General features: G+C 35.2%; 1 protein-coding gene across 4 annotated transcripts; it reads right to left on the bottom strand.

The window, feature by feature from the left end:
- Nucleotides 1–24,265: 24,265 nt before the first annotated feature.
- On the bottom strand, nucleotides 24,266–119,127 carry melt (ventricular zone expressed PH domain-containing protein melted). Of its 4 annotated transcripts, none has more exons than XM_081739796.1 (17): nucleotides 118,914–119,127; nucleotides 109,011–109,147; nucleotides 97,941–98,101; nucleotides 94,734–94,878; nucleotides 84,515–84,689; nucleotides 81,204–81,367; nucleotides 71,770–71,979; nucleotides 69,300–69,496; nucleotides 66,528–66,802; nucleotides 62,525–62,756; nucleotides 57,908–58,026; nucleotides 54,227–54,591; nucleotides 52,280–52,415; nucleotides 45,518–45,657; nucleotides 41,278–41,406; nucleotides 39,200–39,448; nucleotides 24,266–34,577 (listed from the first exon to the last, which is right to left on the bottom strand). In XM_081739796.1, the coding sequence occupies exons 2-17, from the start codon at nucleotides 109,056–109,058 to the stop codon at nucleotides 34,317–34,319; spliced, it is 3,006 nt and encodes a 1,001-aa protein (XP_081595922.1). In that variant the 5' UTR covers nucleotides 109,059–109,147; nucleotides 118,914–119,127; the 3' UTR covers nucleotides 24,266–34,316. The 4 variants fall into 4 exon arrangements, with proteins under 4 accessions (XP_081595922.1, XP_081595920.1, XP_081595923.1 ...); XM_081739794.1 differs by lacking the exon at nucleotides 118,914–119,127 and adding an exon at nucleotides 118,738–118,906; XM_081739797.1 differs by lacking the exon at nucleotides 118,914–119,127 and adding an exon at nucleotides 118,235–118,470.
- Between the last annotated feature and the right edge of the window lie 7,908 nt (nucleotides 119,128–127,035).

Below are 127,035 nucleotides of genomic sequence, written 5' to 3'. Positions count from 1 at the left end.
TTTCTATAAATTTTCCGATCTTGGGGTTGAAGTGTTATGTTTATTTGAACTGCATTATGGTCGGAGAGTGATGTGTTAAGATTATTTGCTTTAAAGGAAGTAGTTTCATTATCTATTATAATTTGATCTATACAAGATTCTGAGTTTTCTGTAATGCGGGTTGGAGTGTTTATAGTGTGTTGTAGGCCGAAGGATTGCAAAGTGTTTGATAATAATGTTAGGTGATTTGATGGTGTCAGGAAATCAATGTTTAGGTCGCCACATAATACGATTGGTTTACTTTCTTTCTTAACTAGAGTTAACAGTTGTTCTAATTTTTCAATAAAACTTGGAAAGGAGCTGTCAGGTGTTCTATACATGACTATTATAATGAACCTATGTCCTGATTTTTCGATTTCTATTACTGCATGCTCAAATGTCTGTTCCTCATTCAGATACATGCTGTTGTTTTTTACCTTATACTTTAATATTTTTCTCACAAACATTAAAGCACCACCGCACCTACTGAATGTCCGGCAAAATCCACCAACACATATATAATTTGGTAGGACTGTATACTCTATTTCATCTTCCCTCAACCAGTGTTCGGTAATACAAATTACATCTGGGTTCATCAGCTCAGTGTCGTTTCTGATTAGTATGTCTAGTTCATCTATTTTATTTCTAATGGATTGTATATTCTGATGTAGTACCTTTAGTTCAACTCTATTATATTGGTTTGATTGATAGCATACTGACCTAGAAGAGGTATCTGTGTCGATGAGTGGAGCATTTGTTATCTCTTTGATGCTTAGATTTTCATCAAACTTAGATACATGTTCCCCATTAACTACTTTAGAAGTGATATTATTGTCTCGTCGCATAAAAAATCATTATTCCTGAGTTTTTCGGGTAATCGCCTTTGTCGATTGGTCACACGAGTACTACTACTTGGGGCGCCTATTGTTGAATGTGTATGTTTCTTTTGTGGTGTCATGCATTGAGAAATTGGGAGGATAACTTTTGCGTTTCTTTTGTTGTGTTCCGAAACGTTTTCATTGCCTTCTGCGTTACCATTAAAGAAAGCCATGGATTGCGAACTCTCAGTAGATGTATCTGTACTCCTTTTTTTAAAGTTACATGTTTGGTTATGTACTGGCTTTTCACTATTAAGATTTACTAGTGTCACTGATGTACGCCCCAAATTGTGAAGCACCTCTTTTGCTACAAACAACATTTGGTTATCCTCACTGTGCATTTCAAGCAATCCATTCCCCATAGCTAAACTAAAACTTACGTTGGAGAACTGAAATGTGTTCAAAGCTCTAGAGGCATCTTTTACAACTGTACATTTAGACGTTACCTTTGTATTATTAGTAACCTGTTTGCAGGCTAAAGATTTTGTTTGCCCATTTCTGCACTGTACTATACTATATGATTTTGCACTGGACTTATTACTTATTAATTGATTTACCTTGTCTACAATGAAAAGCTTACCTCTGCGGTTTAAATGTAGACCATGCTGAGTATGGTGCGTTCGGTCGAGAGACGCAAGATCGACAATATGTACATTAGTATACTTGTTACATAATTTCATGATTTCCTGATTGGTTTTCCTCACTTCTAAATTGACACAAGATTTATCAATTAAGTCGTACCGGTGAGGGACTGTACAAGCCAGAACATTGGTATTACCTAATTTACCTAATACACTTTCATAAGCAGCTATTACACTATTTGCTTCGTTTTTAGATACATCATTAGTTCCAGTGATTATTAACACATAATCCTCTTTTGTGAGTTTTTCTGTTTCTTGTACGCAGTCCTTCAACACTTGCTCAGATCGAGCTCCTGGCTTAACAAAGTCAACTGTTCTTACCTTGTTTAGTTTGTTGCTCATAAGTGTACCTAACCCACGACCTTGGCTATCTGATAATATAACTAGTTTCTTCAGGTCACTTTCCTGTCTATTACTCCCTTCAGCATTCCTATTTCTTCTGTTGTTTTGTCGAGTCACATTTACGTCTAATTTTGTTCTCAGCTTGTTATGGGTTTCACCATCTTCAAAGAATTTCGGAATACTTTTCCTGTCCTGCGACATACTACTTTTAAAATGTTCTTTGACCATTTCACCTTCAAGTACTACAAATCTATTCTGAGTTCTAATGCCTTCTGGTGAACCTACCTGTTGATATTGTGTGGTTTTTACATTACGCATAGTTTGCGACTTCAGATTATATCGCGGTTTACTTTTATTTGTTTCGACCTTTTCTTTGTCCTCCAATAACTGCGTTTCGTATTTACTGTTGTATATTACATTTACATTGTTTTTCTTCTGCCGAACATTTCCAACAAATTTCGATGAGTTTTTAGCTATTGGTTGGTTGACACTATTATGCACTGAATGAGGGACATTGTTTCTTTTCACCTGTTCAAGGGTGTTGCTTTCTTGCGAGTTGGGGTGTACATTAATATTGCGTTTTACAATTTCACTCCAGGATGCACTTGTATTTTCGTTTTGAGAGATCTGTCCATTATTTTGCAGAATGTCTTTAGATAATATGTCTATTATTAATTGTTTCGATAGAATTTCTTCTAGTTTTGCATTCAGTTCTCTTTGCAGTTTTTCACAATTAATACAAAATGAACCCTCCATTGTATAACATAAACAAAATTCTAACACAAAGAAGCTATAATTTTCAATATCAATGCGATTTTTCTGAAACCATAATTTCAGCGTAAACCGTAAAGTTAAAACAGGGTAAGCTGGCAACGCTGACTTTCATAGAGATTGCAGCTATGAGATTGCAAATGGCCGCCAATTTATTGTAATATATTTTTCAAAATTCTGAGAATCCACTACGAACTAATAAAATGAAATCTACACAGCTATTATTGTTTTGGCACAGCTTTACACTTTTATCCATTGGAGACTGGATTCAACATTTCTTTTTCCTCCAGAGGGCTAACTCGCATTTAAAATACTAAAATAATACTTGTAGTGGAAACACAAATACAAGTTTTGTTTACGTTTCACAAATTATTCATATCTCAGTTTCTATCACTACGAAAGTACATTTTCGATGTTCTTCTTACCACTGCATAATTCACAGATAAAATAGTGTAGAGTAAGTTCTTCTTAGAATAATATTACCACTAAAATTCTCGCAATAAAGCGGGAGCATGTCTCGACGCGTTTACCTCCCAGCGTTCCGGGAGGGGCACCGCGAATTATGTGTGGCTTGAAGTTTTTTCGAGGGAAGATCATTGCTGGTGGCAATGTATTTCCCGATGCAGTTATAATACAGCATGTTGTAACCAAGACACTTCGTTTTCCGCTCGTACACTTGCTCACTTGTTTCACGCCTTTCGGTGCTAAAATCTTTCTAGGTTTCCGCGCTGTTGTAGTTGAGGTTTCATCTAAATTATAGATGCGAGTTCCATCAGAAAACTTCTCAGACCGAGCATACGCATTCTCTAAATTTTCAAAGAACTTAATAACATTATGCTTATTGAATGAAGTTGCACGCGAGATACTGCAGCCCTCAGGCTGACGAATACTTAAGTGGGGATGACGTTTTAAAAACCCTTGCACCCAATCAATTCCCGCTTCTTTCTTGGTCTCCCATGAATCTGGAACCGTCTTATTATTTATTTTAGCCATTTCGTAAGCTAGTTCCCTGAAATCCTTGTTGAATTTGCCATAACACATTTTTGAGCACTGTATCATGTAGTCCGCTAAAGAGATTTCTTCTGCTTCACTGAACACTTGACTGCTATTATATTTTGGTACCATCCGAATCTCATCTTTAGGGTTTAACTGCTGCTTTTTAACATATCTTTGCAGAGTTTGAAATTTCACGTCGTATTGTTTTGCTGCTTCCCGCAGAGAAAATTTCTGACCATCGACTCCAGCCAACACTGCTTCTACTGCCTTTCTCATTGATTCTTCCATAAATAATCCCTTTTTGATTTTCCTCTTCCTTCCTCTCGACATCCTGGATCTACAAAAAAACAAACAAACAAACATTTAAATCTATATAATAATATTACAAATTTATTATAAGTAAAAATGTTGAAAACTTCCAACAGTTTGGCGTCATTTTATAGTTTTGTATTTTGGGATGTCTCATTGTGGCCATCCGTGCTTGTCTCATTCTGGCCCGATCTGTTTCTTAACTCATATTCAGTCCGATCACCTAGAAGAACATGCACTATATTAATAAAATTATACTGAGTTATAAAGAAAGATGTATGCATTTAACATTCGAATTTAACTTACCCGTATTCTTAGAGGATCACCACAAAACGACGTACTGAATAATTTGCCGAAAAATTACTTTCGATGTGAATTTCTAACACATGTGTCGTTCTGCTTACACCATAACGTACAGCCATTTGCAATATGGACTTGTGGGTAGGTTTTGTATTTATCAATTTACACTGTAGATGGCGACATAATTCATCCATGCAAACTAGAGATAACTCAAACGTCTCATTGTGACCCGTGTCTCATTGTAGCCCACCCTCCCCTATGGTTTTCGTCCGTTGATATTGATTGTAGGTATTTGAAAGTCTTCACTTTATCAAAAGTATTATTTGATATTTTAACGCATCCTTAATTTGCCATATTACCATCCCGACGAATTTCCATGTATTTAGTTCTCTCTGCATTTGCTTTTAAACCCATGTCCCTCCAAGCGTTTAATAAGACCTCTGCATTTCTCTCTATTGTTTCCCTATTATATTTACATCAGCATATGCCATAACTTGGTGAATAACATTGAACATAGGCCCTGGTTCCTCTTTTTCATTTCCCTTATAGCGTGCTCCAGGACAAATTGAACAATAATGGCAACAACGCATCACCTAGTTTCAGGCCATTCTCGACGTGATGGCACGTGGGCAAAAAGCTTCCTAACCGGACTTTACTTTGAGACTCATTTAAATATATCTTAATTAATCTAATTAGCTTTTTCGGTACTTCAAATTCTGTAAAAATGTTGTATAATGTTTCTCTCCTAACCGAGTCGTGAGCCTTTCTAAAATCAATAAATATATAGGTAACCAAGAAATTTCTGTCGCTTTTTCACCCACCACCTCCGAACACCTATATGTCATCTAGACGTGCCTGAAAGATCAAAATAGTCCCCATCAGCATCGACGACTTCCTGCCAACGTCCTGGAATGCCATTGATTCCATTGCGGTAGAACTTGGTGGACTGTGAAGCGAAGAAGGTATCAAGTGCATTTTGCACCTCTACTAGGGATTTGAACTGGCGTCCTCTAAAGTAATTGTCTAAGGAATAGAACATGTGATAATCGGACGTTGCAATATCCGACGAGTACGGCCGGTACAATACTGTTTCCAATCCAAGGTATAGAATATTGTCCCTGGTCATCCTAGCCACGTGGGGATTAGCGTTGTCCTGTAACAGGGGGACCACTTTGAGATTCAGAAGTGCTGGCTCCAAAGTTTTGAGTTTTCGGCTTGAACACGGCTCAACTGCTGACAGTACACAGGTACATTGATGCTCTGACCAACTGGTAGCAGTTCCCAGTGCACGATGTCGCGAGCAGTTCACCAAACACACAGGAGGATCTTGTGGTGTAGTGCTGGTTTCGGCTGTTTTGGATCCTGTTCATGGGATGCTAACCAATGATGAAGGCGCTATGGAGCTTCGTACAGGATCCACTTCTCATCACATGTCAACACTCTGTCCAGAAATGGCTCGTAGGGATCACGAGCAACCAAGGTTTAAATTTAGACCTTCTGAAGAGTAAATATTCTACCAATTTTATATTTTCATAGCTTGGATTCGCATTCAGGTTTTGTTCCAACTGTTAGCAATAAGAGTCTGAAGCTTGTAAATCAACCAATTCTTGATATTCAAACCAATCTTTAGCATCATACGATATAAAATTTATCTGATAGTTACTTGGATCATTAGAGACTTCCGGCTTATTCCGGCTCAATTTGTCAGCTATTTCATTATGTTTGATGTGTTCAAATTTTAAATCGAAACGTTGCAACTTTAACAAAATTTTCGTTGTTCTATGATCCAAATTTTGTAAAGTGAAGGCGAACATAACAGCACGGTTATCGCTATGCACTATAACTTCCCGACCTAAAATATAATATGCGAACTTTTCACACAGAAATAGTACTGCCAGTAACTCCAATTGCAAAAACCGAATATGAAATTTCATTTGCTGTTAGTTTCCTGCTAGCGTATTTAATGACCAGAATATCTCCATTATCATCATATTGTGCAAGGTACCCAGCTAAATTCTCCAGTGAAGCATCTGTAAACAAATGGGACGACCTATTAAAGTCTGGTTGACAACGCAGGCGGCTCGCTTATTAATATTCTCAATTCTAGAAATAAGTCCAAAATTTCCGGTGTTAATATAAATTTATTCGTCTTCTTCAAAAGGTCAAATAAAGGTGATGTCAAAACAACAAAATCTTGAATGAACTTCCTTCTCCACGATAACATATAACAAAATACTCTGGATAGAGTAATAATTACCTGTACCGTGGGCAGAAAGTGCTCATACATGTGCACTATACTTAATAGAATGTTAATTTCATATTAACAAAAGAAGAATGTTTTTCAAGATATGTAAATTATTATGGGATAGTTGTTGCTATGTAAATGTTTATGGATACCTAGTCAGCAAGTTTGTGTGCTTGACAGTTTGAAGGAAAATATATTATAAAGTATATCAGCTAATAAACCATTTTAGCAACGTTCATCGACGTTATCATTCTAATAGAAAAGGTGAGAATAATGTTATATAATTATTAAAGATAATTTTTACATGCAAACAAATACTACCACTCAATATTTGTATATCACATTTCGACGAACCAGGTTGACGACTACTCTTAGTGGGTCGTTATAAAAATTTTGGTTTACCTCACCCGGGACATACCGCAAATTCACATCCCGAAGCAGAGTAAGGTTGAATTTTCTTTGTGTCATATAGTTAATGAATACAAATTTGACCATATTACGAAGTGGTAGAACAATTATAAGAAAAATGGACAATGAAACAATGGAAAAGGAATCCCATAATAGTGACAATGGTGAACATAATGTAGCACCAGAAATGACATCATCAGAAGATCGAATCTTGCTAGTATTACAGCAGCAATTGATGCAGATGTCTACTGAGTTAAAGCAGACGATGAAGCATAACTCTGAAGAATTAAGTAGACGAATAGAACAGAAGTCTGATGAATCTAACAAACAATACGAGGAATTAAGCAAACGAATGGAACAGAAGTCGGATGAAACAAAACAATTAATTATCCAGACGATGAGCGATATCACCTCGCAGTTCGAGGAAAAATTAAAAGGAATATCGGAGCAATGCCAGAGTAATCACAACCACCTGAGCCAAGAAATCAGTAATATAAAAAAGGATTTAGAAGTAACCGAATCTTCTGTTCAACAACAAAAGATCCAAGTCATCAGTAATGCTAACAACATACGTACAAACACGCAATTGTTAGCTACGTTACAGGAAGAAATTAGAATGCTACAGGTTAAGGATCACACATACTACAATAACCCGTGTGATGGTCGCTTGGAGTTTCCACATTCACCAGAGATGAACCCACCTTCGCCAGTATCTGATGAGGATATCATTTTAGAAGAAAGTCATCCGAAGAGTACAGATGGACGAAACATAGATGGTGTAACGACACATCACGTCATGAATAGGAACTGTCACCCAATGGGTACATGGAATGATAAAAGGAAGGTAAAATTAAGTGTTAAGATGAGTGAAATACGAGCCATGAGTAAATTCAGTGGTAAGTGTAACGAGAATGCTACTTCTTTCTTAGAGAAATTCCAGGATGAGTGTAATATAATGTGTATAGATAGATCACAATATATGAAATTAATCCCTCATGTATTACTCCCACCTTGTTCACTATGGTTTAAAGCAGTACGTGATCACATCAGCACATATGATGAATTCAAAGCGGCATTGATCGCGAATTATGAAAATGACTTTTTGCTGGCAAATAGAGATGCCACCATTAGAAATCAACACTTCAATCCTCGATTGCATAAATCTATTGTAGAGTTTGTTGTAAATACATACAACGAATTAAAGGTCGTTAATCCATTGCAATCGGAATCGAGAATAATAGCATCGATTCGAAATTTGCTTCCATTTAAGTTACAACAGATCTTATTTTCCACACAGTGTATGAGTTCAACCATTTATTAATGCTTGTCCAATGCTATGAAACTCAATACCATGCTATGAATCAACAAGCAGGAATGGGTAAAAATAAGAATAATTCAGATCATTTTGTGCCTGTTCGGAATTTGAATATCCGAAGTGTGAACAATACGGAACATAACCTAAGCCGAGTAAATTCTAGCAGTCAAAACGAGCAAAATAGACAAAGTTATGTAGGGAATCCGCCTAACCTAATTAATCGCAGCAATTCATATGTTAGACCATATAATCAAAATAGGTTTAAAAATAGACGGAATGTATGGCGAAATTCCAGGAATACAGCGAACTACGTGGATAGACGTAATGGAAGGACAAGAGATGGCACTTCGCATCAAGATACAGGTATTGAAGTAATTTCTGCACAGAACAATAATACGGGACATAATAATGATTGTGCAGTACAATGTACTTTATTAAATTCATATGCAAGTATGAATGTAACCTGATTACCGTTAATGAAATTAAGTTAAATTCATATCCGTTATAGATTTTCATGAACATTTATTTTATTTTTATCCAATTTAATTCTTTTTAATTCTCATTAATCAATGATAATTCTCAAATGTTTTTAATATATGTAAGAATTATAATTCGATTCATAAATGATTAAAAGCAAAGGTTATTTATATTAGATTGATTTGTGTAAAAAAACTTAAATGTGAAAGATTATATTAAGAAGAAGATCTATTCTATAAAACTAAATATTCGACAACTATCTTGAGTGAGATTCTTCTATGTTGTGATGCCTTATTAATCTAATGTTTATTTTAAAATATCACCTAAAATGATTATCATATAATGCGCCCTGACTATTTGTAACTCATGTTTGTCCCTTACGATTTTTGAATTCGCACCCTTCAACGATTAAATAAATGAGCGACGATATTTTTAATAAGAAAATATAATAATAATATAATGAATGTAATTAAAAATAAGTATTGATGAAGTGTAATATTTGTTATAATATATATATATATATATATATATATATATATATATATATATATATGAAATGTAATGAAGATATATATGAGGTGCGATCAAAATGTGATGGACATATGCAATGTAAGAACAGTATTGTAAACGGACCAGTGGTTCTTGAACATAAAAGCCAAACTCGCTTATGACTTTTATATTCAGTCCATTTGTCGGGCGACATTTTATATAACAAAATACTCTGGATAGAGTAATAATTACCTGTACCGTGGGCAGAAAGTGCTCATACATGTGCACTATACTTAATAGAATGTTAATTTCATATTAACAAAAGAAGAATGTTTTTCAAGATATGTAAAATTATTATTATGGGATAGTTGTTGCTATGTAAATGTTTATGGATACCTAGTCAGCAAGTTTGTGTGCTTGACAGTTTGAAGGAAAATATATTATAAAGTATATCAGCTAATAAACCATTTTAGCAACGTTCATCGACGTTATCATTCTAATAGAAAAGGTGAGAATAATGTTATATAATTATTAAAGATAATTTTTACATGCAAACAAATACTACCACTCAATATTTGTATATCACATTTCGACGAACCAGGTTGACGACTACTCTTAGTGAGTCGTTATAAACAGCCCAAGAAATGATCTTAATTTCTTAGTGGTAGGAATCGGGAAGTTTTTAATAGCTTCATTTTGTTTAGGATTTGATTTAACCTCTAAAATTTAATGCGAAATTACCTATCTTTAAAATTTTGAAAATCTGTTCCAGATGGTCAAATTGATCCATTACATTATGACTAAAACAAAATGTCATCTAAATATATTACTACAAAATTTCTAGTATCTAGTCCGAAATGTGAATTCATTACGTTTTGGAAAACACTGGGGCTTGACTTCAATCCCATTGTCAAAACACAAAGAACGTATTGCCGACCTAAATAAAGGAATCTTGTGCACTTATATGAGTCAGGATGTAGCTGAATCCCATAATACCCCATGGTGGCATCCATAGAGCTAAAAAACAGTTTGAATCCGCATTTCGCGTAAGAATTTAATTGATAGGTTCCACTTGGATTTTTGTGTAATGACTTTAGTGTTCAGTAAACGAAGATCAATTACAGGTCTAATGGCTCCCGATGACTTCCTTACGCAATGAATTGGGTTATGGTAGCTACTTGGACTTTTCTTTGCAATCCCTTACTCAATCCATTTCTGTATTTCACGCTCGAATTCTGCTTGCATTGCTTGCGGTATTGGATATAATTTTCCACCAACCGGATCTTGATCTGTTAGTTCAATTTTATAGGATTCGTAACGAATAGGTTTTGGATATTCACAGAAAAGGAATTTATATTTAAGCAATAACTGCAATAGCTTAACTCGCGTGTTATCATCTAAATCATGACGATCTTTAACATAATTCTGCAACTCTGCTTCAGAAATGTCCCCATAATCATTAAATTTCGATGATAGATCATTTTCCTTAGTTAAAAGAGTATTTTCTTTCCCAACAGCTAATAAATTTTCTTCTCTTAAGAATTTTGAGACTCGTCTTCCAAATGCACTAATAATATTTTCGGATATGCAATATCCAAGACTATGGGTTGTAGTTTATCAGATTCTAACGTTAACTTTCTTTTATCTAGTATTGCATTGAATTTGACAAAGATAGGAGATCCCTGTAGTAGATCAGCTTTCATGTCCTTTACCATAAAAAAAGGGAACTTTAAATAAATTTTCCTCAATATTAAGTCAACACTGTCGACCCTTTAACTGTAAAGTTCTCTTTACCTGCGAATGCACTCATTTGTTTCCTTGATACCGGCTTTAGCTTTTTCGAAGGATACAAATTCTGTAAAGTTAACCATATCTTATAGTTTAAAAGGTTTAATTCAGCGCCCGTATCCAAGATACAATTTAAATGCATTCCTTCTATATCACAACCGACTATTGGTGATGTTGAAAATTCCATATTTAATTTATCATCATCGCTATTTTCTTTTAATACAAAACACGTAATAAATCTTAAAAGCTCTAAGTTAGATTGTAGATCTTTTAATTCTGAATTATATTCTTGTTGTGGTACTCTCTTACGGATTTCTCTTCCCACATCTATTCCAGCCAATGAATAATTTGAACTACTCAATACAATATTATATTGTCAATATGGAAGATTCGACACGGACAAGGACTCAGTGTCATTCGTCGAAGATTTAACTTCATAGCTGATATACGGTAAGTATGGAAAAGAAAAGAACTTAACCAATCTAAAAATAATTGTAAAATTTCTACAAACATAAACTATCAACACGAACGGATCGAACAAGAACTGTCACTTTGCCTCTGGAATCCTGGGAGGAGCTACTACCAGAGGCGAAACTCTCGCTTGTCTGATTCGGCTGAGTGCCTCTACCCATTTCCGACATCATTTGTCGATTATAGATCGATTGCCCTGACTCAAACACCGACCTACCAACCAATCAAAAATCTTCGACTTGGCTACTCTATAGCGAGTTCGATTTTTCTGTCTGTTTAGGTAAAAAGATTTCTTATATCTTTAACTTAATTTGTCAATATCCTTATTAATAAGTTCTCTTTTGCTCCTTCAAGATGTCTACACTGTTTGTTATCATGACCTATATCTAAATTACAAATTTCTCTACTACAAAGTACTTCTACTCTTAATCTAGGAACATCACATATCACAGGGCATATCTTATTTTCTACATTTTCTATCACTAACAGATTTCTCATTAGATTGCTTTTCTACATTCAAAGCCTGGGCTACATTTTCATTCCAATATAGAACAGAGTCACTATTCAAGTTTACTTCCATTTTCCCAGACTCAATATTAGAACTTACTTCATTCAAACTTTCAATCAATTGAGTTTTAAATGTTTGAATTTCCGATTTTATTGCCAATAATTTGGTTGATACCTACTTGTCTAAATTAACAATAGATACTTTCATTGAATCAATATTTGAATTTACTTCCGCTTTTACTGATTTCACCTCAGCTGTCACATCATCAATCCGTGAATTAACTGATTTCACTTCTGTCACACCATCAATTCGTGAATTAAACGATTTCACTTCTACTGCCACCCCATCAATCCGTGAAATAACTGATTTTGCTTCATTAATCTCAGTTTGGAAGGATTTTATTAGATTCCCAATCTCGATCTCCGGGATCTGTTTCCGATAGACATTTCCAACCTCACGTATAGAGGTTCGAGGATTGCTAGACCCGACAAGTTTCAGATCTTTCATCGCTAATTATATTAATATTAGCACCATCACGGGAATTACCATTAGGACCAGTTATCTGAGCCATCTCATGTGAAATATCGCTTAGTCTTAATTTTTTATCATATGCTTCACACAACTAGTGACCACCATTTTGTTTTATCAATTCAATATTTTCCTTTGACATTCCAAGACAAGTTACATGGAAAAATGTATCACATTTATCACAACCCACCGATTCTTCCTCGTCTGCACTTTCTTTGCGTTTACAACAATTATGAACTGTTGTCTCCATATTACTAGCGCTGAAACTAGTAATCATTACTTCATAAAATATTCGTCTGTACACATCCCAGGCAAGCATATGGAAGGGATAAAATAACAAATTGAACTCCTTTAACTTTATCGCTTCTCATCAGAAATACTCATTCCACCATATTATTAATCCTGGCTAAAGGGATCGCCACTTTATAGCAGGCTCTTTACGCCATAAAGAACTAAGTAAATCCTGACTGTTGTAGCCACTTTATAGCACTCCTTTATTTTATTTCGAAATTAAATTATTAGGGTCATCTCCATAGTTACGAATCCTGGATAGAGATGCCACTTATAGCACTACTGCTTCTCGAAGAAAAAAATTATGAATCCTAAATGATTTAGTTGTCTCTATAGCTACAGATTTTTACATCCCAAACGAATATGCTATAATTTATTACTACTATTATTGTTATGCGCAATAGTTATCCGTTTTATCCGTTAAAATTATTTAAATAGATCTTTTTCATAAAGTTATGTTTTTAAATTATTCTTCAAACCCTTTGTATTTTAATAAACCTTCTCCAAAATCAATGCGAATGAATTGTGCTGCCATCTTTGGAGTTCTTTTAAACTATACGTTTGTGGCCAATCCTTTCAACAATGAGATCTCGGAAACTAGAGGCTCTAGAAAGATGAGTCCAGTTCTAATTGAAAATTTAAAAAAAAGAAAAAACATGGCCATTATTTCTTTATTACATTTTTACGGGTACACTGGAAGTGTTGAAATTAAAAAAAACTAAAGCATCATATCCTACGCATTATAGATTCCAACACAACATAATTGTATATATGGCTTGCATACCTCTCGCATTTGTTTCATGGCCAAATTATAATGAAAAAAGGATAACCATTTCTCCAGTCTAAATTGAATCTTTATTGTTTGGAGTGTTTTGCCCAATGAACACCATATCATTGGCATAATTAATTGTGTGTGTAATGTATTTGCTTGCCACATACTGCATGCAAGAAGAAAGAAAACACTGATCATACATGAATTAAAAATTCCAACCGGAAGTAGGCTCAAATCTTGCAAACAATGCCGTTGAAGAAGTAATCGAAAAATCTCCCCTTTACGGTATCTCTTGCCAATTTTTATTAAAACGTCATTCACTTGTGTCTCTAAAGGGACATACAGATGTGAGGAATAGCAAGAAGATTCACGCTCATATGTGAATGATGCGCTGTGTAGAGAGCGCAACTTCAGGTAGTCTTCTATATATTAAAATGCTAGGTTTATATGTTTGTCCCCAATCCTTTCGACAATGAGATATCAGAAACCACACGTGCTAGAAACGTGCCGTTTTCGCTGGTCGGTTCCAAATTTTGTGTAGATGTGCCAGTTCATTCAAATTTTCAAAAACTGTGTCGTTATTGTTCTATTCAACATTTTAGGAGCCGTTTTGAGCCCATAAGATTAATTGTTGCAAGCCGAAACTACGGTGTTAGGCAACCAGTAGAGAAGTTTCGTATGGCAGTTGACGGACATTGCAGGTGCCTTGCTTTAATCTGAATGGTAAAACCTATTGAATGCTGGCAACTTCAAAGGCCTCCAGAGACACAATGAGGCGTACTCGAACGGATATGGATTTATTAGAAAAAAATACTTCCACTCGATATCGTGTTACGTCTACAAATTTGCTACAAACTCACTCCAACATTTATACATAGCAGTTCACTTTCTTTGTGAGTCGCCCATCCTTTACCTGTGATAGGAGACATGCACAGTGGGAAGTAGATTCATAGTCATAATAGAACGATGCGCTGAGTAGACAGCGCAGGTTCACCTAGTTATTGGATAATAATTCTTTAATACTCCCCAAAATTTCCTACTGTCAGACAAAGATTTCTATATCTATCTATCTTTGTATCTATATTATAAAATTGAAAGTGACTATGCTTGTAACTCTTAATCTCTTGATCGATCTCGATCAAATTTTCAACGTAGATGTGGTTCTGGCCTGGGAATGTTTTTAGCTATTTGCTTTGACGGTACAGATTAGGGGCGAGAAAGGTGGGGGAAAGAAAAAATAAATAAAACTCAATCTCTTGAACCACCCGACCAATCTTGATCAAATTTTCAATGTAGATGAGGTCCGGGACTGGGATGATTTTTATCATTTCACTTTGACGGAGCAACGTAGGCAGGGCCGCCCACAGGGGGAATGTATGGCGCAAGCTGCGCCATTGAGAAAAATTTTGGGGGGGATTTTACTGTCGGAATAGCATTAAAACACGATTTTGAGAAGCTAATTTTCAAAAAATTTCCGGGGTGAACCCCCCGTACCCCCTGTTTCGAGACTCGATGAATGAAGTACCGCGCAAGTAGCCGTATGAAAGGAAAGGTTGGTTCGTTTTAAGAGAGAAGGGCCGCCCACAGGAGGGATGAATGGCGCAAGTTGTGCCATCGAGAAAAAAATTGGGGGGAATAAAAAAATTGGGAAAGAATTTTATTCTAATGTCGAATAAGTAATTTTGCTGTCGTCAGAATAACATTGGAACACGATGCGATTTTTTTTTTAATCTCGAGAATGAATTCCCCTACCCCCTGTTTAGAAACTCTATGAATGAAGTACCGCGCAAGTTGCTATATGAAAGGATGGCGCCAAGTTCTGGTGAACAACAGTTACAAACACTCAAGAAATCACTTTCAAATTTAGATTTGAAACTTGCCTATGTTGTCTGTTGAAAATTATAAAGTAGTTTGACATAATTGTGAGCTAGTGGTAACCATACAGACAACAGCCAAGTTTCAAATCTAAATTTGAAGTGAGCCAGTGAGTGTTTGTAACTGTTGTCCACCAGAACTTGGCGCCTATTTTTGTGATTTCAATTCTTTTTAAGGCCACTCGTACTTGGCTCTTTTACAGGAATGTTTTTTGTTGGATATCACTTCTTTTTGTAGGCTAATTTCGAGGATAACATTTTCTTTTGGTATCAAACTCAATAACTTGTAGCTTGCGTCTTACTTTTCATGTACAAGGGAATTATATCAATATTTTGTAAAGAAAAAAATAATACTACTAATTGTAAAAAAAGAATACCTGTGCCATACACAGTGTGTAGAAGTTTTTATACCCTTCAATATCCTTATAGAACATATTTAGTATTGTACACTACCAAGACTACTAATAAAAGTAATGTAATTTTTATAATTACTACTGCCCCTACTACTACTACAAGCATTCTATAATAGTACTACAGGAAATAAAAACAACAACAAAAATAACAATTACTAGTAGTATAAAAACTACTGCTACACTGGGCAATTGTTTTTAGAGGACTTGAGTTTTGAGGAGGGAAGATATTATTAGTTTTGGGGGGGAGTGCGCCATCAGCTTTGGGGGGGATGGGCACCCCTGAACGTAGGGAAGGGGATGGAGGGGGAGATATACAAAAATCAATAAATATAAAAAATAAAAGTGGCTATGTTTGTGAATTAATTACCTTTGAAGCACCCAATCGATCTCAATCAAATTTTCAACATATATGAAGTTCAAACCTATTTTTTTATCATTTCATTTTGACAGTAGATTTTAGGGAATGGGGAGGGGAAATAAATTAAATTAAATTTAATAACTCTTGAACCACCCAACCGATCTCGATCAAACTTTCAACATACACTATGTGATCAAAAGTATCCAGACATCCCCAAAAACATACGTTTCTCATATTAGGTGCATTGTGCTGCCACCTACTGCCAGGTACTCATTATCAGCGACCTCAGTAGTCATTAGACATCGTGGGAAAGCAGAATGGGGCGCTCCGCGGAACTAACGGACTTCGAACGTGGTCAGGTGATTGGGTGTGACTTGAGTCAGAAGTCTGTACGCGAGATTTCCACACTCCTAAACATCCCTAGGTCCACTGTGTCTGATGTGATAGTGAAGTGGAAACGTGAAGGGACACGTACAGCACAAAAGCCTTCAAGCCGATCTCGTCTGTTGACTGACAGAGACCGCCGATAGTTGAAGAGGGTCATAAAGTGCAAAACGCAGACATCTATTCAGACAATCACACAGGAATTCCAAACTGCATCAGGATCCACTCTAAGTACTATGACAGTTAGGTGTGAGGTAAGAAAACTTGGGTTTCATGGTCGTGCGGCTGCTCATAAGCCATATATCACGCAGGTAAATGCCAAACGACGCCTCGCTTGGTGTAAGAAGCGTAAACATTGGACGATTGAACAGTGGAAAAACGTCGTGTGGAGTGACGAATCACGGTACACAATGTGGCGATCCGATGGCAGGGTGTGGGTATATCACATTTCGACGAACCAGGTTGACGACTACTCTTAGTGAGTCGTTATAAACAGCCCAAGAAATGATCTTGATTTCTTAGTGGTAGGAATCGGGAAGTTTTTAATAGCTTCATTTTGTTTAGGATTTGATTTAACCTCTAAAATTTAATGCGAAATTACCTATCTTTAAAATTTTGAAAATCTGTTCCAGATGGTCAAATTGATCCATTACATTATGACTAAAACAAAATGTCATCTAAATATATTACTACAAAATTTCTAGTATCTAGTCCGAAATGTGAATTCATTACGTTTTGGAAAACACTGGGGCTTGACTTCAATCCCATTGTCAAAACACAAAGAACGTATTGCCGACCTAAATAAAGGAATCTTGTGCACTTATATGAGTCAGGATGTAGCTGAATCCCATAATACCCCATGGTGGCATCCATAGAGCTAAAAAACAGTTTGAATCCGCATTTCGCGTAAGAATTTAATTGATAGGTTCCACTTGGATTTTTGTGTAATGACTTTAGTGTTCAGTAAACGAAGATCAATTACAGGTCTAATGGCTCCCGATGACTTCCTTACGCAAACATCCCTAGGTCCACTGTGTCTGATGTGATAGTGAAGTGGAAACGTGAAGGGACACGTACAGCACAAAAGCCTTCAAGCCGATCTCGTCTGTTGACTGACAGAGACCGCCGATAGTTGAAGAGGGTCATAAAGTGCAAAACGCAGACATCTATTCAGACAATCACACAGGAATTCCAAACTGCATCAGGATCCACTCTAAGTACTATGACAGTTAGGTGTGAGGTAAGAAAACTTGGGTTTCATGGTCGTGCGGCTGCTCATAAGCCATATATCACGCAGGTAAATGCCAAACGACGCCTCGCTTGGTGTAAGAAGCGTAAACATTGGACGATTGAACAGTGGAAAAACGTCGTGTGGAGTGACGAATCACGGTACACAATGTGGCGATCCGATGGCAGGGTGTGGGTATGGCGAATTCCCGGTGAACGGAATCTGTCAGCGTGTGTATTGCCAACAGTAAAATTCGGAGGTGGTGGTGTTATGGTGTGGTCGTGTTTTTCTTGGAGGGGGCTTGCACCTCTTGTTTGTTTTGCGTATCACTCTCACAGCGCAGGCCTACATTGTTGTTTTAAGCACCTTCTTGCTTCCCACTGTTGAAGAGCAATTTGGGGATGGCAATTGCATCTTTTAACACTATCAAGCACCTGTTCATACTGCACGGCCTATAGCGGAGTGGTTACACGACCATAACATCCCTGTGATGGACTGGCCTGCACAAAGTCCTGACTTGAATCCTATAGAACACCTTGTGATGTTTTGGAACACTGACTTCGTGCCAGGCCTCACCAACCTATATCGATACCTCTCCTCAGTTCAGCACTCCGTGAAGAACGGGCTGCCATTCCCCAAGAAACCTTCCAGCATCTGATTGAAAGTATGCCTGCGAAAGTGGAAGCTGTCATCAAGGCTAAGGGTAGGCCAACAACATATTGAATTCCAGCAGTACCGATGGAGGGCGCCACGAACTTGTAAGTCATTTTCAGCCAGGTGTCCGGATACTTTTGATCACATAGTGTAGATAAGGTTCGGGCCTGGAATGTTTTCTTCAATTCACTTTTACAATGCAACGAAGGGGTGGGAAAGGGGAAGATATATATGTCAAAAAAAAGAAGTAAAAATAAAAGTGACTGTCTTTGTGACTTCATCACGCTTAAACCACCCGACCGGTCTTTAAACAATTTTCAACATACATGAGGTTCGGACCTGAGATGGTTTTTTATCATATCACTTTAACGGTAGAACTTAGAGGAGGGTAAGGGGAGGGGAGAAATCTATAAAAATAAATGAAACTTAATAACTCTTGGGCTACCAGATCTATCTTGATCAAACTTTCAACATAGATAAGCTTCGGGCCCGGGATGTTTTCGTTGTTTCATTTTTATGCTGGAACCTAGGGGAGGAAGAGAGATAGGTAAAAAGAATAAAAATAAAAGTGACGGTGTTTGTCACTTCATCACGCTTGAACCACCCGACCGATCTCAATCAAATTTTCAATATGGATGAAGTTCGAATTTGGGGTGGGTTTTATCATATCACTTTAACGGTAGACCTTAGGGGAGGGGGAGGGGACAAATATATAAAAATAAATAAAATTTAATAACTCTTGAACCACCCAACCGATTTCGATCAAATTTTCAGCATAGATGACGTTCAGGCTTGGGTTAATTTTTATCATTTAACGTTGACGGTGCAACGTAGGGGAGGGGGAGGGGGAGGCGGAAGTATATGTAAAAAAATAAAAATGAAAGTGACTGTCTATGTGACTTCACTCTTGAACCACCTGACCGATCTCGATCAAATTTTCAACATAGATGAGTTTCGGGCCTGGGATGGTATTTATTTATTCATTTTGACGATAGAACTTAGGGGCGGAGGTAGGAGGGGGAGATATATAAAAATAAATAAACCTGAATAACTCTTGAACCGATCGATAAAATTTTCAACCTAGATTAAGTTCGACCATGAGATGATTTTTGTCATATCACTTTGACGATGTAACTTAAAGGAGGGGAAAGACATTTACAAATGATGGAAAATGACCGACATTAGTGTCGAATCTATAGTTTTTGAGGTCACTGAGATGAACAGTGACACTTCTGATGCCATTTAAATCCAAATTGAGCCCCGCAAAAATTGTGGGAGAGGAGGGATATGTATCAAAATCAATCAATATATAATCAAAATTACCAATATCAGTGTCAAATTCATACTTTCGCGGTCGCTGAGATGAACAATGACACTTCCGATGCCGTGGCCCGCAACATGGGGACCAATATAATACTAAAAAGTGACTGACTAACGAAACATATTACTATTTTTTCTTAATTTAACCCAGCGAAGCGGATAGTTGATGCTAATATTATATATATTGTGATAATAGTCTCTTTAGTTGCCGCCGTCTTGACTTATCGCATTTCTAAATTTTCAGTGCCCATTACGTATATTTACAATTGATTCTTTTAAAATCAGAGGATAATATTTATATCTTATGTTTACTAAGTTTGACAAATACTCATTTATCCAAAGTGACTTGCTTTTGTGTTCTTTTCTACAGAATTAGCTAATACAAAGGATTTTATTTCCGAGATTAATGATTTACGAAGAGAAAAATAAGCGAAGGCAAAAGGTGGATCACAGTGACTGATTTGAAAATTAAAATAAGTCTAAAACGCATATTCGATTCGATTTTTTTTTCTGCTTAGAATTTACACAAATGTCACATCATTTTGAGGGAAGTAAAGTCCATTTGGGGTTTTCATTTAACGATATTCTAAAAATAAGAGAAATAATCATACAGTGGAAAACAAGGATCAGAGAAGGAACAGGAATGCATTATTGGAACCTGAGAGATATTAATATAGGAAGTTAATGGGATTATGTTAAAACATCGCCAAGATCCAAAAATGTTATACTATCGTATGATTTCCAACATAGCTTTAATGCCGCCTAACAAATTGAATATAATGCAATAGAAAATTCTAGTAGAGAGAAGAATTAGGCACATTGAATCATTTAATTTTTCAATTCAATTTTCTTGTTCAACAATAATAATAATAATAATAATAATAATAATAATAATAATAATAATAATAATAAAACTAAATAAATAAATAAAATAAAAATGGCTTCATAAATCAACTCACTAACGTCAATACTTTTTCAGTTACAATCAACATAATTTTACAAACGAAAAATTTGGACTTAATAAAAACCCTGTTGTAATGTATTTAGGAAGCAACCTGAACTTATAAAAACAGTTCATAAATAAAACAATAATTTTCATTAATTAATGTTCATATATTAGATCACCATAAAACATGATAATGGAATGACTGGAACACGAGCTTGTTTTTGAGCTTCGGAGAAGTTGTGTGAAATCCAATAATGATCAGGTGACCACACAAAATCGTATGTATTGCTTTTATTTCAATGCGCAATAAATAAATTTCATGGTATGTCATATCTTTCGCCATCATATCACGCACAGCATCAACATTACTGACAACAGACGTGGACGAATGACTTTTACGAAATTCATTTTTGAGAAATGTGTGACCACGCTGGACTTCAGAAAACCAATTGCACATAGTGCTATTGGATGGTGCTTCAAGTCAAATGAAGTCGGTCGATGCATTTTTTCAGTGTTAACCTACATTTGAAATTATAAATAATCACTGTCTGAAAGTTTTCACGAGAAATTTGCATTATCACACAAACTACTTGTGAAAAATGTACCAATAGGCTTAAACAAACAATCAAAGATAGTTTAAACATAGAAAAGTCTATTCATCCATATTTTGTAATAGCGAAACACTAGCACCATTGCACGTAGTAGTTTGCAAAAATTACTTCAGCAGCCTTCGTACTGAATTATTATTATTATTGAAGCAACTGTTGCGAACTTATACCATTCGATTCAAAGTCAACAATAGAAGGGGAGAAAGGGATAAAATCCATTCCATGTTACAAGTTTGCATATACACAAAATAATTATCCCGTATGCAACATAAACTACTTAAAAATTATACCATTTTGCTGAGAGACTATATTTTCTTTCCGACATCCTGATCATGCTCGTTGGTTTTGGTTGAAATCAGTTAAGTATAAGTGGATAAAGGGGGGAAAGTACCTTCAAACTTCGAATATTTTCTATTTAAATAATATTATAAGAAAATAATTTTCCTTGTTAACTTTCGACAAAATTATTCGATTATAATACAATATGGTATATAATTTTCTTTGAGGGTTCTTAATCGTCCACACGGCATGGAGTTCAAATCAGTTAAAATAAGTAGTTGAATTTAACCGCTTCCCAATATTTTAAAAGTCCCGCGACAACTTACGACAGAATCGTAAAATTATTAGTTTTTAGACTTCCAATAGACCGGCTATGACCATCTGTTTATCTATCGATAGATATCAGAGCTAAAACGATAAGCTATCGAGAATCGATTTAGCGTTCCAAGAATAGGTTCCATCTCAAAGGATAATCCTTTATTCAAACTTGAAGTGGATGAAAATAACCATTTCCGGTTTCAACGGTGATCGCCATAAAACGAAATCGGTAACAGCTATTGACGAACTGTTCCTTGGAATTGATTTAGAATCTGAAAAAAATATACCATCTTCATCCGCAACTACTTCCGGTTTCAATATATATCTTCAGAAATCAAAAACTGTAAGATATCGATTTTTTTTGTGTGTGTGTGTGTGTAATCAATTTAGTGTCCCAACAATAGCTTCTATTTACTCCGTTAATAGTTTATTCAAACCGGAAGTAGTAGAAATTAATCATTTCCAGTTTAAACGTTGATAGCTATACAGCAACACCGGTAAAAGACTGCGAGAAGCAGTTTTGTGAAATAGATTGTCACAAGAATATATTCAATCTTCACTCTACTTCCCCTTCTACAAGTGGAAGTTGTATAAATTTACTACAATTACTACTTCCCGTTTCAACATTGATTTTCATGAAGCAAAAATAGTAAGACAGGAGCAATACGTTTTTAAAATAGATTCTGCGTCCAAGAAACAAATTGTATCTTTAAAATTTTCCCTATTGCAACAGAAGTTATAGATGTGCTACTTCCAGCTTCAGTACTGAATTGGCATAGTTTGGAAGTATACCATTGTTTCACACTGTGAAACGAAATTCACTTGTTTATATGTCATTTGAGGCTTTGCAATTCCTCACTGCTTAGGGTTAGTCAGTCAAAAATGAAGAGTTAATTAACCCCTCTACTAATTTTAAAACAATGTCCGGTGATAAATATTCTAAAAATGTTTAGGTTTTGATATAAATATGTCTATATTCTTTGAAGTTTTCGCAGAATTCCATTCAACCATGTTAGTTTTATAAATTCTATTTAGCCTTTTCTATGGTTCAATAAGATTCACATATTTAGATCCCAGTAAACATGGAACGGAAAGTCACTCTGAAACTTTAGAATCACAAGCTAATGGCAAAAGTAAGTTAAAATCTAGAAATTCGGACTTCAGTAGTCATATGTAGGTAGAACAGGAAACGCACGGAAAGAATAAAGTTATGGGAAAAATCAAGATATACTTTCCCCTTTGGATGTATCAAACGGAAATTAAAAAAATAAATAAATAAATAAATAAATAAAAAGCTTGACCCAATACGTAACTAGATTCAAAACTTAATTTCAAACGGTTCAGCCGTTTCCTCATATTATGCGTTTTATGAATACAAAATCATTAATTTAAATATTCTTGAACTGATGGCCGCTGCTGAAATGGAGCCCAATTTCCTCCAAAATAATACTGCAGACAAAAAGAAGAAAAAAAAAACTGTTTTTCAGTGCGATCCCGGTAAACAAGCGGGAAAGGGTGAGCGAAAGGGTCCTGATTTTTTTTCTTTCTTTTTTCAAATTAAAAGCACTACCGAAGGGTTGGTGTTTTGACGATGTTTCTTCCACCCAGAAAGCAGTGACGAGGATCCTGAACATGGTTGCAGTCGAAGACTTACAGAAGACATTCATGACTTACTAGGTCATGCAAAGCTGCGTCTGGACAAAATGAGAGCCTATTTTAAATAAACCAAGGAACATAAGGAAAACATTTTAAAACTATAATCAAAATTACTCGTCTTGTAGTATTCGTACGGCGACCAGATTTTCCCAAATGGTCAATATTTCGAGCAAATTCCTCGACTGTCCTCTATCAGGATTGGAAATCAAGCTTATAAATTCTTCTGTACGGGAGCTCTTGCAACGTTTAACAAATTCTGATAAATGTTGCAAGGACCCTTCTACATACTAACGAATTACAGTCGAGACAAAGTGCACTTTACGATCTAAAACTGAATCATTTTAGTATGGAATAAGTTTCTTTATGATTCTCACTATATTAGGTTTCTTGTTATTGCAACTAGATATTGGTATCTAATACTTGTAAAGAATTACATTCTTGGAATTATAACATCATGTGATCAACTTTTGCATAGGATGATGTAAGATTATTTTCCAACACCGATGAAGAGAAATTGAGAAATTTGCACGAAATATTTACTATTTGAGGAATTCTGGTTGCCATAGGAATACTACAAGTTTAGTAATTTTGATTAAACAAAAGTAAGTTGATTTCACTGGATAGCTCTACTCACATGATGACAATGCACTTCAAAGATTGAAAATAATAATAAAATGGAATAATAAATAAACCCTTTTATTATATAAAAATCATCACAATCAGCATTACAGCTGTAATATGATTAATAACACAAACAAATAACGACCCACAAAATAGCCATTCATGAAAAAAAAAAAAAATATGTACATATCAATTGAAGTACTAACAGATGTCCACGAAAATAGTATCACATGTCTCTCATATACATATACATAATGCATAAACACTTTCATATATCACAAGTCTTGAAAAATCCAGGCTTACTAAAAATATTAATTTGGGACTTAAAGAGAGTAACAGAGAAATGTGTACTCTCGTGTTTAAGGATAACCGCATATTGATCAGAGGACAGCCCAGCCGAGGCAAAGGGAGGGAGGAGACGATGAGGAGAGAGAGGCTTGAGTGTACTGACCGTGTGTCGAAATCACAACACTGAAGAAGCCTATGTGTAGTATGTGCTCGGGTATGAAGCTTTGTTCCATTATTCACAGTTTCCTCGGCTGGGCTGTCCTGTCCTCTGATCAATATGCAGTTAACCTAAAGCTCAGTTGCTAATAGCTATTTTAAGTAACGTAGTTGTGCCGTGCACTCGCTTGAAACAGAAATGAATAGCGGAAGTAGTGTCAAATTAAGGATTGCACTTTACATACATTTTGCAGCACCAAAGTACATACTCTCGTTTTTTTTTTTTTTTAATGTCATATGTAGAATGTAACATTCTACCTTTAAAAAATCATTAAAAAATATAAAAGATGTAAGTACTACATTATCAACTAACTAAAGCCGTACTTACCAAAAAATCCACATTACAAATTCAGGGTTCCCGCTTATTTAGCAAGCAAGAATTCCCTGACTTATTCAGATTTTCCAGGTCATGATTCACAAATTTCCAGGTTCATATATAATGTAAAAAAAGCAAACTATATTTTTCACGATCACGGATTTTTCATCTACTATGCATGTACACTCATGTCCAAAATTATTGTTGCATGTCTATATGTTGTTGTCGGAATATAATTTGATAACGAATTCGTCCGGTATTTCTTATAATGTTAGTATGTGTATAATCGGCAAAGACATGTATGTGGCAAATTTAATGTCAAAACAGCAGCAAATACGAACAACAAAACTTTCTTGTCCATTTAGCAAAATTTTGTTTTACTCATTCTAATTTTCGTATTTATAATTCATTTCCTATGAAATTTACCACAAATATACATTTTCCGATTATACACATAGTATCAGTATTAAAAGTACCCTGCAAAACCATTATCAAATTATACTCTTACGAGAAGACAGTTATAGATATGCGATAATCATTTGGGACATGAGTGTACATGTAATAGTGTGTTTGCAGGTAGACAAATTTTGCAAACTAAACTAATTAATTTAATAAATATCCCCTACTAAATAGCTGGGTATGGCAGAGAAATGGGTTTTGAGATTAAAAATACATACTCAAGATTTCCTGACTTCCGGATCTAAAGGTTTGCCAGGTCGGTGGGAACTCTGACATTCTAACGTTATTGCTATCCTCAGGACGGATATCTCCAGAAAACAACGTTGCTGGATGAACATCAGGGCCTTATTGATAATTAACCTTTCCTACATACAATAACTTACGCACAAAACACTTGTCATTTCCCATCGCTCAAGTGTGTTTACTGATAAGTGAAAATAAAACACAAGTGAACGTTCAAATCATTCTTTCATTTAATTATTAATCGCGAACTTTACAAGATAATGCACGAGAAAAAAAAAATAAATCTTTTAAATTTTACGTCCCACGTTTATGCCGGCTAGGCTAAAGGAAACGGTGATGATGACAAATGAATGAAAGGCTGGAAGTGGGAGGAAACGGGAGAACCCCGAGAAAAACCATGCACACGGTGTTTGTCCACCACAAAGCTCACTTGGCACGAGCTAGGATCGAACCAAGGACCCCATGCACCAGAGGTGAACACTCTTCCACTGATCTACTGCGACCTCCAATAGAACCACGCGTAAAAGTAAAATTTCATTGAAACACTAATTCTGGAAGTGCATAAATTACTGTGTACATGAAAGGTTAAGCAACGGTAATAAAGTTGTCCAACAACTTTTTAAGGGATTCATGCTGAGGATGACAATAACGCTTTGGGTAAGTACAACTTACTTGCACCCAGTTAGTACCTAATATGCATCCTATTAAATCATTTAGAAATTTCTACATTACAACTTATTTTAGATGCTTTCTTCTTTAACGTCGATGAAACCAATTTGATATCAAAATTTCATCATACAACAAATGATTTATCACAGCAAGAAAAAGAAATCAAATGAAGCATGAAAATGGAAAAAGAGTTTTATGCAAGAAAATGAACAGTCTTAGCTGAAATCAAATATTTCTGTTTACAATAGTTATCCACCGAACTTCTATGTAATTTGGTGTCTATATGAATTGACTTAAGTACTATTTGTATCTCTTAATGTACACCGTAAACAGAAATTAGGTGGATGATTATTATCATTATCATTATAACTATTCTATTATTACTGGTAGGCTATCCGCCATAATTCGAGGAACTTCCCTGTTTCCTACACTACGGTCCTTAACTAACCTCTTCATCTTTCGTACCAGGTTCCCCTCTTAATACCGACCATTAAAAAATAATAATAAAATAAAATAAAACTAATATTCAGACTCAAGAGGGATGGAAATGGAATTGAGTTGAGTTGATTTTAAGTAACGTTCCTTTCAGCAGCGAGGCAATATGAGACGGGAGCTACTGATTAACGTGGAATCCAAACATGAGCTCCCGCTGGAATCGAACCCGGGTCTCCCACGCCAAAGAAAGAGAGATGGGAATGGGAGAATGACGGAAACTTTATAACGACGAACTGCATAATTTATACCACTTACCTAACATTGTTACCGTCATTAAGTCTAAGGGACTCAAGTGGGTAAGTCATGCAGCCAGAATAGTAGTAGTCGGGACACTTTCAAAATTTTAACTGGAAACTCAATCGAAAAAAGATCATCAAGAAAACATGGTCGCAGGTGTGAGGACAATACTAAGGTGAGTCTCGCAGAAATAGGAATATAAAGTAAAACCGAATTCAATTGACTACTGACAGAAATCAATGGAGAGCTTTTTGTGAATGAAGCACTGAACCTTCAGATTCCATAAGCACTCCCTCAACTATTGTGTTCTTCCACTTTTTTTATTATTATTATTATTGTTATTATTCCGTCCCTCACAATACAATATCTTCTCAATGTTCTAACTAATGCATTTCCCTAATTACTTTCAATAATTCACCTTCCTTATTTCTTTATATCTACTTTTGAAAGATTCTAGTCGTTTTTAACTTTTGTGCAAAAAAAAAAAAAAAAAAAGTTTAAATTTGGACGATTCCCCTACTTCTATTAACGATCATTTGCATGAATCTTTCATTTTTCACTTCTATTATCTTGACAATAACATCCACTGTATGACGAAACTTTGACGCCAAGATGCATTCGATATGTAAGATAAGGAACAATAGAATAAATGGTTTGCATCGTAATATTGTAAAATTAAATACAGCATAAGTACAGTGACTTCAAGTTTCGGAATACACTTACTTAATGCCATAGCTAACTGGACGATTAAATATATTTCTTTAATTGATAAATCACCCGAATAATATTTGGTACAGAATACTGCACACAGTTTTATTTATAGTTCTAATATACAGGCAGAATATAATTCTCGTCCCAAATTACTTTATGAAAAGATTGGATGCAATTATATATTAGAATTTTCTATTACGCAATACTTTATTCTCGTATTACATGCTTTGTTAATAACATCGATCTCAAACAGATCTTTAAAATTACGAACCTTTTAAAGAAAGAATAGTTATATTAAACACTGAGAAATTTGAATTTGTTATTTTTGTTAACGACATTGTTTGCGAAATAAGACTTTGTATAAATGATTTCAAATCAGCAAACTTTAGCTTCTTCTGAGATTCTTAAATGGTTAACTCTATTACAAACCGTCTTCTCGACCGATGACTTTCTAATAAGCGATGTACAATATCTTAATATCTGGACAATTTTTTCGAAACTATTAAATGAAAGAGCATACCAGCATATACATTTTGATTTCGTAGACATATTTTGAATCTTGCCATAGTAACGCTTTGAACTGCAAAGTAATGTTTTAAACATTGTATACAGTGATATTTATGTGCAATACGCACATTTAAACAGAATAATAAGTTAGAGCTTTCTAAATCAACCAAACCAATTGAAGATGTGCTTATCAAAAGGGCTATGTGACACCTTTATGAATCACATTCGATTTGTGATATCTTTACAGCGGTTTATTTCAAAATATTCTTCAATAATAATAATAATAATAATAATTCTTTATTTGCTTTTAGTTATTTTAAGTCAAATGTCTCACAGTTTGAGTGAGCCTTCTGTGCCATCCAATCATAGATCATATGCAATTTTCTACTGTTTCTTTAGCGTTTAATGCTTTATATCACAGCACACACAATTACACGTTTCTTTACTATGCAATTACTACTATTTCCGAGAATAATGTCTTCATCAACAACGACGACAAATACGTCAAAATACTTTGCTCTTCCTGAAAAAATATCACGATTTCATTTGGTAAAAATAAATTATTCCAACTTTGATTGGTCATTTTTGCAAACATTTTATCATACATGCTAATCTTATATTTATTAACAATAACCGATCTACTTCCTTTTAATAATACTAACTTTTTGTTATCAGTCGGAATTTCAGTTTAATTGCTTCCCAACAAAATAAAATTACTTTTTAGGTCATTTTTTGCAATTATTTAAAACGTCTTAAATACCTACTCTTTTCAGACATATTTAGGTCATAAACATTCGGGCTGTAGTGGTAATTAAAATTTGAAATAGAATACCTGAAACAATTACTATAATAAAGAAAATACAAATTGATCTTACAGAATTTTTGTCTATAATCGAAAGACTTCCACAGAGTAAAGAATTACGTTAGAATTATATATTAATGAAAGGAGGAAGCAACTGGATTTTTAACACACCAAATCCTCTGTAGATGCGAATTCAATGATACATAAAGAGTGAAAAAGTGGATGACTGGACCGAGACTCGAACCCACGATCGTTGGCGTACCGTGCCAATGCGTTAACCACTATGCTACGCAGTCTGCTTTCCAGAATAGCCACACACTCTATCTCTTTTGAAGTCGGCGCTCTTTACTTAGACCACATAGCTTGTATCACAACCTAGCTGTTGTGCTTGCACAATCCAGTGTCCATATTCAGAATACCTCTGACGCTTTTATTATCATTACATATTAATGAACGGAGAAAACAACCATAATTTAGCACACCAAATCCTCTATAGGTGAAAATTCACGAAGGTAGTTCGGAAGTGGACTGGATACAGTAGTGGTTAATGCATCGGCATGATACGCCGAGGATCGCGGTCCAGCCAACCACTTCTATATATAAAATAAGATTAGGAGTTTATTTAAAGTTGATAGAAATAAAAAGATGGATGTCAGCACATATATTGTATTATATTACAGCGCAGAAATACTCTATTTCCCATTGTTTTCTTGCTATTAATTTCTAACTGCCAATTCTAAACCTATAAAGGTCTTTCAAGTAGAGATGAAAAAGCACTGGATGAATAATTCTAACCAGTGTAGTCATTATTTTTAAATTTAATACACGAAATTGCAGAACTGAAAAATATTAAAAGTGAAACAATTTATATTACATTGAATGATAACATATTAAAACAATATTCACAAAGTGCCCTTTATTTATAGACAAATTATTTTTATCAAACATTATTAATTATCTTTACTGATCTCGGTGGCGCTGGATATTTGTTCCGAGTTAGCAAGAATAACGCTAGATCGCTTGTTAAACTATCTTAAACTCTAGGGACGTACGAAGTTTATTTCGATGGGGAACCCCAGGATTCTCCCCTACGTACGTTCCTGTTAAACTCAGTGCTTTAACATTAGAGGAAGATTTGTGTGTGTGTGTGTGTGTGTGTGTGTGTGTCTGTGGTTTTATGTTAATTCCGTGATATTTCCATTTTTCTTTTTTTCCCTTTCTTCGACATCAGATCGATAGTCAATAAAATATATTGAAAGCGTAACATAGGTGAGCACCTTATTTGTTAAGTATCAAAGGCCAAACATTTAGTTTCTTCGTAACTTGGCACCAACATTATCAAATTATGTACGTAACATGTTTTCCAATATTAATCGTAACAAAAGTTCTTCCATATTCCCATTTTATCATACAAGCACCAACAGCATCCTAAGATACGCACACACAAATTACGTATAGTATCTCAATATTATATTACAATCATAGGTCATTTATTTGAAAATCTGTATACTAAACACATCTTTTCAAAATTTAGCAGGAGTCAGTACGATTTAGAATTACAAGGTTACATTCAACAAAACAGGAATACTTTGGCACAAATATTAAGTGGAAGACATTCGTTGGAAAGACATCTATAATAACCACAAGTGTTTAAACAAAAATGGCGTTTTAGGATAAAGTAATTATAAAAAAAAAACATTTTAATACTGCTGTTATTATCAATGTAAGAGAGGTAGAATAAAATTCAATGTAAATTGTAAGAGCAAACTTAATTACTTACAACTAGATTTGACATCGTAGTCCGCATTTCATCGTAATAACGCGCATTAGAAAACTAACTTTTATCCATCAACATTTTACAAGAATACTCTATACATCAACCAGATACAAAAATATTTATCTTTCCATTATATAATATTCAAGAACATTGGCCTCAAGTTTTCCCATTACAGCAGATTAACGTTACTGGGGATCTTGTTTATACACAAGAATTAATAGCACATTTAATTATTCTTTATGACTAACAGTCGATCAATGATAAGTGCAATGCCTTAATTTGACACTCAGTTAACATGCAGTCGTAATTGGATACTAAATTCGACATTCGAAATAACAATTAGTTTAGTACAAGAATAGGAACACTTAGAAAGAAGTTGATAAATTAATGGAAGAAGTACGAACAAGTTAATTTGAGCTTCTACACCAACCGATTAAACTTTATAAAAGTATATTCATTTAAAGTTTAGAATTAAAGAATTCGTTGATAGAGAAGAGAGTTGATTGCATTATTAGTACATACAAGTTAACAATTATAAACATCAGATATGTATCGACTTAATGGATTTTCTCCCTTTCATTACTTTGTACTTTGACGAATAAAAACTACACAATACTAACAATGTCTGAATAGTGAAAAATATATTAGATAAGATGAAAATCATAACAAGATTAAATTATGAATTAATCAAGTGTAAGCATCTTCTATAGCCTACTATGTATTTTGCTGCATTTCAACAATGGAGAAAACAAGACATAACGTACAATTTTTATTTGTAAATTAACCTAACATTCTTAGTTTTCACTGGTATTTTAGCGAAGAAAATTATACATATTATGCATTTTTCATTTTCTATTTGAAAATCCGTAGATTCCCTGATGCAATTTGTTCTCTATATATTGTAATTTTAAACTGGACGATTTTATTACTGTTAACTGTAACTACAACTTCGCCATTGTCGGTCCCAATTCCGATGAATACAGCGGAAAGAATTTAATTCCCTGTAAAACAATAAGTCGACAGAACAGCTAGATAGCAGTGACCATAAACACTAACGAAGGCAGCTTCAGGGAATCACGATAGGACACTACAAGCTGGAAACCTCTATATCTGAATTTATAAAATATCAGAAGAAAAGGAAACTGATATGGATAACCTGATAACAACAAGATGAGTTTTATGATCTATGAAGGCAGAGACAACCGCACAATCTAGAAATGAATGGAAAGCTCTTTGGACTTCTTTCTCTCCACCGAAAGGAGAGGACGAATTAGATAAGTAATAATAAACACAATGTAATATGATTATTATTCAGCAGAATATTTACTGGTATGATTATTCTTTATATCTAAAACAATACTGCGTTTTTAATGATCTCATACAAAGTTTAGCATAAAGTTAGTTTAAAGGAGCACTATTAACCAAAGGATGACATCATGTTTTCCCTATTTTTTTTTTTTAAGGGAAAAATAATATTCAGAATAACTCGATCAAATTCAAAAGATCAACATTCAAGCTTTGTCTAAAAACAAATCGAATCATTAATCAGAGAAAGATCTGTGCAATTTTTAATTACTCTGTTGTTGTTAACGTATTTCTGAAGAGTGAATTTAACTGCCCTCAACAAAGAATAAAGCAAAATAAATAAAAGGTGCACGGATTATTCCTTGATTAATTATTTAATTTGTTTTAGGACAAGTTTGAATTATATTGAATACTCTCTTTCCATACAAAATACATAAGAAAGATAGGAAAAACGTGCTACTATTTATTGACGATAGTCGAGCCTTTACACTCACCTTAAGATTTTTTTATTCTAATCTTCCTGTTTTAATTGGTGTGCTTAAAAATATTAATTTTCCAATAAAAGGGACTTATCATTTAAATCGTCAGCATTTCATTTACAATCACAAATGTTCGATTCCTTTCTCTCTTCCTTGATCTCATTACACAAATTAAAATGGCTGTATTTCTCTTTAAAAAGAGTCTCAAGACTATTCATATCACAACTAAATCAGTTCGACACACTCATCCAGTACCAACATGTTTGCTAATTCATGAACAAATTTTACAAAATATTAAATATCTGAACTATAAGTAAATACAATATCCAATATCCACGAAAAATACATACGACAGAATTGCATCAGGAAATATATTGACACTAATAACTGAGGCCACGGAACGGGACAAGCGCCAACTTGAACAGAACTAGAATATGAAGTTTAAAATCGAAACTCAGTCTTCATTTGTCGTATGTCAGTATTTACTAGAACCTTTCTGTTCATACGAAATTGACGAGAGTTCGTTTTACGTGGATACAGCATTAGCTTAAGTCTTTTAAACTGACTCTCCTGCACAATTAGCTCGGTGGCGCTTGACCCGTTGTTCAACCGCATGCCTTAATTGTTTATGGTGTATATTCCTCTGGCTTATTTGCATAGCAAATATTTTACCATGCTCCTTTAGACTACATGTTCAACCAAATTCTATTCACGCCTATATCCTGTAAAAGATACACAATACTGACTACCCTATCTCGTTATGACTAAATTTCCATGTTGGACAAAGGGTCCATTTTTCATAAACTTCACTCGACCTCAGGAAATATAGGAACTTCTCATTCAAGAACACGAGTGAATATTCTGGGTCATGTGGTAGTTTTTCCATTTTATCTGTACGCTTAATCACTAAAGCGACTGTAATTTTAAACAATTACTGCACATAGCGGAGAGCTCCTCATAAGTCTACCAAACTCTGTTCGATAATAAAAGGGGCGCGATATGATTAAAATGACAAGAGAACAAGAAAAAAAAGTTCTACAGAGACAAAAGCGAAACCTTATATGCAACGTTTAATTTTATGGACAATTTAATTTCTACAAGATAAATGATATCTCATTTCCAAACTATGGAGAAAATATTTTGTAAGGACATTATTGCGAAAGTGACTGCCTCAGGTTTAAGAACGTCAACGAAAGGAAAAAATATGATAACCAGTATCCTAATTTCATATTATTCATAATATTCCTGCAATTAAAAAAGAAAAGTCTGTATCTTGAAAGATAATACACTAAATAAACTTCAACAGGCGCAAATGAGCTATTGTAAATCTATTATCAAATAATTAAATATTATTACCTTGAACTTTTAAAGTTATTTACGTAGTTCTATAATTCCTATGTTGTCTGATTATTCTCCATTGTTGTTTAAATATATGCATTTTGGAGTTTTAAAGAGGTGTTGTGCTCCCTCAAGCTACCAGCACATAAAGAGAGCAATTATGTGACGCATATTTGCATTGTACCAAACAAAAAAACAACGAATATTTTGAACTACCTGCGTTCTTCATTGGACGTAACAATACTACATATGTAATTAAGTACTGCAATCAGACAGCTGTTCTCAAACTTGCTCCCCGCGCTGGAAGGGAATTACTTTTGGTAGGTAATTCTCGAGCATGGGAGTGAGCTACTGCGATAGACAAACACTGCACCCATTCTTCGGCATTCTTTCCGTCTTTCGGTTTCAAGATTACAGATTTATCGTTTGTAAATATCTCAAAGGCTTTCGGAATGTTTCGCGCTCCACGGCTTACCTTCACACTTCGTATTTGGTTTACTTCTATAGGCTGTGCCGGTTTATCACTTTTCTGAAAAAGACATTTACAGCATATTTATTATGGGTATGAAAGGAGCTCACCATACTTTTCAACTATAAAACATATACCATAAAAGTTTCATTGTCTCATGTAATCCTCATTGTATTTTTATGTCATTAATTTACCAAAAGCTCAAACATTACATTATAAATAACAGAAATGTTAGTATCATAAACATATAATTGCAGAGAAAATAAATATGCTAATGAATACAGTGACCAAAAACTATGAAAAAAAAAGTTAATATTAGGTAAACATCCGATCCAAAGTCTTTCACAAAATTACATTTCCTTTTAGCGGAAGCCTTCTTTACGCATGGTGATGTAACACACAAGGCGATACCAAAAGATAAATAAACCCGAGGGAAGAAATTTTATCAAAATTTATTAGTTTTCTCCTACAATTGATATTTCTTTTTCAGGAAGTTGTGCTATTTAGTATCCAACAATGATTTATTCCCTCCAGTGAGAAGCGTTAAATTCCATATCTCACTGATGACCTGCATTCCACGTGAACGCGAATAATGACTTGTAATTTAGGATAGAAAGGTGAACAAAGCTTAAGAAGCAACTAAGACGGCAAATATGCCCAATGATTACAATAGCAGCATTTATTAACGATTAACTGTAAAAATGGCAAAATATGGCACTTCTCGCACAACTGCCATCCTTAATCATTAAGAATCAACATCAATAACAATAATGGGAGATGATTGATTTTATTTAATTTTCTATTTAGTAACTCTCTTAGCAGCGAGGCCATATAAGACGTAGACTGACAGCTTAACGTGGGATCCGAACCACATGATCTCCCGCCAGGAATCGAACCCAGGTCTTCCACGCCAAAGGCGCTTACGCTAACCGCTTAGCCAAGAGAGAGGAAGTTCGTTGGTTAGCTTCTAGTTTAAAATCACTTTTCATCACCCGTGGGATCCGAAGAATAAGAACTCACATCGGGAATCGAATCCAGGTTTCTCCCGTACAGAAGCGCATACGCTAATCATATGACAGAGCTCAGAGAAGGAAATGTGAGAATTTGTTAAATATTTTATATATATAAAAAACAATTCCGTCCAAGAGTACTTTTATTTTACTATAAAAATAATACAAATTTTTTGTATTTCTAGAAGCTTAAATAATTTTCAATATTTGAAATTCATTTTCAAGGAGTATGTAAAGGCTTAAAACGTATTATACAGGGCGATCTTCATACGCTTATAACTTCAATATCAGTGGACATTTTAATTTCTACACAAAGTAACGTTTTTTTTTTTTTTTTTTTTTTTCAATGTAACTAATTTTTGTACAGCTAACTTTGAACAGCAGTCGGGGCTTTACAATACTTATCATTTCCCGTAAAATTATGTTACGTGAAAAGTGCGTCTGACACAATTATTTTCCAACTTCAAATTTGTTATTTTTATCTTAACAGGTATGTATAAGTAATAACGTCAAGAGGAGTTGATTTTGGGTTTAACGTCCCTTTCAGCAGCGAGGCTATACGAGACGGGACCTACTGATTAACGTGGAATCCGAACCACATGAGCTCCCGCCGGAAATCAAACCCGGGTCTCCCACGCCAGAAAACGTCAAGAGGAGTGCAAGGAGATGGAAAACAAGAATTCCTATTTTCCCACGGAGAGGTTACTCTGCACATTAAGAGCTAAAAATAATGATAGTGGGTTACTACTGTCAAGACCTCATACTTACAAGTAAATGAATTTTTAAAAAGTGCAAATTTTGCAGGCCGGATTATATTGTCAACTTTAAAAACTAAAACCTGGTTCAATAATAGTGATCTAGTGCAACCGACTGCTAACTCTAATGTGATAGAAGAATACATATCACACTCTCTTGAAAGTATAGATATTTTATTTTAACCTAGCAAAATATTAGCTGATCGTTATACCAATACAAGAGATTTGTTTGACATGGGCCTTAGAGGGTTTCTATGTTTGCGAATTTCAGATAAATTACACACATTGAGAGTACCAGCGCATTTCATGATGATCTCTATTGTCTTTTTGTTGTTACATAACAATAACTCAGACGCCAGTTTTCTGAACTCTAGAATCTAACCCCTAGAGAACACATACTAGCAGTATATGATTTAGACTAGCTTTTTGCTTAACTGTAATAATTCTTAAGTGTATTAAGAGAAATGTGAAGTGTAATACATGAAGAGAACGTAATAGTGTGGGTAATTTTATGCGCACAGCTAAATAAATGATCTCACGAAGTATATGCATATCAACATGTTTTTTTATTGACGGTTATATGAGAATGGTTAGTGATTTAAGTTGTAAATAAACTTCATTGAAACAGATATTTTGTGCATATAAAATGCAGTAACGTGGTAAACATGAAAGTGTAAAGAACTTTTTTTTTTTTTAATCTTGAGAACAGAGACGTCATATTCGAAATATGGTCAATCCTCAAGCAACATATTGACATTTTTAAGGCATGATAAACATTTACTTATCAATTCTCTTGTCTGTTATATTAAGTGTAAGAAAACTCCCACTCAATTTGCTACATATTTCATCAGATAAATACTACAGCACGGACACAAACAAAAGTAAACTATACTGATATTTCCCGCGTCCAATACGGAGTCAGACCTGACGTTTCCGTTTTTTTTTTTTTTTTTTTTTTTTGTCGATATTTCTTTCTATCTACTTATTCTTGAAATGAAAATTATTATTATTATTATTATTATTATTATTATTATTATTATTATTATTATTATTATTATTATTATTATTATTATTATTATATTATTATTATTATTATTATTATTATTATTATTATTATTATTGTTATTAGTTTAATATCCAACAGTTATGCCCATTAGGCTAAAGGAGGTGGATGATTAATGAAAACAAATGATAGTGAAGTTAAATTTTTGTTCTCCCCTACATGGAAATAGAACCCGGGAGTGCACCAAAGGCACACGCGCAAACTGACAGACCAGCAAGGAAGGTTCCTGAAGCGCAAGCTAAAGACTTATAATCACGAAGCGACCACAGAAAACGAAATTACTAGAAATTAGTTTAAAATGTTAATGCAAAACAAAAAGAAAGCACTTTCGCTGACGTCTCATCCGACAAGAAGAGATTTTTCTTTCTTTCTTTTAGTTTAACGTCTCACGTTTATGCTCAAACTTACGATGGTAATGAACGAAATTGTGGAGAAAAGGAAGTGGGAAAAAACCAAAGAACCACAAGAAAATCTATGCACGCGGTGTTTGTTCACAATAAAGTTCACTTGGCGCGAGCTAGGATCGAAATAGGGACTCCACGCGCCAGAAGTGAGCGCAGGGGAGGGGAAGAAGTAGGGGGGAATAGATAGTAACTGAGAAATACCAAATCCATAGACACATTTGCCTCTGCGCTCAAACGGTCAAAATAAAAGAATTTCAACGTGGCATAAAAAATAAAAAGCGCTGAACGACTAGCTTCAAATTGCTAATAAAGAAACTCCATATATAGATAAAAGCTATACACATTGCGTTAAAAGCTAATATCTCTTACATTATATTGGTGTCAATGTGTACATATTCCAACCATTGAAATGAGAAATCAATGGTAGAGAGCTCACATCTGGTATGAGGAGCCCTAGTTTGATTCCTGACTATATGGTGAATAATATTGGTTCATAAGCTTTTTCGGCGATCTTCCGTTTTCTTCAGCTTTTCCATTCTACCAGCCTTTTCACTCTAAATCACTTGAGTGTATCATCCGTTGCCATTACAGCAACTTTGAACTAGGGATTTTACTTTCAATCGTGAAAAGTATCTTTATATACTGTATTTCACACTATTTTTCGTGCAGGTGTTTTTAACTAATTATATTTTTTGTTATATTCCATTTTTTTTTAACTCTAATGTTTTAAAAGCTACAGACCGCATTTATCATCAAAGATGCACTAATTTGTTTTTGGTATAATTTTGTTATCTTGTTCTGATTTTATTTTTCAATATGTAACAATCAAACATAATAATATTGTATTGTAATAAATATTTGATTATAATCGAATGAACTAATTCTTACATATTCCTATGGCGACCAAAATTTCTCAAATGGTCAATATTTCGAACAAAACCCTTGATTGCTCTTTATTAGGAGTGGAAATCAGGCTTATATCATCCTATGGAATAAGTCAGTCACATCTATTTTTGGATACATGGTCGACAATTTTGTCCGAAATATTAAACATTTGAAAAATTTTGATCACCATAGTAATACGTGTAAGGTTAGTAGATTTGATTGTAATGTTAAAATGTGTCCCTTACGTTCTGTAAGCAAACATTTCATTGTTCCATATTGAAATTATACCAAAAATGATTATAAAACAATTCTTGTATTACTAATGATAAATGAAACCTATTTAAAACGTCAGTTCGAATAACACAGATGGGACATAAAATTTAATTTATTTAATCACGTAAGGATCTTGAAAGGTTACGCACATCCAGAAGTAGATGGTGACAGGTATTCATCCGTGTATTCGAAACAAAAACAGAGATAGACATATTGTACTATTAATCATCAACAAAACTTCTATACATCGAAAGACGGAAAGGAAAGGAAAGGAAAGAAAAAGAAAACGTACCGTTCCTTTATAGGAAAGATGTGCTCCTGATAATGTGAAATATCGTGTTCTCCACCGTTTAAATATCTTCCACCGACCCTTTTTCTCTTTAAGTTGCCCTTCTATAACAGGTTGACTATCTTGTAGAAATCCAACTGCCCTATCTGGATGATTACACAGGAAACAGCCCCACTGTTTCAATGGTCCATTGTACTCGAACACATCGAAAAATCCACTGTTTCTCAGCTCATGAAGGATACAGTCTTGGTCCTATAATGGAAGAGAGTGCGGATCAAAATAGCCATATTCAAAGAAATATATGACTATTATGAAGAAAGGAAGAGATGATGACACTACTGAAGAAGAGAAAATTTGGAATCACTCAAAAATAATTCTTTGTTTTGGAATTGTGCTGTGCCAACAGCAGTGCACATTCGCTTATAAAATGTTTCTTCTCAAAATCTTCAAAGTGAATGGGCTAAGTACAAAATAAACTCAACAGGCATTCACCTTACCCTTCTGTATACCATTAGAAATGTGTTCAGAAAATTATACTAAATGCTAAATTTTCGCTTACTACTGTCAGCATTGTCAATATAAAGACACGAGAAAAGTTTCTCTCTCTCTCTCTCTCTCTTGGTGGAACAGTATACAATTCTTAAATCCTTGTGGTTCTTTTTTGTGCTTCGTTCTCCTTTACCTTTGTATCACAGTACTTAATTCTTCTGTCAGATTAGTGAATAAATTTACATAAATCCTTCCTCTACGCAAAAGGCTACCCACGATAAAAATAGTCAACTCTGAAGAACTTACCTGGATAGTAAATCTCCTTTCTCCACCAGCGAATGTGGTCAATGTGACAGCCGGGGAGCCGAACGATCGCCCGAGAGGTATGCCTGGAGGCCTTGTCCATGTGGATCAATACATTTATGGTCTCGTCACCGTACTGATTAGGAATGTGTGCGTCATGCAGAGGATCCCTGACGTTGTTCTGGAAATAAGCTGCGTCGACTTTCGTCTTGGAAAGTACTTAAGACTAGTACCTGCGTTCTCCGACTGTAATATCCAGCCACCACCAAAAATTCCTTGGGAAACTTTTTCTTGTATTACAGCACAGTCAGAATGGTTTTTGTGGTCTGTTTGACGGTAGAAAATGCATTAAACCCTGTTGGTCTCACTTACGTAGTCACCCTCATCCAGGGTACACACCCATTTCCACTTGTCATATTACGAAGTATGCTTCATAAGTTTTCTGTCGTTTTTGAATCTTTCTTTAATGTGTCACCTGTGATGCGCTGTTTGCGTGCTTTGTGACATATTTCAAATACGAGGTATTTCTGGATGATGTTGGGAACTGTACCTTTTGAGATATCGCGTATGGTCGGACTTCGGAGGACCTGGAGGATTGTTCTATGTTACTCCTCTCCTAACGGCGCACACTGTTTGGAGGTTCAAGCGGGCTGGTGCTACATTCTTCTTACAATTTCTGGCCAGCTACCGCAGAGGCCTGTTGGGCACATTGTCGGATGATCAGATCCACAGCAGCTTTGCTGACGATTAAATGCTCTTCTCTGCACCGTTTCCCTGTAACTGAGTGGCTATAATGGGCGGCGGAAAGTACTTAAATGAACCTTCCTAGAAAGTTGACGCTTTTACCTTCATCGTTCAACGGATCATGTTGAACTGATACTGTTATCAACTAAAGGCCCCAGCGTAGTCAGCAATGTATCGAAACGTAAACAGAGGTTTCGGTAAAGCCAGTGAAATTTGACTATTTTTATTGTAGGCAACCTTCTGTATAAGGTTTCTAGGCTCAATATACACCTAAAAATTAGTCAACGTTCCCCATGTACAAATACCAACGACATTAACCATTGGAAGGTCATGGATTTGAGCCCACTATTGAACTTAAGGACGTTTAACTTTACTCAAACTATTTTCAGACTAGTTTATAATTAATACTATTGTAACATTTAATGAAATCAGAAAGAGTGTGAAGTGACGTTAAAAAAACATATTGGTTATTTCCTCAATCTCCCATATGTATAATACTTGTTATTATTATTTTATTCCTACTTAAACAATTCAAATATACATACCTTTGGACAAGGAAATGCTGAAGTGACTAAGGTAAGGAATGTTTTATTTTCACATTTTAAAATATCCCAGCAATTCTTTAAGCTGCTTACTGACGTTTCCCTTGAGCTAAGCGCAGACTGTGACCTCGCCTACAATGTTAAAAAAAAAAAAAAAAAAAAAAAGTGTTAATTAAGTCATAACAATATATTAAATTTTATTAAGCTGCCAGCCAGCTGCTTTTGGCTGCACATCAGTATAATTGTACTGACATAGCAATGCGCTATCATCATTATAAGTTGGCCACTTGCATAATTTAGACGCCTTTTTGTGCAACTGTGGTGGATAGGTAACTTAGGTCTTACAATAGTATGCTATTTTTCAATTTACAAAAAAGTTCTCGTTTATGTTTCTTGGTGTACATAAGCTAGATAATCGACAATACTGATGAATTTGATCCACGAAGTCACATACAGTAGATGGAGCGTTATTATTATTATTATTATTATTATTATTATTATTATTATTATTATTATTATTATTTAATCTACCATGTCTCAAAATCTACCATGTATGAAGCGTTCTATACATTCCAGTTTTTAAGATATACACAAATTAAGAATTTCTAAAACTCTTCATTACTAAATTTCTAAATTTTTTTTTTTTTTCGTTCAATACGTACGGTACTCAAGATTCAAGAAATTATTTTACGAATTAATAGGATGCATATCGAACAATAAAATTTGCTCTTATTCACCAAAGCATCTGGGCAGTAAAAATGGTAATTTTGACCGTGGGCGTTTCAGAGATGATTTGTCGCTTTCTTCAGTTCGAATCCTTTAGAGACAACGATAGGCAATTTCTAATGCACCACGGCACAGAACAAAATAAGAATCAAACTTCGCAAGCCATTTTCCACTTTCCTTCTCCCCACCTGAGAATACATTTTTGAATCTTAGTTGTATTTTGTGAATCCTACTTTCTGCTTCATGTGTCTAGGCCAATTAGAGTCTGAGCTACGATCATTTGAAAGTAAATCTATGAAATCTGAGCTTTCTAAAGGTCGGCCCGGTACCAATGGTCTTACCTTGCATAAAATAGGCTTTATAACCAAAAGGTTATCGCTTCTTTCGAAAAAAAAAAAAAAAAATAAATAAAGTATCGATCAACGTATGATAGTAGCAGTAAGTGCTGACATTAACGCGTTAGGTTAGTTAGGCTCGTCGGAAAAAAAAAAATCCTGTTACAAGAAAGTTCGTTAATATGCATTTCTAACTGATTTATATATGCAACAGAAAACAAAACTACGCTTTACTTTTAATTTAATCACGATAGCATCCTTTGACTGATTTCTCCCATGTCATCAGAATTCCAGGAAGTGGTATTCCAACCACGAAACTTCCTTCCGTATTCTTAGTTAACATTTGCAGTAAGGAATTATTTCTTTTTTGTTCCTATCCCAAGCTATTTCATTCTATCATCAATTTGTATCAAATAACACGCATTTTAGGGATATATCTTTATTTGCTCCAGGCATTCCAGATTTTTACTTTAAAAAATGAATATTAATATTACGGAATAGTTTGGTGACTACAAGAAAAAAAAATAATAACGCAGCGTCAGAACACATCACAAGCACATTTTCTGCAGAAACAGTTTCCGTCCACATTATCTGTCCATTATTGACGAAACGTGCAACTGTGGAATGATTTGCTCTGTCTAAAACTCTTGAACAGATCACAAATGGTCGTGACGGCGAATCAGGGTCAATTCTTCCACCACGAGATTGGCAATGAAACATCCCAGTAAGTCTGTAATTTCATCTGCTGCAAGCCATATGTGCGAAGTACCAATTTCAGCCCGAATACTTCTGACAGTGTCTTCACAGCATACATCCAAATAGTTCTTGCGTTTAGTATACTTGTCAGGAATTTTTCTCTTACAATATTTTTCCAAGGATATAAACTTTGGAACTTGCAATTTGCACCATGGTATGTCTACAGCTATGAATGCACTGGCAAGATCTTTGCAAAATTCATTGCCATGTTCAGGTGTTCGCTTCATTTGGATTAAAAGTATTTGCTTTATGGTTCGTTGTAATTTCTTGTTTTCCCGGTGAATAACCGTGTTCATGTGCTGTTCCAATTGCGATATCATTGAACAGCCTACTTTCTTGCAGCACAGTTGACATACAACAATTTTATCATCTGTAGTATAAGCGTCATCCATAGTTATCCACGATTTCAATTTTGACGTTAAAGAGGAAGCCTTCGTTGAAAGCAAGAAACTGAGGACTCGATTACAAGTCTACAGACTAACCATACGGTCAAGAAACTGAATTGTTTTCCCCTTTGAATAAAGGAAGAAGTAACAGGGAAGTAGTGGTCATTTCCTTCAACGTCACCTCGTGAGGATTGTTGCGGATTGGAAACACCGAGATTTTTAAATCACATTGTGAATTATTGTTCCACATATATTTTGTTGACACATTATTTAACGAAAATTGGCGAAAAGGAGCAAAAAACTAATTTTATGTAAAAATATGTAGTATACGGAAACAGTGTAACAGACCTCAAAATATGTAACGTGATTTTGATTTACACGGTTTGTCACATTGCAATTTTCCAACATTTCTTATTTTCACCAACGTACGTAGAAAGGAAAATATATAAAAACAAAAATCCGGGGCTTAGTGATCACTGTTTTTATTTATTGGCTGGCTAAATAACGTAATAAAATAAAATAAATTTAAAGAAAAACGTAAATAAACACTACGGTAATGTGAAGAAGCTTTGTACGCTGAAAGACCACATTAATTTTTCTTTAGTAACGGAATTATCTTCCAATACTACTGAACAGTTGTTTGTAGACATTTTATATAACACCCTAAAATACAATTTTATAATACAACGGGCCCAATCAACTGATAGAGCATTGCACATTCCAAAATTATGAAGAAGCAATGTTTAAAATCTGCAGAGTGATAGAAAAGCCTGGAACCATTCCTGTAATTTGAAAACGGGCGGAGGGATTAAGATCAAATGTTAATATGAGTAACGGGGGTGGGAATCAATTTGATAGAGGTATGGACATTATGATATTAGGTATCTTGGATTACCTCGAAGACTTTAAAAGGAAAAGGAGAGAGCGTCGTTTTAGGCTAGCTGTCCTTCCATAAAGTTATTTTTTACCTACCGTTGCTTATTTAGGTGTTAAATTGAGATTTTCGGAAGATAATTGTTTGCCATTCTATCACTCCAAATATCACAACTCCTGCTTGGATAGCCCAGCGTCCTACAATATAGGGCACTTAGCTAAAGTAGATGTGTGGACGGCAGACTGCTTCTTCGTGTGCCGATCATCAATTTGAATAATTGACGAAGCGGCCACCACGCGGCAGCACGGATGACTAGTGTAGTCTTCTCGCATCCCAGCTAGAACTCTCTCATTCTTGTGGTTTCAACTCTACGAAACAGACAGATCGACAGCAACCGGCGTCACACTGAGGACTCAAGACAGACGCAAGCCACGAAGATGGCTTATCACCATGAATTGTTGGACACAAGTATTATATAACCTTTTATTTTTTTTATTTTAACCTGTACTAGGAGCTCTCAGCTCCCAATATTTTTAACCTTATTAACAAAAGATTTTGTTCATATAAATTTTCTCTTATCCATATACTGTATTTGTTACTTTTTGCCCTAATGATTCTTGCGATTATGTCTGACAATGAATATTAGAGCAATTACCTATGCTTACTACTGAGGCAAGTGCACCCTCGTATAATAATAATAATAATAATAATAATAATAATAATAATAATAATAATAATAATAATAATAATAATAATACGAGTACTGGTGGATATTTCAGTGTTTTCGTAGTGATTCTGACTACTTTCCTTCACAAACTGTTGAGTAATCGTATCGATTGTTATTTTTATTGTATTAAAATTACGGATATTTGTACACTTCTGATAAAGTATCTGATTTTTGTCAAACTACGACATTTATGCAATTCATATTTTGATAAGTCAGTTGCCACGGAAATTCTTCTTTCCAAATTTTGTGTCTAATTTGAGGATTTCGCGAATGTTGCATTCTTATTCTTGTCAAAATTAAGCAGGTGGTGTCACGCTTGCTAAGATTTGTAATTTACATTTTACTCTAGTATTTCTGAACAGCAAACTTAATCATAAGTTTCCTGTTAAGAAAAAAAAAAAAAAAATATAGATGAGCATAAACATTTTGATCTTGTTACCTGAAGTGCTAAGAACATAAGATGTATCCACACACGGGGATTTCTAGTCTTCATTGTGAAAAAAGTTCTATTATATAAACAATGTTCACCTCGTCCTTGACAAGCGAAATGGAGTTTGGCAATCTTCCTGGCTTTGCGTTCTGTTAAGAAAGAACAAAAGAAATACATAAGTAACAATATTGAAACAATAAAAAATAGTATAAAATAAAATAAATAAAAAAAGCAAGCTGCATTGCGTACTTTGAATGAAGTAATTTAATATAAGACGACTATTCAGTTTTTTTTTTTTTTTTTTTTTTTTTTAATTTTTCATAAAATAGAAAGAAAAATTGTCTTGGACTTTCTCTCAAACAAAGCGAAGTTTGTAAGTCCATATTACTGCCATTTTTGCAGTCTCGATGCTACATGAACTCTCTCTTACACAGTATTTTATACAGGCGTATCCATAAATTCCAGGACAGTGATCATAACATGCAAATCGCTTGCAGTCCACGAGTTTCCCGCTAGGATGTGTTGCGGTGGTGTCTTGTGAGCCAGTGTGCCGAGTAGCGTGGTTTGAAGTGGAAGCGTTTGAATGTTGCACGTGTTTTCGTGTGTTTGCTGCATTAGCTGTCTGCGATTTTTCTTATTTCGGCGGTATGGTGCAAGTTGAAGAACAAAGGGTGTTCATCAAATTCTGTGTGGCATTGGGTAAAACGGGAAGTGAAACTTATGAAATATTGAAACACGCTTTTGGTGATTCGTGCATGAGTCGTAGCCGAACATTTGAGTGGTTTGGACGTTTCAAGAAAGGAAGAACATCGACTGCTGATTATGATCGATCGGGTAGACCGTGCATGGCAACCCCCTCAAAAGTGGAAAAAGTGAGGGCGGATGTGAACAAGGATCGTCGACGTACCATACACGATACCTGTGCAGAGGTTGGAATTGGGTATGGAACTTGTTAGCGAATTCTCACTGAACATTCTCTTGGCATTTCAGTGAAGTTTGTGCCGAGAGTATTGACCCAGGATCAAGAAGACTGTCGAGTACAGATCTATAAGAACTGAAGGAAGCTGTGAAAAACGATCCCATGCTCCTTGTCAACATCATTACAGGCGATCAGAGCATCGTTTATGCTTACGACCCAGAAACTAAACTGCAGTCTTCTCAATGGAATTCTTTTGACCAAGAGGGGATTGTACACCGGGAATTTGTTCCACATGGAAGCACGGTCAATGTAGACTTCTACTGTGATGTCCTAAGAAGGTTGCGTGAAAATGTGCGTCGCAAAAGGCCACAGAAATTGCATAACGATAACCTCATTCTCTGCCACGACAATGCACCTGCACACCGGTCCTTTAAAGTGGCACAGTTTTTGGTTAAGAACAACATGACAGTGGTTTCCCATACTCACCTGACCTGCCCCCCCCCCCCCCTGTGACTTTCTTTTTCCTTTCCCCAAGATGACGCTTCGGATGAAGGGGCGAAGATTCGACACCATTCCAGAAATTCAAGAAGAATCTCAGCGGGTACTTGACATTATTCCAAAAAAGGACTTCCAGAAATACTTCCAAACATGGTAGAAACGCTGGGACCGCTGTATTAATGCCAAAGGGGAGCACTTTAAAGGTGATGGAGAAATTTAACTTCAAAGGTAAGAAACTTTCATTTTACAGATTCAGTCCTGGAACTTTTGGATACACTCTTGTAATTAGTTTGTGACCATACGGAACACATATCAAGTAGTACAAATGTATTGAGCGTGTTGTACACGAGACGGCGTTACTGTCACAAATTTCAAGTTATACGAATCGCAGCGGGTCATGCATAATGCCATTTGACAGCTGACACTTCAAGCTAGTATATGTGAAAAAAAGTGTTGGAATTCTTATAATCACACGTAAGGTATGAAGATACGTGAACTTTCAGATAAACTGTGCTACATTTTACTTCAATAAATGTACAAATGCTGCGCAGGCACACGAAGAAATTTGTGCTGTTTATAGGTCAGATATATCATCAAAAGCAGCAGCTGAAAGATAGTTTGGCCGCTTTCGTTCTGGAAATTCCAAGTCCATGTCCAAGATGGCCCTTGCAGTGGGCGAGCAATCACAGCAAAAGTAGATGATATTCTGGCAAAAGTCAAGCAATACTAGCATAGGTAGTCATGACATCGCCAATGACGTAAACATCTATCGTCAAACAGTGTTAAACCATTTGAAGACAGTTGGCTACAAAAAAAAGCTCGACATTTGGGTGCCACATGATCTGACTCAAAACATTTACTCGATCCAATTTTCATCTGCGAATCTCTACTGAAGCGGTTGATACGAGTAATGAAAAATGGGATAACCTATGACAACAATGAACAAAAATTATTGTGATCGAAGCGAGATGGTCCACATTGTAGTAAAAGCCCACACTGACGCAGAGGAAAGTAATTCTCTTCGTTTGGTAAGACTGAATTACAAGCTGTTGCCGCCGGCCAGAATGACAGGCCTGCACAGCATTACCTGTATTATCAACAATTCGCGTACGTGAACCCAGCAATTCAAAAGACACGGCCAATACTGGTCAAACAGGAAAGGTATTGTATACACGCTGACAACTCCAGACTCATACATCTTTATCGACCCGTCAGAAATTGAAAGGACGTGGCTGGGAGAATTTAATCCATCCACCGAATAGCTCGGACTGGCACCGTCAGACAGTCATTTGCTTCGGTCTCTGTAAAACTTAATGAATGGTGTTAAGTTAGTTTCCAACGATGCCTGTGAAAACAATCTTTACCATGCTAACAGTGTTGCAAACTCAACATAAAGTGTTTTATAATAATAATAATAATAATAATAATAATAATAATAATAATAATAATAATAATAATAATAATAATAATAATAATAATAATAACTGTTGTTGTTGTTGTTGTTGTAGTCGTCGTCAAGGCACAAGTGAGACGGACGAGTAATGCACATCCAAAGTTAGTGTCTAATATTATTATTATAATACAGCGGATTTCGAATGAATGTGAACAAAGTTACAAGGGATTGAACATTTTTTAAAATGTTTTTATTTCGAAAAATTGCTTACATAAATACTTCATTCAATTGCACAGATGGTTTTCAACAGATGTGAAGCTCATAATGCCGTTTACACCAATTTGATATCTCAAACCGTTCTGAAGATATGAATCACACTGGTGAAGTTTGAATACTACAACACTACGTAAAATTATGTAATCTTGGTATCTTTGTAACTACATTTACCAAAAAGTACTGTTATTATGTTATAAAAGAAAAGTAAATCAAAATTTGCTTTAAAAGTTCTCGCAAATACACCATTTTAAGGAATATATAAAATTTTACATTTTTTTCTTATCTTCAAAGAGGTTCGAGATATCAAATTGCTGTACACGGCATTATCATCTTTATGTATATTGAAAACCAGGTACGTAATTGGATGTAATACTTATCTAAACACTTTTTCGAAGTAGTCTTTTGAAAAGACTCAAATTTTTAATTTCTTGTAACTCTGTTTCTACTTGTTTGAAATACGCCATACGATGGCCGCAGTGTTCGACACCAAGATACTTTGGATCTATATTACGTCGACCGTCTAGAATTTTGTTATTTTTTGATGTTTGTGATGTTGTGGCGTCCTTAGTTTGCAATGCTGCATAACAAGTGTGTTACATGTAGATTCGAAATATGTAATAACTTGATGTAGTGAAATTCGAAAAATATAACTTTATGTTGAATTGGCAACACTGTTAACTTGGTGGTATCACGATGTGTGTCAAATAATGTTCCCCTTTCGATATTTGCATGGTACAACATTTCAGTTTTTTTTCTTCTTTTTTTTCTACTAGTTTAAAAATTACAAGGGCGCATCATGACAGAAATGAAGAAGTTACGAAATACAGAATAAAATATTCCGGATTCACAATTAATACACTCTGTAAAGAAAAAATAGCGACACTTGCTCGGAAATAGTTTTTGCAACATACATTAATCAATATGATTTTTTACATGAATTCCTGATAATATTACAATGCATATTCCTAATGAGCAGTTCATTCTTAATACTTGCGCCACAGTTTCAGGCTTTCGACATGAATTTAATGAATGTATATGCATATATAAGTAGGTATGTGTGTTTTGAGCAAAATCGTTTATAGGAAGAGTTATACATAAAACTGGAAAAGATCAAAAACAATAGCAGAAAACAAGAAATTGAATTCCTTAAGGGTAAGACATATTGTGTGCAAACATCGGGAAGTACGTTACACCAAACTAGTATTTTGTATGTGCACCATGGGTTTTCCGCAGTACAGCGAATCATCGGAGACCTTTGGTAACAAAGCTATTGCAAAATGGAACCTCGATATCACGGAATAACACCCGGATTATCTCTTCCTTGAATTCCATTCTATTTGAGATAGTTGTCTATTGAACCTTCTACTCATATTGATCCACAAATTTTCAACTGGATTCATGTCGGGTGAGTTTGTAGGCCACAAAAGTCTCTAAATAGTCATATTCATGAACCACGTATTAACGATTTTCGCTCGGTGACACGAAGCATTATCGTCCTGGAAAAGGAAGTAGTCCAAATTTTCTTCAGAAAAGTCATCTTTCGCTGTTGTAAGAACTTTTCGTACCAGAATTTGAAGATATTTTTGTGCATCAAACGATCCTTCACATATATCCGTCGTTCTGACGTCTTTAACGGTGAACCATGCCCATACCATTACTCAGTAACTGAATATTTGCATCTCTTAAACAAAATCCTTGTCAAGTTCCTTGCTTGTTCGTATCCACAATTTCACACCACCATCGTTTCCCACTATTCTAAACTTCTTTTCAACGAAGAAAACGACGTGCTTTCAGTTGCCATATGTCCAAGTTGGATATCGACTCACAAAACTACATGTTGAAGTCCTCTGTGTTTTGTCAGTTTCGACTTTCTACGCGGTTTCTTCTTTGTAATATCCTCTTCATAGAGTCAAGGCAATACAGTTGTACGAGTAACTGCAGTTCCAAAATCATGTCAAACTACAGAAGCGAGTTTTAGGGAAATCACTCCTTAAATCTGCGGTGCAATTGATTTCATTTATCAATCTGCTCTGGGTGATGCTTTCTTTTCTTTTCACATTGTTGACGAAGGGACGATTTGTTATGCTGTTTCCACTTGTGAATTACTCTTCGTGCCGTAGAATTATGGATTTTCAGTATTCCATCTATTCCTTTAGAGATTTGCCTTAGCTGCGCAAAGCAAGAATTATGTATTGTTCACATGGCAACAAGTCACATTTCTTACCCATCTTATTTGCTTACAGTCCACATGTAGCAACAATATCACAGACAAACAACGCAGCACAACAACAATTTTGCCACTTAACACTGTCCAAACAATGAGAAAGCAAAGAACAATCATAAAATGCTATTTACCTCAGCCTACACATCACAAATGCAGTGCAGAATTCTCACTACAATAATTTACGAGACGCACTCAGTGCCATCTATCGAAAATATTACTGATACACAAAAGATTGACAAGCGATGTCGTACACCACAGGTGTCACAGATAACGCAAATGAACTATCCCACTCTTCGTTTCCTTCTATTTCTTTTCTAACGGGCTCCAACTATGGTTTTCTGAGTGAGTTAGCTTGAGATCTGAGGTGTCGCTATTTTTTCTTTACAAAGTGTACTTTTAGTACATCTAGACTAAACCTAGTTTAAAAGTGATATTCAGAAGTCCTTGAACTGAAAGAAGTAATTCTAGCTATGCAAGTTCATTTATACTTCGCGCTTGTACAATCCGCGGCAAAAAACCTGCAACATGAGCATATAAGTTTATTGTGAAATGACGAAGTCTTTTGCTCCAAAATAAGTGTGCACGGGAGGAGGCCGAGGTTTATTCTGGCGTGATTCGTTCCACTTAGACGTTATGTTCATTCCCTGTGCTGTTAGGCGTAGTTTCACAATAAACTTACATCCTCATGTTGCAGGTTTTTTGCCGCGGATTGTACAATAATTCTGTAAGTAACAAAGTTTCAATTGGAGTATTTTAAGTGCAAAACTTTCAATGTTTCGTATTAACTTAAAATTAGCTTTCTTTGTATGATTTCTTTAAAATTTACTAATAGTAGTTACATAGAAGTAGAAGTAAATTACTTTTATCTCAAATATACTTTCTAACACAAAAAATGAACCTGGTTGTAACGCAAACAGTACCTTTATCAATATATGTAAATTAAAATGAGAAAAAGGTTTCCTATATTACATGGGATGTACCTGTAACAAAAAGCCTGTTTCGAATTGCTTAAAAAAAAAAAAATCCGTCTCAAGACTTTCCAGGTTTGTGAAAACTCTGGCTAAGGAAACAGTAAAGAAATAATGAAGAAAAGAAAAATAAAGAAAAGGCTGTCACAAGCAAGCAGAAAGACAGGCTTAGCTTAGATCTACCCGTAGTCGTCATTCACGTACTCACAAAACGTAAGTCCTTAAAGAAAATAAACATATGTAGTGAAAAATTTTAACTTTGAGAAAAGTGTAGATTTCTGGTTAAATTCCAGACATTTTCCAGGTTTTTTAGGCCTTTTTTTAAAATCTAAATGAGGATTGCAATTTTAAAGATTAACAACAGAGGAAGCAATTTCGATTGACAATTAGATACAAATCAACCTCGAAATATCGCAAAAGAAACTAAATAGATTGCTGGAAACATAGGAAGAGAAATAACCTTCAATATATAAAAAAAATATTAGGTTATTACCTTCGATCGTGCACTTGGCAGGTGGCGGGATTCTGACAGATACTTTGTCCATATATAGCTTAATCTTGTCGAGGTGTTTCTCACAGAAATGTTGTATCGTGTCTCGCATTGGGAATGGTTCAAAGACACTGATTCGCTGAAAAAATATATATAAAATTGCATATAAATTTCCAAGACTGAATAAAAAAATGTTCGTTTCTTATTGTTGGTTCCAACGTTTAATATGGTTATTATTTCAGCAAGTCATCAGACCACATTAGAATACAAGTCTGTTATACAGCAAGCTGATGATAATAACAGCTTTTGCTGAAATAATAATCGTGTTAAAAATTGGAATGTGCAATACATGAGTACCATTACTTCATACTATACTATAAATATAGGTCTCTTGTGTCCAGTTACACATTTCAACACTAAAATTTATAATGAGATAGTTGCTTAATTAATTATTATTACAAAATACATTTTTTAAAGTGTCTCTTTAACTAAACAGTCAACACAATAGTAAGCATTCCATAAAAACTTTATACAAATATACAGGATGTTCACAAAGTCTGACCCCGGGCCATTTTCTCAGAAACGGTTCGGAGTTACAGATTTCTGCTAACGCTTAGCTATGTACTGTAGGGGCCCTGCTCGCTGTTTGAAATGCTCGTGTATGTGGATGATCCCAGGGAGCCGGGGCCAATTTAAAAATTACAAATGGAAAAGTATGTCAAATTTGATGGCGTTCGAAAGTTCACAAAAGAATGTCAGCGGAAAGAACTACACACCACATTCTAACTAGCAGAAACTTGTACTCACGAGATAGCGAATGAATCACATCAACAATTGCCTAGATCCCCTATAGGAACCAATGGAACTAATACCTACTAAGTACAGGAATTTGTTTGCCAAAGCATACTGCCCCCCCCCCCCAACACACACACACGTGCTTTCGCCAGTACACTTACACTAACGTTAACTTCAATTCGTTGTGTGTAAAATGCTTTAAGTTTCGTGAAACTACACCTATTCGGGCTTGCCTTACAATCGTATGACAATTACTCAACATTTTTTGATTTTCTCGCTGTGATATTGACATTACTTACGAACAGAGGTCCCGTATTCAAAAGGTTAACCAATATCTCGAAATTACTTATCAAAATGGATGTATACTACTTTGAACATATAACGCCACAGTTCGATTTTTTTCCAATCTCGTAGCATATTCCATCTAAAATTATTTACTGCTTACTATGAAGATAAAGGATTACACATTAGATCCAATCACATAAATACATTATATTTCGAAATAATTATTAATTGCAATGCGATACACGTCTGTATTATACGATGTCTTGGTTTGTTATATTTTCATAATTATATATAAACAAGTACATGGTAACGAAACTGTTACTTTAGTAACCAGATCACTGTCATAACAACGAATAAACAAACATTTCTACCTGGCGACAGAAAAAATAAACATTCACAAATCAACATTATTCATGACATTAATTATATCATTTTTTCTTCTTCTAATATGTAACTAGTGCCAGTTAAAATAGCACTTTTGCCCTAAATACTAGCTAAAATAAATACACGGTAAATACACGTTATCGTTGTAAATATTAAATGTATGATTATTTTCTAGGCTTCCCAGCGGGTCTACTGGCTAGCGAGTGTGTACCGAGTTCGATTCCCGGAGGGATAGCAATACAATTTGAACTCATTACGGTGGTTCGAATTTCACCTTAAACTGTAGACACACGGGTTATATAACTTCACTGCTGAAAAGGGACGCTAAACTTCATTTTTTTTTTTGTTTCTGAAAAAAAAATACAAAAAGCAGCGCCGGAAAATATCTTCTCTTAATCTAGGAACGTAATCAAGCATATAACCGTATTTAGCTTAACAGGTTTGGTTCGCATTCATAATTTAACATATAAAATATTAAATAATTACCTGTGACGTTGCGAGCCCCATATTCTGCTGTTGATTGTTCGAAATAATTGTAATACTTGTATTTGCTCGTCGGGGAGTTGTTTGACTTGATGTCATAACAGTGGTTGGCAGTGTTTGTGATGTGACAGTGTGAGCTCCGCATGGGTGATTGGTCGTAGAGGTTATGGACGTTGATTGACTAAGTGGTGATGATGATGATGATACTACTGTACCCGATTGATTCAGGGGACTTGTAGTTCCTGAATTGCTTAGTGCAGAAATCATGGCAGTTTGAGACAAATGGAAAGGGGAATGCAGACGATTTCCTGATTGTGTCAGCTGCGCTGTATTGCTAGGTGCACTAGTGGACGAGGACAACGGAAGCACTAAAAAGGAGAAAACACACGTAAATAATAATAATAATAATAATAATAATAATAATAATAATAATAATAATAATAATAAGTAAAAGAACAGTAAAACATACAACCCATGAAAAAGCCTACATAATAATACATACGATATACACAATGATCAAAAATTAACGCAACCCATGGCGCAAATATATAATCTTTTTTCTTTCTTTCTTGCAGATGGCAGATAGTGATAATTAAGGGTAGAAACTTTAGTAAAGCACCATAGCAGCATGATGCATACACTGGAGGAAAGAACTTTTATTTTGGAAGAACACATAAGGAGTTTTAAGTTATGCAACCACCGCGGCAGAGGCGCATTTCGGGAAGGTATCTCTGAATAAATCAACCATTAAAAGTCTTCACGATAAATTGAAGAAGACTGAAGAGTGTCAATGTCTTCCGAAATGGCAGACCGACGGTTCTCATTGAGGGAAAATTGCAGATATTAGTGCAGCAATGAAGAATAGTCCGCAGAAGACCTTGTCTAGATTGTCTAGCCAGAGTTGTCTTACTGTACAGCACATACCGCTGTGAGGAATGTTTCCAATCAAAATTTGAGTTGTGCAGGTGTATCTGCTATACCAGTAGATTCCCTCAGGTGAAGTGAGATTGTCAGTTGTTCATGAAATACATAATACTGATAAGAAGAAGTTGGATTGATCAGACGAGGTTTGGTTTTACCTTGATAGGTATGTAAATTCAAAAAATTTGCATTTCTGGTTGACTTCGCAATCCGCAAGACCTGCATGATTCTTCTCTTCACGCCAAAAGATCGGTATATAGTGCGTCATATCTCTGAAAAATTCTTTTCGTTCTCTTCTTCCGCCTGACAATCAACAGTGAAAGTTATGTTCAGCTGGTTAAGGCATTTTTTATTGCTCTGACTGATAACGAAAAGGAAAGGACACGATTTCAACAGGACAATGACACTTCCATACTGCTCATGTGACCGTGGAGTATTTGGAATAAGTGATATCAAAGCATAACATTGGCCAGCCCAGTCTCTCAACTTTTTTCTTATGGGGATATCGGAAGTCAACAACTTACACAACATAATCTATTCGCACACTTTGGAAGAACTACAGACTGTCAAACTGTCGGTATCTTACGTGTAACCCTCCAGCGCGTGCTCAAGAACATACGAAGTGTGCACATATGTGATTCAGTAAATGGTGACTACTTACAATGTTTTGTCGTACATCTATGGGTTGCGTAACTTCTTGATCACCCAGTATATCTACCACCAAATCCGCAGATTCGTATAAGATAGAATCTAAAACATGGATAGGTCCCACTATCCAGCTAACTATTTAAGAAACATAGAAACAGGGGTAAATTGAATATGTAGAAGTTATTTCATCGATACTAATATCACTTTACGCGTTTCTGAGATCACGCGAATGCGATGAATTCTACACACGCACAAAATAACATAGATGCCTCAATCACAGCACACATATATGACTAGAAATAAAGAAGAAATTGCGATTGGACATACGTACAACACAACATTAAAAGAATCAGGTTTCTATACAAATCAAAAAGAGTGTTCAAAGAAACAAGTATAACGTACAAACGTGGGCGCAACATGACATTAATGGATAATCAGTTTCCTGAAACAAAACTAATAATACGAGGGTCATTTAACTCGAACTGGCAACACTGCTACGATTGGAGTGTCGTGTGGGCAGGAGACAAATGACGAACGTAGGGTGTTCCGTGGATGTGTAGAGTCAATTCAACGCTGCTGCGGTCCATATTACGGCGTGTGTGGCAAGTAGACATTGTTAAAGCGATTGTTGAGTGAAATACCGCTCTAACGAATGTTCATGCGTACAGAACAGCGTGTGTTTATGAAATTCCACGTGGCACGAGGGCGAAGTGCAGGACGATTCACAGAAGATTAGGAGAGGCCTGTGGTGAGGCTGCTCTACCGTATCGGACAGTGGCGAGATGGGTTGCAGCATTTCAGGCGGGACGACAGTTAACAGACAAAAAGCACGGTGGAGGGCATATGGGAACGGCTATGGACGAAATTCATCTTGCAAGACTACGGACACTGCTTGACGGTGATCAGCGCACGAGCTGAACATTTCTTCCGGATCAGTATTCCGCATGCTAACACAAGATCTTGGCATGCGGAAAATTGCAGCCAAATGGGTACCCCATGCTCTGACCGAGGTTCAAAAGTGGCATAGGTGGGAATGTGGGCGCCTACACCTTCAACGTTACAATGAGGAAGATGACTTCTTGCACCGCATTACTACAAGTGACGAAACGTGGCGAAGATCGTACGATCTCGAATTGAAACGTCAGTCGAATGAATGGCGCCACCGAGAATCCCCACGATCGAAAAAGCTTACGCAAGAGAAAGAAAACGTAAAGGTGATGATGATAGTATCATATGACCACGAAGGCATTATCCTGTCACATCAAGTTTCACCGGGCGATACCATCAATGCTGCATACTATGCTTCATACCTCTGTCACTATTTGCGATCATCATTGCGGCGCAAACGTCCACACCTCCGGAGTCTGGACCAATACTCCTATACGACAATGCCAGATGCCACACAGCCAATCCAGTATAGACTCTGTTACAACGATGGGGTTGGGAGGTACTGGGGCACCCGCCATACTCCCCGGATATAAGCCCCTGCGATTTTGATCTTTTCCCAAAAATGAAAGAACCTTTCAGGGGCAAACGTTTCAGAGAGATTCCCAGTATTGTTCGTGCCTTAGGGTGCACTGACAACGCGTTCTCACAAAGTGGGGCTTTGACAGGTATTCAATAGTTACCAGACATCTGGCGAAGAGTTCAACAGGCTGGCGGAGACTATATCGAAGGACTGTAAGCTTCTTGAGGTGAGTGATTCACTACATTCCATTTCACAACTATGTTGCCACTTCGACTTAAATGACTCTCGTACAAACAACACGAACAGCCCGTCGATATTAGAAACTTTCTTTCTATTCTTCATTAATTCGGAAAGTGGACCTCTGTACTCGAGATACACAATAAGTAGTTTGATACGCAAATTTAATCACATAATAATTATAACTGCATTCCTACAGTTCACAAACATATAAATGACAGTGTTTATGCCTGGCATCCTAATATTTGCTTAGATACATGCAACGTTGTTTTTCCTCTTTCTTTTGCATTTATAAGCAGCTCGCGTAATTTCTATACGCATTCAAATTTCTGTTGTAACATGTCTTCACAAAGCAATGTTTATATTTTGGTTCTAACAACACGGATAAAAGCAGTATTTAAGATACCTACCGAGTTCTCTGCCAGACTGAACGATTACAGGGTTAATATTTTGAACAGCAAATTGATGAAACGATGATGAAACAGAAGCAATCAAGTCCCTCTCTTCCCTCAACGCAGATATGCTTCCACTGAAAGGAAGGCAGGAGAAAGAAAAAAATGTAATCACATTTTCGATAAGTTCACTACACAGAACATTAATCGTACTCGCTAAATGAAGTGTTGATATCTACTAAAGTTATTCTTGAAGAAACACTTTCCACAAATAGGTACTTTACTGCATTATCAATATCGTCAACTGGATTTATTGTATGCTACACGAGTTATGTTGTTTGTTCTATGAAATGAAATCTTAGTTCAACATGTCATTGTGGTTCCCTATAAGCTAAAGGAGGCATGACAGGTAATAAATAAGGGTTTAGAGTTTAGGGCTTAGATTTCTGGGCTTTCAGCATCTATGGCCATTTAGCCCGTCACGTTTGAGGAATGACGTCCCTCGACGAGCACACTATCCGGGGAAAGGGAAAGAAGCGGCCTGGGACCTATAAGTTAGGTACCACTCCGGCATTTGCCTGGTGTGAATGAGGAAAACCTCATTCAGGGTGGCTGGCCTGAAAAAGCTTTTTACACTTTTTCGACCGAGTGCCCCCACCGGGAATCTGACCCGGGACCGCTCGCACCGAAGGCGAGAGCGTTAGTGACTACGCTACGCGGGGCTACAGGTAATAAATAAAAATAAATGCTGAAGTAATTGGTAAAATGCTCCAAGTAGAAGTAAACAAGAGAACCCAGAAAAATTTACGATCATGGTGTTGTCCTGCACAGGCTTTTGAATTGGATCTGCGACACTTCGCAACACTGCTCTCAAACTACTTGGAGCAGAAGCGGAACAACAGTAGGAGTATCTGAACTGTCGGGTGGAGACTACAGTATATTAGAAATTTTAGATGTTATTGATTTTAAAAAAAGAGTGAGTTACTAGTGAGAATACACTAGGAATGACCCGCTTTTTGGTCTGGTGAAATAAGCTTGTATGTATTATTTCAGATAAATCTAAGAAAAATAATTAATGGACTGGTAACCTGATTCTACAGTTCTTCTAAAATCAAGTACCTTCAATTATCCATAGACAAGAGAACATCTCTTTAAGTTATATTTGTATATCATCTTATAAACCAGTTACGATTCACAATAACTATTTCAGGATTTCCTCAGAAATATAAAAATCAATTTTCTAACGATTGTAGGAATGTTACATCAATTCGGTTTCTTATTCTGTCTATTGTTTTATTTTACTCATTTATTTATTATTTCGTGCAACCTTCACTATCCATACGGCTGCCCCTCTCTCCTCAACCAAAAATGAGCACTGTACTGTGTAATTTTCAGTAACATCCTCTGCTCCCAAACAACCAACAAATAATATTATTTGTATAATTACACTATAAATACATCATTAAACACTACTAAAAATTTAAGGTGAGGTGATTTTGAATTTAACGTACCTTTCAGCTATATGAGACGGGACCTACTGATTAACGCGGAATCTGAATCACATGAGCTCCCGCCGAAAACCGAACCCGGATCTCCCACGCCAAAGGTGCTTACGCTAACCGCTTAGCCACGAAGGAGCTCGACAAAAAATTTAAGTTGGACAAATTGGAATAATTAAACAAAAGTCATCACACACAATTCCCACTGGACCATCTGATAAGATGTTATTATACAGATTGGATTATACCTGAAACACGGAATTTGTCCCTCAAGTATTTTATCAATCACTTAACTAATGATCATAGATAAAAATAGAGAAGACAAAAGAAAAGTCAAAACACGAGAATGTAATTGTACTGATTAAAAAAGAAAAAAAAATCAGCTGTCTGTCTATTTTTCTTGGAAACTTAATTTTCGATGTTAGTCCTATCAAACAGAAAAATCAGAACATATACCTGAGAAGATGAATAGAATTATGATATAATGTTTTTTTCCCGCAAGGTTAGCCAAAGAGCTTAATATGATACAATCAACATTTGGGCATTGTTTCAAGTCATTTTATGGATCTTAGGAGTAAATGATTTGAGCCAATGCGACAATATTTTCATAATTTTTATACTTAATACGTTAATATTATTACATATTAGCTTTTATACTTATGGTATCTTAAACTAAACAATAATAAAAATAATAAAACCGTACCACTGAAACTGATATAGAGTTATTTAAGCCAGATTTAACAGGCCAGGCTACTTTTTATCCTGACTCAAACTTTGGTCCATAAAATACAAGTGGATCGGACCGAAGAACAGTTTATGTATAACATTAGCCTAAACGGAAGACATTAGAGACTTTCCGAGAGGAAAGATCATCAGAAAAGAATTAAACTACTTTTCACTATAATACATGAGAGGATAATCCAAATTAACAAAAAATTGGCTACTTACCAATGAATTCTCCCTTGAAAAGCCTAAACACTTTTTAGACGTTTCGGAACTCACAACTGGTTCCTTCTTCAGTGGCAAGGTGAAAGGGATTAAAACGGAAAGGAGATAAAAGGTGGAAAACAAGGAATGCATACCACTAAATAAAAGTACCGTACGGAGTGGATCCTGAGATGAGCAGAGCAAAGTGAAAAAGAAATGAACTGAATTAAAGAAAGCGCGGTATCTATGTTACGTCACTGTTGCCAGATTCAAAGTAAGTATCAAAAGTAGGTACCCAAGTTCGATCAATGTTGCCTGTATCAAGGTTCAATGCAGGTTTGTATTTATGAATAAAGAACAATTCTTTAATTTCCCGTTGTATTTTGTTTTTGCTTAACCTATTGCCTTAACCTGTTTTATATTATGCGAATGTTGTTTTAAATGAAGCGCCTAAACCCGACATGCCCTCTTCTTGTGACTTTTTTTGATTGCCTAACATGTTCCTTAACACGCGTGTTAATATTGCGTTTCATTTGGCCTATATATGAGGAGTCACTTTCGCATTGGACGCGGTAAATACCTGACCTATTTAGTGGATCAACAAAATAACTTTTAAATCCAGTGAAATGTTTTTTGTAGACTTTTGGAGGGAATACTTGAAGCAGATATGTATGCATCCGCCACTGTACAAGCCCAATATTTGGAAGAATTTCTTTCGCAGAGCATTATTAATTTGTGACCGTTAAAAAAGATCTTAATGAAGAAATATACTTTTTATATAAAACAGGACAAGAAAACGATTATAAGTTGTGTATTTTACCAAAGTGGTTTAATCAAACACTTAGATCGTTGCAAGTCCCCAAAACGGTAACTTCCAAAGAAGCAAAAGCTTCGATAGGAATTCCTTATTTTCCACAATTATCGACAAAAAATCAACGTATACTTGCAAAGCATAACATATCTGCTTCAAGTATTCTCCCCAAAAGTTTACAAAAAAAATCTCACTGGATTTAAAAGCTATTTTGTCGATCCATTAAATAAGGCAGGTATTTACCGCGTCCATTGCGAATGTGATTCCTCATACATTGGCCAAAGTAAGCGTAATATTAACACGCGTGTTAAGGAACATGTTAGACAATCAAAAAAGACACAAGAAGAGGGCATGTCGGGTTAGGCGCTTCATTTAAAACAACATTCACATAATATAAAACAGGATATGGTAATAGGTTTAGCAAAAACAAAAAAACAACGGGAAATTAAAGAATCGTTCTTTATTCATAAATACAAATCTGCATTGAACCTTGATACTGGCAACATTGATCGAACTTTGGTACCTACCTTTGATGCTTACTTTGAATCTGGCAACAGTGACGTAACATAGACACCGCGCTTTCTTTAATTCAGTTCATTTCTTTTTCACTTCGCTCTGCTCATCTCAAGATCCACTCTGTACGTTACTTTCATTTAATTGTATGTATTCCTTGTTTTCCACCTTTTATCTCCTTTCAGTTTTAATCCCTTTCACCTTGCCACTGAGGAAGGAACCAGTTGTGAGTTCCGAAACGTCTAAAAAGTGTTTAGGTTTTCCAAGGGAGGATTCATTGGTAGGTAGCCAATTTTTTGTTAATTTACTTTTCACTATAATAATAAAAATCTTACCATCCAGTGAAGTAGAGATTAATTCATAATGTTTCGGTATTGGCTGATGTTTTTTCAGTGACATTTGTACACTGTTAAATTGTAAACATGTGTGTGGACTTGGCCGCTTAAAAAAACCGTTACAAAGTTGGTAGGTATTCTTACTGTCTGGAGGTGGTTGTATGTGTATTGATGAAGTTACATACTTAAAATTAAAGTTATTATTATAAATTGAAGCCCAACTGTTTTGAGGACTGAGGATTTAATTTACTTATCTCTCTGAAGGGTTCTACTAGAAGATGGGAACCTACACACGTTTCCAATCTCACAGCGTACAGAATTGAAAAATGTATTAGCGAATATCGAAACAGTATGAATTAATCACTAATTCATTAACTGAATGCAAGGTAAGATTTTATTTATTTTAGTTATTCAATGTCCATCCTTTACCATTTATGAGCAATTATATTTCATTACCTATAGAAGTCGGGCTCTGCCTAAAAAGAAGAAGGAAAACATGTTTTACAGGACTATAATTTTATTAAACTTCCTAGAGCTTGTTATTTCTCACCTCGTACTTTTCGTTGGGCTTATCGTCAAAGGTGTTGTGGTAACAGTGACTCCTCCACATGAAATATGTGTTGTCGATGGCAAATTCTGACGACTTCCAACAGCTGTACTATTTTGATTGACTGTAACACCAACAGGAACAGGGACAAGATTGATTTGTTGGCTGGAGCTGAGCCGTGTCATGCTCTTATGTAAGCCAGCACACGATCCCACTCTACTTCCGTTACCAGGTACTGAAAATTAAGTAAGCATTATAATCCAGCAAAAATATAACAATTCTTATGTTCTATTCTCTTCCGTTATGAGAGACCAAAGAAAATAGGGAATATTCGTAAAAATAATTCGAATACAAAAAGAATTATACTTAAATACTGTATTGGCCAGAATATAGTACGATATTTTTAGTATAGAAACATTCCGTAAAAAAAACAAATTCGTATAATTGCAGCCTAATTCCTCATACTTAAAAGATTTGCTTCATACCTCGCAGGACTACCATCTGTATCTCTCTCTCTCTCTCCAGCGACCATGCCGTGCCGCTGCGTGTCTCGTCAAGGTTTGACGTATATAGAAATTAGGTTATGATAATGAGTTACGTTGTTGTACCAATTTAATTGTGACCTAAAATTTGTTATAAATGTATTTTCTCTACGATTCCACGGGAACTCAAATCGAACTGAGTACACCACCAGAGTACTCCATACGGAGACGACAAACGCAAGAAAAGGAAGGTGCAATAAAGATAGAGATTTAAATCTTGAAAATGAGCTGTAAATCGGTAAGTTTTCTATTATAAAACATTTTTCAAAGTGTGTATATAATTTTATTCTTGTTGTTCATAGTACCTTTAAATTAAAATAATCTCTAAAACTTGGAGTCGAATTATATTAGAGGTTGTAATATTTTCAGCCCTAATCCTAATACTGTATGTGGTTAGAGACAAATAAAGGAGAATTACGTAATAATTTCAACTATCTTATGATCACTATTTACTTTCCTAACTTAACGAAATAGATCTAATAGATTACAGAACATGAACTCAACAGCAAAAGAATTGTGCGTGGTTTACGACGGAAGATTTTGTTTCAACTATAAAGTCGCTGACAAACGCATATTGAAAAGTTGTGAAGCAGGCAAGTTTTGAATGCTTCAGAACTAAAATAAACACTCCAATGAAGTTGTAATATCACTATTAATAACAATAATATATAATTTGTAACAACGATATAAAATTGATAATAACAATATGTAATTTATAACAACGATATAAAATTGACAAAGATATAATACGAAGACATTAAAATAAAAACATTCAACATTCAAATGTTTTGAAAAGAACACGATATGGATAAGATAAACTTTCATGGATAGGGGTTGATATCCGAGACAAATCTTCACTTCATATTGGATAGTGAAGTCAGCTCATGCTTCAAGCCAGGCTACAACAGCTATATGAAGTCGAGTACTTGCATGTCTATTTTCCGAGCTCTAGTGCGTCCAAGTCATCCTACAAAAGTAGCCTTGTTACAAATACAGAAGGTTGGTCTGCATTTATGGAAACAATTTTGTGTCCCCTACGCTAGAGCGTAAAGCCATATTTCCACCAGCGGCTGTGCTCGATATGACGACCCTGACTATAAACTATAGCCCGACGCCGAAGTTTCTATTGGAGTAGGCTTCTGTTCAGAGAAATCTGATCAAGTTTGGACCACTCCTCCTTGCAAACTTTCCACAAGCCAGTCAATGTGGGTGGGCGAGGTAAGGAAATCGCTCGCTTCAAATATCTGAAAAGATTTAAAATTTAGATTTCTGGGCTTTCAGCATCGAAGGCAACTTAGCCCGTCACGTTTTGAGGGACGACGTCCGGGGAAAGGGAAGGAAGCGACCTGGGACCTATAAGTTAGGTACCACTCCGGCATTTGCCTGGTGTGAATGAGGAAAACTCAGGTAAACCTCATTCAAGGTGGCTGGCCTAAAAAAGCGTTTTACACTTTTTCGACTGAGTACCCCCACCGGGAATCAAACCCGGGACCGCTAGCACCGAAGGCAAGAGCGTTAGCGACTACGCTACGTGGGGCCACTTCAAACACCTGAAAGCACAAAAGTCCATTGGTGCAGCGTCGGGAGACCTAACAGGGATGTCTGAATATGGGATAGCACGGATTTTAGTTTCACGCGTTTTGCGGGCCATGTATGCCACAGTTGTTCGAGCCGTGTGGCTGGATGCTTTGTCTTGATGAATGATGACTTTCGACACCACAGCACTATCCAACGACGGAATATGCTGCCGGTATAATGGCTCCAGAATGAGTTATTGATAGTATGCTGCGTTAAGTTTCCCTTCATGGCAAAAACCTGCAACCACCATGAAGCTACAGGAAAAAATTCCGCGGCACGTGCGGACCCAATTGGTATGGTCCTTGGCATCCTTGGGATGATAGTAAATGGCTCGAACCCGCTTGGAGTTTGACAAATAGATCCAAGCTTGGTCTAACGTGGTCACAAATTTCCATTTGTCACCCACTACATACCGTTTATAGAGCCGTCTGCAATAGACCCTGCGTTCTCGGATGTGTTTGACTGTGAGTGTGTGAACACATGGCTTATGCTTCACTTGCAGGCGTAAATCCTGGCTGATTATCCTCTGCATAGTTGATTTGGATCTTCTAACACTCCTGGCAATGTCTCTTTAAGGCGGCGGATTCTCCTGGGTCATCAACTTCTGCACTTGTCGAACCACATCCATTGTATGTTTGGGAGGGGGGTATTGTTTTCGTGCTACTGTGCGCACACCCGCTTCCTCTGGCTGTGCATTTTTGTTGCGTTTGAGTACATTGGCAATACCCTTCTTGGAAATGGGGAAACCCTTGGACGAACATTGTTTCACAATTGTACTGTAGCTGTATCCGATGTCGGAAAGAGCGGTGATGTACCCCTTCCTGAATGGGGTCACTTTCGAGGCATTTTACACTCGGAGCACTTCACTTCCTGCTACCGAATTCTCCACACAACTGGTTTCTGATTGCTCTACTGTGCGATTCTAGCGCCCCTGGTGTACGTTCCACTTCCTTTCCATAAATGTGGACCAACCTCCTGTATGTAAATCAAACTTGTTCCAAATTCATATGCGAATTGGTAGGATCTGTATAGCATTCATTCATGAGTTTCTCATTATCTAGCTCTCATATAGCCTTGTTGTTGAAAGAAACGTTAAAACCCAAACCCTTGATTCAACATTTAAAGTGCTACGAACAGTTTTATTTCCAAAATAAAAGTCACATGCAGAGTAGGTCCTTCTACTGCCTAAGTTGTAAACAGTTTTGTTTAACTCCTTTTACCATTCTACTGACTACAGTCCAATCTTTTCACCTGCCATGTTTGTGATAAGACTGACCTATTAGAATGACTTGAGCCTACTACACCTTCTCATTTAAGGACAAGTAGTATACGCACCTTACAATACAAAATAAATAAATAAAAACAGTTTATAACACAAGTAAATGACTGTTGACTATAACTGTATTTAAAACAAAACCAACGACGTATTTCCTTAACTATTTACAGAATACAACCCTTATGTTCATTATGAATAACTAATGTATCGAATACCTAAGTTGCTTGAGCTTATGAGCTTGATATTTAAAAAAGATATTTCAAGAAAATACAAGATACTTCAAGAAAATGAAATATTTAAGTTTTACGTTTCGCGTTTACATCGGCTAGGCTAAAAGAGACGGTGATGATGGGAAATGAATGAAATGATGGAAGAAAGTGGAAGGAAACGGGAGAACTCCGAAAAAAAAACATGCACACGGTGTTTTTCCACCACAAAGCTCATTTGGCGCGGGTTGGAATCGAACCAGGACCCCATACATCAAAGGTGAATGCTCTACTACTGCGCCACAGCGGCTCCCAAGATACTTCAAGAATATTAAAATAACTTTCTTGTTAATGTACACTATTTCACAATCTTTATTTCGATTGTTGTTAATAGACATACAAACCTGCATTGAGCCTTGTCATACTTCTATTTACATGAGCTGTAGTCAGCTTTCCCGTACTACGACTATCACCAAGCTTTGGACGACTTCCAACTAGCCGGCTAATCTCTTGTCGATTTAACGAAATGGAAGGATTATGTCTTTCACTTAAAAGAACTGAAGAAGTACTTATGTCACCCCGTAAACTCTGAGCTTGTATTGTATTGGAAAGGTCTTGACGACTTTCGCCACCAACTTTCACTATTGTTACACCCGTTGACGTCTGATTGACTATGGAACTGAAACAACAGAAAATAAGTGTTAATTTACTAAGTAACAGAAAATAAATTTATAACATAAATATCAACAACCAGAACATATAAAATATTACTAAGCTTTTTCTATTCCTAAGAAAATACCATCCGATATTTTGGATACTTCATCAAGTATCTATTGTCAAACGACAGTAGAGGCTCAAAAGATATGCAGCAATAGGATTTTCACATGCTTAAAGCTTCAACTTCAGTGGATATTTTCGATTTCTTTTCTAATAATAATAACAAAAAAAAAAAAAAGTGTGTCACGCATTTCACTTTAAGGTGGCTACCTTCTGTATGCGTTTCCCTTTTTAGACTTCCAACTGTGCTATGCATGTGTCGAAGTCTATAGAACGGATTTTTTACGTTCGTCCGTCTGTTAATAGGTATCAGAGCAAATACAGTAGGAGATATCGAGATATGGCTTTCTTTGCAATCGATTCAGTGTTCCAAGGACACGTACCATCTCTTTTGTTAAACTCTCGATTTGAACCGGAAGTGGTTCGAATTTACTATTATTTCCGGTTTCAGTGTTTATAGCCATAGAATGAAAATTGTATCAAATAGCGAGAAGCGATTTTTCCATTCACCTAATGTCTTTTGGTCGTCCCACCTGTTTAGACACTGCTTGAAAATAATATGTAACTGGTCTGAAACAGAGATCAACATCTGTATCATCTGTATGCTCTGATAAAAAGCTGTTCCGAACATTTACTTTAGATTAATCCTCCCGTTTCCGAAACATTTTTCAGCTAGAGCTTCTTTCATTTTGGGTGGAGAGCTCCCTCGTGGCTAAATGGTTATCCTGCGCGGCTTTGGCGTGGGGAATCCGGAATTGATCCCCGGAGGGAGCTCATGTCGTTCGGATTTCACGTTAAGCTGTAGGTCACGTCTCATATAGTCTCGCTGCTGAAAGAGACGCTAAACTAAAAATCAAATCAAATCAGATTTGGATGGAACGCCAGGAGGGGCTAGGTCTGGACACTAGGAGCGTGACTGAAAAATTGGAACCTGTAACAGTATACTCTTGCCATGAAAACAACCGAAGTGCGGGAGAGTTTTTGTGGTGGAAGACTCCTCTGATCAACAGGCTTCATTTCACAGATTTTCTTTCTGAAACAAGAACTTTAGTTTCACGTCTCACGATGATATTTTATTAGTTCCGCCCGTGCCTTCGGCTCGCTGTACACTATACGTTAAAATCGTGCTTAATTAAAAGGTCTAATTGGCTACACTTAACTTTTTTTAAGTTTGCTCATGAACCACCACATACGAACGAGCCCCAAAAAATACACTAAATATTATTTTTGCTTCATACGTTTCTTAAAGATCACAGTATTCGGAGACTGGAGAGGAAGAAGGAAAGTGGCATGGGACCATTATGAAAGATACCATCCCAACATTTGCCTGGTGTGAATGGGAAAATTAAATGGAAACCTCACTCAGGATGTCTAGTCTGAAAAAGCTTTTATACTTTTTCGACCGGGTGTACCCACCAGGAATCGAACCCGGAATCGCTTACAGAAAAAGAAAGAGCATTAGCGACTACGCTACGCGGGATCCAGAGTTAGAGTAATAGTCTTTAGTGATGGCAGAACTTCATTTATGATAATCAACAGTGCGCTTCGTCTGCTTTAGAGTGGAGAATGATGTATATTTGTGTTACTTCGATCATTTGTTTTAGGCTCATAGTAGTGGACTCAACATTCATACATATTAAAGAATCAAACAAGAAAATTACCCGCATCATCTTCGTACAGTTCCGATTTTTTCACTGACATGGTTTGCTCAAGTCCTCTTGTGGCCTGAGGTGTGCGAGCCATCACAGAAAAGACTTTAAAACGCGAACTCTTTCGTGATAATAATCTGCTCGCTCCTGTAAGATTTCTAATCTGTCTGCTATTTGACGTTTTCATATTGAAAGATTTAGTCCACTATGAAGTCAATGTTTTCCTTAGTGAAGGCAAGGATGGTCTCCGGCTCCCCTTTTACCACTTTATCTGCTACGTTTGAACTTGTGCCCAGCATTTGATTGCCAAAAATGGAGCGTGAAGTATTGAACATACAAGTATTTAAGCAGAGATTTATACACTAAAGTGATTCCAGACATTCGACCCAAGGAATCTGCCATGTTTTAGCAAGATTCTGAACCGTATCACACGTCCTGAAATACAAAATTTTTTTTGACCTAGAAACTCACTGGACAAGCATCTCATTGAAAACTTGGAATCTTTTTGCAAAACCAGAATCCTGAATTAACGCTATACAACGAAACTTCAGATATGAACAGTGTTTGGTTTTATGAACCTGTACAAAAAGATTGCTGATTCAATACAATAGAAACTAGAGGTGTAATTAATGCGTAAAATTCGGTACTAAATTGCAAACTACAACTGTGTTTGTGTAAACTTTCAAAGATCAGAAATTGAATATAAAACTCTCTAACATCATTTCAATCAATTCAATTCTTTCAACTTACTTTGAATTTGATTGCTGGCTCACATTTGTGTCATTGCGGTACCCATGCTGCCTAACTTCTGCTAACATCTTTTCTGTAAACAACACTGGATAACTACTACAAAGTAACGTTGCTTCTCGAAGAAGTGTCCCTTGACTTCCTCGGTCTGCTTTCGGTAGATGCTCCAATACAAAATTCAGAGCCTCCTGAGCTCGGTCCTACCAAGAAAATGAATAAAACGACTTTGCAAACTGCTTTCAGAACCTCTGAAAATGTATCTTTACTAACATGAGGTATAAATATAAACAACAATACGTATCTATACAAGCAAACTTACTTCAGACTGGCTAACATTACCATTTTATTAATTTCCCCCCATCCCCATTTAATAATGTATTTCACTGTAATAATAAATCGAGAAAATGATTCTTTATTGAGGAGTATTAGCTTTTCTTTTTTTAATTTTTAAAATAGAATATGCTGTAGAAAAATAAATGCAACTCTTTATCTGGCCCTGTTGCTTACAAGCAACATCGCTTTCTATTGCGTTACACGCAGTATGATAACTTCAGTGATAGTTTAATTCGCAATATTGCTTTCACATAATATTCATATACATGATTAGCGAATAACTTATTTAGATAGTTGTAATATTCGTTAAGAGAAAACACTCAAACTCAGTATTTCAGAAGCTTTACTTCCGAAGTTCCGGAAAAGTTCATTTTATTTGTGGTCTCTATATCTGTACAAAGATATTTCAACGAAATTGCTGCTAACTACTCCTTCTAAGAAATATTCCTAATTATAATTGTTCATATTAAGGGTAATGTTATTCACTAACAACACATGATTAGCTATCTTAGGCTGGAGAAATAAAATCTTGTATTTTGTATCCAAAATACAAAAATACCTAAAAAAAAAAAAAAAAAATTACGAAATTGTGACCAGGAAGACGTGTTTCAAACATAAAAGCAAACCAAAATATTTTTACGGAATTTCTCAATGTTTGACAATTAATCTTTTTAAATTTTGGCTTTTTTATAGGTAAATTATAGACTTTCAGTCAGGCAGCTCCAGCACCATCCCTATTTATTATGGTTCATACCCCCATTCAATTCAGAATGGAACAGCCTTTCAAACGGTATCATTCACACTTCCCTATCATGTCCCTGAGACGGGAAATTTTGAGAGAAATCGGGATTTTCTGATTTTTTCTATTTTCAAATTTTGAGTCCCTCTGGACCCCCCTGTGTTAACGCACAGATCTCAAAATTAACTAAAAATAATAGTAAGGGGTATACTCAGTGGTGCCCATCCCCCCTTATGTCTATGACGCACCCCCCCCCCAATTGTCTATCCGTAGGTGTTCTTCCATGAAAAAATCTTCTTTTCGATTAATTTTACCCCCCCCTCATCAAACATATTTATATAGATTTCAACCCCCCCCAAATATTTCAATGACGCAGTTTGCGTCATAGCCCCCCCTTCTGGGCACCCCTGGTATACTAAATGTAAGCTTCTATCTTGAAAAGTAACGGCGGGGAAAAATATTTACCAATGAGACCCACAATGTTCCAGATTACTCCAAAAGACCCAGATGTAATACAAAAATTTCCTGAAATATCCTTATTTATCCTAGGGTCATGGTTCGTACATCAGTCTCTTCAGAATGAAACAGCCTTTAAAATAGTAACATTGACATGTCTAAATCATGTATCTGAGGCGGGAAAATCGCGAAAAAAGTTTTTTTTTTTTTTGTTTAAAAGTATCTTTTTTTTTTAACCTTTTTCCCTCTGGACCCCCCTGTGTTAACGCAGAGATCTGAAACAAATCTGTAAAGTACTACTGGGTGCACTGAATGTATGTGTGCAAAATTTCAATCTTCTAGGTACAAAAGTAAGCTCACCAAAAAATTTATAAGAATAGGCCTAACTAAAAATTATTTTTCTGTAAGTTATGACGTCATCACCTGTTTTGACGCAGAAAGGCGTCAAACCATACGTAACGTGCTTCACAATGCCTGCACGCTTTTTTTTTTTAAATAAAAAAGTAAAAAGCTTTATTGATTCTTTTTGAATCTAATAATGAAGACATTACCCAATATATTAAAAAATATTATATATAATTTAAAAGGGTTAAAGGCTTTTATGAAATCATATGATAATGAACTTACTAGAATAAGACGATTTAAGAAACAATTAATGACACTGTACGTGCCGTATTCGCAATATCTTTTACTGTAAATCAATAATGGGGTTATTGTTAACGCACCACTTAAATTTCAATTGCTAAATTTATCCAGAAAGGTAAGTGTTACTAAGTTGATATTTCTCGGATTATTAAGCCTCTTAACATACATTCTACCAAATGGCAGAAATAATTACAAAATACATAAATAAATAAATAAATAAAATTTAGAAAAAGGCTAAGTGAGCACCAATTGTTGCACAAGCAAACAGAAAATAATAGGCAGGAAAGACTTAACAAATACCTTATTCAATTTCCCTACAGATGAAATAACTTGAGCAGCAAGACAAAGTGTATTTGGATGAGAGTCTGCGGCATTTTTAATCTTCTGCAAATGTTCCACCAAAAGCTGCGGGCGAGTAACTGCCATGTCACGGAAAACTTGCATTGTAGCCGACGCAGTTGCTCCTACACTCAGATACTCGCACAATTGAGGTAAACTGGGCTCTAAAAGCTAAAAACGATAATAAAAAACTAATTGAAAACATGAAAATCAATTTGTTTTTGGTACAACCATAAAAAAGTTTTGGAAAAATAATAAAGAAAATTCCATTATATCTTACATCTAAGTTAGGAACTCGCTTCTTGATCTTAATTCTAAAAGCTTAAGAGAAATATTCAAATTTAAAAGAAGTATTATTGTCTAACCAAGTGGTCGCCACCTTATGAAGCTGACGAGTTACCGTACCGTTTTAAAATCCTATTGCGAGCCACCAACCAAAAGAACTACCAACATTTAAAAAATATCTTACATTTATTTACGGAAGAATCAGTACAGGAATCAAGGTTAGCCAACCGTAGTGTTAACGTGATCTATCGAAAATGTCTCCGGCCAATGATTTGGCGATCACTGGTCTAACCTATGTATAAATGTGTAAATTGGCAACGAACGCACTCTACAGAATATTTTACTCATCTGTATATACTATTGCTAGCAAACATGAATACATCTCTTCAACACGTCTTCTTGTCAACAACGAATTTTAGTTGTCCTTAGTGTAGAAAGAACGTACATCTCTAACTGAAAGTAAATATTCAAGTTAGTCAATTAGTTGTTAAAAAATGAAATGAAATCTTTGAGATTTACGTCCCATGGTTATGCCGGCTAGGCTAAAGGGACAGCGATGATGAGAAATGAATGAAATGGTGGAATGAAGAAAGTGGGAGGAAACTGGAGAACCCCGAGAAAACCCACGCACACGGTATTTGTCCACCACTAAGTTCACTTAGCGGGAGCAGAGTTTGAATCCGGAACTCCATGCACCAGAGGTGAACGCTCTACCACAGAGCCACCGCGGCCCCAATTAGTTGTTAAGTTATTAACACAAGGTATCCTCTTTTGCTGGTGACTGCCACATTTACGTTTACCATAAGACAGAAGATCCTGGTTTTGTTCTACAAATTTGAGAGGTTCATTGTGGATTCGTCAAATTCTCATAATTCTTAAAAATATTTGGATGGGGAAAAGAGATGAACGACAATATGAGCAGTCTGTCTTCACAGTATTGTGATACATGGGCATTCCCACTGAAAATTTTAACAATTACTGTATGACAGACGCATATCAATATTATCTGTATGTAATATTCCTGTATGTCATATTTCTGTAAATTAAAGAAGAACTAATTTACTTTTAGTTATAACAAACTGAACCCAAATGGGCTCATTCCCACCCATGTTTATAAGAAATTTTCTAGGCCAGTATATAATTTTGATGGCGACTGTACCCGATCGCCATGATAGCAATAGTTAATCGATTTTGTTTACATGCTGTATTCATGTTAATAAATATGTTTCGATCAATGAAACATGAGAAGTTTAATACAATGATGACACTTCAGAGAGACAAATATGTGAATGGGTAACGATTGAAGTAATTATCAATAACTTTTTTTTCTGAACATAAACACTTATTTCCATCTTTTACGACTTTCGTTAACGAGTTATGATTTTAACGAATACGAAGACCGAAGCTTCTGAGTTGTTCTCTCACCTACATAACGACTTTTGAGTTGTTTTCTCTCTTTTTCGTCGGAAGGTTAGTAACATTTCAAGTTAGACAACAATACGCATATATAACAATTCTGGTTAACAAGAAATAAAAGTACAAAGGTAACACTTAAACGATTCATTACCCTTACGTATTCTTCACACGAAAATAAATTAACATTAAGTGGTATCACATTAAGTTCAGGCACGTGAATATACAACAGTAATAAAATATACAAGACAGTAATTAAATTCGCTATTATCATCAATCTAACACAATTGTTAACATACTAAAAACAATGTTAAATTTATTATGTAACAACAGAGCAGTACGGTTCTCTATTAAATTTTGTTAGCAATACACCAGTATTGCCATCCGATAGCAAACAATGTGTAAGCATTATAACTGCGGGAATATTCCTTTGTCCTCTACTTATCGGTGTTTGGAGTACGATCACCTATTTAGTAATACAATTGAATAGCAATAATTAAGGTTTGATATTGAACTGAAGCATTCGATTATAAAAACAATTGCGAACAGTTTCAGAGATAAATTATCACAATTGTTTATTCTTTATTTATTACAAATCTACGTTACTTGAGGAACAATATTTTTGCTCAACTCTTCCTCCTTGCAAAAATTAAAGTTTGATAAAGAATTATTTTTTAAAAAGATGAAAATGTCCCACGGTTATGCCGGTTAGGCTAAAGGAGACGGTGGTGATTAGAAATTAATGAAATGAAGAAAGTGGAAGGAAACGGTAGAACCCCGAGAAAACCCACGCACACGGTGTTCATCCACTACAAAGATGATTTGGCGCGAGCTGGGATCGAACCAAGGACCTCATGCTCACGAGTGAAAGCTCTACCACTGAGCCACCGCGGCCCAAGATTTTTTTTTTTTTTTTTTTTTTTTTTTTTTTTTTTTTTTTAATGTGGAGTAATGAGATCTCATATTATACGGAGCAGAATGTTGGACGAGAAGAAGAGAGGAACAGAAGTTGCATGATGCGGAAATGCAAATGTTGCGATGGATGTGTGGAGTGGCGCGGAAGGACAAAAATTAAGAACGAAGTGATCCGACCAAAGTAAAGATAGGACTAGTAGTAGAAAAACTACTACAAAGTAGACTTCGATGGTTTAGACATGTAAGAAGACCTTCGGAATACGTAACTCACCGTGTGGATACTATGGAACTGAATGGGAAACCAGGATGAGGCCGACCAAAGAAATGGGGAGAATGTGGAAAACGATATGGTGCAGTGTGGTGTCAAGGTAGATATGACAACATAGAAACAGGTGGAGGACAGCGATTTCAGTTGACTGGGGAAAAGATTTAGAAGAAGAAGACCATCGCTTGTGAAACACTAGCAGTTGAAATTTTACAGTTATTTTACAAAACTAATAGTGTATCCACATATATCAACTGCTCAGTGACTCATAATTATCCCCTTATAGAATTTCATTTCATTCATTACTTGCTTCAAGTATAGATATTTGTAATGGGAAGAAAGCTCAGGCTATAATAAAACTAGATTTGGAAACAATTCATCAAATCACAATTTCTTAACAAATTACATAAACACTGACGATGGCGAGAATCTATCGCTAAAAATGTCTGCAATTGTTTGATAATAATAATCGGATACGTCAGATGAGTGACGTATTACTGTTGTTATTACTTTTATTTAGTATTTATCCTATTATATCATTAAATAATTTGAACAACTGATATGTTGATGAGCCTTAACCATCAATGCTTTCAACCTTTTTCGCTATAATGTTAAATCAAATATTTAGTTACGCTCCTAATTGTAAAACTGATACAAAATGTTCTTCTTTTTATCAGAAAGCGACTCTCTTTTCAAATGGAGTAACTTGGTTTTTGGCATTACTATCTATAAGAATATTCCTTGACTACTTAATTAAGGTGTATATCCACATTTGTGTGTAATTCTTGTATCAGTACGTAATTCAAACAAGAGGAAAGAATAAAAGAAATAATAAAAATAAAAAAAAAAAATCATTGCCATCCCCTCCTTCCTTATGGCTCTACTTATCTGTCTGATGATTAATATATATTTAGAAGATTTAGAATATAATCGCACAATTTGAACAAACAAAAAAAAAAAAATCACTACGTAATCATGTGACAGACAAAAGTTTACAACAAACGAACTAACTACGAAAGTGTACAATTTGAACATAAACTATTGAAAAAGTTCTACTTTAATATTATCAGAGATTCAAGTGACTTTTAGTAATGGAAAAGCAGGAAAGTAGGAATATTTATTCAAATAGTAAGAGTAAATCGCTTCACTGTACATCTTTTCTACATATGCTTATATACCTGGACTTTTTTTTCAATAAATGTGAGGTGGTTCTGTAATTTGCACGTTTATTATTGTTGTATTTTCCGAAATATTCAATTATTACTATTATTATTATTATTATTTTAATTACACAATATGAAATGCATGTCCTACGGCCTTCTGATAAAACCCCATTCAATTCAAGAAAATAGACTGTGTTTCAGTTCTCATCTTTCCAAGAACTTTCCTTGCTTTTAGCTTAGTATTACTTAACTCTTGATTTGGAAATTCTGTCTGAATAATTTCTTCAACAGACTTTGAACTAAACTCATTCGGGTTTACAGAGCGACCTAACTAACTCTTGGCAAGGGTGCAGATCCTTTCATGAAGTATAATACATAAATTAGTAAGTTCCTAAAACAGCTTTAAAACCTTTTCAAAAAATGTTAACTGGTTAAAAGTTCACAACGGAGATCCTTTTATACATTGAAGTATTCACTTACACCGATCAATTTGTCTTAAAATTTTGGTTTCGTTTGGGAAACTCTGCGATTTTTATTAATATTCTTATTTTACTGCTGTTTACCCTTTCGGCAGCAGGGATGAAGGTCAACCAAAGTCTTTCAACATAAATCCAGTGTACACCATGACATTTCCTGCATATATTTATTTGATTGAAAAGTAGGAAAGGTAGGACAACTTGAATCTCTGAATTATAAAAGCATTACGCGAATAGTGTTCACGGAAAATACGGTCACTACATTCTACTTTGGGTACTGAGACTGTAATTATTTTTAAGGAATTTATTCTTCTCTTTCAAAGAAAATTTTGGCGTGTGAAAGGTGAAAAGCTGGAAGCTATGAATAACACAACCATGCATGATATTTCATTTGCACCATATATCAATCAATTCATTTATATTCGTGGGATAATAAATATGAAATGATGCATTACAATATAGTATTACCTTACAGTAATCAGGTTCTGGCCAGATGTTCTGCAGCCTTAAGAACCTGCTAAATGAGATATCTGATATAACGAAAACTTAGAATAAATGAGCTGTAGATACAACATTACAAATTGGATACAGCATTTATCAAATACCTTTGTTTCATATATTTTCTATTACCTTTCTATGTATATCCATTGAATAACTTCAATGCGAACTCCAGACCTTGTCTTGTTTTTTAATGAACAATTTTAACATTTTGTTTACTTTAATTTAAAAAAAAAGTCTAAACTATTTATTTATTTGAAATATTTTAAAGGTTTGTCACTTCTATATAGATAGATATTTGTTGTACCCAGAATATGTTAATATTATATTTACATTATATTACAAAATAAACGAATGGGAAAAAAAGTTGTGGTAGTGAAACAATGTAATAAGACGGAAAACAAATACAATTTTAACAGGGAAATTGTTATATTTTAACATTAACTTGTCGTCAAGCACAGGAATGTGTATTTACTTATTGTAAGGAGTAACTACAAGCTCTTGAACATAAAGACAACGAATTAATTATCCTATACAGAAAGTTGTTCGATGTATTTCCGCCATTCTCGATTGGTGCTGCGACCTGGCGTATCATGCTGGAACGCATGGGTTTGCTAGCTGGAGTAATGTTGTATCTGATCTTGTAGGTGCGTGCGTGTTGGCAGTGGGTGTTATCAATGACGCCGAAAACCAACCGGGTATTGGGAGGGTTACATAATGGTCCTTTTTCATGCTATGTTCTCGTACGTACGCATTGTGAAACAGTGTCGGGAGAATGCGTTAACACTCCGAATGACTACTGCGAAAGCCATTGTTACCTGTTACACACAACAGGCTCCCCTTGCGAAACATTCACCCACGAAAACCATCAGAAGGGCTGCAAGCAAAGTGACATCCGCAGTGCTAAGGGGGATCCGTCGATTGGCGTGCCAAGAAAATCCTCCGACGTAATGTGCTATGGGCCACAGATTCCACGTCGCACCGCCAACTATGAACAAAAAAATTTGCAAGCGCCACAGCTTGAAGTGTGTGCGGAAGGCCCGTGTACACCACCTGCCACCTCGTCACATTGCCGAACGTTAAGACGAACTGTAGGAAACTGTATGAAAAGTACCTGGTGGGTTCCAAATGAAAGAAGGTTGTCACAATGGATGAATCAAATGTCCACCTCACTGTGATGGTCACATTCGAATGATCACATACCATGACAACGAGGCAAGGGGCGCAGTAACTTTGTTCGTCAGTACACGGCAAGTTACCCTCGTGGTTTTATGGTTGTTACGAGATTCGGACATAAAGATAAGTTGCTGATACACAAGGTGGACAAAAACGTAAAGGTGATTGAAAGATACTTCTAAGAATGCGTTCTGACACGTATCTATCGGAGAGACATTCCACAAATGCATGGAATGGACGCGAACATCACTACGTTTTTATCAGGAAATGGCAGAATTAATGATTCGTGTCATTCCATTTGAAGGTATTCCTGTGAAAAGCCCAAATGCCAGGCCAATGAATTTTTGTGCATTTAGACCGTTGAAATGACGTCCTCAACATCGCCACCCGCGCACCCTGGATGATCTATGGAAAGCTTGTAGAGAGGAATGGGACAAAATTCCCATGTCTGTCCTGCATCGGAGCTCGCTGCAATGGAAGCTGTGATGCCGTATGATGATCCGCAATGCTGGGGGTCGAATAGAATATGATCGATGGTGGCGATGCAGTATCTTTTAGGTACCAGTCAAAAACGGTCGGACATAAAGCGAACAACCTTCTGTATATTGACACAGTTGTCATTTCTTGATTTATCAATCTATATATTGATTGAAGTTTTATTCTCTTTTTGATAACGGGGCCATATACGAAGGAATATAAAACTTAAAATGGGAACCGAATTACTACTAGGATTTGTCTTAGACAAGCGCTCTCGCTCAAAACAGCACCTGAAACCACGTGCATGCAAAAGTCCAAGCTAGCACTTGGTTACGAAGGCACACTAAATAATGCACTTACCATCATAATCATCACACAATTCTTTTAATGTTAGCTGCAGAGCAGTTTTAGGCAGTTGTGATTTGCTACAGACGTTTTGTGTTTTACAAAATGAATTTTAACAATTTCAAAGGATTTCAACATTTTCAAGGAGTTCAGCAGTGTTGAACTTTATTGAAAAGTTTGTAAAAAAAAGTATTGCTGGTGATCTGCTAGGAAGGAACTTAAAGATATGGAAGATTATTATTATTATTATTTTTCCACGAGAAGATAACATATCGGAACTCAGAACATGGTCCAATTCACTTTTCTCCAGAACTCTTACTGTTTGATGGTACTTAATTTTTCTTGCGTGGTGAGTCTTTAAATAACTCGCATATGTAGGTGGTAGGTTAGCAATGATCTGCATCAAGACTGAAAACAGATGCATCTGCTAACCACAGTTTATCAAAAGCGTTTAGGAATGGTGAACAGCGAGATTTGAAATTACTTGTAAGTAAAGCAATCCAAAAGCACAAATATATAATACTTCAGACATGTGGTTGCTACACTGAACATGATTTGGTTATATAAAGATCTAATAATAATAATTTTATAAAACTAATTTTAAAAGCATAATATAAAAAAAATTAAGTATTATTCCTGTAAAATTATCAGTCTTATTAAAACCAAGAATTAAATTTATTTTTATTTTAGTTTTTATTAATAATGAAAAGCCATGCACTTTGATATTGGATATTTTAAAGAGTAAGAAAATGTTTTTTTTACATACATGTACCGAAGTTTCAAGGGAAGTTATGGCGGACTGTTAATGGAGCAAGTGTGTCTGATGTTTTTTAAGTTTTAAATTGTTTTTACAGTTCTTTTATTATTTGAATCAGTTTAACGAACTTATAATTACTCATATTCATCCATTACTTACTTAAAACATCTTTAAATGTCAAACAACAATTATTATCAAATAATTAATAAAGGAATCATTATAGAAACTTTTGGAAATTTCCATTACATATTACTGCAAGAACGACGGAAGGCAATTGATTTTAAACACTTATTATTATAACAACAAATAACTTACTACAATTCTTTATTTTTCACTGTATACAATTATAGATAGTAACTCACTATTTTGCTACAATAAAAACATGATGATGAGAATGAGATTATCCCATATGAACAACTAGAAAAACTAATATAATAACATTTTAATTAACACACATTAATAATATTGTGGGCAATTATTAAAACATAAGTATCAACTCCACCATCAACATGAACAATTTACAATACAACCTAATTAATTTCAAATATATAGGATAAAGATTCGCACCTCTGTAATATATCTCGCGAAGGTTTACAAAAAATAAATAAATAAATAAATAAATAAATAAACTTAAGAATTTAAAATCGTAATTGCAGTTCAGGAAAGAATAGTGCAACAATTAAAATAACATTACAGTATGTAAAGGTTAACCGTTTAATGCCAATGCACATTTTGAATTAAAGCAATTAATCATCTGCTTCAATTGAAAGACTGTTTTCTACGCTGAAATGGATTTGGAATTCTGAAACTTATGTCTGATAGGAAAAGTCTTAAGGCTTCCTAAATCCTTGATGGTAAATGAATCCTACATGTAACCAACCTCTTCAGGTTGAAGAGGCAGATAAAGAGACTGAGAGTCAAATAAATGACTAGATTGTCGTTCTTAAGTCTTTGTTATTACTGCAGAGGGACTTGGGTAACTTTATACTATCTAAAGACTTACTTAAAAATGAAAAAGAAATATTTAGGTTTTATGTCTCAAGGTTATGCCGACTAGGCTAAAGGAGACGATCATGATGAATAATGAATGAAATGGTGGAATGAAGAAAGTGAGAGGAAACGGAAGAACCCCGAGAAAACCCACGCACAGGGTATCTGTCCACTACAAAGCTCACTTGGCGCGAGCTGGGATAGAACCAAGGACTCCATGCACCAGAGGTGAACCTTCTAGCAATGAGCTACTGCGGCTCCAATACTTTAACTATTCAAAAAGTTCAGTTTATAATACTCATGAACAGCATTTGATTTATATGAAAAACAAAATTTAAAACAAAATGATAAAGCGTAATTATACACATACCTATATTTAAAAGCATAATGTGGGTTGCTGTACTTCTAAGCTTATCTTTCCTTAAGTCCTGGAAGGAAAATATGCACCTAGCAATGCGTGGTCTTGTTATAATTAGTCTGTTATTTAAGCTGAATAGTTCTTATTCAAAGTAGGCCTCGAGTAATACTAATTCATGTACAATAAAATTTACTGTAGTTAGGAAACTTAACGATATTATGAATAGACATTTTCTAAGACAGAAATATAAATGAATAAAGAAACAAATAACACTTACCGAAGGTTTATTTTTGGCAATTAACCCAAACAAACTAAGAAGCGCCAATTTTTCCGGATTTTCACACAGAGGAAGGAGGGAAACAAGAGCCATGACATGATCATGAAGAGGTTCCTTATTTACTGCATAGATTTGCGGTAATACCCTCGCAAGAGTGTAATTACCTGTTGATATAAAATAGTCAGCAGTTAATATTACAAAAACTTTACAATTTTATCTTACGATTATAAGTATGTGTAAATCGTGTAGCGTAAAGTCAAAGAAGTCCATTGACTGGAACGAAATTTTCAGCAAATAATGTATTTTCTTACTGATTATAGCCTTTGCACAATATGAAACGCTTAAAGCAAAAACTTATAAATTTTGACGTAATTCTAAACAGACACAATTCCTGTTGGTAGTACTCTTTTAGTAAAAACGTCTTGACAGAAGAAAATAAAACCAACGAAATTATGAAAAGGTACTTTCATTATTATTTATAGCTTCCTTCAATCAGTAATTAAAAATGATACAGTAATATTATTCATAGAATGCCACACATTTATGATGGTCATTATACAACCTGCTTGATTCTTGTTCTTTCTGTTGCATTAACATCCATAGTTCGAGCAATATTCTACTATTTTTAGTGTGCTTTTCAAAGAAATTTTAAATGTAGGAACTGAAAAATTTCTGTGGACGAAATGTTAAGGATAAAGAAAAACTGTTGATTGAATAAGTCTCTGTTGTAAAGATTTGATTATAACGACTAACAAAGAGCCTAACTTTCTTAGAGTTAACAATAACTGGCGATGAACCAAGTTTTGTACCCATAACATTGACACTAAACTCCAATTAGTAGTATGAGTTGACAAAGTACAGTTTACTACGAAGTTATTGATCGTTTGTTCAAATGAAAATTCGCTCTGTGAGACCAGAGCTAACAAAATCTAGTGATTGGTTTCTGCAATAATTATACAGCAATTTTCTTCCTCCCAAAAAAGGTATTCCTACTATCAGCCAAACTTCTTCAGACGTAGTATCTAAGACTGCTTCCTCTTTCTAAAAGTGAGAATTCATCTCACAGGACATATTTTTCGTCCATTTCCTAAATTAAAAGAATTCTGATGGATGAACAACACATCATATCAAAAGATATTTTGTTCGCGACTATTCAAAAATTGTACGACTATCATTACATGCATTAACACAAAAGAGTACATACAGGGTGTCTACTAAAATTCCAAAATGAAATTTCGTGACCTTTACCATATCATAAAATTTCCTAACATTTTCAAGAGCGAATTTGGGTACGAATTAGGCCGAATTTTCATCTATGTGATAGAAACGTACTTTGGTTGCGATTTGGTAGCGTCTAAAGCCGACCATACACATTTTTGGTGGTGAATTTTGACGTTTTATAGAACAAAACTTTCCAATCTCTACTTACATTTGTACAGTTAAAAAAAAAAAAAAAAAAAAAAAAAAAAAAAAAAAAAAAATCGTGACCCAAAAGCTAAATTTCGTGACTTTTTCGTGACATTCGTGACCGATAGACACCCTGACATATCTTGAAAACTACGGCAAAATGAATGTATTTTCGGCATGTTATTTTTATTCAACTATTTCGTTATCCTAGTTCTAAAACGTAACACAAATGCTTGTATTTTGGTTGTAATTTCAAAGTAATTATACCTTTCTTTATAATAAAGTAAATAAATTCTACGTACCGTTGCGTATTATTTCTATTTTTAATTCTATTATTTCAATATCTCGCGTAGTATTAGTATCTTTTTCAGATAGGATAGGATAGTATCTTTTTCAGTCTTGAATAGGAACCATATTTACATTTACGTTTGTTATCGTCATCCATATATTCCACTAAAACAACAGTCAAAGTCACCGCACGGAAATTTGAAGAACTTCAACAACATTCCACTTCGAAAAAAGTATTTGTACGCTAATAAGGAAAAATAGCTACTGCTTTTTGCACCAACGTATATGAAAATCAAATCTTCATAGGAAATCAAAGTAGCCATTCCCTATGTTTAATACATTACTTGAGTTCTCGAACTGGAGTGTTGAAGTTCTTACGATTTCCTTGTAGTGACTTATAGAGGTTGTGGTTAGTGTATATTGGTTTAAGCTAGAATATGTCGGACAAGTTGTTATTTACGTATTTATTGGACAAAGTGTTAGTTTGTGGAAAGAACAATTGAAAGGCGTAACTATGTTCATGTTTTACAATGGATAAACTGTTTTAGCTAGAAATGAGTCAGATGTGGTTGAAGTTATTTTATCTTTGCTGTGAGCCATAAGTAGTTGAGTTCGTGGAAACAGTATTCAGTGTTAAGGTCATTTGTATTCAGAGAATACTGACAAGTTATAAAGCGGCTAAAATGAAGAGCCCCTTAAAGAATAAGGTACGACAGGATCAGATTGTCTGAAAATTGATATCTTTGAAACTTAGTAATTGGATGTAGTGTAGGTATGTAACCAGAGGTTTCATAAGTAACAGTTAATATTGTGGAGCCGAGAGTGTTTCTACGTTCATTGATAGTTTAAAGTTGCAAACTAATTTAGTACATACCCTTAGAGTTATACTCCACATGACTGAGTTTGTTTAAAAGACAGAAATAAGGAGATAAAAATATATAAGTATCAACTCCATTCGATACATATTCAAAGGTGAAGTCCCCATGAGGAAGATACCAATACTACACGAGGTATTGAAACAATAGATTAGAAGTACAACAATAATACATACAAGTAAGAGCAATTTACTATTAATGGCGCATAAAATGTAAACTTTGACGTACACATTTTTCCCCCAGTAACTGCACTTAAGACAAAGAAATTGCAGAAAAAAGCAATACTTATCCAAACTCTATAGATAAAAATTTACTAATACATAAAATTTTACCTCTGAAGTATTCTGCAACTGATACGTTAATTTTCATACCGATATTATGAACGACCGCTGAACGCATCTTAGTAGTTTGTGTGAGTGGGTATCCTAAAGCTTTATTGGTTCTATCTTACTTGGTACCATCTTCGGATACAAATAGTTAAAGGTATATAACAATAATAAATTAACATGAAGTTCTTCCGCACATACATGTATGGTGAACAAAACTAAACTACTACGATTAGACGGAGAATCTTATATTTTGTCTGAAGATTGCGGCAAATAGTAGTTAAATGCGAACTCAGTGAAGTATTATGTAAGGACTTAGGGCGAGTGTTCTTGGCTTTTATCTATTATGAAATTTGTGAACTTCCAAGCTTTATTAACGAAATAAAATTTAAATAAACGTCCCTCCTGCACTTACCCGATATAATGGAATCAATGATTGGTTGAATATGTTTAGCTAATAGATCTGCATTTTCGATAGCTGCCAGAGACAAGTACGATGACATGTTCCGAGAGAGTTCCTTGTTACCTTTATGAAGGAATTTTACTGCAACAGGCAATGCCAACTTCATCACTTCTTTTTTGCTATAGTTCTGCAAATAATGCATACAAACATATTAAAACTATATATTAGATAGCATATACTAGGTAGTAAGTCTAAGTAATATCTTCAATATATAGCATGCTCTGTAAAATTAAATCTTTACTATAGAAACCAAACGAAAGAAAAAAAAATTAAAAATCCTGCTCAACTTACAAGAACAGCATACAACAGAGCACATCGACCCCCGGATGTTCATTCTATGCTCATTTTCACGCTAAGAACGAAAAACTCACAAAGATAAAATTATATTATGAGATACTGTGTATATATAAGAACAAAGAGAAGTTTTAAAATCTTATTTAAGAACTTCAAACAACAGCTTTCTACGTCAATGACGGGGTTTTACCTCTTTACAAGCATTAGAACCAGAATTTACAAACCCTTCTACAAAATAAAATAAAATGAAATAATAATAAAAGGCCTTATGCAGTTAAATCCAGATGACCAGCGAACAACTTAGACCATAAATGAATCTACCTTATATATAAATAAGCTGTATCAATATTGAGAGTTATCTGCTTTGCTCTAATGAACAATGTTTCTTAAACTGTCCTCCCTCTATTGATTCTTAAACAACTGTTATAGATGAATGGAAGAGAAGGAGCCGAAACTAAAATTTTCCAAATACTATACGATTCTTCAACTACTCGTCTGACTTTGGATTTTGATTTTGTTGGCCTCAATGACCGAAACCTATTATACTGTAATTTTACTTCTTTACCGAAGGCGTAACTGATAGACTCAGATCACAACCTAGGAGACTGGAATATGAAATATTATTAATCTAAATTCTGTCAAGATCTGTGCTTAGAGGTATGATCGCTAAGGATTTTCGAAATGAAAATTTAAAATATATATATATATATATATATATATATATATTCCAGTTTAACATCCCACGATTATGCCTGTTAGGCTAAGGAAGACGAATAAACTAAGCAAATGAATGATGATAGAAGAATTGTTGGAATGAGAAAGTAGGATGGAAACTGGAGTACTCCGAGAAAACCCACGGACACGTCGTTGTCCACCAAAACTTACTTGGCCGGGGGATTGAACCAGGGACCCCACGCAACAGAGGTAAGCAATCTACCACTGAGCCACCGTGCCCCTCTAAGGATTTATGAATAAGTGGTTTGAAGACAAAACTCTGTGAAGAGCATGTGAATATATTCAGAAACAAAGAAAATACAGCCGCAGAGATATTGTGAGTATATTTGTAGTTATCATATTGCAGCACGTATTTCTACGACAGAAAATTAAATAATGTCTGTAACGTCTTCAATTACAAAAAAGAAATGATCATGCTATCATGGACACGCTATCAAAATATGCTGGTCACGCACTCTTGGCCGAATTATGTGTATATTCTCTAAGTGAAACTACAGTAATTTGGTTTAGCATTAATGGCATCGGTAGAGTACTTGATAACAACTGAGACATCTATGGAAAATCTAACTTGTACTGCAAATGATTACTCTGCTTTATCTACGATAGGTAGTGGTTGGGTGTGGTTCAGGATGTCAGTAGCAAAAATAATGATCCATCCTGCAATCCCAAGAACATCGTTTAAGTTACCAAGTGTGATACAGTGGATACAGTGTGAGTGCCTTTAAACCATTTTAAGGAAATTATCTCCACTAGAACTGACAAAGCAAGTGGACGTTCTTACAGCATATCCGACGTTTGTGCAATGAACAGCTAATGTTAGCATGAAGTCATCTGTACTGATCCAATCAAAATTGTCTTTTCAAAACGAAACCTGGGAAGAACTAGCGAGTATTAATTAAATAAATATAGCATTAAATGTATGTTATAATTATTTGCAGAGTATACTATCCCCAACGTAATAATAAAAACATTATATTATTAATTTACATAGAAACTTTTTTATTTTTAAATGTTGATTTTTTTTTCCAAACAACTAATTTTAAAGCTACGAAGAAGTATCGGAAAATTTTAATTACGGTACTCCCCAGAATTTACTATGCGATTTTGATGTAACCTGACCTGTATAGACTACACCTTACATGCATGATTTATTGAAAATTATTCATGTATGTTATTTACTTTCCTTACAGGTAGGACTAGGTCAGTAATGTGCACGATAGAGAAAATAGAATCGCGTGATTAAGTTTCTGCATTTGATGGGTTACCTTCAAACCACTAAACTCATAATGAAAAGAGGCTTGTATATGGTGGCGATTGTCCATTCTATGACTGTCGTGATGTGGAAGAGAAAACGGCAAAGGTGCAAATGTTTCCCGGTAAGGTCATGCTCTCAGTTTCTCGGGACTCTCGTGGGGTCATCCTTACAGACAACCTTCCGAAGTATGGTACTATCATTGGCACACACTACTGCTCACTTCTATTAAGCAAAAATGTCAGATATGTTCACCAAAAGAACCCATCTCGTTCCGGACAATGCACTTACTCATACATCCTAAACAGAAACTATGGAAGCTTCTAGATGAAGCTTTGAATTATTGCCGCACCCGCCCTATTTTCTTGATCTGGCACCAACCGACTTCTCCCTGCTACAGATGAAGAATGCAGCTCGAGATCGCCATTTTGAGAACACAAATAACTCAAGGAAGATGGAACAATGGTTTTCCACGCAATCTGCACACGTCTACACTAACAGGTGAAACAATGATGGGAGAAATGCGCAACTCTGCACGGAGACTATGTAGAGATGTTTTAAAAAAGGACGTAAACTTAACACTGTCTCTATTAGTTCATGAAGATAATTAAAACTTCCCGATATCCCTTTGTAAATAACATAATTTTTGTTTTATATTTTTCAGATTATAAATCTGATATTTAATAGCATAAATATTATTTTTTCTGCTTACCAGTAACTGGAATATCTTGCTTACCAGTTGAATATCAGTGTTGTAATTTTTCCTATCTATTCTTCCATGGCTTTTCGAATAGTAAAAATTTCTGAATTTTCTTTAGTTTCTCCATCTGCTATACAAGAAGTAAAATATCTAATTTTGGAAAAAAAATTGCACTTTTAATTTTGAATAAAAAAGTAACGGAAAGGATATCAGGCTTCAAAATTCATATATATGCTCTCTAGAACCATGTAAGGCAGGGGAATTAATAACTGTTTCTTCCCTTTGCAGTGTGGTGTGCAAATTGAAATTTTGTAACTTTGAAAGCTCGAATTTGGAACTAATTTTACGGTGTTAATGTACAGAATCGGAAAATCGGTATTGCTTTTGTGTAAAGTACATTCATTAGTTTTGTTTCAAATTTGTAAGTCAAACCGTTTTTGAGATATTACAACAGCCGTAAATGTCAAAAAAGGGCACATTAAAATCTAACCTATAAGCAGCGGCGTGCCGTCAAGGGGACTAGGGGACTAGGCTAGTCCCCTGGCGCTTTAATTAAAGTATTTTGTGATAAATATATACCAAAGAAAACGAAAACATTGTATTTCTCTATTTTCGTAAAATAACACTATTTCAATTGTTCTGACACAACTATAGTCAGCGCCCGTGTGCTGGGTGCGACAGTGAAGTGGAGATCGGAAACGCTCGGGTTTTAATCGGCTTTTCTCGGGGAAGGGAACAGGGTCCAGCCAGCTAGTCCTCATATTATGTTGTCTAAGCTCTAAGCACGGGCGTTCTGTCGTAAACGAATTTAATGCTCGTTTGCTTTTTACAGTTAATAGTTTTAACGCAATTAAATTTACAGTATTAACCTTGACACTTTAAGAGATCTAATGAAGTGTGAACTTTTTAGATTATCAATATATTTTGAAAATGACTCAAAGAATAAAATATGGAAGGGGACTCGTTTGAGAAACCGAGTCCCTTGCAGCAAAGCGATGGCGCAAGCAGTGATATTACTTCAATTGGTATAGGGGACAGTAGGGGTGGGAATCGGCCGTTTCAGTCTTGTATTCTGGACCAATTATTCATGGTATCATTTGGAGTCCTTAATTTTCAAGAAAAGCAACAAATAATAACCAGTGGTAGAACAACTCCAAGCATTTCCATTTAGACAAAAATGAAAGATTATATACATAATATCAAAACGGATTATTTTGCTTGTTCGAAATAGTTAACTGCATGTAAGACAAGAAACAAACTGTACTGCTGGCCTTGTATTCTGTTCCACATAGAAAAGGACGTGTGGAAGAATGATGGCTTTTGTGACATGAACAATTTTCACAAACCCAAGTTGCGCCAAGAAAAATGTTATTCATACCTGTCCACAATAACTAAATTAAAAACTTTCGGGAAACCAGAAATTGATTTTCAATTGAGCAAGCAATGCAGAAGTTGATTCAAACCGGGAACTAATGAACCGATTGATTTATTCCTCTTGTTTTATGGCTAAACAAGAGCTGTCATTTAGAAGTCATAACAAACAGGAAGATTCTGTCAATTAGGGAAATTATATTGAAGTAATTCAGTTACTTACTAAGTACGACACTAAATGGACTTGCAGGGGCGCCTGAAGAAATTTTTCTAGGGAGGGGCCCATCTCCATGGTTGCTATGTTGCGTCTGGTGTTTCTGGTATTTAATGTACGTGGTTTGCCGTATTACGTATACATTTTCGTGAGCCAGAGGAAGGTCCGGGCCCCACCCTGCCCTTTCGTTGGGGCGCCCATGTTGACATGTCATCTTCACAGCATGGGAGTGTTTAAAGGAACATCAAGCAGAATTCAGAATTATATTATTAAATGTGTTGGTGAGTAATTCTGGATAAAATTAAGTCAGAAATAAACAATACACTTCTTACAGCAATAACGTTGGACAAAACTACAGACATTGCAAAGATCTCTCAACATTCAATCGGTACGTGAAAGACGGCAATTCATGAAAGATTTATCTGTTTTGCAGGTGTTACTAATGATTGCACTGCGACTGCACTAAGTGAGTATGCTTTCCAAGTTCTCTCTCACTTTAATTGTAAGCAAAAGCTTGTAGCACTAGGTTATGGATGGGGCTGCCACATTTTCTGGACATTTGAACGGTTTGCAATCTTATGTGAAAAGGTGTTTGAGTGCACTCACCATACACTGGTATGCTCACAGTCTAAATCTCGCTGTTCCACAGACTCTTAATCACATCAAGGAATGTAAAGTATATTTTAGAATAAGTGGCATTCCAAATTTCTTTTCATATTCATCGAAACGCTGTAACGCGCTTGCTGAATCAGAAGTAACTAAGCGATTTCCAACGGTTGCCACTATAAGATGGAATTACAATTCCAAAATTGTGAATGCAGTAAATGAAAATCAAATAGAACTCTTACGGTGTTCTAAGAACATTGTAGAAGATTCAGATAATTGCGACACCGAAGCTTTCAAGACTACAAAAAAGAAAAAAAATGTGTGAGTTATCATTGAAGGATTTCGATTTTGCATTTCTACTAAAAGTTTTGTCATTTTTTTTCGCACACGGATATACTAATCAACATTGTTTAAAGTAAAACCTTGGATGTGAAATATTGCATCCATAAAGTACAAAAGATGGTATCTCAATTTAGAAATGCAAGAAACGATTTTTAAGATTTATAGAAAAGTAGAATTGGATGACAATGGGAACCTTCTAATAAAAGACGTAAAGTAGATGACTCAACAGATTCAGAAATTAAATACGTGCGTCTCTTCAATGACATTATTGATACTGTGATTTCAAGATCTCAGTGAGTTACAATTTCTTGAGCTGTTAGATTTAAAGAATTTTCAGTGCTTGAAATCTCGATTTCCTGATTGCTTGTTTTTGGCCCTTAAATCAATTTACGGGAGTTCTTTTTATTTTAATTTTAACAATTTGCGGAGTGAATTAATATAGGTTTACAGACTCTTAGATTTTTCAAATAAAACTGTGACTGAAATTATCCATTTCTTGAAAGAAAAAGGCTTGGTTCAAGAAGCGTTTACAGAAACATATAAATTGTGTTATTTGGTGTCAACAATATTACTCAGGACCTCCACTCTACAGCACACATTCTCTTCGAACCTAGTCCCCTGTGAGAAAAGTCACGGCACGCCACTGCCTATAAGATATACATATATATAAAAATTCTCATGCAACTATTATATTTTAAGATTGGGTGATTTGAAATGGAATGATCCTGATGTAGAAACAAAAGAGATTAGGAAAATAAAAGAAAGGCCTTGTCTGTTGTTTAAATATAGGTAAAATTTGTGAACCTCAATACTAAAGAAAAATCTTGTAACTTAAATATGATGGATATTTACAAATCGCGGAAGAAAAAAATTTTTTTTTTTTTTTTTAAATAGAATTTGTACGATAGTACTTTTTGTGAAACATATCTGGCTAACTACAGTGGAAATCAGTCGTTGATTGTTAATGATACTGGGCAAATTAGACGATAATGATGTTGTTATTGATAATTGCAATTCTTATTCTGAAAACAGAATGCTTCAATGTATTCACAGCTCTAATCTAATAAATTAACATGGCAACTGGAGTAAAAAGGAGGCCAACAGCTGAATCATTAATATGAAGACCAGTAATAGGGAACGAGACGGTGGTTCCAAATGCTCCTTCTGGTATGGACAGTACCATTTAGTGATTCTCGATCTTCATTGTTGTTCATACTGGGCGATTTTGGAGGACTAATCGTAGCAGCTTGTAATGATATGGGCTGTTGCGTTCTTGTTAAGCGTTTGGGTTCTGAATATTGAATGATGATAAGCTAAATCCAATAACTGAATACAGCAGATGTAACGAAGGTATCAGAAAACCAATAGAAATAATAGTAAACATGAATATAGGAGGACTGGAACTTTTTATTCATTTTGTTATTATGAAAAGTTTGGCATGTGATATCATATTAGGCCTTCCTTATTTAACTGCATCTCAAGCGTCCTATAGATATGAGTGGTCGGAAGATGTGGTTCAAGGGAGTGAAGAGACATGTTACCCTTCGAACTTTAAATTACATTTACGATTTTGTGGAAAAGAATGGTAACATGGCTATCTATTTCTTATGAGATTTCGACTTTGACATATGAATTGGAAAGAGAACTTAATAATTTGTTTCGTTTAACTAGAATGTTGTGTTCCTTGTAATAGATTGATGTTACTCAATATAACAAGAAGAAATTCCGTGGCTACATTTCTTTAATCAGGATTTTTCAGATATGTTGAGGCCTATATCTGGTTCTAGTAGAGTATTAATAAACTGTGCTTGCTTTCACTGTGCTTGCTTTCTATATTAGTTTAGTAATTGAAACTCAAGAATTTAATGTTAATAAATTTTACGCTGCAACTTTTATTAGTAATTGTTCCTTTCAATCCGAATAACTTTCTACTCAACAGAAATTAATTGTAACTATAAGATTTGTACTTTCATTTTAAGCTATAAATAGTGAAAAAGTAAGAATACTCATTACCAAAAATTGTGTACATTGTTTCATAGAAGTATTTGTAAAATGAGCGTAATCCTTTTGTGTTCCTAAATTATAAGTGTAATTAGATTTTGAGGTCCGATTAACTGTTTCATTAGAAACTGTGGTTTATTATTTCAAATTGGGTTTCCTTTTGAAGAGGAAATAAAAGTTGCCTTTACATAGGGTTTTATGTAAAGTTAATAGAAAATAGAATTATTGTTTGTATCTATATATATATAAACTAAAGGATAATCTAAACTGACCTAACCTAACTGAAATTTAAATAACTGCGTCATAATCCTAAACCATGAGAAGGAGCGTAATCATGGCTTATAATAAGTATTAAATACAGGAAATGTATACCGCGTAATAGGAAAAATAATAAAATAAGGAGATTTCAATACACTTATACTGAGTATTTTTTATAGAAAAGGTCATCAAGAAGCCAAAAGATGGTGCGGAATTATTGTGTAAACTTTATGTCATAATTCGGATTGCTCAAGGTGAATTACAGTTTGAAGTTTTGTATAAGTAGTTCTACATAATGTATTAGAATTTGATGTGGTTTTGACTGGCACCTTTACAGACATTCTAAGTAATTCGATCTAAAGAAAGAAGTCAGAATTTTGAAAACGTTATTTAATGATCAGTGTTTTCTTAGCCACTTGGACGTTGTACGTCCACGTATTCTGTATTTTTCTCTTATTAATCTAAGATAGTTTAAAGATTATCAGTTGAGTCGCCCTTTTGATGTGATTTATACTCTAAAACACATCAAACCGTAAACCGTAAACTGGCCACTCCAAAAATTTTGATTAAAAGTTCACAAATGTTTTGTTATAGTTTAAAAGATAAAAACTACTCCTTCAATTCGACCACTATATACCTAAACAAATCTATATATTAATAGCGGTGTCTGTGAACAGAAAACTCTAGATCCAAATTTAAAGTGTCTATGTTTGTGACTCTTAATCTCTTGAACCACCCGACCGATCTCGATCAAATTTTTGACGTAGATGCAGTTCTGGCCTGGGAGTGTTTTTAGCTATTCACCTTGACGGTAGAAGTTAGGGGAGGGGGAGGAGGGAGAATTATAAAAAAAAAATAAATAAAATAAAACTTAATAACTCTTGAACTAAACGACCACTTTCTATCAAATTTTCAGCATAGATGACGTTCGTGCCTAGGATGATAACTTTTGAACGAAACAACCAATTTCGATCAAATTGTCAACATAAATGACGTTCGTGCATGGAATGGATTTTACCATTTCACTGTGGCGAAACAACGTAGGGGTTGCGGGAGGGGGAGATATACAAAAATCAATAAATATAAAAATAAAAGTGGCCATGTTCGTGAGTTAATAACTATTGAATCACCCGATTGATCTCAATCAAATTTTTAACATAGATGAAGTTCGAACCTAGGAAGTTTTTTATTATTTCATTTTGATAGTAGAACTTAGGGAGGGGAAGGGAGGACATATGTAAATAATAATAATAATAATAATAATAATAATAATAATAATAATAATAATAATAATAATAATAAGAAGAAGAAGAAGTGGCTAGTGGCTATCTGTGACATCATCTCGCTTAAACCGCCGAACCGATCTTAATCAAATTATCAACATAGATGAGATTCGGACATGGGGTGGTTTTTATCATAAACCTTTAACGGAAGACCTTAGAGTAGGAGGAGGGGAGGGGAGAGGAGAGATATATAAAAATAAATATAACTTAATAACTCTTGAATCACCCAACTGATCTCGATCAAATTTTCAACATACATGACATGACTTTCTGGCCTGAGATAATTTTTATCATGCCGTGCCCCGCAACATGGGGAGGGTAGGGGATATATAAAAATCACCGAAAATGACCAATATCAAAGAGCGCTTTAATAATAGTTAAAACGGGACATATAACTAGTTTTCCTTAATTTAACCCAGCAAAATCGGGGTGCGTCTTAGGTTCGAGGACGTCTTAAATTCGAGTAATTATCGAGAAATTCTTAATTAAAGATATTATTACCGTGTTATTAAAACTACTTTGTTAGCAATATATATTTTTAATTTTGTATCTCATATTCAATCATTCAGACAACAATAGTGTCCTGCGCTAGCGCAGGACGTGTGGGTTAGCTAGTTTTAATTAAAAGCAAAATATAATTTTGTCCTTATGATTCACCCGTAACTACCTCGAATTCTTTTGAATCAGTTTATGAATGCTATGACGGATTTGTCATGTAAATTTTTTCTCCTTTTTTCCCTGCTGCTTCAAGGTACTGACCAATGTTTACTGATTTGAGGGAACGCAAACTCAGTTACGATCAAAATCAGTTTTGCTATTTTACATAAAGTAAAACCGAGCTTGGAAAGTAGGGTGGAGAAACATGACAATCATCAGAATGAATAATTCCTTAGTTAGATGAAACATTTCTAGTTCACTATGATAAAAAGATTTGATTAAGTTGAACTATGTACTATGCACTTTACAATTCATCTCCACCCCCAAAGAAAAAAATCTGCGTGCGTAAGTGTAATCATGCTATGTACATGACATCGTCTAACGCCATTTACAATGTTACAGCTTCGCGACAACTATGACTTCTCGAAGTTTTTATATCAATATATACATAAACTCACCAAGAAAAGACAAGAAATAATATCAGAAGAAATTTTTGCATGAGGTGGATCTTCATCTTTGGATGAGGGCTTCAAATTGTGATTTAGGCAGGATTCCAAAAGAGCAACCAATGCCTCCGCATGTTGTTCTATTGAGCCTGTCTCCCTGGAATAAAAATATTCAATAAATAAAATAAAACATTAAAAATAAAGCAGCTTCTAAGTGACTTGAAATGCATTCAAATTAAATAGTTATCTACAGCTATCTACGGCATATCACAATACTAACTACAGTGTAAATAATATTCAATATTACCAATAAGGCATTACTAGAAGAGTATTGTTACAACCTTCCTTCCAAAGCTAGAGGAAATCGTCCTTGAGGGACATTTTCTATGTTCACCTGAAGCTAGATACATTATTAAAAACTAACGAACTGATTAACAATAGAGAATAGTCTAAACATCAAAATCGAGCACGTAATGAATGCAACTGACATAATAATATGGTTTGGGGACTAAACAATGCAATATTTTAATGTACTTATTTCAGGTTTTCCAATGCTAATGAATATATATAGATATAGATATAGATATAGATATAGATATAGATATAGATATAGATATAGATATAAAATCACGACGAGAAAATATAGGACGTTTCATGAAGCTGTGAAAAAGGAACATTTCAATTATCCAATCGCTAGAAATAAATAATAAAAAAAAAGGAAAGATAGAAAAAGAAATGGAAATTCCACCAATTGTTATGTGAACATACATTCTACTCTAAATATAACTAAATGGGTAATTATTTCGTTGCAAAATTTTATACGAGTTTCTTAGTGTAAGGAAAGTGTAAAAAGGACAATCAGTGTTTGTAAGTATATGTCTCCAAGATGTGAATAATTTGCAAGATTCTATCATTTCTATGTTATTTCCTTTATATATATATATAAAAAGGAAATAACATAGAAATGATAGAAAGAAAATAACTTTAAAAATATATATAATGCTTTCAAGTTGTAGAAATCGATGCAAAATTCATTTTAAAAAATCACAAAACACATGATACAAAGAGTTGGTTTGTTAAGTATCTAAATAAACCACTGCACACAGAACTTAATGCATCTAAGGAAATATATACAACAGTAAAACTATCAGTTACATTTTCATTTTCTTCAGTGCATGAATATCACTATTCCATAGAACTTTTTTAATGAATATGACGAAACTAGTTTATTTTTTGTTCCATTTTGTAGGTGTATGAATACTTTTTGCGCTAATTGTATATTGTTTGGTGTAATTCTTTTTAGACACTAAGTAAGAAAGCATGAAACACAGAAGACTCTCCATTCAACCACTCTACTGTGGAGACGAAAGGCCCTCTAACCACCTACACCTTATTTCCTTGTTATTTTTACAAGTGGAAGTAGCAATCCCACAAAAATATAGAAGGAAATATAGGAGTTAAAATGTAGGACATATAGGAGTTTATAGGAAGAGACGCAAATATATCGGAAAAATAGGAAATAAAGGAGCATTGGAAAGCCTGTTATTTCTTACGTTAACAAATCTCTCGAAAACTAGTTAACCTTTATATAAAGCACACTGACACGAAAGACATATTAACGTACGTTACCTTCATTTCAGGATAATCTCAACTGAAGTAATAGGTTTACATAGATATTCAGAGAGTGAAAATTATATAACTGAATCGCAAACGTAACCCGGGTTTCCTGTTTACAGTGCCGGTGCGCTAACACTACGTTACCAAGTCTGCTTCCTGACAAAGAATTGTTTGCTTTCACTCCTGGGGCCGGTTCACAGTCCTTTTTCCACTACCTTAATCATTTAATTTGCCTATAGAGAACACGTGTGAGAATTAATTTGTTGTTTACTCCCTTTCCCATTTATTTCACTAGCTGAAATACCCATTCTTTGCAAGGGGAGAATAAATTTATGAGAAGCACTTGAATCCCTTCTCACCTTATGATACACATGAGGAATGAATTTAGACCTAAATAGTATCAGGAGTGTCATTATTCATCTTAGCGAACCCAAAATCTATGGATTGGACACTAGTATCGATCGTTTCCGCTTATTTTAACGTCATCTTTCCCCTCCTACAATACAATGAGGCTGGACTTGGGCTATTCAGCAGGAATGTCGTTTATGATTATTTTTATATCATCCTTTTACCAGTTCTCTCTCGTTGTTGGAAATGTGAAGAAAAAAAATTAGGGCGGAGTCCACTCATGTACCAAAAATCATCAAAACCGGTCTAGGAGTTAGCTGTCAAATACCGTTACATTCAATATTACCTATGTAGATAATAAATTTTGATAACTGCACTCACGTCTTTTGTTCTGTTCTGTGTATATATATTTTTTGCAAATAACGTCTCTACCTTTAATTTCTTACTTAACCTTGCGGCTGGACTATATTATGATCCGAAAAGCTAAGTGAAATAAAAGGGTCTAAACGGAGCAAAACAGACGAAAACAACTATGAGCATTCTATAATATAAGTTTCACAAAGAGTTTCCAGGACCCAAATTAGGGACTAATTTTTCCGATGTTAAACTTTTCTATATAAAATTTTCCATTCTGAAATAATAATCTCCATCTGTATCAATCAACCTTTTATTCATGAAGTCATACACTCATAAACACTAATAATTTGTAAACATACTCTTTTACTGTAGCGTCTAATATTTAATGTACTGTTTCGGTGTTCAATGACACCTTCCTCAGCAGATCTCGATAGCTTAAGTGGAGCTCTATCTCACTTTTTACAACTTAATCTTGCACTATTTCGTCTCCACGGAAAACAAAGACGAGGTCTTGGAAAAATTTCATTACGCCTGCACATGTTAAGAAACTGCGTATCAAGAGTATACAGTCTCTCAACATTTGAAGTTTAAAAAATGTTTATCATACTTTACCGTGAACACGGAACATAAAATTCGTGCAAGATAAAATTCTAAGAAGTGAGAGTTACCCATAGCTGCTGAGGAAGGCGTCATGGAACACAAATAATAAAATTAATAGTGTATTAAACATTAAACGTAGTATATAAGAGAGTAGGTTTACAAATTATTATAGACGTGTAAATTCACACCCCTAAGTAATTATTCATCTATATACTCAGCTGAATATACTATTTCTCTCGAGAAATACAACACACTACAATTAAACCTTAACATATATGAATTTCGGAGTGTATATACCTGATCGCTGATGTAACCCTGGTGATGCATATTTCTACTACACTCTGATCATTGTCATTGTTCAGATAATCAGGGAGGCTTGTAATTCCTGAGATAGTATTAACGACTTCTGTCAAGTCATTGACAATTGCCTGATCACCAACTAAAAACAAATCTCCTGCCTGAAAAATAAACACATAATATATATATACATATATCAGACTGTATCAAGAAAATTGTACTCAGCACAGCATCTAGTCACCTTCAATTCAATGATAGTTACGATATTACCCTGATACATCTGTCAAATCATATAAATGCAAATTCGAAATCATATTTCACTTATATATCTTTAAATATATTTTCCTGTTTGATTGAATTTTTTGTCCACTCATTGTTAACTCTTTAAGGAAAGTTTGTTGAAAATGTGTCACTTTTACGCCGGAATTACAAAAAGGAACTCAAAATACGAATTCTGTATACCGCGTGAAAGGGGATTGACTAGTCTGCATATATATATATATATATATATATATATATATATTACTTACAAGGGAGGGTCACGAAGTGGCTCCACTGAGATCCGAATGAGACAATTGTGTTTGCATTTGAAATGTTATGACTAGAGGAATCCCAAAGTTACACATGCCATCGGCCAGGATATCATGAGTTACAACATATTTTGTAATGTAAAAGCTATTAGCTGGCAGAATAGTTTGAACAGAGTAATTTCTTCAGAAACGGTTGGGTAAATGGAAATCTCGGCGAACACGTATAACATCAGTTTCAAGGGCATACCTTTTGGGATAAAAAAAAAAGTTTGCTCCAGGGTCCCCCGCAGGGTCCCAGACGGAGTACAACTTAAAAGTTTCAAATGGCAAGGGGGGTTGAGTAGCACATCTTTTGAAAGCTGTTCTGAAATAAAAGAAAATTGTGCAAGTCTCGACTCTCTACGGCAACCCTGTGCAAAATGGCAGCGGGTACAAAATGTAAACAAGAACTTAATTGAAAACTCCATGGCCATCCCTATAAATCGGAAACGGTGGGACAAATATGTAAACAGGAAAGGACGTGTGCGTTATTTCTAAAGTACAACGATTTAAGTTAAAAGGTCCTGTCCCAGGGCCCCCATAAGGTCCCAGGTAGGGTCCAGCTCAAAAGTTTCAAGAGATGCTTCGTAGCAAAGCGGTTAACGTACGCGCCTTTGGTGTGGGAGACCAGGGTTGGATTCCCAGCGGGAGCTCATGTGATTCAGATTCCACGTTAATAAGTAGGTCCCGTTTCATATAGTCTCGCTGCTGAAAGGGACGTAAAACTTAAAATCAACTCAGCTCAACTTAACTCAAAAGTTTCATATGGTAAGGGGGTTAAGTAGCACATCGTTTAAAAGCTGTTATTAAATGAAAAAAAGATGGAGAAAGTCTCGATTCTCTACAACAACCCTGCGTAAAATGGCAGCGGGTCAAAATGTAAACAAAAGCTTAGTTGAAGATTCTATGGCCACCTTGAATCCAGGATAGTTGCTTAAAACTTTTGTCGAAAGGATAGGCATACCAAACTGTTAGCTAGGAAAACCAAATTTGGCATGAATGTTGATCAGTAGATGACGAAAAGGTACAAAGTATTCAAAAACGCGACATATTGAGATTAAAATGCCGCACTATGTATCGAACACATGTCCAGCTCAAACCACTGGAGTTGGAGAAGCGAAATGTAGTATTTAGGTTTATGGCCAGTAGTAAATATCCACAAAATATCAAAGACTATCATCTGTAATCCAATATGGCTGCCAGCGTGAAAAATTCATTTCTTGGAATATTGTGACCAAAGACAAAGTTTGACGCAGCTCGATGTACTGAAATGATTTACACGTTGAACTTTTTTAAATATATATATATATATATATATATATATATATATATATATATATATGATATTGCTTCCAAATGTAATCATCACGACTACGTTACAATAGAGCCCTCAACCTGACTAGTGTAGCAAGTCCTTTATGTATGAACTACGTATGATAAAATTTGAAAAGTTCCGAAGATATTCCACTTTTGTTTAGCAGTATGAATAGGAAGTCAGAGTTATGTATTCATCGTATATTCGTTATATTCACGTAAATGACATCGAGAGAACCGTGACGAACGTGCATTAGGAACGAAAAATATATGTGTTGTTACGGAATGAAATAATAATTGAAATGAATCGAAATTCAATTGTTCTTTATTCTTCCTATTGTTTCTAAATACACAATAGAGAAAAATACAAATAGATTTGTACTGTTATGAATGACAGGTTTTAAGCGGCCATCTTGGATTCAAGGTGGGCATATACTTTTCAATTAAGTTTGTGTTTACACTTTGACAAGCCGCCATTTTGCACAGGATTATCGTAGAGACTCGAGTGTGCTCCATCGTCTTTATTTAACAGCAGCTTTCAACGATGTGCTACTTAACCCCCTTGCCATTTGAAACTTTTGAGTTGGACCCTACCTGGAACACTGTGTGTGTGTGTGGGGGGGGGTGAAGGGGGCTGGAACAAGACAGTTTAACTTAAATCGTTGTATTTTGAACATAATGCTACACGTCCTTTCCTTTTTTTTCACATTTGTCCCACCGTTTCCGATTTATAGGGATGGCCATGGAGTTCTCAATTAAGTTTCTGTTTACATTTTGACCCGCCGCCATTTTGCACAGGGTTGTTGTAGAGAGTTGAGACTTGCTTAATTTTCTTTCATTTCACAACAGTTTTCAAAAGATATGCTACTTAACCCCCTTGCCATTTGAAACTTTTGAATAGTACCCCGTCTGGGACCCTGCGGGAGACCTTAGGGCAAACTTTTTTTTTAATCCCAAAAAGTGTATCTTGAAACTGATGGTATGTTAGCCGAGTTTACAATCTACCCAACCGTTTCCGAACAAACGACCCAGTTCAAACTATTCTGCCAGCTAATAGCTTTTGCATTATAGAATATGTTGTAATTCGTGATATCCCGCCCGGTGGCACTTATAACTTTGGGATTCGTCTAGTTATAACATATAAAATACAAACACAATTGTCTCGTTCGGATCTCAGCGGAGCCACTTCGTGACCCTCCCTTGTTAGGTATTTGTTGTATTTTATTTTACTTTAATAAAAAGAAACATACAGATAATCACAGTGAAAAAAAAAAAAACAATAAAAGATACAAGAATATCGTGAATTCCTTATGTATTCCATTGATATTATTCTGCATGGGTTGAAAGGAACACAAAAATGTTTGGTCACAATGGAAGATTCAATCATCACCGTCACTGCTATCACTTGAACTTAAAACTTGGTCACTTGTCTAGAGATGTGGGTCGGGTAAATACCCAGTGGGTAGGTAAATAAAATATGGGTATTTACCATTTTTGTATTTACCTGCCCTAACAATGGGTATTTTACGAAAATTCAATGATTATGAAATTTTAAGAATAATTAACCATACGGTGACTTTTGTTCTGCATTTTATCAATTACTGTGATTGTTACAAGGATTACACTACGGATATTTTACATCAAAATGCATAACATCCCTAAGTTTTGTAGAGATTTTTGCAGTACTTTGTACTGTTGCGGAAGTGCAAGACCTATCAGCACCACAGCACTGGTTTGAATATCAAAAAGGAAAGATAATCGTTGCAGTTGGTCTCTGCCTTCAATACTAGTCTTGTGCTGTGCTCTGACTTAGTTATGTCAACCGGCTCGGTTGCGATGAGCATCGACTCGGTTCAACTCGGGTGAGCCATCAGCTCGGTTCGGCTCGGCTTAGCTCAGGTGAGCCATTGGCTCGAGCCAGTTGGGCTTAGTGAGCTGTTGGCTCGGCTCGGTGGTGACTGAGCCGTGAGCCGAGCCGCTCGAGCCGTTGACAACACTAAACTCTGACTGTTCTGCAAGTTGAGATAGCATGCGTTTGTGTCTAAACTATATTCTTTCACTGCTATTTCAAAAGTGTTTTGAAAGACTATAAATATAACATGGGGAAGAACGGTCATGCATGGCATTCTTTAAAGCCAAAAACAAAGGTGTTGTTTGCAAGTTCTGTAATACAGAATATAAACATGTGAATGTCAATAAAATGACAAATTATTTGAAAAAATATTTTAAATGCCCAGTTCATGTGAAACGGCTTGAAATACTTTTTCGAATACTATTGCAAGCACATCATCTGCGAAAGAAATAGCTGAATTATTAGAAATAGACATTCTGATGTTTCAGTGTCAAAAGAAAGCCTTGCACCTCTATCGCTGGGTTCATGTGCAATACAACTACTAGTTCTCATTCAAGTAAATCATTGGGTTATTTGTCACCATTTGTGAACCGTATGGATGCAATCACAAACGTAAGCTGCAAACAGTTTAGTATAGCTTAATTTAATAAGGTGTATATTAACCCTTACGGTACCAAGGGGGTGTTCGTATAACCCACAACCAATTGCTTTTCTGCCCGAACAAAAAAAATCAGCATTGTCAGAGGGAATGTTAGGAACAGAATTCAATTGCATTTCTTTCTCAGTGGCTATTGGTTTACTTTTCAGAATCCTACAAATAGAAATGGGTTCACGAACCTCTCTCCCCGTTGGTAAGGCATGCATTTGAGAGTGCCTGAAGCTTCAATGTGAGCTGTCATATATATATATATAAAAAAATAATGTTACATATACCTACAGGGCAGTGTCAAATCGATGTGATAACACTTGGGAAAATAACAACCATCAATAAGAATATAATTTAATAAAGCCTTTGAATGAAATCGAGACTTGAATGAAAGAAAGATTTCATCCAAGAAATATCAGAAAATGTAATGCAAACGGTTTTATACCAAAACGGACACCACAACAAAGATTACATTACATTACACTGAGTATTGTTGATTTTATTCTCTTACTAGCTGAGGTGCTTTTACCTCGATTGGGCACTATAAGTATACCTGGTAGATAACATTTATTTTATTATATGACAGCTCACAGTGAATCTTCAGGTATCATCAAATGAGGTATTTACGGGAAACTAATGGCAACTTGAACCTCATATTCATGCTCACACGGGAGGGTCCCACAAGTTGTCGCTAAAATCTGATTGCCACATAGCACATCTGATAGAGCATCATGAGAAATGAACATGAGCAAAATTTAAGGTGCTATGGACCAGAAGGATACGACCTACTGGGCTTCAAAATTTGAATATCCAAAAAATTATATCATGGAATTATGTATGTTTAAAGTAAATATCTTTAAAACAGTTAAAGCAACCAAAACAAAAGTTGCACAATATAACGAGAACAAAATGCCCTATCGAAAACCATACACAGTGTTGCCAACTCAACATAAAATATTTTATTTGAAATAGCACCATATACAAGTGCACAGATTTAAAATGCACTATTATCACTAAACATAACAATGAAGTGTAGTGGTACAGTGTTGCACACAATTGGAGCTAAGAGTGCTGAAGATGTACAATGGAGAAGTCTGATATGTGGCGACAGATGGTAATAAAAGAATCTGAGTCTCATACTATGAATTTAGATAAAATGCGTAACACAGATAATATAACAGCAAAATGTCAGCTGTGTCACAAAAGATTGATGCATTTGAAAAACGAGATTGAGTGATGCCATTTTTACGTCCTGTGTCAGCTTTGAATCTATATAGGAGTGTAAAGTAGGATCCGAATCACTATGGAAGAGAAAGATTACAATGAAATGTAAGGTGAAAAGTACAACAAAAACATGTAAGAGGCGGGATCGGAGCCCGCGATGCCTAAAATGTCGATTGTCTAACCTTCTAGACTACACGGCTATCTTGGCCGATTAGAAACGAAATGAGGTAGTAATAAAATAATTATATTTCCAATGTGAATATGGTAATATTACAGTGTACAAACATAATCATATGGTATGTTGGAGAGGAAGTAAAAGAATATGTCACCTAACACGAAAGACAGAAACCAAGAAAGTACTCTTCTAAATATTCATAAGATAATCGAGAACCAATTTACAGTATTAGAAAATTGGTACAGTGTTTCTTTCCTCGCGTGTATCATTTTGTTTTCGCGAGTTGTCTGGTTATTCATTGGAGCTACAGAAGTATAATGCAAAATCCTTACTTGTTTTTAGTGCATTCCTTTATTACCCTTTGTTGCCATATATCAGACATCTCTATTGTACATTTTCAGCACATGTAGCTCCAATTGTGTGTAACACTGTATCACTACACTTCACTGTTATGTTTAGTGATAATAGTGCATTTTAAATCTGTGCACACTTGTATATGGTGCTATTTCAAATAAAATATTTTATGCTGAGTTGGTAACACTGCTTCAACTATGGCAACACTGTGGCTTTCGATAGAGCATTTTGTTTTCATTATATTGTGCAACTTTTATTTTGATTGATTTAACGGTTTTAAAGATATTTACTTTAAACATACATCATCCCATGATATAATATTTTGGATATTCAAATTTTGAAGCCTCCTATCCTCCTGGTCCATAGCACCTTAAATTTTGCTCATGTTCATTTCTCATGATGCTCTATTAGATGTGCTATGCGGCAATCAGATTTTAGCGACAACTTGTGGGACCCTCCCGTGTCAGGATATTAGATTCATACGAAATAGGCACATCAAGTTTCACTTTGACCCAAAATGGGAATGGGGGTGCCACAGGCCACCAAATGGAGTCTTAGCGATTTTGGTGTCTTTCGAGCGTAATTTTTCATTCATTCATGAGTAAAACTGCAACATAATAACAAATTGATCCCGTTCAGGTGCGGTGCAGGTTTGCAGGCAGTTTTGACTTTGGCGCACCCGCGGAACAATTGTGGATATTGTATGTTATTCTAGGGTTAACGCGACAATTAAAACCTACTTTTCCATACTTTTTCTCGAAGAACTTCATACATAAAGAGAAAATCAAAATATTAAACCAAATTTTTTGAGAGGGAAATTATGAGGGGTTACATTTTTCAGACAAAGCCCTCCTGTACACCTATACATACATTTAAGTTTTAACAACATCGATCAAGCCAATCTTGAGAAATAATTCACCTCACTTTTCCGATTTTACGTCATTGCTCACAAAAAAATCAGAGTTGAAGCATGAGGGATTAATGTCTCCTGTGGGTACCTACAGGAGGACTCACTTGTCGTCTAAAGATTGATCTGGAGCCATTTTACTATCTTATCCACCTATGCCCTTTCTTCACCAAGGTGTGAACGGCTTTTAAACTTAGATTCATTTCACCAAGACCTAAAAAATGAAGAAATCATAGTATGACTTCAAGCCTCAGGTTAGGTGGATAGGTTGTATACATAGAAATCGTATATAAATCCTATTTGTTGAACCTTTGGGTAACAATCTCAGTTTTAATTGTAAAGTCTGCGATGATTCCGACTCTGATCTTACGGTTGATTCTGAGTAAGACGGTAAAATTTGTGGTCGTTTCATAGTGCTCAAAATATGGTAGAGTTCAATTGCTGTTCTATACTGAATAAGTTAAAGTATAAATACTACCTTCACTGAGTTACTATACAACTTAACGTTGTTCATCACATTAATATTTTAAATATGCTATTCCAATAAAATACTTTCATAAAGCATTAGTCTTATTGTTAAACCCCATTTAGTGAACACACTAAAAATCAGGAATTTGTTATTTAAGTGTTTTACGAAGTGTTATTTCTCATTTTATGGATAATTTTCTTTCAACGGCATATTTAGTAAATAATTTGATCGACCAACTTATTAAATTTAGTTACTTTGATTATTCTGCAAAATCATACAATACTTCTACAGAGTGGCAAATTGGGTAAATGTGTAATCTGCTTAGTTTCTAAGTATTTTCTTGGTTATTACTTACTAAAGCCGAGTCTCTTCACTTTGATGTAACTAGATCAACAATTTAGTTGTTAAAGTGTAATTTCTTAAACACTGAATTTATTAGTTCAGTAAACTAGGGGTAAAAGATAAGAAACTCATTGATATAATTCTTTGCATAATTGACGACTTTGGGGCAAAAACCCATCAAGTCCAAAAGTGAAAGGGTAAAGCGGATAGCTTCCCAAGGGTTTCCCGTCATCCGATTTTCTTCAAACTTGGCACATATATACTAGAACGAAAATAAATCGACACTTTTTTTTTTTTTTTTTGTTTCTTTCGGAAAGTAGGTTAAGGGAGGCAAAAGGCCCCTTTTCGAAAAAAAGGAACCCCTTGATTGAAAGGGCCACATTAAAGAAACAAACTCTGCTGATGCAAAGATGGCTTCAAAATAGGAAATACGGGTCCTATTTTTGGGAGAAAAGGGTTGCCCCCCTTCGAAATGACAAAGGACTCCACACAATCCTTACGGAAATTTGATTACGATGGAATTGCTTGAAACAGTGATATGTTGTAGATATTTTGTTCCTAAGAAAAAATCTCAACGGGCACAACCACAAATCACTGACCATTTGGCCACTACAGGGGCACTTTTTTGAAAACAACCGAAGATAACGACATTTCGGTAAAAATAACTAGAACCGTGATATGTTGTAGATATTGTAATCCCGAGAAAAAAATCAATGGGCATAAACACCAATTACTGATCATTTGGCCACTACAGGGCCACTTTTTCAAAAAGAGCAGAAGATAGTGATATTCTGGATTTCGATGAAAATGACTGAAACTGTGATATGTTGTAGACGTTGTGATCCTGAGAAAAAGTCTCAATAGGCACAACCACCAATCACTGACCGTTTGGCCACTATGGCTCTATTCCCATTATCTTTCGCACACTGGCTAACTTCGAGCTTAAAGCTATGTCGTAGCTGTTTCTCCACTAAACTGCAACAACTCGACACAATAACACAGACTAAAGAACGGCAGGAGAATACTGACACTACTCTTTTATTCAGTTGAAACCGTATCACGCAGTTTAAAGAGGTTCAACAATGCTTAGCCATTGTTAACACTGCTTCCAAAAACAATGCAAAAAAAAAAAAAGAAAAAAAAAAGAAATCAAGGATATTCCCTGCGGGAAAACAAACAATATTATCAGTACCTTTGAAATACACAATCTTATGTCAACACTATTTTAGACGCTGCTTTCATCACTACAAAGTACAAACAAATACAGTGAAATATGATATCTTTGAAACTAACAGTATTGTCTACGTATTGTATTTACACATGTTGCCGGTAGTTGCTCATATTTGGCAACGTATAAGAAGCATCTATTTTTAGGAACAATTTTCGGGGAAAAAAATTGCGTCTTATACGCCGACAAATACGGTATATATCTCTTTTTTTTCTAGTAAGTGTTCTCGGGTTATCAGCCAGGTGAAGATATTGACATCCGACATTTCGAATACAGGCATTACATTCATCTTCAGGGATTTTGATGAAAAGACCAGAGATATGTGGGTATATATAGTGACTACTTAGGAGCGGCCTTACGAATGGAGGCATGTCCCTGAGTCTCTGAAGATGAATACAATATCTGCATTCGAAACGTCGGATGTCAAAATTTCCACTTGACTAATAGAATACTAAGTAAAATCATGTCGCCGGTAAAACGTATACTTTCTTCATGGTATACATCATTAATTTTAGAGCGGGAACAAAGCGATATAGGACGGAAGGGGGTGGAGGGAAACATGATCCAAATTCAACATCAACATGTAAAAGCAGCTTGACCAATTCGGATATACCTCCGACCTCGGAAGTTTTATATATTGATATATTCAGCCTGCCTGACACACACACACATACAAGCGGTAGAGAGAGTTGAATATTAAAATTTAGTTTTACAAACCGTAACAACTAGATTCTTTTCATCGTTTCTTAACTAAAATAGGTCTTCAGCCATGGACACTTTAACTTAATTGAATTCAGCCCCGTATGACAAAGAGCGGAATAAACCATTTTCATTTTACAAACCAATATACTGATATCCCTTAAGCGATGTATTAATTGTAATCCACAACAATTTTTCGTTTACTTATCACCTTGCTGGAAACACCTTCAGGTACGTATACTCAGAATAAAATCTCAACTCGTTCTATTTTCAGGGTGTCTAGTAAAATTACAAAATGAAATTTCATGACCTTTCCCTTCCCAAACCATAAAAATTTAGTAGCATTCTCAAGAGCGAATTTGGGTGCGAATTGAGACGAATTTTCATCCATGCGATAGACGCGTCCTTTGCTTGCGATTTGGTAGCATCTCAAGCCGACCATAGACATTTTTGGTGGTGAATTTTTGACGTTTAATAGAGCAAAATTTTCCAGTCTACACTTTTAATTGCACAGATAAAAAAAATCGTGACCCAAAAGCCAAATTTCATGACTTTCGTGACCAATAGACACCCTGATTTTACATCCTGTAAGTTACTTCTACATTTACAAAAACGTAAACTTTCGACTCTGTACCTTGAATTACACTAAATAAAGACCTGTAATATGTCGGAGAAGTTGAGTGAAAAGAACCACTGAACTCATTACGGGTAAATTATTTTATTATTCTAACATGAAAGACCTTCTAACGTCTTATACTCAACGCTGAACACCAGCGAAGCAAGGAGTTCAACTATTAGAATAGAAAAATGGGAAATCTTGAAGAGGTTTATATCTAGTAGTGAACAAAAATGTAGTAAACTATGATATATAAGTCACATTTTCACATTGACAAGAAAATACCAATATAAGTTTTTTTTTTTTTTTTTTTTTTTTTTTTTTTTTTTTTTTTTTTTTTTTTTTTAACGGAATTTTTCAAATCCTGCAATAAAGGTTCTGTTTGGTCATAATTATTATTGAACTCTCCGAGCATTTTGTAGCATGCAGTCGATTATATCAGAAGAAAAATGAAAATGAAAAACGTCAGTTATATAATGAACAATGCATACTAACATTTAACTAAATTCTATTGTATCAAATACTGAGTTAACGTTGAGAATTAATGTGAAGTCAATTAAGAATTTAAAAAAAAATAAACTTTATTAACTTTATGGTATTATACAGCAGTACCCCTTGACTGCAAGAGAATAAATCTATTAGTGCATTACTTTTTCATTGTCAAAATAGCGTTACCTTTGATAGGTCTTTCTTACTCAGAACTTGCGTAAATAGTTCGTGCATTGTGAGTGGTTGTCATGTACGCTGTCCCCTTCTCTCTTCTGCTTGTTAGTTTCAGACACAACATTTGTTTGAAAACTATTTCGCTTGCCCTGAAAGAAAAGAAGGAAAAAAAACGAATGAGCATGGTGTCGAGTAACATTACTAAAGTAAATGGCAAAAATACTAAAATGGCCTGTCTCATGCTCTTTGACCGAGACCTTACATCAGAATGCGAAATTTCCGATTACTGCTGGATCACTTTTACTTTGGTGATAGGCATTTGGTTTTTATTGTTTGTCAGATGCCAAGTAACGATCCGACAAACTCTTTGTTTCGGCTACTGGGTTCAAATTGAAATTTTGTATCCTCCTTACACATGACAGTGTACTCGTCATGACTGATTAATCCACGAGATATCCTCAATTTCTCTTTTAACTAAAATTATATGTAATTTCTGTAGATACGAACTTAGTAAAAGTAAATAAAAGTCACAAGACGATAAACAGAAAGAAAAAAAATAACAAAAAGCAAAACATCACTTTCCTTTTGAAATCGCCTCGATTAAAATAGGATTGAATAATTCAAAAGAGTAAAAATAAAAATAGAGCATTTCCAATAATAGAAAGCGTGTTAAGCTATACTAAACCTAATAAAATCATAATAACAAATTGCAAATTATGACTAGGGTACGCTAAAACTGAACCAAATTTAAAACCCAAATACAATACAGCTATCATATTGTTCATTTCCCTTTGAATAACCAGAGATTCTCTGCCAGAACATAAAACAATATTATTAGGCATTCATAAGTCACAAATTTATTATTCTACTTGTTTCATTAAACTTGACAAAATTGTATAGCTTTCTTTAGTATGTTTAGATACACCGAATAAGGCATCGCAAAATCTTCATCAGCAAAGACTATTATATCTTTTACATAATCTAACTACAGGAGAATATCAATAAGATACCGAATGCGATTTTCTACACTAAAATGGAAGTCTCATTTATAAAAAATTCTTACTGATATTAAATACCACAGTTTAAGAGACTCTTGATTATCTATAATTCCATTCAGAGACTTATAGAGGAAAACAAGTTTCAATATATTGTCTCCTATCACATAAAGATGTAAAGAATCGAATTTTTTTTTTAGCGAGGTGAATACGATACAATTTCCTTGTATGATAATCTTTTATATGTCTTATATAGTATATAAGTATCTCAAAAATTCACTTTGTATTCTTTCAATTTTCCTATACTTAAAAAAAGGTGTCCTAATTATAGAAGTATATTCCAATTTACTACGAACTAGACTATTGGATAAAATCTTTACTGCTTGCATATTTGTAAATTCCTTCGTATTTCTGATTAAAAATCCCACTGATTTATATCCGTCGTTAACTATTTTTAAAATCTGTGTACTAAAACATAATATATTGTATAATCTTATTCCTAGATCATTTATTGCTTCAACTCTTTGTATAGCTTTGTATAATTATAATCTTTGTATAGCTTGTTTATAACGATAAATGATCTTGCGAGAAAGGTCCACCAGATTTTTATAACGATAAGGTAACGATAATTACATAAAATAATTTTGTTTATGGCCCGTTCCATCTCAATTCAGGCAGGTATATGCAAAATTGACTAGGTGACTATCTCTGATTTTTTTGAATATACATATATATATTTGGTAACCCTGTTGGAGATATGAAACCTGCAAAGATGTTTTTACCAGAAAAAAAAAAATTGTCTTCGAGTTATGGGCTAATGAAATTCGGACGAAAATCACTATTTGTAATACAAAAGTGGATGAGCAAAATCTTGAAAGACACGTAGTTCAATAACTACTTGTGATAATTGGATGATTTTTTTTTATTTAAAAGTGCTCAGATTACATTTATGGTTCTGATATAAAAAGCTTGAGTTACAGTCCAACAAGAGTATTTTGTAAACACCGGAAAATGCAAGAATTTTGAAATTTATTTTCCATATGAAAGAATGAGAGAATAACCGTATTATTGTGACACAATATAATACTCCTTCTGGGATCCCTATAGATAATTTTGTTTCCCATTACGATGGCACATGGGTGAGAAAACGTGAGTGAAAGCATGATAAAACGTCATCTTCGCCTGAAATTAGGACGGATTTTCTCCAAAAGACCATTCTTAAAAATTCTGAAAATCTGCTTGAACGATCTTTCATTGTTCCCTATGTGAATCATGCAAAAAGAAATAGATATATTTGTGTATTAAATTTTTCGCAAATTTTTAAAATATTGTGTTGCACAGGATCGGGTATGCAACCACGCTTGGCGTGGTAGTTCTTTTTCTTTTTTAATTTTCATCGTTTGAAGAAGTAAATCGAAACGTGCAATGATGCAATATTCTTATATAAATGTACACTAGAATATATATATGGAATTTAACATGTTACAAAAAGTGGTCGATTTAAACAATTTTGTGGTATGTATAAATAACATGAAAAATTAATTAATAGCATAGTTAACTATTACATACTGGCTTCTCTCTCTGTAAGTCATGTTGAAGCAAAGAGGTCTTGTACCAGCATCACTTCTTTGGAAAGGAATTCGTGATAGCGTGCTGAGGCACAAGTAGGAGACGGCGGACTGAGTTTTAGAAGAACATCTTTCAAATTAACGTTACACTCATCGTTTTCAGCTGGCCATTTAAAGGAAGTTGCAGGTCCATGAGGAATCATAAAAGACACTGTAATATCGCGAAATTCCTGTGAGAGTGAAACTACTTGACCCACCCACCACTGCTTATCATAGACGCAAGCAACAAAATCTCCAATTTGAAGGTCATTCAGAGTATAATATATTCTTTTGGAACTGTTAGCTACTTGTATTTTTTCAAGTACATGTTTCGTGCTTCTTGCCATGAATGTGCCTGTATTGTCGACCTGCCAAAAATGACTAGACTGAATACCAATCACAGGTTTAACATTGGCCCACTCTTGTGATTTTTGATTTCTGAAGTCTTGAATAGTACGTGCACTTAATAATAAGAGCCTTGTGCCTTTGATAAGTTCCGAAACGGTGTTGACAAACGATTCTGCATCCCTTATAGCTCTTACCGGGTCATTTCGAAGATTAAACGTTGTCGCGTAATGTTTACAGAGCCCACCTATACCGTCACATGCACTTTTTCCGTGTCCCGTTGCCGAGAAGATCCATCTTCTCTTGATTGAATCGTCTTGGAAAATGTTTTTCAAGCTCATACAGCTGGAGCCTGTTTTGAAAATGAGAAACCGCTCCATCTGAAATATAAATTATGAGCAATTCATTGTATGAGTCGGTGATTTCATTAACATCTTGATGTATCAGTTTGATTGCTCACTACCGCATAACTTTTTGTGTTGCCATTGAAGTACACTACACACGTAAATATAGAATTGTGCCAATGATAACTTTGGATTTCATCTGGCAAAACAACAGACCAGTTCTCGGCAAAATCGAAATGCAATACCAAGGATGTTTCAAGAAGTGTAAATCTTTTTATTTCCGCTATGCTTTCTCGCTGGATTTTTCCAATATAGCTATGAGTTATTCCTTTTAAAATCCAGTACTTTACATGCTTTAAAAATCTATTTAGGTTTCCAGTTTCTTTCACAAGGTCTCCGCTATCCCATAGTGCATACGTAATTTTATCAGTATCTTGTATCTCTAAACTTTGTTCCGAAATTGCATTTAGTTCTGGGCTATTCTCACATTCTTGCAACCAACACTTTTCGGTAGGATCGCCACAGACACACAAAGAGTACAGATCTGTATCTACTATATTTCGTTCAGTAAGATTGCTCAGGGATGTACATATGAGATTTATAATGGTACAATAAATATATGTGCATGTTTGTTTCACCGGCTGACATTTAACCCACTTGGGACGTAAAGAGTAAAATTTAGAAATAGATATCTTTATATCGGGATTACCTTCATTCATTAATCTGAAGGCTTCTTTAATGGAGCGGGTCATAAAACGTTTAACTCTTTTTACTTTTTTACCGTTTTCATATACAGAAACATCTTTTTGATTCGAACTTTGTCTAGAACAGTCTTTACTATCATCTACGTAATATGACAATGCTGTCTCGAGGTAAGCGGTCGGTAAAGGGTGTCCTTGGTACGGATCTGGTGTTGCCCACATACTCTTTTCTTTTTTCACTTTGTGTGACTTATCTATTAGATACTTTGTCGCAGATGGGATGCGTTCGACGATCATGCGTTTACTGAAGGTTTCAGGCACGATACTGAGAAGTCGTACTCTTTCACGATAGGGTGATTTCTCTATTGCACAAGCGATGTTGGAAAACCACATTTCACAATTATTGCAACTCTCGGACGAACTTACTTAGGAACACGGTACACTCACACCAAAAGCATCTTGTAATTTTCCAGACAATGCCGTCGAAAACACGTTTTCTAGTTCTTCTGATTTTCGTTTTACGTACGTGACTCTTCTTTCTTCCTTCACTTGCTATGGTTTTTTCACGGGCGACACTTGCGTATCAAGTACACTTATGCTACTATTTAAAGTACCAATCACTGCACTACTTGGAACGTAGATTGGATCTGAAGTCAGTGAATCGTCATCTGCAGTCATTTGATCTGTAATAATGATCGCACTATTTGGTTCAACCGAAGCAGCTGGTTTCTCGATCTGAGCCTTGTAATAAATAAAACAGTTTTTGCACAAGTTATCAGCACTGTTTACTTGTACTTGTGATCCGAAATAATTTTGTAATGACTCTGCAAGATCACCAACAACAGTAAAATTTCTCGTGTTACTTTTGTATATTACTTTCTTGTGTCCTTTTAGATAATCACTGCACTTAACTCTCTTGGTGCTATATTGTGAAGACATATTTGCAATGCTAACTAACTTTTATATACATTAGATAGTATATCTATTGTGAAACACGAACAAGACGATGCATTGACATGCGCAATGGGTAATATCGTTGACATACAACACTTCACACAATGCAGTGTATCTCCAATGCAGTCTAAATGCCAAATGGGAGCTATTCCAGAGCGTTTGATGTACTGCAAAACACTTGCAACATACCTAGGTACATGTTGCGCAATACTATGCAACAACTCCAGTATCGTGGTTGCATACATTACGGGCGCCAATGCTATGCGTGGTTGCATACCCGGCCCCTGTGCAACACAATATTTTAAAAATTTACGAAAAATTTAATACACAAATATCTCTATTTCTTTTTGCATGATTCTCATAGGGAACAATGAAAGATCGTTCAGGCAGATTTTCAGATTTTTAAAGAATGGTCTTTTGGAGAAAATCCGTCCTAATTTCAGGCGAAAATGACGTTTTATCATGCTTTCACTCACGTTTTCTCACCCATGTGCCATCGTAGATGGGAAACAAAATTATCTATAGGGATCCCAGAAGGAGTATTATATTGTGTCACAATAATTCGGTTATTCTCTCATTCTTTCATACGGAAAATAAATGTCAAAATTCTTGCATTTTACTTTTTTACTAAGTTTTCCGGTGTTTACAAAATACTCTTGTTGGACTGTAATTCGTGTCTTTTATATCAGAACCTCAAATGTAATCTGAGCACTTTTAAATAAAAAAAAAGAATCATCCAATTATCACAAGTAGTTACTGAACTACGTGTCTTTCAAGATTATGCTCATCCACTTTTGTATTACAAATAGTGATTTTCGTCCGAATTTCGTTAGCCCGTAACTCGAAGACAATTTTTTTTCTGGGAAAATCCTCTTTGCAGGTTTCATATCTCCAACAGGACTACCAAATATACTTTTTTCAAAAAAATCGGAGATGGTCACCTTCCTCCCCCCCCCCCCCGCCTGAATGGAGATGGAATGAGCCAAAAGTTTATCTTAATTTCATCTGTGAATGTAGAGATAGTGCGTGGACTGTGAATCCTGGCCGATTTCTTTTATCGATTTTAAATCGTTGTTATTACTAATTACCAGCAGTGACGGATTTGCGAAAGGAGGTAGGGTTAGGATGTCTTACAGATTGAAGCCTGTATCCCAAAATTAAGGAATTTCTAAAACAATCGAAATATTTGTTATGCATTTACTCATAAACTTCAAGCTCTCCTTAAATAAAAATTAGGTATTTTTAGAAAAACTAAACATTAATATGGAAAAACCCTCCCAAAATATTTTCTAAATCCGCCACTGATTATCAGTATGGAATGGTTTTCAAGGTTGTATCCGGAAGATTATTGCTGAATACAAACAAAGCTAAATATTAGTTATGCCTATACTCATAAACTTCAAGCTCCTCCCAAATAAAAATTAGGAAACTTTAGAAACAACAAACATTAAGCAGAGAAACACCTTCCAAAATACTTTTCTGAATCCACTACTAATTGTTTCTATAAAACTGTATTCAAGGTTGTATCCGGAAGGTTACTGCTAAATCACTGCACAGCTACAGTACAACAAAAATGTGGAAGTACGCTCTGACAGGTATACTGACAAACGTACGCTCTGACGGATATATTGAAAAACATAAGTTTAACTTATGTGCTAGAAACTAGAGTAGGCCTACTAATCCCTAAGAAACGAAACTCGGATGACTAAAAAAGAAATGACGTAGAGAAGAAAAAATGTCGATTTAAAATAAAGATAAATATCCTTTACAGTTGCCATCAAATACTACGTACTGTATGTTTACTTTAATTCATAAAACATGTGCTCCATCCATCATGATGGTGAATTCCAGAGCGAAATATGGTATTCAGGTCATGAAATCTTATTTAACTTTAGAGCATACTATAAGGAAGCTATTCAAATAGAAAAATCATGAAAATGAAAAAAGCCAAAATTTCCAAAATTCTCGTTTCCCCCCCCCCCCCAAAAAAAACTGTTTTTATGTGCAAAAAACCATCGATTCAAAATGCCGGCTTTTTTGCATCTCTACTCTTCTCATATGGTTACAATTTAATAGATATTCCAGTCCATTTAAGTTAGCTAAAACTATTTTTCAAATGCGGTGTTTTTTCTTCATTGAGAAAATGAAAATATGAAATGTTTAAGTTTTACGTCCCACGATTATGCCGGTTAGGCTAAAAGGAGACGGTGATAATGAGAAATGAGTGAAATGGTGGAATGACGAAAGTGGGAGGGAACGAGAGAATCCCGAGAAAACCCACGCACATGGTGTTTGTCCACTTCTTCATTGAGAATTTAGGCACCTTTTAAGTTCATTTTCGACATTCTCCAGAAAATTTCTTGTCAGCATTGTATTTTATTTGGCAGTGTGAGTTTTATCCATGGTGTGTCTAGATTCCGTAAAAGTCAGTTATACTTTGTTTTGATAGTTTCTGATATTTAATACTTAGGAAAATAAATTTTCAGAACGGACTATTGAATTTGATTTTTCAAATCTTGATATTTCGGAAACATATGTATATATTTCAGTTCTGAAAACGGTAAATTGTTCAGAATTGTCTTAAGATATTTCTTAAAGCCCCTAGTCATTTTCTATTCTATGTGTATGAGCAGTGAGAGCCCTGTCTCTCATTACCCCTTAGGGGTAATAAGAGACACTGAGTTTATCAAAATTTTTCGTATTTTTTTTTTTTTTGGCATGAAAAAGCAACTGGAAAAATATGTTAATACATCAGCAGGTTTAATTTTTTTAGTACAATCACATACATTTTTTCTAGGTTCTCAAGAAATTAATGCAAGTGCTAGAATTTCTTTTTTTCTTTTACTAGCCCGTTTGACTCTTATTACCCCGGCCTCCCCTATACACAAATCGTAAAACAATTGTAATTTTTGAACAATTACTTCTGGTGGCTCCCTTGAATTTTATCTATGCTAAGTGTAGTAGGGTCATGTCATCCAGTGCAAATCATCTGGAGGACAATAAGAAGAAACTCAATGAAAGCATTATTTTTGGATAACGTTACATGAAAAATACGTAAAATTTATAGGAATGACATGATGAATTGGCTATTTTTAGTGAAATTCAAACTAACCAAATAAGCTTAATGTAGCTAGTATTTTGAAATGTGAAAAGCTGTCTATTCTTGGTACTATTTCGAGTGCAGGCATGTTGACGTCAGACAATAGGATTTAATGAGGAAATTAGCTTCCCGTCTTCAAAGATAGCAGTTTGATGTGTCATTTCAATTTTGAGTGTTCTAAGAATCCATGTTGGTGAAGAAGAAAAGTTAGTAGCGTTTTGAGTAGCACGGATGACTGAAATTGTGCCAAATGTAGGAAGACATTGGAAATAAAATGGAGGAACATCATTCAAAAGTAAACATCATGTCGATGGTCTGGGGGAAAAAAATTAAGCACACGGAACTTATTTACGAGTACTTATTCAAGTCCTTCACTACAAACCAGTCAGTTGCCCATAGTTTCCTGAAGGCAATGCGGAATTTTACAAATCGTAAAGGTAACCGCAGTGAACGTGTTGCGAAATTAACTAACTTACCATAACAGTGTTTTAGTTACATCCTCGTTTACGCGCATACCGTCACTGACGCGCCTACTCTCTATAAACGCATCCCCTCGCTACCGTTCGAGCTTCCCTGCTGCACTACTATTCTGACTCGGTTAGATAGCATTTGTGCTTTTTAGTGGACATCTAGCACAGATTGGTTTAGATCCTTATTGCACTGTAGTCTTTATGGCATATTTCCTGACGCAGTATTTCAACGCAAAACGGTGAAGTCCTTTTAAAGTGAACGAGTATCGAGGAAAATTGAGAAACACTTTCTAAGGTAATGACAGTGAATTTCCTGATAAATGACGAAAATTTAACGCCTTTAAGTCTGAAAAATTTGGACCTATTCCACGACACAATGGTCTAATTTTTTGACAATTCTTTTGAGTGGTGTACGTAGACTCAACCTGCACGTAGTTTTTTTTCTGTCATAAAACACGTAAGATAGAACTGCAGGAACATAGTAGGGGAAGAAAATAAAACTATATACTACTTTATAAAACACGAAAACTTTACGAAACATAAAAGGCAATGCCGCAAGCAAAAAGAATTTCATGAAACTTAAAATAAAATAAAATCTTAATACAAAATTCAAGAACCGCATAAAGAAACTATTTGATTAGGCCTACCTATATTGACACCAAATAATGACCTTTACAAACAAATGTCAGTAACATACTACTTTCACTATTTCACCCTTACCCTAAACAACTCGAAGGGCAGTCATCCGCATTCTTGTCACCGATATTTGACAAATGGAGAAACTTCCTGCAGTCAGCGTAGAGGACACTCCAAAATACTTCTACATTACTTTAAAGCCATGGAGAAAATAAATGTTATTTGTAGAATAGTGGGAATTTCTTTAACTTCCGTCGCAATATTTGACGCTGATTTACAGCCTCATAAATTTTATCGCTTGATCTGTATCATTTTGACACACTACAGTTCTTCCTATAAATTCCAAAAGTGGGACACTTACCTGTCGATCACTTCCTACTAAAGGTATGCATTTCCCTATAAATAATAATCTATCTATAGTTCCTATATACAAATCTGAAAGATAGAAAACTCACGTAATAACCACCTAAATACCCACCCGATAATACGTTTCCGTAAGTTTATAACATATACGGTTACACATCACAGCACAAATAAAAAAATACACTAATACAAATCTATATTATTTTGAAAGATAGGTAACTTACATTTGGTGACAGTTCTAAAACAGTAAATAGAAATACGACTCATTCGTACATCCGTAAAACATACAAATAATATAAGCACAAACTCCTCAACTAATTTGAAACCTCGAGGGCTTGTACCGCAATATCACGAACTATTAAAAAAATGTATGCAATTCGCATAAATAAACAAGACAGACCTCACGTAGAGAGCGATGCGATGCGATCGTCAGACGTGTAGCAATTTTATTTATTCATTTATTAAACTTCTTGTTACTTCTCCGTGCAAAAAGCTAGAATTTGAAATTCATTCCATTTAAATTACTTCACACTTTGTTACATTGAAAATTTCAGTGGCTTATGTCTTCTACAGTAAATCCAAAGAGAAATACACTTTTCCAATGTCATTCTTCATTTCCGAATATGAAAAAAAATAATAGTGTAATAGATATGTATTTATGGAGTTTCATTAATTTCAAATAAGCATTCCGTGTTTTTTTTTTTTTTTTTTTTTTTTTTTACATATGTACAGTAGAGTCCGATTATCCGAATTTCGATTAACCGAGTTTCTATTATCCGAGGTAGGGTTGCCAGACGTTCCGGTTTTCCGATATAGTCCCGGTTTTCAATGAAAGAATTAAAATGTCCCGAAAAAGGCTTTCGAGACACCTGTTTGTCCCAGTTTTCGTTTTTCAAATTTAAAAACATCAACCTGCAAGATGTTTCACCTAAAAACGGAATGTTTTCGGAAGATTTGAGAGCCAATTAATTTTACTAAGCAAAGAACGAGGGGTTTGAAAATCACATCCATTCTATGGGTTGTTTAGGTGTCAGAGGGCAAAAAAGGAGTTTTAAAAAAATATTCAAGAGGGGTCATATTTTATGACAATAATTTCTTGAATATCGGTTTGAATAGAAAATAACGTCTTTTCTCTACTAGTAGTGATGGGGTTTAACTAGGAGAGAGAGTGGGTGAAGCTGGAAACGTCAAGGTATTAGCCTAAGAATGGATGATTTTATCTACTCTGGACTATTGTTTTAAACTTCCGTTCTGTTACATTAGGCGTTCTTATAAGAAGTGCCAACCCGTGGTTTTAAATTTCCATTTTTATTATTATTATTTTCAAGAACGTGGTCTTAAAGTGACAAAATCCATTGTTAGCTTTAGTATTTTTCTTTTCGAAATACTAACACACTAACTGCTCCTGAGCTAACGAAAAAGAGAGTTCAAGAAGTATGCGAACATTACCTCAACAAGAGGAGAAGTTAAAACAGCTTAATAATATCACTAGTATTGTAAGAATAATATGGAAGGTTACTTCAGTATCTGTCGCATTTAGGTGCGTACTCTTACATCTAAGTTTGAATTGAAATCCCACTTCAACGATTAAAGAATTGACTTGTCTTTAATATACTTTTCTATGTGGATTTCTGAAGATGAGCGAGCATTCATTTATTTTGGATTTATATTTTTTTCTTTGACAAAATGTTTAGTAATTTTCAAGTTAAAGCTACATAACAACTTACTCTAGCAAAAGATCATCATCATCATCATAGGTATTCTTCCCTTTTTGACAGGTCACTTGCCAAAACTAAGAAGCTTCCATGCTCCATGGTCTTCCGCTAACCTCTTCATCTTCATGTACAGTTTTGATACTGTCTATTAATTATAATCTCCTTCGATCCCTCTCTCTCTTTCCTGCCACCATACCAAGGATGTTATAAAATAGAGGATCTGCCCCTACCTATCTTCATCATATTAACTCAATGAAGCCAAAAAACAACCGGGCATCGTTTGAGCCGGCACGTTTGTGCGATCTTAGTGGCGCGGAGTGGGCAGAGTAGGTGTGGCGAAGCTGTGACGTTTGGTTTCACAATTTTGTTGTATGGGCAGATCCTCTATTTTATAACATCCTTGCACCATAACATCCTTGCACCATCCTTTAAACAAACTTACTTTTTGTTTATAGTTGTGTATTTAGCGTAAATTTATTTTTCTTACTAAATGCTAAATTTGTTTTTCTCTTAGGGTAGTGTTTCTGACTCAGGTGATGATGCAACAAACAAAAAGCATCTCTTCAATTATAAATGGGAGGATGTATGGCGCAATATTTAGGACCTGTTAAACGCAACAAATCGGAATTCGGAATAAGGGAACTGAGACGACTTTTCTTATATTACCTTTTCATATTCTTTATAAAGTGAAGTGCGTACTTTATTGCTCAATAACCCGTTACATCACGTGGGCGCGGATTACAGCGTTGATTTTCTGTAACATGCTGTCAATGAAGGACGTTCAAGTCTAATTTGGCTCATTCCTTGAACAACTGGCTCCTCAAAGCGATCAACGTAAGGGGATGTTGATGTCTCCTCTTCACGGCTCGTTTCAACATTTCCAAATTCTCTTGATAACGTTAAGATCAGGAGAAGTCGCGGGCCAGAAGAGATGTGGGATGTCCACCTCATATTCAACAAACCATTCGCGCACAATCCTGTTTCGGTGAATGGTGCAGCTGTCATCTTGATACTGGGACTCTGGATAGGGATGTGGTTATGCACCTTTATATTGGACCCACACCAGTATTCACAATACACTTTCAGAACATTACACTACCATCCCCTTTCTGTACAGTCCTTTGCACACACTCAGCTTTGTAGGTTTCTCCAGTTCACCTCATCATCATGGAGCGAATGTAATGGGAATAGAGGCAGAACCAGGATTCGTCTGACAAGAAGATGCGTCACCATTGGTCTCTAGTCCAATGGCTATGATCCCACGACAGGCGATTTTTCTTCGGTATGGCATTCAGCCTTGAGCATACTCCGGAACACGACTGAATATGGCTACACCATGTAGTTCTCGTCATAGAGTTCGCTCAGAAATTTGACGATTGAGTGCTGCATAATCACTCAGATCATGCCGGGTTTGGAACCGTTTACTGACCGCTAATTTCCCCAGACATTACGATCGCGCTCGGACATGATGGGTTTCCTGATACTGTTCCTTCGAGAGGATTGATTTCTGTCAGGCGCCCTCCACTCTGCATTAACACCCAAAGTTAATGATTCCCTTTAAGCACTCGGTCACATTTTTCTTCACCCCATGGTTCAATCTATAATGAAATGATACCGCATCAGCATGCACGTCTTACCAGCCGCATACTATCACAAATATCTAACATACAATACTCACATCAGTGATTTATCCAGAATTTTGAACTTAGGGGGTGTTTTAAAAATCTGAGGGTGCAATCTTTCATTTGGTACCGTATGCAACAGTCCCGAATAAGTATCTTACTGGCGGTCTAACCTACTTGCTAAAATCCACATCTTGCGACCTCGCTCGTCCTATTCGTGCAATACGCTTCCCGTCCTTATCTAAGGAATAAATCCACTATATAGAAAATCACAATTAAATTCACAACGAAATTAAGAAAAGGGAATTAATTTAAATTATACCTAGTATCAAACGAAATATTTCAATTCATCTCCGTCTTTGACCTTCCACCATACTATCTCAATATTCCTCACTATGTGTCTTAAATGGATCTATCGTCTTACCCTTCTCTTGTGGAGTTACTTCTCTTTTCCTTTAAGTCATCGAGAAGCAGGTTGTGCAATTAGACTCGCTTATACAATAAAATGCCTAGGGGAATTTATCTCTTAATTATATTAATCTCTCGGGTACGATTTTTTAGATATAGAAATCATAGAACACCTTTAAATTTTATTAGTTTATTTACTAATTAAAAGTGTTTTGGTTTATGAAAATTCTAAGATAACTTAATTGTTCCTGATTAGAATTCTTAATTTAGCTTGTATCTCTAATTTGTTTATACAACACTAATTGGGATGGGCCTGTGGAGTTACTAACTCGCGTTCACTTGTAAGTTGTTAGTACACTTCCTAATTAGTTGCTATCAGCACTGCTGGTCACTTATAGAGTGCTTCACCCAAATCCTTGTCGTGGAACTCATCTGACCTGAATTCCGTTCCACATAAGTAGATTAGCTAATTTATTTAGGTCAGGTGTAGGTTAGGTAAAGGTATAATTTGGATCCTTACGTCGAATCCCAAGTAAATTCTTAACTAAGGAAACTCTCTATCAGTTTCGTCTATTTTTCAAGACTAGACCTCAATAATGTAGAATCCCGACTATAAAATTCTTACTCACAATTTTACAAAAACGAGCAGTCGCTGTGTGTTCGATTGAACATTACTTATCCCCAATCTCCTCTATTCCTTCCCTAATCCCCTCTCTTTTGGGAATTAAGAAATCAAAAATTTAATTATTCCGTAGCTAAAATCCACCCACACACTTCTAAAATTTTCCCAACCTAAATCCGAACAAATCACACATTATGTAACTCAAACAAAACTAAATTAACGCAAAACTAATTATTAAGAAATAACCCACTTAAATTAAATTCTGTAACATTGGTTCGAACTTGGAACAAAAAAACTAAGATCACATTACTCAGTGGTATTCCTATTAACTGAATCTATACTTTGGTTCTCACTAGGAACCATCCTATACAGACACATCGTTCAGGGCTAGAATCAAAAGAATTTCAGCCTAAACAGGTCCTCATTTAGAACCTCTAACCTACAAAAAACAACACCATTGGTTGTCAGTGGTTGTCTCCAGAAAGTGAAGTCCTGTTACCCAATTTCCGTTCGTATTTTACCGAATTTCCGTCCTGGTACCCCTTGAAAGACGTCCGTCAAGCTGGCCCGCACAAATTTCATATTCAAACTAAAACAGTGCCAAAAATTTGTACCCAATATGTACCAATTTGTACCACTAAAATTAGAATTTGTACCCCCACCAATTTCGAAAAAATTGAATTTTTGATGGCGGGCCAGCTTGACGTCAAGCTGGCCCGCACAATTTATTTTTGTTTCCAATTCGAACAAAAACGATACGAAAAATTTGTACCCAATATGTACCAACTTGTACCACTAAAATTAGAATTTGTACCCCCACAAATTTCGAAAAAATTGAATCTTTGATGGCGAGCCAGCTTGACGCCAAGCTGGCCCGCACAATTTATTTTTCTTTCCAATTCGAACAAGAACGTTACCAAAAATTTGTACCCAATATGTAACAATATGTACCACCAAAATTAGAATTTGTACCCCTACCGATTTCGAAAATATGAATTTTTGATGGTGGGCCAGCTTGACGTCAATCTGCCCTGCTCAACACATTTTCCTTTCCAATTCGAATGAAAACTGTACCAAAAATTTGTATCCAACATGTACCAATTTGTACCACGAAAAGTAGAATTTGTTCCTCCACCCAATTCGAGAAATTTGAATTTATGTAATTTTTAAAACTATACCTTATCTTGGGCAAACCAGGAGGTAGTGAACAGTACCGAAAGTACAGTTCGAAAAGCCCCGCGAAACAAAATCGTAAATACGCCACTGGCCTTGATAATCATTACAGTCTATTTTGTCGCCTGTTAGATGTATTTTCTTTCTTTTTTTTCCTGATTGGTCTTATATTAGAGCGAAATTATTATTTTTAACTTAGTTATTTTCCCAAGTTAAATGATACGTTCAATAGAACATGGGAAGTTATGCACAGAATACATAATTATTAGTAGTACAGACACCAGTCTATGTAAGAACATTCGGACATACTAACAGACACTGAGCAGTGTTTATTTCAGAAAATAATGTTCCGGGGGGAGGCTCAACGGTATTCGGAGAACACTTATTATTTTCACATGGTACTGTTCTATTTATTATTATATTATAGACGTATTATTCTGGTGTCTCCTCCGGAGGCATTCACAGAGCTCCGGGGTCCAAAAGCCCCTAAAAACATGTCTGGAAAACATGTCAGCCCCTAAAAACATATCAGAGTTCCGGGGGACACTAAGTATCTAGTTAAAATTATTACAACTATTGTAGATACACTTTAGGTTTTAATTACGGTTAAAAGCAGTCGGGCCCCTGACAAAATCCGGCCCTCGAAACCATTTCGTCATTTCGGTACATATTCGGTACAAATTTTTGGTACCGTTTTTGTTCGAATTGAAAAAAAATAAATTGTGCGGGCCAGCTTAACGTCAAGCTGACTCACCATCAGAAATTCACTTTTTCGAAATTGGGGGGTACAAATTCTAATTTTAGTGGTACAAATTGGTACATATTGGGTACAAATTTTTGGTTTTGTTTTTGTTCGAATTGGAAAGAAAAACAAATTGCGCGGACCAGCTTGACGTCAAGCTGGCCCGCCATCAAAAATTCTTTTTTTTTTTTTCGAAATTGGTAGGGGTACAAATTCTAATTTTAGTGGTACAAATTGGTACGTATTACCTACACATTTTTGGTGCCGTCTTTGTTCGAATTGGAAAGAAAATAAATTGTGCGGGCCAGCTTGACTTCAAGCTGGCCCGCCATCAAAAATTCAATTTTTTCGAAATTGGTGGGGGTACAAATTCTAATTTTAGTGTTACAAATTGGTACATATTGGGTACAAATTTTTGGTACTGTTTTAGTTTGAATATGAAATTTGTGCGGGCCAGCTTGACGGACGTCTTGAAAGAGAAAAAATGTTTTTTGCTTCTGCAACTCCGGCGAGAAGTGTTTCCACCCTAAAGAAAAGTTATTAACATACATAATATACAAGTCGTATACAAATTAAATACACAAGTTAACTAAATATACTACTACTAATATATATACATATGGGTCATTTGCAAATAAATTGGCTTTTTGGAGGCTAAAAACGGCGAAACTTAAATAATTGAAATATCGTTCTCATAATTAGAACTCATCATACACACTAAGAATTTAAACCATTCATGGTCGAGGCCAATTCACTTTTTAAGATTTTCACCATTTTTATAGCAAAAGAAGAAATTCATGTATCAGGAGAATGACAGCGAAGCCAGGAGAATGACATAATGTTTTAATTTTATGCGCATAACTTGCATTGAGAGACTCACATAACCTTAAGCGTTAGTACAAGGATAATCTTTAACTATAGTTAAAAAGGAAAGGAGTCAGAGTGTGAAACAAAGTTTAAAATTATATTATTATATAAAGAATAGGGAGAACATAAAATAATAAAGTGACATGTATGACATAATACTTAATTTTAATTACAAGATGCATACAAAGATATATATTGTATGTTTTAGAAAATGATATATAACAGTAACATCACAGTCGTTCAATCTAATTTAAATTCATATTTCTATATGCGAAACTAGGAACAGCAACATGCTATCTTAAAGATTATAGCCTATGACCCAAATTGTAACCTGAAACACAACGGATATTAGACAATAAGTCTGAAAATAAATATACCGTTTCATCATACAAGCTTTGTTTGTTGGAAAGTATAAATTTAATGCAATTGATATATTTTTCACATAACTTACAGAAAACAAGATTTTACCTAAACGAGTGTAACTTCTGTCCGTGTTCTATAATAAATCTAAGAGATCAACCATTAGCTTTCATAATATTATAGAAGCAAAAGTATTATTGAATTTAAAAGAACTTGGACAGAGTACTTGTTTATCATTCTATACTTAAAATTTATAGAACTCACGCTGTCCTTTTACAATAATTTCTGATTGTGAAAGAACTTCAGTAACTTCATGGACATTACAACTGTAAGGTAATACCATTGAGGTTCCTCTTCCGTAGTCTCGTGTCTTTAACACATTGAATAAGATAACTCAATATTCACTTCACCATCCTGCACATCACTTCTACACATTGCAATGGACTGAAATGACCTTTTCTACCCTTTATATTAACGCGAATAATATTTTTCTGTTTAATGTATCCCGAAGTAGGAAAGTTTCCACAAGATCCATCATCTCTACTGTTAATGTATTTAACTCTGAATTTTGGCTGGAATTTGAGAATTAGAGTACTGGCCTAATTCATAATAAGAACAATAGCCTGTACAATCTAAACAAGACACCATTCTCATTCTGAGAAATCGTCTGTTACTTGTGACCTTTTCAGTGACCACTTGATGTACAGACATGGTTCTTTTTTTCTTGTTTTTACCTTTCTCCTGGATAATTTGCGTTGCATTTTTTTAATATCTTCTGATGGTATCTCTTCAATGATTACACTTTGCATGCTCTCTTTTAAACACTTGACTGAAGCTGCTTAGTTTGCAGTATCTTTATCCCGTGCTACTATGTTGTCTGCCACTCGTTTGCATGTGCCTCCAATGCCATCTAGTGCGTCTTTACCATGACCAGGCTTCATGATAGTTCCAGGTGGCTTTAGATATGTTTGGGTACATTTAAAAAACATCACTGCACAGAACACTAAACATCA

The sequence above is a fragment of the Thermobia domestica genome, chromosome 15 (assembly GCF_964235325.1).
Source record: "Thermobia domestica chromosome 15, izTheDome1.hap1.1, whole genome shotgun sequence".
NCBI lineage: Eukaryota > Metazoa > Arthropoda > Insecta > Zygentoma > Lepismatidae > Thermobia > Thermobia domestica.
This window is presented reverse-complemented; position numbering and strand designations above follow the sequence as displayed.

Bases quoted from the DNA above. Each gene is read 5' to 3' on its own strand.
- melt (XM_081739796.1), bottom strand. From the start codon at position 109,058: ATGCACGAACTATTTACGCAAGTTCTGAGTAAGAAAGACCTATCAAAG. The intron at 84,690-94,733 runs GTGAGTTTATGT...CATTATTTGCAG, and splicing joins TTATTTCTTGTCTTTTCTTG to AACTATAGCAAAAAAGAAGT. The intron at 69,497-71,769 runs GTATTTGTTAAG...TTTTCTTGGTAG, and splicing joins CTGTAGGGAAATTGAATAAG to GACCGAGCTCAGGAGGCTCT.